Below are 140,752 nucleotides of genomic sequence, written 5' to 3'. Positions count from 1 at the left end.
CCCAGCCGGTACCCCTGCAAACATCCATATCCTGGGGCAGTGTCTGGAATTGGAACACTGCACGCTTCGGGAGGCGAAGAGGGGCCCTTGCCATCAGGGCGTGTGATCCTTCAGGACGCTGAGGTGAGCTCCATGTTCATGCACGGCCTGAACCTCAGGACGCCTCTCACCCTGTGGACGAGCTACGACTTCGCACACGCTCACCACCGGCAGTGCTTTACGTGAATTCTCTTCTTTCATCCTCACAACTCTGTGAGGCGTGTATCCACATCCCCACGGTCCCTTTGCAAAAGACACCCTCGACGTCAGGACACGCTAAGGAATCGTGCAGAGCCGTGTCTCATGTCATCAAGGAGAGACGGTCTTTGTCTGCAGAACGATCTCGTGGCCGCTTGCTCCTGCAGAGCCTGGGAACAAGGCGACCAAAGTCCAAACTCCAATGTCTCTCTCGTCCCCAGAACATTAACCCCACCTGAAATCTCCCTCTGTGATGTGGCTGGCCAGGTGCCTGCACCTTCCTCACCCGCCTTTAAATACATAGAGGCTCACGGTGGTGGGGAATGGGGGGTGGGAGTGGCTGGAGCGCAGGTCCCCCTCGTGGACCACCACCCACCACTGGCCCTGCCGCCTGCAGGGCCTCCCTGGATGGCAGGGCTCTTGCCTTCCGCCTGAACCTCTAAGTTTTCCCTCCAGTAAACTGTGGCGTATATCTCATCTGCGTTACCTGCCGTGTTGGTCCTTGCTCACCTGCTTCTCCTTGCTACCCAGCGTGGAAAATATACCACTTGTGCCCGGACCACACCTTTTTGGAAGCAACAAAGGGGTCTGACTAGACCACTCTCAGGATGGGCAGCATCACCTCGGGATGGTGACAGGTCACCTGGCTGAGTTGCCAAGGCAGGAGCCCGGGTGACTTAGCTGTGGAAGGCAGCAGCCTTGGGGCGCATGGTGGTCCCATCGTGAAAGAGACCCTTGGGGGGACAAGGCTGCTGTGGGCCCATACCCCTACTCCTCTTCAACAGATCAAGCCCTGCGAGGGAGGAGGAAGGGAAAATAGGAGACCCCCACCTGCATGGCACTACCAAAGCTTCTGGGGCCCCGTGGTGCAGGGAGAAGACCACGTGTTGGTGGGATATGTGTGGGTGCTCATTAAAGAGATGGGCTCCCCCTGGCGTTGCTGCCACCAGCACTCTGGACTCTCAGGAAGCCGGGAGGGTTCGTCTGCACAATGAGAACCAACAATGGTGCTGCCGAGCGAAGCAAAGGGCAGGTGGCGGGGGCCAACCCAGGACCCCTGCCTCGGAGTCTGTGGTCTGGACAGACTACCATTCCCGCTTATGTCTTGGAGTGGGTGCTCAAGGGCATCCGTCATACCCCCCCACTCTACCCCGGGGGAGCTCCTGAGACCTTGGGATAAACTAGGACACCCCACTGAGGCCATGGCGTTACTGAGGGAACTTGTGGGAAACCAGGAAGAACCCCTGACTACAATTTCTGGAGTCAGAAAATGCCAAGTGATTTAACGTTGTGAGGCCTCCAAGGGGGGATGTCCTCGGCTTTGCTCCTCCAGTCCCGAGGCAGTGTCAGGGATGGAACGGTCCTCCCAGATCTCTGCCTGAGATAGGAAAGGGGAGCAAAGATGGGGAGGACCTGCCCCCCTCCCAAACGGTGTGGCCATGGCTTGGGAACAAAGGGTGCTGAGTAGGGAAATGGTGGCCTGCCTAATCCTACACCGTGGAAGGCTGGTAGATCAGGAAGGAGGACAAAGGGGCCCATGGCGAGAGTAGGGAAGGGACCGTTTGTAAGGAAGTGTGTGGACAGGGGTGGGGAGATGGTGAAGGGAGAGTAATGTGAAAACTAGGAAGGGAGGGCAAGAGGAAGCCTGGGGCCGAGGGTCCCTAGGAGAGAAGAGCCCATCACCCTCACCTCTGTGGTCCACCCTGCAAAGCTCCTACCCCTCTGAAGGACTCGGGAGTGCAGCCGAAGAGCTGGCATGCCACATTCTGACAACACTGAAACGCATTCCTGAAGGGAAGGCTTGTGGCTGGAGGGTCCACGCAGCCAGACCAGTCCTGCTCAGGCCTCCCTACACCCGGAGTCCTTCAAACCAGAAGATGAGGACCGAGGTCCTGGCCCTCTGCTCCCTTGGGCCTGGGTGGGGATTGAAGACTCTGTGTCATATACAGTGGAAAGGGGAGGGATCCTAGGCCTGGGGTCCCAGCTGGAGCCCAGGAAAGGTCACTGTGGTAACTGCTGTCCTGGCTTTTCCCATGTCCCTGGTGGGACTGTGGAGCCGGCCTTGCACTTCTCCGGGAAGAGGCGGGAGAGGGCCAGCTCACCAGTGCCTCACCCTTCGCCCTCCAGGGGGCAAAAATCCCAGCTGTTCCAGAGAAATTCCTGGGCTGAGCATGTGAACCTGCTGACTGTCTGGTGTGTCTCACGTGGTTCATTGGGGAGCAGAGGTGGCCACGGAAATGCTGCATCTCGCATTTTCCTCCATATTCCTTTGCGCTCACTGCCCTGGGACTGCGCCTCCTGGTAAAGTGTGGGTTCTTAAGCCTTTCTTCAGGCTCTGTTTTCCAGGGAATCTAAACGAAGACACTGGAGACTGCAAATGGTTTTAGAAAGCAGACCCTCAGGGTTTCATTCTGGGATTGAACTGCCCACTTGTCTTAAAGCCACCGCATTATCCATCCCTAGGGGTAAGCGGGATTGTTACAACCAGGGTTCGGCCGTGGCTTGTTTTGTATGGTCCTTGAGCTAAGAATGGTTTTTATTTTCTTTCTAATTTTTATTTTATTTTATTTTTTAATATTTATTTATTTGACTGTGCCGGGTTTTAGTTGTGGCAGGCAGGATCTAGTTCTCTGACCAGCGATCGAACCTGGGGCCCCTGCATTGGGAGCGTGGAGTCTTAACCCCTGGACCACCAGGGAAGTCCCAAGAATGGTTTTTATTTTTTAAACGGAAAAAGGAGGAATAAAAACGTCAAAGAGGCTTCCCTGGTGGTGCAGTGGTTGAAAGTCCGCCTGCCGTTGCAGGGGACGCAGGTTCGTGACCCGGTCCGGGAAGATCCCACATGCCGCGGAGCGGCTGGGCCTGTGAGCCATGGCCGCTGAGCCTGTGCGTCTGGAGCCTGTGCTCCGCAACGGGAGGGGCCACAACAGTGAGAGGCCCGCGTACCGCAAAAAAAATAATAATAAAAAAAAGTCAAAGTATATGCCACAGAGATCACACTAGGCGCCCAAAGCCTGGATTATTTACTGTCTGGCCATTTACAGAAGAAGTTTGCTGACCGCTGGTAATAACTTACCATGCAGTAGCATTACAATTCCTTAGGTTTTCACGGGTGGTCGGTTATGATGGGGCACAGGTAGAGAGAAAGGTACTGGGAAGTCAAGCATAGGTGGTACTTCATCAGAGGGGACAATGGTAATGATATTGATCATGGAGAAGGGTGGCTCCTAACGTTGGGGCTGGAGACCTTGGCAAAAGAAAATGGTAGGCTTAGGACAGCTCACTGCCAACTTGAGCAAGTGTGTAAGCCTGAGGGCCCATTTGCAGCCCTGCAGATTCACATCTCCCACGGCCACTGGGTAGACTGGTGGAAATCAGGCCTAGACTCTGATTGTGAGGTTCCCAGAGCTACAAAGGAGACCAAGTCACAGGCTTGACAGGTCCCTTATGTCAAGGTCAGGAGTCAGATAGGGAATGATCCTGGGTCATGGATGAACTGAAATTTTCAAAGCCCCAAGTTCCCGGGAGTCTCCTCGTCAGCAGAAACAATCACTTCCCCCTTCCAGAGAACTGACTGTCCTTGCTGGATGCCTCACCTGGAGCAGGTGCCCTGCAAAATGATGCCTGTTCTCCTCAAGACCTACTCTCAGCATGCCTCTTTGATTCCAGGCCTATGAGGGGGTTCGGGTTTCAGCATAGCTGGAGCAGGGAAGATAAGCCCTACCCTGGTAAGAAACAGCCCACACGCCAAAGGAATTGCAAGCCTGGCTGACATGTACCCACAGGACCTGAAGTACATGTGTGATGGTGGGTCTTCAGAATGCTGCAGTGGGCCGGGCGGGGGGGGGACTACAAGTCTAGGTTGGTGGCTAGAGAAGAATTCACTGGCGTGGGGCACTCTTCTGTGATTTAGAACTTAACGTTTTGGCAAGAACACCGGGAACTTGTTCTAATCATTTCTTGGAGGTGAGTCCAGTGGTGTGCTGGTAAAAGTTTAACAGCTGGGTCTCTGGAGGGAAAAAATGTTTGTCATGGTGTAAATGTCCCCACTGTGGCCAATTTCCAGCTACCAGCTACCAATGTGACTCTCTTAGGAAAGTGGCAATGCCCACCAAGGCCACACCGTGAAGAGAAAAGATCCACACCGGACTCAGTCCAGTACGGCTGACAGAAGCGTTTCTTTAGAAAATAGAGTGAATTCACTCAGTTGCAAGGAGAAATGGGTCTTCCAAAGTTCAACACCTAAAAGACTCTTTTTCACGACTCTTTGTTTAGGAGATTTAAAAAGAGGCAAGTGTTGCCGAATAATCCGAACAAAGTGTTCATTGTAAAAACATTTCTCAGGGTCATTGAGGCCTCTGGCCTCTTGTAGGAGGATTCTGCTGTAAGTCAGTTCACGCTGGGCTTGGAATCATGGCTCTTGAGATGCTGTTCGGGACAAGGACAGGCCAGTCCGCAATCACAGCACTCCTGCTCGTCACGGCTGTAAAATCTGCTGTCGGCACAGAGGAGGCGGCTCAAGTTTCTGTCCTGAATGAGGGCCCAGGTATCGGTGTAAGTCATTAGGGCTCCAGTGAAGGAGAAATGGCTGGCAGGCACCCTGTCTCATCCCCTGGGAATGACCCTTGCCCTCTGGGAGGCTTCCTCCCACCCCTGCCTCTCACATCTGAGCCACCCCTCAGGGTCAAAGTTCAGGAGGAGGTCACCAGAAAGTCTCAGTGTCCCTGACAGATTGTTCCTCAGTGGTAGGGGGGGAAGCATGGCCAGCAGGGGATGAGCTGTGCCCAAACCCCCCGCCCTTGATGTCGAATGTTGACCTGAGAGAGCCAGACCTGCACTTTATTGAAAGAGTATGGACTTCCCTTCCAGATGAGGTGCACAGTTAACAGCCTATGTTTTTAGGGGAGTGTGTTTGTGTGAATGTGTACATAGAAGAAAACCAAAAAGGAACATCAAAACTCTTACAGTGATTTTTCCCTGAGTTGTGGAATATGGGTGGCATTAGTTTTCCTTTTTATACCATACTTTTCAATGTCCTTCATATAGTCTATAATAAGCATTCGTTACATGTTCTATATATTTGTATAAATTCTAGATAATCTACATTTGTATAAGAATTTTTATAATTAGAAAAATATAGTTTTAAATGTTATAAACTACTAAATATAAATCAAAAATTAATTTTGAGTTTTTACCATGAATGGATGGTGAATTTTATCAAGTGCTTTTTCTGCATCTATTGAGAGGATCATGTGGTTTTTATCTTTTCTTTTGTTGATGTGGTGTATCACATTGATTTGCATATGTTGAACTAAAAAATTAATTTTGAATAGGGTGCTTAGTATCAGTTTAAAATGGCTGGCTTTGTAACCCCGATAGAGATGAAGAATTGGGACCAGAGCAGTAAAAAGCAAAGACACTGAATTCTTCATATTGTGAAGTTACTATTTTTGTTTGACTTCTCTTCATTTCCCAGTTTTTGTCTTCAATAATTACATAAATATGAGTTTCATGCTGTTTTGAACAACCACTGCTAGAGATTTACCAAGCATATATTTATTGTCCACACCTTTGCAGAAATGATAAACAAATAAAATATTCTACAGAGCCAAAGTCAGATGATAGAACAATAAACAAACCACAGAAAATAATGTGACAGACATAGGTCAGGCACAGCCATGAGTGCAACAAACAAACAATGGAAGTAAGAGCAGTGGGCTTTCAGGTGGGACAGAAAACACCCAATATTGGGGGGCTTTTAAGAGGCCAAGACACAAATGCTACAGAAAGGTAAAATAATAAAATAAATAAAATGATGAGCTTGGCTGTATCTGTGAAACCAAAGAATGTAGATGTGGCAACATTGCGGAAAGACAAAGCAAAATTTGTGCTTTTGGGTGTATGTATCTTACACGTACAACCATATGAAGCATACGTGCCAATGGGGAGTGCGGGGAGGGAAAACGTGAAAGGAATACACTTCTGTCAGGTGGGTGGAGTGGAAGTGGCTTCCTCACTTGTTTTCCAAGCTCTGTTTTGCTTGTACAAACAAACAGGGGATGCTAATTCCTGTGCTTTCTCAGCTAGCTTTTAAACAAAACAAAACAAAACAAAACCTTCTAAGCATGTTTGCTTAAAGACCATGCAGCTAGCACAATTTATAGTAGCCAAGACAGGGACGCAACCTAAGTGTCCATCAACAGACGAATGGATAAAGAAGATGTGGTACATATATACAATGGAATATTACTCAGCCACAAAAAGAATGAAATAATGCCATTTGCAACAACATGGGTGGACCTAGAGGTTATCATACTAAGTGAAGTAAGTCAGACAGAGAAAGACACATATCCTAGGATGTCACTTACATATGGAATCTAAAAAAAGATACAAATGAACTTATTAATAAAACAGAGATAGACAGAGAAAACAAACTTATGGTTACCAAAGGGGAAAGGAGGAAGGGATAAATTAGGAGTTTGGGATTAACAGATACACATTGCTATATATAAAATAGATAACCAACAAGGACCTACTGTGTAGCAGAGTGAACTACATTCAATATCTTGTAATAACCTTTAATGGAAAAAAACTGAAAAAGAATATATATATTCAGTTATGCACATATATATATATATATCACTTTGCTGTACACCTGCAACTAACACGACATTGTAAATCAACTCTACTTCAAAAAAAAAAAGACCAGGCATCTCTCAAGAGTGGGATTTTGGGGAGCTGAGGCAGAGATGTGGCAACAGGCTCTTCCTGGAGCGGGTCAGGGCAGTGCGAGGGAGCCCTGGGGGCGGGCGGGGGGCTCACCCTGCCCCCCGCCCGCCACCTGCCCACAGCTGGACCCCCGAGGCTTTAGCGCACCTCCAGGTCACTTTTCAGCCCCTTCCTCCTCCGACCCCCTCAGGCTCCGGGTTGGAACGCGGGTTGCCTGCTCGTGCTCCTCCGTCCATGAAGACTGGACGTGGCCCTGGGTGTCATCTGGGTTGAAGACATCAGGCCCCGAAACGACAGCGTCGGTCAGCGCTGGGTGCGGGCGGATTTGCATCCTGGAAGCCGCCTCGTGCAGAATCTGTCCCCGGCTCTCACCTTCCGCCGGCCCTGACGCAAGGACACTGTGCACCCATGCCTGCCCCCCGTCCCCGACTTCCTCTCCTGCCCTCCTCTCTGTCCTCACCCTCGGGACTCCAGCGTTCTTCTAACACTCGAAACTCCTCATCCAACTGCCGCTTTCGGGAAACATCTGATGGGGTCCCTGCCCGGGATCACGGAGGCTTTTTTATTCTGAGGGAGTAAGTTCTCACCACCCTGGGCTCTAGGTTTAAGCGTGCTCTTCTCCAAATCTGTTTGGAACTCACTCTTTTTTCCAAGGACAAGCTTCACCTCATCCTATCCAAATGTTTTTGCCTTTTTTAAAATAATTAATTTATTTATTCTATTTTTGGCTGCATTGGGTCTTCGTTGCTGAGCCGGGGCTTTCTCTAGTTGCAGAGAGCGGGGGCTACTCTTTGTTGCGGATTTGCCGGCTTCTCATTGCTGTGGCTTCTCTTGTTGTGGAGCACGGGATCTAGGCGCATGGGCTTCAGTAGTTGTGGCATGAGGGCTCAGTAGTTGAGGCACATGGGCTAGGTTGCTCTGCGGCATGTGGGATCTTCCCAGACCAGGGCTCGAACCCATGTCCCCTGCCTTGGCAGGTGGATTCTTTACCACTGCGCCACCAGGGAAGTCCTTTGCCTTGTTTTTGTTTAACTCTTTTGTTCCCTACCTTCCCCTCAATATTCTCTTCCCTCCCCCTCGTTGTTCAGGTCCCCAAGATTTCAGGCCACATGAACTCTCCTCTGAGACACCCTTTGCCGGCCAGTAAAGGAGCTCCTGGCATGCTTGTACGTGGAGCTCCTGACTGGGAATTTTCCCTCCAGGTCTTTGGAGGGTGCTCAGGCCAAAGCTGCGTGTGATATCTGGGAGAGCCATGTCTGTCCCTGGGGGCTCTGGGGCTCTGGCTGCATGGCCCAGTGAGGGGTGTTTGTGTGTGTGTGTGTGCATGCGTGCACATGTGTGTGCGTGAATGCCTATCATCAGGGACTAGCATCTTTCACCAGCATCAAAAGACTGACCCATTTTCTGCAGCCACCTTCTTGCAGCCGACGAAGCCTTCGTTCAGTTTGTATGGGAGAGCGGAAATGTGCCTCCAGCTGGGCCGGGTTGTTTTTAAGAGAAGTCGTAGGGGCTTAGCAGGTGGGAAGGAAGCCTGGCCATGGCTCTCCTGTGAAATCTCACCTCCTTTCTTTCTGGAAAATTTACAAGACTCTGGTTTCCTTTTGCTCAGTCATAATGGAAGCCTCTCTTTAGGCATAAAGTCAATGGGGCGCAATGGAAATACCCTGAAAACATCACCCCCTGTTGGTACCTGGGATTCAGGCCCGTGAAAGCCCCCATTCTCCATGGTGATGAACGCCTCACAGGCACCAGGCTCAGCTCTGGCACACGGCTAAGCCCTGAGTTTGCAGAGAGCTTCAGTGAAGGGCAAGCCAAGTGCACTAAGCATTTGCTGAGAGCCACTAAGTCCCAGCAAGTGGAATTGGTTTTGGTTTGTTTGTAAAATTTCATTGCACTTACAATAAAACCAATTGCTTGAACTCTTTTTTAAAAAAATGTATTTATCTATTTTTGGCTGTGTTGGTTCTTCGTTTCTGTGTGAGGGCTTTCTCCAGTTGCGGCGAGCGGGGACCCACTCTTCATCGCAGTGCGCGGGCCTCTCACTGTTGCGGCCTCTCTTGTTGCGGAGCATAGTCTCCAGACGCACAGGCTCAGTAGTTGTGGCTCACGGGCTTAGTTGTCCCGCGACATGTGGGATCTTCCCAGACCAGGGCTCGAATCCATGTCCCCTGCATTGGCAGGCAGATTCCCAACCACTGCGCCACCAGGGAAGCCGTGTTTTAACTCTTAAACTATTCCATGCTCCTCCTGCGTGTGGACCCCCAGGAGTCTCAGGGGTCGGCCTGGCCTCACTTAATGGCGTCGCACAATGATGCAGCCCTGCTTTCTTCTAGAAGCTGGCATTATGCCTAGTGTTAGCTGTCCTAAATTTGTAACAATTGTTGGGCACATATAAAGTTCATCTGTTTGGACAGCACAAAGTGAATGGACAAGACTAACATTTAAATTGTTAGCCAAATACTGCCTTTTGAAGAAACACGTCACGCCTGGACCTCTGCCTCAGCTTTTTGTTTGCGTACACTCAACATGGTGGGAATTGATATAAACGTTATTTTCCTGTTTCTCTGGCTTGTGTTATTTTTGTTTTTACAATGTTGATTTGATTTGAAGGTGAGTGCATCAGAGGGAAATGAATGTCAAATCTTGTTCAGAAGGTGGTAAACAGGCTTGTTTGGGGGATCAGAGACCAACTTGATGGACAAAGTAAAGGAAAAGGAGTGGGGTTGGTGGGGAGGGGACAGTGCAGGCCTTGCGGGATGTGGTAGGGGAGGGTCGAAGGACATCTGGGGTCTGACCATCAAAATGATCCCCAGGACATGGCCTGAGAAAGGGGTTGGGTGGATGGGCCCTGCGGACCAGCTGAGGTGGGAGTCGAAGGTCTCACCGGAGATGCAAACTTGGGCATCCTTTGGTTAGTTTTTATTTTTTAATCTTATTCAAAAAAAAGTATGTTGTGTATAGTGTGCAGAACAGCGGCTTGGGTTTCATAATTCATGTAGCCGGATTTACAGCTTATTTAAAAGGTTATTTAAAAATTCAACCACATTCCCATTTGTTTGTGCTTGAGGAGGTCCGACCTTACATTTGTACCCCACCTTCCGGTGGTGACTCCTTTTCCTGCCTGCCGGTCTCTGGGCACAAAGAGCCCGAAGTGACTGCTGACAGCCATGACACAGCTCAGTGGCACTCTTACTGGGTACCCTGGTGGAAGTGGTCTCCCTCTGGAGAAGAAACACAAATTCAGTGAATGCCTGGAAGTAAAGGAAAGGGCACTGCTTCTAGTTTTACTCCTTGGTTCCCGGACCTATGCATTTTATCAATTGGAGACAGCAATTTATAATGATTTAGGGTACATTCCGTGTCCTAAAGGATGGAGTCGCATCCTTATAGGGTATTTTCTCCCACCTGGGACCTCAGCTGAGCCTCCAAGAGGAGCGCTCCATCACTCACCTGGGTGCGCAGCTTCTGGGTGGAGAGGTAAATGAGAGACCCTGTGGACCCCGCGCTCATGGGCCTAATGCCACACTCCCTTTGCTGTCAAGTGGGTCCTTTGGTCTGGAACAGTACTATGTATTGTTCTATACCTGACGATCGAACATTCTTATAAGCCCCAGAGAGTGACTATAAAGGCAGGAAGAACAAATCCACACTCGGACTATGCGTTGGTTCAGCCAACATGAATCGTTGCCCCCTTTAGGGTGGAAAAGTCCAAAGTGATCAACTTTCCACAGAGTAGCCTGTGGGATTCCTCAAGGGGCGGTGCTAAGGTGGGGGTAGCTCTGCTTCCTGGTGCTGTCGGGTTGAACTTCAGCAGATGTCATAACTGGCTCAGCCTGGGCAGGTAGGACCTCATGCTGGGCCCAGGCCGTCCTGTTGTCCCACCGCCACGGCTGGTCGCTGAGCGGCCCATGGCTGAGGCATGTTGATTTCAACCAGTCAAACCACTTCCCTGCTTGGTTGGTTATTGCCTGTTCCCTGGTGGGTGTTTTCTGGTAGGTGTCACCGTGGAAGACAAAGGTCTTCGCAGCACCCCCACCCCCAAGTCGATCCACACACGTGCCCCTGCACAAAATTCCTGGGGTCCTCAACCGTTGGATCCTTCCAGGTCCAGCCTAGCGGCAGCCAAGCCTTTAATCACCGTCCATGGGTTTGAATACATTCAGGTCACATCCCTTTCTACATAAAATGAATAGCCAAGTGTGCTGCCCAAGGGTGGTGGGCAGAATGATGGCCCCCAAAGATCTTCACGTCCAGATCCCTGGAACCTATGAATAGGTAACAGTACATGGCTAAAGGGAGTTTGTGGATGTCATCAAGTTGAGGAGTTTTAGATGAGACGGTGATCTTGGATTACCTGGGCCGGCTCAATTTAACTATAAAAAGGAGGCAGGAGGTCAGAGCCAGAGAGGGAGATGTGGCAATAGAAACAGATGTTGAAGTGATGTCATTGCTGGAAAGAAGCCACGAGCCAACGAACTCAGGTGGCTTCTAGAAGCTGGAAAAGTCAAGGAAGTGGATTCTCCCCAAGAATCTCCAGAAAGAACACAGCCCTGCCATCACCGTGATTTTAGCCCAGTGAGACCCATTTTGGATTTCTGACCTCCAGGACTGTATGATATTAAATGTATATTGTTTTAAACTCCTAAGTTTGTGGAAATTTGTTGTAGCAGCAACAGTGAAACTAACACACCAAGTTTCTCCTCCCTGGGAGCTTGGGAAGATTTCATTTCACCTCTGCCTTTCAGGGACACTGAGTGAGGCTGTAGTGTAGCTACAGCTGCCTTTCAGGGACACCGAGTGAGGCTGTAGTGTAGCGCTGCTGTTTGTAGGCACATTTTTGCGCCCCACCCTGAGCCAACCCATCCACATAGGAAGCTCAGCTCCCTTCTTCCTCTGTCGGCTGGTCATAAGTGCCACCCTAACCCAACACAGCAATAGGTGGAGGTGAGGGACAGGCAACTGGGGCAACAGCAGTAGGTGATACGAGGGTCTGGGCTTACGAGGTTTGCTTTCGTCCTCTGGCCCTGCGCGTGCCCGATCCCGACGTACTACTTTCTTCTTCCAGTGGATCGCAGTTGGCTGTGCCTGACCTTGCAACTTGGAGGGTCTGGTGGAACCCAGCTCAAGTGGCGTGGTGACCACTTGGTGTCTCGCGGTCAGGCACTCCTTCTCTAGGACACAGAGGCGTGCCAGCAGCTATGGGTCTTTGCTGCAGGTAGCGTGTGGCCTTGCTCCAAAAACCTAGGGGTCTACGTTGTGATTCTCCTCCTGGGGCTTGCCATAAAATTACCACAGGCTTAGTGTTTAAAGGAATATGGCATCGTTTCCCAGCATAGGTACCTCTAGAACCACAGTATCTTCCAGATCACATGGTCTAAGTGGCAGGGATGCTTGTACCACAGCCTCTGCACCTGTGAGAGTTCTTTGCTCTTCTGGGACTTTTCCCAGAGCCACTTGGTAAGTACATCGGGGCATTATTCCCAAGTGTGGCCCACTCTGCCACCAGCCTCCGAAGAAGCTACGAGGTGTCGTGGGTCTTTCTTAGTGGTGGGAAGTGCAAAATGCAGTATCTGTCCTCTCCTTTTTTTTTTTTTTTGTCCTTTCCTTTGGAGCAGGTGTCTGTCATGCTCCAAACCACTGGACTTCTAAACATTGATGCTGCAGGCCCCGGAGTCTTCACAGGATTTCCCTCCCGCCCTCTGCAGCATGTATCTTACTAAAGCCTCTGATGTGTTTTCCTCTTGTTCATCCAGTTTAATTAATATGATACCGTTAATATGCTGGACCAATATGGTGTCATGCAGAGCACCCAGACAGTCCAGACTATGTTAGGACAGAGGGAAAAGAGTTACCATAACCCTGGGCAAGACCATCAATGTGCCCTCTGTCCATCCTAAATGAGTGTAAACTGCCTCTCGTCCTCCTTTTTAGTAGGGATGGAAAAGAATGTATTGGCTGCCTCCCACGGACTTGAGGCTGTGTTGACCTGCTCTGGAAAACACAATAATTGGGGCTACTACTTGTTTGGGTTTGCAGTACTCCACTGTCATTTTCCAGGATCCAGCTGAATTTTACAGGAGTTAGACTGATGAATTAAATGGCTATACGATGGGGCAAACTATCCATTTTAAGGGTGGGGCAGATCCCGTTCTTATAACTACTGCCATTCTCAGTATTCAGTACCGTTTTGGTTTACTCTACTGGCGGAGGTGAGCGGGGTCTCCCACACAGGCTCCCCCACCTCTATAGCTCTTATTCCATAGTCCAAGGACCTGGCCAACACGGGGCTTATCCCACCTGCTAAGTATGTCCATTTCAACTGTGCGTTTAAGGGCTTGGGAAATGGCCACCAGGTGGGTCCATACACTCAGTGGACCTAACAAAATCTAAACAAACCTACAGCTAACTGAAGCAAATCTTGGCCGGGACTTTATTTATCACTCGACCCCGAATGCCCTCCCTCTAACAGGGGCCACGATGACGCTTCAGGTCCCCAGGACCCTGTGTCCAATATTCCGTGAAATGGTTGTGTATACCCCGCCCCCGTCCCCCCAGTGTAGGCTTACCTGGATGAGTGACCTTAGGTCTCTTTAGAGAAAGACTGGGGGAGATTATGACTGTATACAATGGCAGTGATGTTGGGAATCTGGGCTTTCCTTCAGTCAGTGGGGTCCAGGTCTGAACAGTGAGTAAGGGATAGAGGCATTTTATTGGGGGCAGAAACCCTCAGCCTCTGGATTATCTTTGATTTCTTTTGTTGCTTAAACCTCACTGCCTGTGCATCTGGCCCCTAGGGACACTGTGTTCTATCAACCATCTCATGGCTGTCTGCATGTCACCTCCTGCTGGCTACCACGCCAACCTTGCCACTCTTTACTGTAACTGTATCTACCCTGTTTCTGATCATTAGGCACCGCTGCTTGGCCTCTATTATTCTGAGATGCTGTCGTCCCCATTGTTACCAGGGAGCTCAGACTCACAACAGCATCTCCCTACCACGAGCCCCCGCCAAGCGCACTTCTCACCAGTCACTGCTTTGGTAAAAGAAGTGATCCACCAGGATGCCCCACGGAAGCAAGTTGGCTGGTGGGTTTGCTGGCGTTACATACTACATCTACTCTAGCAGGACTACTTCTCTGAGCCTTTGACCCTTTTCTCCACCATATCCCGTGGCAGGGACGGCAGTTTTCCTTCATTTAGTGAAGGCCACAGCGTTTTGCAGGCGTTCAAGAACCATACTAACAACTAAGATGATTAGTCCCGTCTCCCTGGGCCCTTGCCAGGGTCGTAAATCCTATACTGTATGGCAGAAGTCCTGCCACACTGACTAACTCTCCCTCATCCAACTTTTCATTCTATCCCCTGCTGATCCAGCATGTTGGGATGCCGTCCCAAATATGGCCTCCAGGCTCTGCTGGGCCCTACAGCTCCTGTGGGTCTAGTGCCTTCTTCCCAGCAGGTCATGTGACTTGACCCTGGTGACAACTCTGGGGACAGGAGGGGGCTAATGGGGAGGATCCCGAGAAAGGTGCGTGCTGTCTTGCATGCAATGACCTCTATATTGTCTTCGAGAAGCCCTTTACGGGGAGGAGTGGACCACTTCTGTAAGCCCAGAAGATTCAGGGGAATGTGGGGATTCTAGATTTTTGAGTACATCAATCCAGGTGTCCTGTTCAAATCTCAGTCCCAGGGCTTCCCAATCACACGTCTCATCTTGGCAGAATAGACTTCCTGGAGTTGAGAAATAAACCTTCTCTGGAGCTCCACTGCCCTTAAAATTAATGTTGGGGCTACCCTGGTGGCGCAGTGGTTGAGAGTCTGCCTGCCGATGCGGGAGACACGGGTTCGTGCCCCGGTCTGGGAAGATCCCACATGCCACGGAGTGGCTGGGCCCGTGAGCCATGGCCGCTGAGCCTGTGCGTCCGGAGCCTGTGCTCCGCAACGGGAGAGGCCACAACAGTGAGAGGCCCGCGTACCGCAAAAAAAATTAATGTTGGACCTGATCCCCAGCTATTTCTGATCTTTGGCTGCAAGAGACAAGGGTTTCTTTTATGACCTGCCAAGGAGGTCCTCTGACTCTCAGCCTTGGCCTTCATTGTCTTTATCCACTGCCCTGGCAACCCCACAGCCACCAGCTGACCCCATGGTTCTTTCAGATGAAGATAGTGCCCTCTTGCTGGACTCCCATCCCTCCAGCGCTGGGGAGATTTTTCACAGTTGCATCCCTACTGCACCAGGTGCTCAGTTCTCGCACTCTTACATTAATCATGGGGATTTCAGTTCAGCTGGCCAGTGGGTGATTCGGCTTCAAAGTCTCAGGTTAGAGGCTGCTTCCCCAGACCACTCCTGATAGCAACTATATTAGGTGGAGGTCCCTGAGAAAGTGGGTTTGTAGCCCCAACTCGAATGGGGACTCCCCGGGGGGAAGAGGGGGAGGTAAGCCGCGTTGGTTGAATTTCCCCAGAGAGGAGCTTAGCTGGGAGCCAACAAGGACCAGTACTCCTTGTGGAGTGGGCTTTGGTCCGAGAAGCATCGGGGTGGCCGTCCACAGCATCCGTGACAGTGGTTTCAGACTTTGGCTCATCTAGCCAAGATGCACCGTGTGTACCGAGGAGACAGCAGAGCAGGCTCCTGTCTTCCTGGAGCTTGCGTTCTAGCGGGGAGGAGACACTGTACATCCCTTTATACAATATCTCGTTTAGGTGCAGCCCGGAGGAAGCTGATGGGCGGCCGTGGGCCACCTGGCGAGGCACCCGGAGGTGCAGGTCAGGGGAAGCTCCCTGAGGAATGACCCACAAGCCTACTGGGCTTGCAGTGGTGGCAGGCTGGCATAGTTTGGGTGGAAAACTCAGTTTTTACATGATTCAGACAGAAGCTGTGCTCTGAAACTCCGCTCTGAGGCGTGGACGGTGTGTGGCTCATGGTGTGGCTCACGGTGTGTGGCTCATGTGGACGGTGTGTGGTAGGCACTCTGGAGGGAGGGGCTGGGCCCAGCGAGGCGGAGGGGCAGCGCCAGGCAGCGCTGAGGCCTCGGAACCCGCCCGCCTGCCCTCCTGTGACACCTACTCTGGCAGAAAGCGCCAAGTCCACGTGTATGCCTTGTCCTCGTGCTTTCGGGCAAACCCTGACTGACTTCGGACACTAGTTGACCAGGCTTTCCTGGAAAGGGCTTGCTTGGGTCTCTGACAGCAGATGACTCTTGCCCTTTGTTTGAGAACCAGCCCCTCTGTTCAAATAAGAGGAAAGCCGTGGACGCCCCCCTCCTCCACTCCAGGAAGGCGCCCTGAACAATTATTCTGTCTGTGTTTTCATGGATGTAAGGGCCCTCCATCAGATCTCTAGGTCCTGGGAGATCCCGGTTTAAGAAAATCCTGGTGGAATCTGGCTCGGCCCGGAATCTTCTGCGGGGCGTTGCTCCAAGGGCTTGTCATTAGGGATAATTATTGGAGGAGGCGTCTGAGCTTATCTAATTCAAATCCCTCGCTTTCCTGGTGAAATAGATGAGGACTAAAAAGGCCAGAATTGACCAAAAAGTCACACAGCTGGTTACAGGTAAAGTGACAGCTGGTCGCTGCTAATTTGGGGAACTCACCACAGTACCAGGTAAATTTCAGTCTCCTTAATGATCCTGTTAGATGCAGTTATATATATATATATATATATATATATATATATATATATTTTGTTGTTGTTGTTGTTGTTGTTTTGCGGTACGCGGGCCTCTCACTGTTGTGGCCTCTCCCGTTGCAGAGCACAGGCTCCGGACGCGCAGGCTCGGCGGCCATGGCTCACGGGCCCAGCCACTTTGCAGCATGTGGGATCTTCCCGGACCGGGGCACGAACCCGCATCCCCTGCATCGGCAGGTGGACTCTCAACCACTGCGCCACCAGGGAAGCCCAGATGCAGTTATATTTGAATGGGGTATAAATGGGCACCCAGAGCATTCACCAACAAGGCATCAATACTGTGGTTTTTCCTAAGTGGGGGCTTCCTCTGACAACCTTTAACTTTTGTTTTTGATTGAAAAGTTATTATTTATTGAGAAATAAATCTAAATTACAATGAGGTATAAAGAAGCAGAGAAATGTCCCATTATCCCAACTCCAAGATCATCTCTGAAACCTTGGGACTGCTGGACTTATTCACACACTCAAACACACTCACACAAGTACACATTTAACATGACTGAGATCATATTGTCCACATAACATCATAGCTTGATTTTTTCATTTAAACTTGCGGTATAAGTGAACCATGTTACTAAGAGCCCTTAGGAAAGAGCACTTCTACTAACTGCATAAGCTATTCAGCGTTTGGCAAATAGGTATTGAGTATCTTATGCATCTGACAATGTTGAAGGTATAGGGGATTCAGAGGTGAGCAAATCAACCTGTACAAGTGGAACTCACTTTCTGGGGGGAAACTGGGGTGGGAGAGGAGACAGAAAATGAAAAGGCAGATATGAATTTTAAAAATTACTTCCAGAGAGTGATAAGTACTTTGAAGAAAGTAAATTAACAGACTGGAGAGTTCAGATGTGGTTTACTTTTGACATCTCTGAGGATGTCACATGTGATTTGAGACCCAAATAATGGCAAGGATGCAGCCATATGAAGATCTGGGGGACCAGTGTTATTCAGCTGAAAAGACCAGCAAGTTCAAAGGTCCTGGGGCAGAAATGATCTTAGCAAGTTTAGGAACAGATAGAAGGTTTTGTCTTCTAGGCTCACTTGGAGAGGTGGGGACAAAGCCTTCTAGGCAGACCCCTCAGGTTTCACAAAATGATATCAGTTACCTCGTGGCTTAGATGATGGAGTATACAGCAAGGCACTTTACTGGCCATACAGACCGATACCTGCCCTTCTGAGGCTGTCCCCAGGCTCTGGCCACTTCTCCTTCTCCTGGTGCCTGCTTCCCAGCCCGTCCCTCTGGCTGACCTACATTCTGGGCTCTTCTCAGATGTGGAGCTCAGGATTGGGCCTCCCCAGCCTCTGTGGGCCTTTGTCTCTAGGCATGTTTGCCTCTCAGGCAAGGGAAGGTAGGGCCTGGAAGCCATCTTGTTTTGTGGACTTTCCCTCCTGGGGTGAGTCCTGGCCACGGTTACTTCGTTCATTCATTCATTCAGAAACTGCCGATTTCAAAAGCATCTCCTGCCAGGCTTTTATGTTTCAAACACTTTCTTTGCTGTGATTTTCTCTAGTTATTCAATCAATTATCTTTTTTTATGAATGACACTTTTTTATGTGCTCTGCCTTTTTCTCTAATCCTTTCATGACTCTGAGGAACTTAGGGACATTCAGGGTACAGATCCCCCACTCCCTGCAGCCAGCCCCCAGACCTGGAGGCCCCAGGCTGGCGCCCTCCTCCTGCCCCGACTCCCGAGGCCCTGGTGCCAGGTCTCTTTCCTGGAGGCAGGAATCCTTAGCTGCATGCACTAGCCCTGCTTTCCCAGGCCCCAGAATGCCTGCCCACCTGCCTTCCGGGTAGGAGGCGAGGACTCACCTAGGGACAGTGTTAAGGACGTGACCTACAGGGACTCATGTCCACTCGACAGTCACCTCCGCCCAGACAGGCCCTCAGTGCGGGGTGGTGACCCTGCTCCCTTGTCCCAGATCTCAGATCTCACACCCTCTCTCACAGTCCCGCAGAGAGGGGCCAGGCCTGTGCCCTCCGGCCTCCACAGGGCCTCCTCAGCCTAGAAGTCCCCCTACTCTCCACAGCTGTGGGAGAAACACGATTCCTCCTCGTGCGGCACTGGCTGGGGTCCTCGGTGGACCCTCGGGGTCAGAGGACTCTCCACAGCCATACGCCCTCCCCCACCGCTCACAGACAAGCCAGTTACTGGCCACAGCTGCCCTGGCTGCTCCGGGCCCAGAGGAGGATTCTGCCTGGCGTGAACTTTCTGGGCAGGAGGCTGGGGAGCCTCTGTTGAGAAGGCAGGGTACTTGGGGGTCAGAGGCCAAGGTCACTGACCTCCCTGAGTTCCCCCTTTGCCCCTGCTCAGGCCAAGCCCAGCCAGTGTTCAAAGCTCACAGGTGGGTGCCCCTGAGGGGAGACTCTGGGTTCCCAGCTTGGCCACGGTGGGCAGGTGGAGGAAGAGGTCTGGGTGGGACGCCCCAGCTCTCAGACTCCACAGCGTCTTCTGCATCTCCTGCAGGCCCCGGGGGCCTGGCCGCCCTGTGCCAGTGAGTTCCCCTTCCTTCTCTCCCTAACGCCTGGAGGGCAGGAAGCTGGTGCATCCTCGTCTAAGGGCTTAATCACCGCAGAGCTTTGGGCCAAGCTTCATGAACTAAGGGCCCAGCCTCGAAGAAGTACACAGTCCCATTATGGCCCCCCTTTTAACAGACTTCCAGGGGGCCTGAGGTGGGGTCGGGTGGTGGACGGGGAGGCGGAAGGGAGTGAATACCATTCTCCATCATGATGTGAAGTACTAGCATCAGCGTGGGTGAGGACGCTCAGAAATGACGAGGCAGTTGGGAAACTGTTTTACACTTCTTTATGGCATTTGATGGGCTGTTTAAGAATGAATGTTTGCTCTTGGGCAACAGGATACATGTGTGATAAAGATAAGTGTGTGGACGACAAGGAGGATAACAGGAATCTGAGAGCCCTGGAAGGAGCCTGGTTCACAGTGTCCACCATCACCCAAGGGACCAAGGTGCCAAATGCCACAGGGGACTGTCCTACCAAGACCTTGGGTTGTGGGTCTGGACGGGAGAACCCAGACTCTGGGAAGTGTACTGCTGGGAGAAAGGGGATGGATGGGAAGACAAAAGCTCCCATGGGTAGAGTGGGGTTTCCAGAAAGTCAGGAAGATTTGATAAGGCAGGGGCCAGAGGATGGAGGTGCTCTGGTCAAGGGGTGGACTTGGAAGTGGGGAAGCAGGGTTAATAGCCGAGGGCCACCCGGGAGGGAATCTCTCTGAGAGCACGATTCTCCGGGGGCTTTCTTCCTCATGGACCGTGGAAGAGCTCTACATAGTGAGTGTTATCAAATGCCTTCCCTCACAGGTTGTCACCTCTTAGGCTTCTCTCAACCGCTCAGTGAAGTCTCTTACAGCCAGCCCACCTGCATGGTGAAGTGTGGAAAGAAATGAGGTTGGCACTGCTGGAGGGAGATGAGCTCTGGCCGTTCACCTGGCCTCTGGCTAGATAACCAATGCTCACATGGTCCTGGATGCAGTTAGCAGCAGAGAGAGCTATGGTCCTAGGAGCAGTGATCAACTGCTGTTGTGGAAGTTGCTTACTAGAAGGTGTGTAGTTCCACAGAAATCCCCCGCACCTAAACAATACTCGGCGCACAGCAGTGCTTCAATAAATGCCTGAATGATACTTTGTAGGCGATCCTCACCAAATATACATGAATGCCCATGAAAATGAAAAGTGTGCATGTACATAAAAAGTGCTTGAACTCAGTAATTACCAGAGAAATGCAAATTAAAACCATAATAAGATACTATTACATACCTATTAGAATGGCTAAAATTAAAAAGACTGACACATCAGGTGTTGCCAGGGGATATGGAGCAACTGGGGTGCCATACGTTGCTAGTGCAAATGAAAAGTGATGCAGCCACTTTAAAAACAGTATGGTTGTATCTTGCAAAGTTAAGCATGTTCTTACAATATAATCCAGCAATCCTATTTCTAGGTATTTATCCAAGAGAAATGAAAACTTATGTTCATACAAAGACTTGTATGTGAGTGGTCTTAGTAGTGTTACTCATAAATAATAAGAAATGAAAGCAACTCAAATATGCATCAACTGTTGAACGGATAACCAAACTGTACTACGGATACTACTCAGCTGCAAAAAGGAATGATGTGTGGATGAATCTCAAAACATTATAAAGGAAAGAATTAAACACGAAAGACTATGTACTGTATGATTCCATTTATATGGAACTCTAGGAAAGGCATGGTTATAATGACAGTTGCAGTTGCCTGGGGCTGGGGTGGGGGAGGAGATGAACTGCAAATGAGCAGGAGAAAATGTTTTAGGGTACAGGAACCGTTCTGTATCTTGATTGTGGTGATGGTAGCATAATTGTGTAAAATTACCAAAACGCAACAGGCTGTACACTTAAAATGGGTGAATTTTATTGAATGTCAATAATAATCGGAGGCTTTCGTGGTGGTCCAGTGGTAAAGAATCCGCCTTCCAATGCAGGGGACATGGGTGCAATCCCTGGTCGGGGAACTAACATCCCACATGCCGCGGGTCAACTAAGCCTGAGCGCCACTACCGAGCTCTCGCGCCTCAATCAGAGAGCCCGCGTGCCGCAAAGTACAGAGCCCCTGCGCTCTGGAGCCCAGGCCACAGCTAGAGAAGAGAAAACCTGCACGCACGCCACAACTAGAGAGAAGCCCGCGCGCCGCAAGGAGCGCCACTGTAAGGTCGGATCTTAACAAAACGGCACCGCGAAACAAAGGAAAGCTTCAAGTGAGCTTTATTAGGGAGCGCTCCCGGGCGAGGTTCACTGGTCCGAGAGAAAGGGGCCAGAGAAGTCGCGTCCAGTACTGGATGAGGGGAATTTTTATTGGGGTAAAAGCAGAAGGCGGCTTGCAAGGGGAGGGGGTGGTTTGCTATACAGGGTAATTCCTTATTTGGTGAGGATACAGCAGGGCCAGGTGTTGGTTGGTCTGTTGTGGGGCGTAAGCCCATTTTCCCTTCCCGTCAGCCCCATTGTTTTCTGGGCAGGAAGTTAGAGTCTCTTGTTGATTCCCAGAACAGGTGAGGTCGTTATGTTCCAATGCCTCTCCTACCTCATACTGGTCGATGTTTTCTCTTACCCCCGGGCCTCCTTTCACCCGGGCCAACGGACTTTACAGCCACAACGATAGATCCCACATACCGGCAACGAAGATTCTGCGTGCTGCAACGAAGATTCCGCGTGCTGCAACGAAGGCCTGACGTAGCCAAATAAATTAATATTTTAAAAAGTCAAATATAAATTTTAAGTTAAAAAACTCCACATCCAGATACATCTCGAGCAAAGAACACATAAACAATGGAGCGCATTGAAAATGGTAAAAATGAATGTAAATAAAAATTATAAAGGTATCCAATAGAAGAACTAAAAACAGACCACAAAGCTTCAAAATTGATAGAAGTATCTGCAGTGAGCCTGTGCGTGGCGGATGGAAGACAGATGGGACAGAACCACAGACACCTGGCAGAACAACAAGGGAGCGGCTTCATCCTGGTTACAAAGCCCTGAAGCATCGTTTGGTCCTCATCTCCCTGGGAGTTAGGGAGGCTGGCACATATTATCCCTGCTTTATAGGAACAGAAACATAGCCTCAGAGAAAAGGAGTTACTCTTCCAAGAAGCCATGTTAAGTAACAACAGGATAAGGTATGTGTCTTTCGAGATAACTTAGTCCAGTCCCCCTGAAATGAACCTTGGAAGCTGTGTTGCTGCTATCCAGTTCTCGGGAGGGCTCCTCTCACGCGGGGAGAACAGCTTTTTCCCGAGGCTGCTGAGCGGTGGAGGGGTTCGGCGCTGTCACCGGGCAGGGACGCTGAGGCAGCCGCACCGCAAACGCCGCCCGCGTGCGCGCGCAGTCGAACAGGGGCCGGGGCGCCGCCGCCGGTCCGTTGCTAAGGCCGCGCCGCCCTGGCGACCGAGGGCCGCGGCCCCGCGCACGCGCCTTGGCCGACTCCGGTGCACTGTGGGATGGAAACCCGAGCGGCGCGTCTAGGCCGGACCTGGCGGCGGCGGCGGGGCCGACGGCGGCCGGGGAGCGGGGTTTAGGCTCGGCGGCCGGCGAGACGCGGGCGGCGCCGCCATGAACGCGGCGGTGGTGAAGCGGACGCAGGAGGCTCTGGGGAAGGTGATTCGGAGGCCGCCGCTGACGGAGAAGCTGCTGAACAAGCCCCCGTTCCGCTACCTGCACGACATCGTCACGGAGGTGAGCGCCGGGCCGGGGCGGGGGTCGGGGTGCAGTCCGGGGTTCGTCGGGGTCGGGGCCGGGGTCCCGGTGCGCTGTCTGGGTGCAGGCCGGGGGTCAGGGCCCTTGTGGGGCTCGGGGTGCGGGCCGGGGGTCAGGGCCCTTGTGGGGGTCGGGGTGAGGGCCGGGATGCGGGTCGGGGGTCACTGCCGGGTTGTGGGTCGGGACCAGAGCTGGCGTCAGGGTCGGACCTCGCGTCGCTGAGCGCGTCCCCTACCCGAGGAGCCGGGCTTTGGCCGGATTCCGCGGCGCCTCTGCTCTCACCCCTGTGCTCCCCTTCGCGCCAACCCCCTGAGCCCCCTCTTCCGGGGAGACTCCCCGCCCCTTGGGGAGCATTCTTATTTCTTCCCATCCTACCCATGTATCTCTTAGAGCACATCTTCCACTCTACCTGGCAAAGCTGTTTCTGTGACTTTTTTTTTGCTGCGGTGTCTAGCATGTGGAGAGTGCTTACAAATCCCGGGAGAAAGAAATCATTCTTTTTGTTTTTGTATAAACTCCCTCTCCCCAAGTTTCCCTCCACCTGCTCCACTGTGGTCACCACATACTGGATGCTTAATCGGTACCTGTGGGTGAATTGATTGAAGGTGGTTTAGGGGACCTGAAAAGAAGACGCTATAAAAGAGCAGGTCAGTATTTGCCGATAAACGACAGAGCATGTCTTGAGATGGGTTGTCTGTAAACTTTTCCCCACTGGCTGGTGAATTCCTGAGTGACGTGGACGGTAGCTTGTTTGTTGGCATATCCTGGGTACGGTACACAGAAGGTGCACGACAAACATTCATTGTTGAATGGAATCAGTCAAGGCTCCTGTAACTCAGGGGGGCAGCGCCCATTTCCGTGGTGCACCTGAGTGCAGTGTTGACCTTGGAAACTCGGGCATGCTCTTGGGGGAGTTAAGAGCTCGAACTTGCAGGTGTCCACGGGCTCAGGCTCCCACTCTTGCCCCATGTTTGTCCTTAAACTTCACGTCTCACTCTTTCCAGCAGGTGCTGGAAATTACACAAATTTTGCTTTGCTTGTTTTTGCTATCTTAACTTAGCTTACAATGTGTGCCTCTCTCTGTTAAAAACCCTAATCGTGCTTACAGCTCTCTTGAAACCCACCCACATCCCAAGGGCTGCCTTGACTGGCCTCCCCCTCCTCCTAAGCTAGTGCAGCACTTAGACCTGCCCTGGACAGTGTTTGGGGAAGGGACGTGGCTGCGTGGAGAGCCTGGTGGGAGCCGGGCCTTGAGCTGCATCACCCCCGCCCTGTGAAGTAGGCAGGTAGCGTCCTCTAACCCAGGAGGGGTCAAGTCACTTAGCCAGGAGGTGAGTGGCCAACTACAGCGGTTGCCGCCCAGCCTCACACTTTCATTTTCTGTGTTAGTCCCATCTCTTCACTGAAACAGAGCCAGGAAGGAGGCTGGCGGCCATACCTCGTCCTGTGGGTCTTGGTGTGGCCCTGGTCTCATGGTGGCTGCTGTCCCCACCTCCTGGAAGGGCGGAGGAGGAGGAAGGTTCGGGCAGGAATCGGCTTGGTTGGCCAGGTAGCCAGGGTGTGGGGAAGGAGTTCCGTGTTCCCAATCGGGATCCACTGGTCTGCTTTTCTTCCTCAGTTTTTTCCTAATCTAAGGTCAAAATTAATTTCTCTACCTGTGTAAAGATAAATACGTTAATTGTCACCTACTCAATAAAGATGTTAGGACAGTTGACACCTGGAAAGCATTTTCAGATAATATGTGCAGATCCTTGTACGAAAATTCTTCACTGCCCCTGAGTATTCAAATCTCCCTGTTAGTATTTTAGCTACTGCTAAACCAACTCTGCCTCTTTCATAAATTGAAGCACTGATCCTGCAAAATTCATGTCTCTTGTTGGTTAAAATGACTGCTCACAAGTTTAACTGTCAGCCCACTGGAAAAAGCTCCAAAGGTTTTTCCTTTTGAGGATGCAAAAGTTCCAGGAATATTAAACACAGGATACTCCTGATATTCCACCTGTCTTGTCAGGAAGAAAACCAGCACAGCTGTTAAGTAGTTTGAGGAACGAAAGCTAGCTTAATTAATAGCTAGCTAGTTGTAGCTTGGTCTCAGAGAAGGAGCCTAATATTAGTGTGGGACTGTCTTTTTTTTTTTAAGGTAATAAATACTCTTTATATCTGACCCAGGACACACACATATAGGCAATATTCATCCTAACCACATACAGTGCAGTCTGATATTTTCTTATATGTTTTATTAAAAAATGCTTATTGCTACCCATTACATTGACTTTATAGTGACCTGCCGCATTTTGAAAACCTCTGGTCTGAGAGAAGCCAGGGCCCTGGTGTGTCTGGAGGTGGGGAGGAACGGAACACGTCACCACCCCCAAAGCCTGACTGAGGGGTAGCTGGGAGGTCCAGGTTGACTGAGGAGAGGAAGGGGTGGGGGGAGAACAAAAGTGATGTGGCACAGAGCACCCCTGTGTCCCAGAAAGTGAGTGACCCAGTGGTGAGGAGAAACCCAGGCTGGGAAGTCCCTCTTCTTTCCAAAGTCCGCGCTCTCCACTGCCCTGAGCCATCCTCACAGGAGGCCATTTCCTGTCTGTGCACCCCTCGGGGCCTCCTCGTGGTAGTGAGGCTAAGTCCACATTCCTGATGGCTTCCAAGGCCATCCAGTCAGGCTCGTGCCGACTCCCTGGCCTCAGGCTCCTCTTGTCAAACTTCCTCTGGCTCCTTGAACAGGACCTGGTTGGACCTTGTGGGACTGTTTCTTTTGCCTGTCACGTGCTTCCTCAATACCCGCTCTCCCAGTTCTTCTCCCGTAAGCTTCTGGTCTTAGTTTAGATATGATTTGCTCTGGGAAGTGTTCCCCGACTCCCCAGGGCCTCCTGCACCTGGATTAGGAGGGATCCTGTCCCCCGTTATAGCCCCGCGGGTCCATCGTGTTCACCTGTTGTCACAGCCAGGCTGAGTTCTGTGAGGACCAGGCTGGCTCCTGCCGGGACGAGGCCTGGCACATGGCAGATACTCAGTGCTCATTGCGTCAGTGGATGAATGACGTCCTGGGCGTAGACAGATCCAGGCGGCCCTTAGCGTGGGCAGTGGGCGAGGCCAGGGCACGGGCTGTCCCGTGGGGCGCTGACCATGGCCTCGCTTTATCTTTTGAAGGTGATCAGGGTGACCGGTTTCATGAAGGGCCTCTACACAGACGCTGAGATGAAGTCCGATAACGTTAAGGTAGGTTTGAGGCACTGTCCCTGCTCGCCTTCATGAACAGGGTTTTTGTGAGCGGTGCGCTGTGGTGGCCCCTCGCTCACGGCTGACCTGTGGCTGGCATGCGAGGCTGGTGGCTCTGGGCGTTGCCATGTGCCCTTCCTCGCTTCGTGGTCTTTGCGGCAGCTGCCTAGCACGCTAACGTTATCCTGGAGAAATGGAATGAGTGTTCCAAAGGTTAATGATGCTAGCCCACCACCTACAACTAAAAGCTTTACCGGAGATTTTTTTTGGTGGTTGTTGTTATAAAGAGTCAGGATTTCTAAATTTAACACGCATCTAAAAATAGCTTCTTATCTAAACGGGAGCTGTGCCTGTTGGACATACTGAAGACAATGCAAGCTCTTTTTGAAGTATTTTAATATTTGTGTTTTAAATGGAAATCTTTCAGGATAAAGACGCCAAAATTAGCTTCCTTCAGAAGGCCATAGACGTGGTGGTCATGGTCTCCGGAGAGCCACTGTTGGCAAAACCGGCTCGCATCGTGGCCGGGCACGAGCCTGAAAGGACCAACGAGCTGCTCCAGAGAATCGGAAAGTGCTGTCTCAACAAGGTAGCGCCGCCCCCGAGCTGGAGGCTGCCAGCACGGGAGGGATGACCACACGGGGAGGGCAGGCCACGCAGCGGAGCCGAGGTGTTTAAGGAGGGGGTTTTAACCCTGTGCTTGCAGTCTGACCCCACCTCTCCTGGAGCCTCCGAGTTGCAGAAGTAGTTTAAAGCTGCACACTGAAACAGATAAGGCAGTGCTACGCACAGGGTCTACGAGCTGTCAGCATCAAATAGGGACTCCGCAGACACTTTGCTCTTGGGCACGTGGCTGGGGGCTGTGTGCCCGGCCTGCTGAGCCCTGAATCCTTTCTCCTTTTGGGCCTCCTTTCAGGGCAGGTGACTGTTTCCAACCGGGTGACCGGAGGAGCTGCTTTTCTTCATCTTTGGGGCTCGTGGGATGTCCCTGTTCTCTGCCCGCCTTTCCAGCCTCTTGGGTCTGCTTCCCTCCCTCTTTCCCTCCTCCCCTCCATCCCTCCCTCTCCCCTGGTGGGTGTTTGCAGAGCTGTGCTGCCTTCAAAGAGATCCCGTTTCACTTGTGCAGGGACTGGATTTCCTGAGATCCTCACCAAGGGCTGGAATCTTGGCTTCTCCCTCACAGTCCAGCTGGGGCCATAGGAGCAGGTCATCCCCAGGGCCTGCCTTCTTTGTGGGATCTGAGTAGCCCCCAGGGGAGCGGAGTTGGACCTTTATCAAGGGCATGGCTAACAGAGCCCTTCATGGACCTGATGGGCTGGGGGCTAACCTTCCATGTTACCAAGATGGGAAAGGTGGGCTTCAGCTCACACAGCAGCAGTGGGAGATGGAGAGTGGGATCAGACTGGCCCCCGGGGCCTCAGGGTAGCCTCGCCCTGGTGTGCTGGGTCCAAGGCATGGAGACGCAGAGACTGATCTTCCAGTGCGCTGACCTCTGTCCCCCGCCCCCACCCCCAGATCCTTCTCGTTGCTCATCTTTCCAAAAAGCAAATCTGACTAGCCTTCCTGCTGAATCCCTCGCCCCCAGCTCCGTGCACCGCTCACGAAGCCCGTCTCCTCTGGTCCTTTTCTCTCATCTCTCACCTTGTGCCTGCACCCCGAGGGCTCCTGCCCTGGTGTCACTCCCTTGCTTGTGCTGCTGCTTTCTCTGTGCAGAGCTGCTTCCCGGGAGCCGTGTGGGATTGGCTGCTCTTGCTGGAACCCCCGTCGTGTTCCCCCAGCGCACTGACTTTTGGTTCTTGTGTTTGGCCGCCTCGCTGGTGTGCAGCGTGTCCTCGGCCTGCGGTCTAGTGCCGGGCGTGTAGCAGTCACTCAGCGCAGGCTTGCGGAAAGCGGGAGTGTGTGGCCAGTGGGATTCCTGACCCGAGGTGTTCAGAGACTCTGGGGGGCGGTCAGGGATGCTGCAGAAGGGATTTTGGCATTTGATGGGGCTCCGGTTAGATCATTCCTTAGGCCCTTTCGGTGCTGGGCCTCTGTGGCCCCGTGAGAAGTGAAGGGCGTCGTAGAGTCGTGTGGCCAGCTTTGGTGTCCTTGAACAGCACACACGTCCACTCTTGGCACCTTGGGTAGAAGGGACCCAGGGTTCATTTAGCTTGAGTGGACTGCACTGTTACCGCAGGAGTGCTGGAGGGCTCGGTTAGAGGAGATGCTGTACGTTGTCTGTGGTAACGTTCATTTCCTTTTAATATTTTATCCTTTGAAATCCATTAGGAGACAAAGGTTCCGTTTAATGAGCAATCTTTGAATGTTGACATTCATGTTTATTAAATGTACTAATTTCATCGCAACCTTGCATTTTATTTCCTCACGTTGGGACAAGCTCTCCAGCGATGATGCGGTGAAGAGAGTGTTAGCCGGAGAGAAGGCGGAAACAAAAGGAAGGTCCTCACTGACGTCGAAACCTCAAGAATTGGATAATAAGAACGTGAGGGAGGAAGCGTCCAGGGTTCATAAGGATAAAGAGGTGAATGCAAGTTACGTGCATCTGAAAATGAAATAATGAGGCTTTTTGTGGTTCAGGTAGACGTTTATAAGTGATATTGTCATCCAGCTTTTTTTTTTCTAGGATAGAAGAAACTCTGAAATAAACGAGAGAAATACAAGCGGAAGTCGAAAACAGAAAGAGGAATTAAAGGAAGAAAGCAAACCAAGAGAAAAGGAAAGGGACAGGGAGAAGGCCAAGGAGAATGACCGAGACAGACACAAAGATCCCGAGAGAGACAAGTGCCACGAAGGGGAGAGCGAGCGGGCCAAGAACAGGGCCCGGCCGGAGAGGGCCAGGGACAAGGACGCAGAGCGGGAGAGCGAGCAGAAGAACGAGGGCGGAAAGGAGGAGAAGTGGAAAGACCGGGAGAGCGAGCGCGAGCGACACAAGGGCCAGGAGCGGGCCCGGCAGAGGGTGCGGGACGGGCAGCGCTCCAGGGACCCTGACAGGGAGAGGAGCCGTGAGTGCGAGAAGCCGGGGAGAAAGGTAAGTCCTGTTGGAAAACCTCTGCCTTTAACTTAGAAAGGGTTCGTGGTGTTCTCCACAATGACTCTGGTCTTGGTTGTAGTGTGATTAGGAAACTGGATTTCTTTATCACCAGTTTAAAATTCTGACAGTCGTGGATTCCTAGGAGAACCTTAAAGTGATACTGGTTTTTGCTTTTCCTGTCTGCTGTGTGTGTGTGTGCCTTTGGGCGTTCTCCTGGAGACCGGGGATCAGTGGGTCCCGTGGCTTTGTGAGCAGCGTTTCCAGGCAGCCTCAGCGTGTGGGGTCCCCGGGGTGTGGGCATGGCTGCGTTTATTAAGGATTAGGGACACTTTCTAAGCCTCTGAAGCATTAGCAGGTGAGTAAAATGAGACCTCAGTTTACTGAATGCTTGTTTGATTAAATTTTCAGGTAAATTTAGGGTTTTCCAGAAAATTCTTTTGGTTTCAGACACTGTTTTCTAGATGTGCAGGTTATTTCGGACCCGCTGTAAATAGGGTAAGTCTCCTGGCAGGGCTGGCATTGCAAATGCTGGTTCTTGCAGGGACATCAGATAACTGTAAAGTGTCCTGGGCAGGTCCTGGAAATCCTCTGGTCTCCAGCTGCTAGAAAGGAGGAAGCTGAGGTCTGGGAAAGTACAAGGTCTGCTGAGTGAGGCGGCCAGGCGGTGAGGGGCCAGCTTGCTCTTTCCTGCCGAGCCGGCCTCTGGTTTTGTGGCCTCGCATCCCTGGCACCGGGAGGTGAGCGGGCTCCGTGGGACGGACTGCGCGCCAGGCCTGGCAGCTGGTCTGCTCAGTGGTTCTGTTGGCTGTCGGTATGCTACCTGGGACCCTGGGGTCTCCCAGGGACACCCTGGAGTCATGTAACTCACCACGGCGTATGTATCATAAAAGCCTGGTTTCCCGTAGGAGTTTTAGAAATAACCAAGGCCTTCCCCGTCTTTTGCTTCTTTTTAGAGGTCGAAGAAAAGTCTTTCACGGAGCGGGTTTTAGTGCGGTGCCCGCACATTCTAGTGCACTTCACGAGGCAGCGCCTGCCTGGGGCACCTCCTCAGCACTCCAGGTCTTCAGACCCAGTGTCCCACCCGTGACGTTCACTGAGGTTGCTGGTGGTGGGACTGGTTTTCTAAGTAGAGAGACAGTTCCAAAGAGAACTTTTATGGGTGGATATATGGGACGTATTGGAGCCACGAGCGAGGGACGGTTTTGTTTAAGTGCGTGAGACCAGGGTGAACGGACTGCGTTCCTGCTCCCAGCTGGCCCTTGTTGGCCGAAGGCAGGTGTTCATAGACCTGTCGTGGTGATTTTGCTGGACTGGCCCTTCTGTGTCCGTCTGGGGCTCCTTTGTGGAACAGAGCCGAGCCTCGAGGCTTCCGGGAGGGCAGCTCCAGGGAAGAGGAGACTCAGCTCTCACCTGGGCCCTGCCGGGCAGTCTGCAGCCTCCAGTCGAATCCCATGACTTAGAAGAGACGATGGTGAGACATTCTCAGCCTGTGAAACAGCAGGTGTGAAGGCACTCTGAGAAGTCACGGGTGTGTCCCCGTGTGGCGGTGGAGGATGAGTCTGAGGTCAGAGTGGCCACGTGTGGGTGCTGCCCTCCTCCCATGTCTGCAGGGAACTGAGCACTCTGGGCTGGGGGGACCCCAGGCACAGAGCCCGGCCCGCACAGGAAACTACTTCGGATATAGTCTGCTACCTTCATAGTTAAGTCATGAGGACAGTTAATTGTTGAAGTATTCAATAGGCATCCACTGCTTTTCATGGAGGAAAATCTCAGTGATTGTGTCTCTTCTACTCCTTATGTCGAGATATGTCTTTCTGAGAGTTGATTTAAGTGTGAGGTTTTTTAAGGTGTTGATTTAACATGCTTACAGTTTTCACGTCATTTTTGTTTTGAGAGTGCTTTCCTGATGTAGCGTCTGGAGACTTTGCTCAAAAAGAACCGCTCCATTGGGAGGTGAGAGTGGTTCCCTCACAGAAGATAGGAGTGGGCGACTCCCTCGTTTCCAGATTCCCTGTGTGTCCCTGGAACATCTCCGAGAAGTCTGGCCTGGCGTAGGGACCGTGTGGGCCTGGGAGACGCTGCTCCCTGCGGTTCCCTGCGAGGCCCTGCGCCTGCTGCCCTTGGCCTCCTGGTCAGCCCCCAGTGGGTGGAGATCTTGGATGGGCCTTTGGAGGTCCAGGCCACACAGCGACCGCAGTGGGGCGGGGCTGGGATGTGACATGGTGCTCCCGTGTGAAGGGTTATCTTGTTGTTGGTCAGTGTTAGAGAAAACATCTTGGCGCGTTTTTAGATGTTACAGACTTGAGTAATTCTAGAGTTTGAAAAAAAAAATTTTTTTTTATAGTCCTCAAGCTCAGGAGAGATGTCTAAAAAGTCGTCAGATGGATCTTTCAAAGACTCCAAAGCTGAAACAGAGGTAAACTTGAAAAAATAATTTTGAGAGACATAAACCCATAGCTGTGTTGAAATAGTAAGTGCTGTGTGTGGTCCACCCCCAGTCCACGGAGGCACGGGGTGGGGCGTGGCGGAGGCTCACACACAATAGGTCCATATTTATTTTGTTGTAAAAGTACCGCTTTAAAGGGTTTACTGCCTGTAAAGTAGGTGGGGTGTGTTTATTCTCTGCTTCTCTGTGGTGGACTCTTGGGTCTCCTCGTACCTTTATGTGACAAGTATGATGTACGGAGTACAGAGGGGTAAGGCAGTCATTTGGGAGAGGATGGAGGTGGCACTTCGGAGGAGTCTGGGAGAGGATTAAGTCACGAGGCAGGCAGGGACCGGAGGGCCGGCTGGAGGGACCCGTCCAAGCTCTGCCTGGCCCGGTGGGACCCTGCAGTGCAATTCCTGTGGGTGAGGTCGAGGCCAGGCCGGGCTGTCTTGGGGAGGTTAGACTCACCCCAACTTCATCGTCCAGTTTGCATTTCAGAAAGTATATCCGGGCAGCCACAGGCAAGATGGACAGGCGTGGAGTGGAGGCTGGGAGGCTAGTTAAGAGGCCCTCGTGGCAGGTTGAGGGAGGGGTCGGGCCAGGGAACTGAGCCAGCGGTGGGAGGGATGGGATGTGCTGTTTTCTCTGATTTACGCTCTGTTTAAACACACTGTGTACGTTTTCACTCTCAGAGTTGTTCACAAATGCATTGAGGTAATTAAGCATATAGCGACAGAAGTCGAGTCCCCATAAACTCATCTGATGAGACAATGATTCTCAAGGTATGGTCAGTGGACGGCTGACCTTTTTAGGGCTGTACCAAAAAGTGGAATTCTGCATTTAGAGTAAAAGAGCTTTCGGCTTCCTTCTAACTCACACTCTTAGGCCTTAAGTGCTTAGCCGTGCTGACTTGGAGTCAGTTCCCCTTTGAATGCGCACGGATGTTGTTGTGTTTCCTGTTTGTTCTTCCTTGAGCTTGAATAATAAATCTGCTCATGGTGTCACTCTGTGGTGCATCAATTAATTTATTTTTTCATTCTCTTTTCTTTAAGACTGAGATTTCCACTAGAGCATCCAGGTCAGTGACAACAAAGACATCAAAACGGCGATCCAAAAATTCAGTGGAAGGTACTGCAAAATTTATCATACAATGTAGCTGAAAATACTAGATTCTTTTTTCTTAATTTATTTTATTTTTGGCTGCGTTGGGTCTTCGTTGCTGCGCACAGGCTTTTCTCTGTTTGTGGCGAGTGGGGGCTACTCTTCGTTGTGGTGCGCAGGCTTCTTATTGCGGTGGCTTCTCTTGTTGTGGAGCATGGGCTCTAGGCGCGCTGGCTTCAGTAGTTGTGGCACGCAGGCTTAGCTGCTCCGCAGTATGTGGGATCCTCCTGGACCAGGGCTCGAACCCGTGTCCCCTGCATTGGCAGGCGGATTCTTAACCACTGTGCCGCCAGGGAAACCCAATACTAGATTCTTTGCTTTAGTCACAACATCTAGTAGGAAAAAGCTTCTGTGACTAGAAAGCAGATTTGCCTTTGGAAGGAATGAACAAAGACTGTGTGAAAATGTTGAAGATATATGGCTTTCACACCCACATGCATGTGCATGCCCTTGCACACATGTGTGAGCTCACGACACCAGGGGCAGAGCACACCTGCGTGATCTGTGTTCCAATCTAAAAGGTGTGACTGAATGTTAATTTTCCAGAAATATGTATCAGTCACCCGTGTCTCACTGACTCTTCTGAATGGGTAAGCAAGTTTAGTCCTGATGCAGGACGGACATCAAGAGCATCCTGCCCTTAGACAGGTGATGTTTATGCATTTAAAACATAGCAGAAAATGCCACTGGCAGTCATGCTAAAAGCTGAAGCTGAAGCTGAAGCAAACGGGCCTGGCCTGGGTTTGCCCGAAGATGTGTCTCCTTGTGACAGACCAATAAGTAGGGAAAGAATGTCAGTCCAATGCAGGGAAGTACAGTTGGAGGCCGGCAGTGTCGGAGGCTTTCAGTGGAAGCATGAAGTTACTTTGAATGAGCAGTAGTAGTTCCTGAAAAGTCATCCTTTTCCTAAATTGTAAAACTTAAAGAAGTATGGCAAGAATGTAGTAGTTGGAATTTTTCACTGAGAAATTGAACTTAGATGGTAAGTTCCACTCTTTGACATTGATAAATGCTTTAGTGAACTTCTTTGTGCCAGAAACTTTCTCTTCCTTTTGGGCGATCTCTGTGGGATAGGTTCCCAGGGTATAATTACTGGCACAGAGGGCCATTATGGACATTGTAAGGTTTTAGCTACAGTGGACACTGTCTGTACCCTCTACCCCACACCTTCTCCGGGGATTTGTTTGAAAGGCTTGCTGATTTTGATAGACGGAAAACACTCAGAGTCTGAGTGTTCTTAATTTGCGTGAGCTCCCTGTATGTTAAGGACATCTGCCAATTTTTTTTTAAGTATTTATTGTTTCATTTTTTTTTTATCAGGGTATAGTTGTTTTACAATGTTGGGTTGGTTTCTACTGTACAGGGAAGTGGAGTTCCCTGTGCTAACAGCAGGTTCTTATTAGGTATCTATTTTATACATATTAGTGTATGTATGTCAATCCCAATCTCCCAATTCATCCCACCCCCCCACACCGATTTTTAAATAAGTATTTGTTTCTTATATTTTTTTCCCACTTTTTTAATTCTAATTTTGTTTGGTTTCTGACTTGCCTAGGTGTTTGATTTTTATGCGCTGGAAGCTACCAGTCTTTTTTCTGTAGTTTTTCCAGAGATTTGAGAGATGAAGGTTTGTGTTTTGTCATACGTTTTAATATTTAATCTTTTTGGTTATCTCTTATTTTAATTCATGGTATAAAATGAGGCTCTGAATTTATTTTTTCATAATAACTCATCAGGTGTTCCAGGGTCACTTACTAAATAATTGTTCCCTTCCCTCCTGCCCTGTGATCTCCCCACATGCCTTTTGGAGTCTGGAATCTGGTGTTTCTGTTTTTGTTTTTTCTCTACTGTTTTTCTGTTTCACTACTAGTTAAAAAAGACGTTTTAAGCCCTTTTATTTGCTATTCTTCCACATGTATTTTGTAATCACTTCATTAGTTAAAGAATCCCACCTCCCACAAAACAAATGGATCAGGATGTAATTGGACTTGGGTGAAACTTAGGCTTTCGTTATTCTGGGAAGATTGGATACCTCTACTTTCAAGTTAGACAGGGGTCTCCTCCTCTCCCGAGATGTGTGTTGGGTGCTTGGGTGTGTCTGTCAGTCAGGGATTGCTCGATTGTTTGTTTTGTTTTCAGTTTTTTTGGAAATGGTATCTTTCTTCCCGTCATTAATTTTTAGTGATCATTGTTGGAATATAGAAGCTTTATTGATTTTTGTAAATGTATCTTAAATCTAGCTTGTATTGAATCTTAACCCATAATTGCCCCATTGATGTTTTGATTTTCTAAGCTGATGGTTGTATCGTCTGCTTTTCTTTTTTAATAACTCAGGATGTTAGCATGTGAGTTAACCGGTAAGCTTGAACTGTAGGGTTCCTTTTATTTGATCTTTAAGAGATTTGGTTATCAGAGTTGCCAGCTTTATGACATTAAGGTTTACTGAGCTGTCGACAAATTGGTGAACTCTTTCTTCTCTGCTAGTCGGGCACTGACCTCACCCCGGGTCCTTGCCCAGCAAAGCTGGCACTGCGTCCTATCGTGCTGCCTCGCTTTAGCGGGTAGCTTTAGGGGAAGGGTCCAGCACCCAGGAGGTGTGCGAGACACAGGCCCTCTGTGTTCCCGCCGAGGAGAGAAGCCTTGCCTTTATTAGAGAGGGAGGGCATCACGTTTGTTAGACATACTTAGAATCTTAAGGCCATACTAGAATCCCTATAGGATCCAAAAAATATTCTGTGTAAGAATATGATAATTTTTGCTTATTCTTAGCCAGTGGAGACTAGCAGAGCAAATCACTTTGAGTTAGTGGGTACATTTTAATTTCATTTGTTTGATAATATGCAGCATCACAAATTAAGTTTAATACGTATTTTCATTGTGCAATTTCATGTTAGGAAGAAGGGATTCTAGAACCAGTGAAAATAGTCTCTCCCCTGAAAAAGAACGTAACTCTTCCTGCAGTAAAGCTAAGAAGGAACACACCGGGAAACAGCTCGGTAAGACTGAGTGAACCCCAGGGAGGCTGCAAGTGAGGGCTTGCGACTCGAAACCTTTAGCCGCCTGATGCCTTGCTTCCGTTTGATCATTAAACAGACAGAGCCCTGTGGGTGGTGCAGAGGAGATGCGCCTGTTTGACGCGGGCCCGGGTGCTAGAGCACTGTTCTCGGCCCCAAGTGGAGCAGGGGCAGGGGACCCGTGGGCCCCCTTGTCTGAGCCACGGGGCTGCCCCCGCCGTGCATGGATTCCCGTCCGTGACTCCCTCACTGGCCGAAATCGTCCATGTGAGCCTTCCTTTCTTAATTCTGCAAGTATCTGTGGAGTACCTGCCCTCGTGGAGAGTATGATCTAGAAGGAGAAGACAGACGATAAAGAGAACTCAGGATGTATACATTCGTGTTAGTTAACCGTGAGTCTTTTGAAGGGAGGTGAAGCCGAGAGAGGTGGAGGGGGGGCGTAGGCAGGGAGGGCCACTGAGGAGGGGGTGTCTGGACAGAGTCCACTAGCGTCACAGAGCACATGACCTGTGGGCGTCCAGGAATGGCCAGAGGCCCCGAGCTGGGGACAGGCCTGCCTGTTTGAGTGACTGGAAGCTGGGTGGTGAAGCTGCAGCAGAGAGAAGGGCAGGTGCCAGGAGAAGGGGCTCGTGAGCGGGCAGGCTGGGGGCATGGTGGAGTAGGTGGGAGCGAGGTCCTGGGGGTGCCCAGCAGGACAGAGACAGGCTCTGGCTTAGGTTTGAGAAGTGCCCCCGTTAAAACTGCAGGAGTGGGAATGAAGGCCAGAGAGCAGTTAGGTGGTGCTGTGGCATCCAGGTGAGAGGCCGTGACATCTGGGACCCAAGGTCACTGCTGTGGAGATCGGCCGGGGGTGGGGGGGGGGGGGGGGGGCGGGGTAGGCCGCTCTCACGGAAGGGATGACAGTGGCGCCGATGGACTGCACGGCGCCTGTTAAGAGAGGAATCACAGGTGGGATCGGTCGGGGGTGTCCGGCACCTCCGTGGTGTCATTTATTGAAGTGGGGAAGGCTTTGGGAGAAGCTGGTTGGCGGATCCGTTCTAGAGGCGTTAAGTTCAAGATGCCTGTGAAACAAGCAGGTGGAGGCGTTGGGACAGCGGGCAGGCGTGTGGGCCTGAGGTTCAGGGGCAGAGCTGGAGAAGCTGATGTTAAAATGAAGAACTTGGGGGTTCCCAGATTAGCGCACGGGCCTTCATGCAGTAAAGGCCTCCGGGGAGTGTGGAGCCCAGGACTCGAGGGTCGGAGAGGAGGAGAGGGCTCTGGCAGAGGAGACAGAGGCCAGCAAGTTGGGGGGGTTGGAGAGCCAGCGCCCTGAAAGCCAGGGGCTTCCAGAGAGGGAGGGGCTTATCCAGCGCTTCCGAGACGGGTCCCATGGAGGCTGAGGGTTGACCGTTGAGTTGATGGGACAGTTAGTTGGTGACCTTGGCATAAAGCCTTGTAAATCCCAGCCAAAGCAACCAAACGCGAAAACCTTTGCAATAGTTTAATCTGTTGTTCACTGTTTTATGTCAGGAAGAAAGGAGGATGATATTTCAGCTAAAATTTTAGACCCCATAGTGTCTGGATTAAATAATGAACCAGATCAGGAAACTACAACTTCAGAAATAGGTAAGAAAAATATATTCTTTAGTTTAAATTCCTCACCACTTCGGTATGATTTACATCTCAGTGGGGTTATCATATTCTTTATTTTTCTAACCACTTTAACGTTCATCAGATTTCTTTTTTCCCACAGTGTACTGAAGAACAGAAATGACTTGATAGTCTGTTTGCTTTAATTTGCTAAGTTTTATGATAAAGAAGATTAACTCAGCTTTAAGTTAACCTTTACATGCTTTATTATGTGTAACATCTTTGCATCTAAGTCAAAGTGCTTTCTTCATCTTACTCCTGGAATTTTAAAAAGTGTTGTGGATAGTTAGAGAAATTATCTTTCAATTCTGCAGCGTGCTCTGCTGTGTTCTGTTAAGAAAATGCTCCACAAGAACTATTTTAAAGTGCCTGCTCGGAGCACCCGGGGAAGGTGTCCCCGTGGCACACCTCTTACATTTGAGGCTGGCAGTGTGACGTGTGTGCACATCCTCACCCTGCTGATACCGGGTGATTAGACGTACGGATATGGAATTTCGGTGGGATGATCCAAGATTGTAACTGTATGGAGTCTTCTGTGATGTTTAACTAAATTCTTCAGAAATATGGCAATTCTTGAGTGACATTTGAGGGGAAAAATAGTGTAAATCTTGCCTCCAGGGAAAGATAAAAATTTTTCTAGGCTGAACTTGCCTCGGATCTACCTGGTTTTTTAACATTCTGTAACTGTAGCTAGAATAACAATAAGCCCATCTTTCTGCACTTGCGTTCTCCCTTTACTAGTTTTTGCTTTTCTAAGAGGGGTGTGTTTGCAAGCCGTCTGCTCCATCACTGGTTCAGCAGTGATGGTCTGGGGTTATTCTGTTCCGAGTAGGTCAGCTCTGTGTGGTTTATCTGCGTCTTGAGCAGTGTGGGCGGACCGAACGACCTAAATTGGGACAGAATGAGTTCTTACGGATGAAAATGCTCTTCTCAGTGGCCACGCCCGTTGCAATTCAGCTGCATCTTGTGATGGCTTATTTCATTTCTGCAGGAGCTTTTCTCAGCCACAGGCGGGTCCTGTGGGGGGCAGCACAGGGCAGTCCTGGTACTGCAGGAGAGGGGAGTGGGCGGGGCGAAGCTTGAGTGAGGGCTTGCCCTGCGCAGGCCCTGGGCGGCCCACGTGGGCACACCTCGCATCCAAACCCAAACCTGCGTACCTGCTGCCCTGGAACGAGCCGCACAGGTGTGCCCTCTGAGCCAGTGTCTCCTCGTGGGTACACGGGTGTGAGAAGACCTGCCTTGAGGGTAAATGAGGTGATGATCATGAAGTGGCTGGCTTGTCACAGACATGTCGTGCACCATTGCTTTAGTACCCATCACTTTATATATAAAGTTTACCGAGAGCCCCAAGTCGGGGTGAGTCAGCGCTGTTCTGAGATGGTATGCTGGATTTAAAATGAATTGGGGTAGTTCTTTAGACATATGTTAGACTTTATGGATCTTTATAGATCTTTATCTGCATGTGTGAAAATAATAAAAGCTCAGTGTTTAAGAAGCACAGAACATTGCAGCAGGCGATTCTCAGTTGAGCGCTTTGTGGAGATTAGAAGGAAGCCTGGCGCCACCTGGTGGCCGCCAGCAGAGTCCTGTGCGCTCCCTGTCCCCGGGTGGCCCTAGTGAGCCTTCCTCCCCGCAAACCCTTCCTCCCTTGAGTCCTGTCACTGCACACACCCCGGGTCCCTGTCATCACGAGTGTCGTCCTGCACTGGCAGTCATTTTGCTTCCGGAATTCAGGGTTTGCCAGCAGTCGTTAGGGTTCCTTAAGTTCCCAGATTGATTATGGCTTCCAGATCCAGGCCACTGGGTCTGTCCTCCCAGCCCCCTTCCTCTCCTGGCCAATGCTTCAGACCAGCGCCTGGCCGGGTCGTGCCGACTGCTCCAGGGCCTGGCCGGCCTGCGTTACTGTTGGGGTGTCCCGGGACAATGGTTGGGCTTGGTGGTTCTCATTTGCCTTTGCAGGTGGGTTGAAGAATTCAACAAGGAATTTATCCATTTCTTTCTCAAAACATGAACGTCTTCTTCCCCTGCTCACATTGTCACACAGGCTGTCTGAGGAGACTCGCTCCTTCTACAGCTGTTTGGTCGTCTTATGTTTTCCCGGAACCTTACGCCATCCATGTCTTCATTTTGCTCGGGTTCGCTCATTTCATTTTGTTTTATTGTTTAGACGTTTTCATTATGAAAAATACATAGGAAGAGTAGAATGACTCGCACCCATGTACCTCTCATGTAGATTCAGTAGTCCTAACATTCTGACACATTTGCTTCATCTGTGGTGACATAGTTTTATGAAATATTTCAGAGTATTTAAAAAATATTTTAATACTTTAAATAATTCCATTTAAATACTTCAGCTTGCACCTCAAAAAAAAAATGTTTCTACATAGCTGTAAAATTATTGTTGCACCCAACAGACTTGTCATTCCCCAAGAGCATCTAAAACCCAGTCTGCATTCTTATTGTCTCAACAATGTTATTTTTAAAAAAATTAGGATCCAGAACACACTGTATGTTTTTTATTATTCTTTTTGTGTCTTTAACCTCTTGAATGTGGAACACCCCCCCTTCCCCCACCTTCGTTCCAGAGCATTGACTTTGTGGAGAGGTGAGGCTGCTTGTCCTGTACAGCACTCCCTCCTCTGTGTTTGTCTGATTGCTCCCGTGGTGTCATTTAACTTATGGCACCACCCCCCGCCCCCCGGTATTTCTGTTAGATCTAAAGGCCTGATCAGATTTGGGTTAAAGAGATTGCTTCTCCCTCACCCCTACGTAGGTGATGCTGTGCCCTTTACCTTATGTCCTGTCAGGATGCACTTAGTGTCTCTGCATCCCATGATATGATGCTAAGGCTGGTCACTGGGCCAGCCAGATCCGCCCATTTTAAAACCCTGGTTATTTGCATTTACCCTCAGATGTAGTCAGCACCTCCGTGCAGCTGAACTTTGCACAGAGGTCTGGCGGAACAGCAAGCTGCTTGTGCAGTGCTGTGGGCTCTGCGCTGCTTGGTGAGTTTCAGGGAGAGTGACTGGTGCAGACTCCGTGGCCCCAGCCGGTGCCCCCAGCTTTGCGCGGGTGATCTTACTGGGATGAGAACCCCCTCAAGGCACGGTGATCCGCCCACGTCCTTACCTCCAGGGCTCAGCAATGGCCGCTAACTCAGCAGATTGTGCTAATGCACTGACTTTTTTTTTTTTTTTCCAATTCATAGTAATTTTAATTTCTTATGGGTGCGTTACTGTTTTAAAAGCTGTTGCTTGGCAAGTTGGTTAACCTGCCCTCTGATTAAGAATCGATTGTAAGTATTATTAGTGAATGATAGTCTGTTTTTATGTTCTTTCTGTTTGTGTGAATTTGGGGCTTAGTAAACCTTACTTAAGAATACCACTAGAAACGTTAAAACGACCATCATAGGCCTCTCAAAAAAGTAAAGAAATAAAGAGCTTTGAGGAGATAAAATTGTGCAGAGTGTCATTAGTCTCCTCAAGCTATGGACAGAAATAATGCATTTGTACTTTACTTCCTGTGCTGGTGGGTTTTGTACAATATAGAAAATATTTGATACTTTCAGATAACATATGACAACTTAAAGTTATTGCGGTGTTTTCTTCTAAAGTTGACAATCTACAGCTGCCTAACTCATGTTTAGATTTGTTTGTTTTAGAACTTAATGGTATTTCTTGTTGGTCCTGTGAGATATCATAAATAATTAACTGTAGACATGAATCAGACTGTTTAAGTCAGCATCGTTTTTGCAGATCAAAAAAAAAAATTTCCTCAGAAAATTGTGTGTTGTCTGTTTTAGGTAGTTGCACCGCGTAAAGTCAAGCAGTCCTCTCTGATAGTGACAGTTTAATTCCGACATAAACTATTTCTTTGAGTACTTTTAAGAAATTATAAGATCGTGTTTCAGGAAAGGGAACATTCTCCTAATTTTATTTTTGCCTCCGGATCCATTTTAGAGAGTGTGTGGGAGGGTCCTTTAGTAACGGGTCAGGTTTCCTCCCTGGGTCCTGCCACAATTCAAAATCTGTTCCCCCAGCACCCATCCTTTCATTTTTACTAGGAAAGAATGTTTTATTTCTCAGGTATTTGGTGTTTTTTTCCATTTTTATAAACATTCGCATATGAGTCAGTAACCAGGAGACAAGTGTTTGGGAGCTTTTGACACGTCTAGGGCTGTGCATGAGGCCAGAAATATTTTTCCTTCTCCTCCTGCTTTCCTGAAGTTGCAACCTATTTGCAGCTTGTGACTCCCAGGCCTGGCTGTCGTGGGGAGATGAGGGGAGACTGGTAGTGTCGGGTGGTCCTGGAAATGGGGGGCCAGGGTGCTTTGGCTGTGGGAGCCCAGGCCTCTGCCTGGGCCACGTGGGCGGGGTCTGCTCACGTCTGGGTGCCCCTTCGCGCTCTCCTGATCCCAGAGCCAGGCCTGGGAGGAGTGTTCTAGGTGCGTTTTCTAGAAGCTGCCCTGGGTCATCCTTGGGAAGCTTGCCGTGGGGAAGCACAGATAAGTAAGGTGCCGCTGATGACCAGTTCTGTCTTAATAACCCATTTAACTGTCTTACATCAGGAACAAAGGAAGCTAATACTAACTCAGCTAGTGTTTCAGATGCTAATTCATCTAGTCTGCAGCGAGAAAGTGCTGAGCCAGAACCAGCAGTAAAGCAGAAAGGTGAGAAGGGGGCCCCGTGTCAACCACTCCTGTCCCGTGAGGGAGACCCGGCACCCCAGATGTGGCGCGCTTGTGTGGATGCCTCTCAGCCCAAGGCCATGGCTGCAACCACAGGTTCCCCGAGTCTCTGACACCCCCAGAGAGTCCAGTCCCTCGTTCTCCGCACCATCAGGACCGAACGTGGCAAATGGCTCACTTTTGCCTTTTTACAGAAACTAGAAAGCGTCTTCTAGTCACTGCCTGATGGCAGCAGACTCTCCTGTGTCCCCAGTGTTCCTCCTGAGATACTGTGGGAAAGTCCGGGGTGTCAGGACGACAGGAACAAGCCTCAGTCGCTGCTGGGGGTCCCAGAGGCCGAGCTGCATCCCCCAGGTTTCAGGTCCAAAGAGGACTTTTAAGCAGCTCAGAGCGCTGTCACGACTGTGACTTTTCTGTCTGTGACGTTCTCTGAGTGTCTTAAGTCCCGCCTCAGTGGGGTTCTGCTTTTGGCATAATTTTTCTCAGCAGTTAAAAAAAGAAGTCGTGGTAAAGTCCACGTTCAGCATTTGCTTTTTAAGGCCCTGGAGCTCCTTCGAGCATGGAGGGGTGCACGTGCCCCCTGGCACGTGAGTCGTGCATGCCCCAGTGCCGGGCCTGGTGCAGGGTGTTGGGACCGGGGCAGCAGGGGCACGGCCAGGCGAGGGCTGACATTTGTCAGTTTGTTCCAGTAGAAAATGTTGGTTGAAGGTCTACTGTGTGCTAGGCCCTAAGGCAGTGAGTGCATGAGTGGGCGGAAGCCAGTAGGTGCCCTAAGGGGTGCTGGGGGGAGGGACTCTGCACTCTCTCGGGGAGGGTCAGGGAGAGCCTTTGGGCAGGGGCAGGGGTGAGAGCTGGGGCCAGTGGCCACGTCAGGGAGCTTCGCAGCAGGAAGCCAATGGCATTTTTACGATGAGTGGCTAAGCCCTACTCAGATGGCCTCCACGTGGGCAGAGCAGTGCGTGGTCCAGAGGCGAGAGCGGCCTGGGCTGTGGAGTGGCGGGGGAGGGGGGGGCGGCAGAGGCGCGCAGACACCTGAGGGCAGGCTCCAGAGCTCAGAGCGGGGCGCGGCCGGCTGTGAGGGTGCGCTCACCTGGGACGAGGGATCCGAGGGGGACAGAGCGCCTGCACGTCCGGGCCGCCTCGGCCCCGGGATCTGGGGAGGAGGTGGAGCCGCAGAGGAGCTGGGCATCCGTGAGGACGGGGCGCCCAGGGGCCGGGCTGATCTGTGGGCGGGGCTGCCGTGTGCCCTCACCACCTGGGCATCAGCTCGTGACTCAGCCACCTTTCCGGGACCCACGGCCTGTCCCCAGCGACACCGAGGGCATGGGCTTTGGAGAGAGTCTGGAGGTGTGGCGTCGGGGCCCCGTGGGCCCAGCGGCTCTCACGCTGGCCTCTTTTCCGCGCGCCCGGCGACAGGGCAGCAAGGAGGGCGGCTGCGGCTGCTGTGTGTCCTCCCGGGCAGCCCCCGTCACCCCGTCTTCCAGAGGCTCTGTCTGGAGCCACGCTCCCCAGGCCTGTCCTCACCTTGTCCCTCTGTGGGGCGGGACCTCCGGGAGGCTCTGTGTCCCACACAGATGGAGTCCTGGAGGGCTCCCGGGTCCCCCCGATGCCCTAAGCGGCCCCCCCCCACCCCTAGAGCCGCCCTCTTTGGGGCAGCATTTCTGTGGCTCTGACCACGGCGTCCACAGGCCACCCAAAGTGCTCGAGGTCCCCGCCACCGGTGCACAGCTCCGGGGTCTGAGGGGCGCTTGTCTGTCACATCTGTGTGTCCTGAGGGTAAGCTGGGCCCATCCCCGGGGGGTGTCTGTCCAGGCCCTCACCTGAATCCAGGGAGTTTTGGGTCTTCTGCACACGTGTTCATGCATTTTAGGAGTGTAACACAGAGACCTTCCTGGGTCCACCCACCCCTGCAATGCTTCACTCGTTGACTGTGGCCGCGTCGGTCACATTTGTCCCCATAAAGTGGCACTTGAAGAGAAAGGGTCCTGGGGGAAGAGTGCCAAGGCAGGCCTGTGTGGGGCAGAGACACTTTCTTCTAATTTAGGAGCTGATGGAGAGACACTCGCTGCTGAGTTATGTAAGACGGGCTCTTGTTTGCTTCCATCCAGAGCCTGGAAAATGCCCCAAGGTGTGTTCGCCAGTTCACCCCTGGCTCGTCCCACCCATGGAGTCAGTCCATCCGTGGCTTCGAGGCTCTGTCACCTTCTCCCTCTTCTGTTTCTTTCATTCATCTCTTTGATGGATACACTTTCTTCTCATCGCTGCTTCCTGTTTCCATGTAATAACATGTTCTGATTCATAGTTCTGTTTGTTCTTTGTCTTTCTCTCTTTGAAAATAAAGCAGTGGCAGTAGGAAACTAGAAAAAAGGCTATGAGGAAATGACCCCTTTTTTCCCCAGTAGACATGCGAAATTATTAATTATGTATTTCTCTCTAACCCTGTTCTGCTCATTTAATATACTGAGGTTTCCTAACACAGAAGTTGATTTTCTGATGTATCTTTTTTTTTTTTTTTTTTTTTTTTTAGGTGATTCTCCTAGTGATGCAGGTAAGGAATAGCCTTAAGTAAATCTGTTTGGTGTAAATTGTGTACGTGTGTATAGTTATTAACATGTACTCTCAGATTTAGGTTTTACAAATTGTATTAGTGAAAGTAACTTAAGGAAACATAACTACACCAAGTTAAGATTTAATTTTCATATTTTATGAAAATATGTTTCAAAAGAATACATTTCAGAATTTCTTCCTGAGTGTGAACTGTATTTCCAATAATCAAGTTCTGATTTTACTATTTTCTAATGTATAAAGTCCTTTTACTTTAAATAGTAAGAGTAAATTTAATTGTCTTAATATTATAGCTTGGGCTTATTATTTACTGATTAAATATTTATCAAAATGAAGAAAACTTTATTCAGATTATAAAAACAATATGGTAGAGAGCCAAAGTGAAAAACCTTAAAAATGCAGAAAACTATGGAGAAGAAAATGAAAAGCACCGGCAGTGCCCCTGCTCGTAACTCGAATGGATGTCCTTCTAGAGCCCGCCTGTGTGTGTAATGATCAGATACGTTACCCTACTCTACTGACGATACATACATTAACATGACGACTGGTTTATACGAGGGTCTCACAAACTGCAGTTCCCTGAAGTTTCCTCGTGTCTGTCACTGTTGTAAATGCTGATGGGTGAGCGTCTTGACACGAGGTTACACGTGTCCGCTTCTTTCCTTAGCTTGTATTTCCTTTAAGTTAAATTGCTGACTTGATTGACCTACCTTTTTAATTCTGTTTCTGGAGAAGTTAAACCAGTTTGTATTCCCAGGGTTTGAGTGTGCCCGTTTCCCCAAATCTCCCCCCAAATTTAGATATCAGGTGTCTGTTTGAACTTCATCAAAATGATAGATGAAAAAAAGCTCATTTATATTTGCAGTTGTTTGATTGCTGTCTCTTCATATATTTACTAGTTGTTTGTTTCTTTCTTTGTGAACTGCTGGTTGGCTTGCTGCCTGTCCAGAAGGAGACGTTGGACCTTCTGGCCAGGAGAAGTGTGAGGTGCCGGAGAATTCCGAGCTGCCAGGCGAGCTCCCAGCCGCCGTCAGGTTCGTGTGCTCTGGTTCCCACCCGGGCAGCTGCCCTGCTCCTCTCCGTACCTTCCACAGCTCGTGTAATGCTTGGGCTTAATTGTGAGGAAGTGTGTGTACAAAGAAAGCAAAAACTGTTTAATTTTCTTGTTCCTGAGGTGTAACTAACTCACGTAGAATGTTTTAGAGATTTAGGGAAATTCGTTCCTAAGGCTAAATTAGGTCATGGTTTGATTCCTGATAGTTAGGTTACTACTTTTTGTACCTTAAAATTAACGAGAACGTAAGATTAGAAGATGGATACTTTTAGACTTGTCAGGTTAATGGAACGTTCTTACTATTCTGCAGGCTGTGTCCTAACTGGCGTATTGATGGCGGCCTGGAAATTAGCATTAACATTAATGTGGGTTTTCATCTGTCCACTTTGAAACGTGCAAGTGTTTTGTATCCCTTTTCAGGAGGATACCTCGGCCCGGGAGCGCACGGCCCGCGCCTCCCCGGGTCAGGCGGCCGGAGAGTGCGGAGGTGCCGACGACGGACAGGTGAGGCCCTGGAATCCGCGTTGGCACCGAGGGGCAGGGCTTCCCTGGCGCTGGTGGGACAGGGATGGGTGAGGATGGTGCGTGTGCTGAGAGACGGGGGCGGAGCGGGCAGCAGACGGCGCAGGGAGCACTTGCTGTTGAGTAAAAGAGAACCCGGGGTAGAGCGTGACCTCAAACCTCGTGCGTGCCGCACACTTCAGATAGAAGTGAGGGAAAACACAGGTGTTCGTGCTCGTACAGTTATGTCTTTACAGTTACGGGGAAAGTGGATTGCCCCCATCTCTACATAGAGGATTTTCTAAGCATAAAAACAAGTAGGGGAAAAATAGGATAAAAAAATTTAAAGGCTTAATTGCACAAAAATTAAAAAACAAAAGGTGGTCAGAAAGTCATCAGCAGTATAAAGACAAGCCTCAGGCAGGGCTTTTATAAATTTTACAAATCTACCTGTGGATCCAGTACAGAAAATCAAAACAAAAAACTAGGAAGATGAAAACAGGCTGGTCGGAGTAGGCTTCAGATGGAACGGGAGGCGGGGCCTGGAGGCGGCGTAGACGTATTTTACGTATGGTTGCCGGGGGAAGCGGAGGGATGCGCAATGTCAAGGGAAGTTAGGGGTCTCTGTTTTTAAGATGAGCCGGCTAGCACATTTTTCTGGCGCGGGGGATGGTCCAGTGGAGAGGGGGAGACTGGAGATGCCGGCGTTGCGGGGTGGGGAGAGGGGACTGTGGGAACAGAGCCCCTGGGTGGGCCAGGACGTGTGGAGGGAATGGCCTCAGCGAAGGCCGGGGGGCTGGCGGGCGGGTGAGATCCCAGGAGGTGAGACCCTGGCTCTTCATCTTTCTCCTGAGCCAACAGTGAGTCTGGGCGAGGAGGGGCAGGGCTCAGAGGAGAGAGGAGGTGGTGGATAGTGTCCTCCACGAGAGGGGCTGGTGAACGGGCGAGGGCAGAGGTCCTACCCGGGGGCCGCCCCAGCCCGGGGCCACGTCTGGGGGCGTTTTGTAGCACCGTGATTGGAGAGGAGGTGCAGGGGAGGCCCTTGGCCTCTAGTTGGGGCTTGGAGCCAAGGATGCTGCTGAACATCCTGTGGAGGACAGGCAGCCCCACCCCAGAGGTCTGTGGCGTGCCTCCCAGGGCACGTGGGGTGGAGTGATGGCTCAGCATCGCGTGGACTTTGTTCTCCAGCCAGAGCTGGGAAGATGGGTGGGGGAGGCCACAGAGTGGGTGCTTGGATCCGCGGTTAAGCATTTGCTGTCAGTGGCAGTGACAAGGCATCACTTTGGGAGTGATTTCTCAGCCCTTGAAATCCTCAAGAGTGAAGCCAGGAGCCTGGAGTGCAGGGGTGAGGCCCGGGATTGGCAGATGGCGGCACTCATAATGGGGTTCAGGGCGAGACTCTGATTCTCGGGGAATCTCTGACAACGTGAGATTCAGAGTTGGGAGATTTTAGGGAGAAAGATCTGGAAGCCTCCATAAGCCCAAGGAAAACCTCGACCCTCCTCGGGACCTGGCGGTCGGAGGCCAGAAGGAGGAAGGCCTCGCAGGGCAGGCACGTGGCGGCAGCATTCGGGGATGAGGGTGAGGATGGAGAGGGTTTGCTGAGGGGAAGGATGTGGGGGAGGGTTTCGGGAGTTGGAAGTGGTGGGATGTAGGCCGGACGGGGTGTACAGAGGGCGTGGAAGACCAAGGACGAGACAAGGTCGGTCCTGGTGGGGCAGGACGGGCGGCTGGGAGTGTCTGAGGACCCTGGGGGTGGAGCCGAAGGTGTTAGTGGGAAGCGGGTGTTGTGTTGAGAGCTCACACCCAAGTGCAGGGACTGCTTCTGGACCTCCCATCCCACTGAAGGGTGTGTGTGCACGCGTGTGTACGTGCGCTGGAGAGATAGTGGCAGGGGCTGAAGGGTATTTGTTGAAGCGTGACTGTGTCAGGTTGGTAGGGGAGAAATGAGGGCAGGAGGGGCTGGTGGGGAGCCGTGGAGTTTGGGGTCTGGGGGCTGTGGTCCAAGTGCAGGCGCAGCAGAAGTCAGTGCCTAAGCAGCAGGCAGCTGGTGGTGGTCTGCCGCCGGGTGACAGTAGGCGGGGCAGTTCCGGCGGTGGCCACTGGAGGCAGGAGAGAGCCCTTGGATGGAGGCGGTTACCAGGGAGACCAGGTCAGGAGCCCCTGGACATCGGACTGGTCCAGAATGATGGCAGGCCCTCGGGGAGAGGCGGTGTGTAAGTGAGGGTGCTGGGCGGGGCCGTAGGTCAGGGACAGCGCCCAGCAGCCAAATGAGGGGCCTCAAGGAGGCTGCTGTGTTCCTGCGAGAGACCAAGGAGCGGGGTCTGGGGTGGCACTGGCCAGCAGGGCCACCAGTGAGTGCCACCCCTGCCCTGAGATTTGCGACTTGGGAGACCGGGCCTCTCCTGGAGAGGGGCTGCAGGCCCAGGGCTGGTCCCGCAGCAAGCCCGGCTGGGAGGAGGGCACGGCGTGGGGCGGGGTGGCACAGTGGGGTGGGGCCTGGCGGCTTTCCCCAGACTGCATGTTCGCAGACTGCGTCTCAGCTCCGGCCTCCTCTCAGGGAACCTCAGACACAGTTCCAGACGCTGGGATTGATGAGGACGTGTGACCTGGAGAATGTTTCTAGTTTAATCTGATTTCTTTTCATTTAGGACAGGAAGTGGTAAAACCGTCTCAAGTGTGATCGTAGAGTCACACAATTCTGACAATGAGGACGCCGACCAGTTTGTGGTGGAGGCCGCCCCCCAGCTCTCTGAGATGTCAGAGCTTGAAATGGTTGGTCAGCCACAGCGTATGTTTAATAATCACACTCAAACAGCACTGGAATTAATTCTCCAACTTAGAGATTTGTGTAGACGGAATTTTCCTCCAGCGTTTCAGTTAGTTCTCTGCCATCTTTAATTTTGTCACCTCTGCTGAGATGCATGCAAGCATGAGTTTGAGATTCCAACAAATCTGAATCTCCTTTTCTTCTCCTTCCTTTCCTGCTCAGGTACAGGCGGTGGAATTAGAAGATGAGAAGCACGGTGAGTCGTGGGGTTGTGTGTGCACACGTGTGTCTGCTCCGTGTGTTGTGAAAGGATCTGGTGAAATGAGCTTTGTCTGCCAGGGTTTGGTCAGGGGTCTGAGTAGCAGTAGATGGGATGCCGTGGGCACAGATGCCTCCTCCGTGTGTGGGTTATTCTGGGAGGCGATGGAAGCTGCTGGGGAGCGGGGGGTGGCCAGGACCCCAGAGGGCAGCTGTAGGCAGTTGTGGGGATGACATCACTTCTTTTCTGCACGGTTAGACTGTGGGATTGGATGACCCCTGAAGTCCTTCCCAGGTCGACAGTTCTGTCATATTGTTTTCTTCCCAAGCACAATGTCTTCTTTGATTTCAAACATTTATAGAAGCAGAGAGAATAGTCTCGTGAGCCCCTGACGGTCGTGCAGCTTTTGCGGTGAGCGGTCATCTGGTCTGATCTCAGTCTCCGCCGGCTGCTTTCAAGTCCTGGAGAGCATCATTTTTGCCATAAACATGTTCTTTTTTAAAAAGCAGAACCGTAACTCCATTGTTATATATAAAAAAAGCAGTCCTTCCTTAATATCATCAAATGCCTGGTTTTTTTCCCAGTGGTTTTGTGTGTTTTTTTTCTAGTTTGTATGAGTCAGAATCCAAATAGGGTCCCTGTGTTTGCAGCTGGTGGATCTAACTCTGAATCCGCTCTTAGCCTGTAGGTCCCCTACCACACCATCCCCCTTGTAGTTTATTTGTTGAAGAGGCTGGTCGGTTGTCCAGCAGAGTTCCTCACCGTTGGGTGTTGCTTGTCACACCCCAGTGTTGTGGGTTTCTTCCGTGTTCTTCGGTTCCTGTAAATTGGTTCTAGAGACTTGGTGAGATTCAGGTTTTTCGGGCAAGAACACTTGACAAGTGGTGTTGGTTCTTCATCACACCTGCCCGTCTCTGTGCTTGGAGGTTGGTCTCAGTCTGTTGTTTCATGAGGGTTGTGGGGACGGTGACCATTCTCGTCCCGCCCCGTCCCCGCTCCAGCACGTTTTGGTTGGCAATCTCCACACTGTGAGGCTTCCCCTCTGCAGGAATTTGCCGCTCCGAGGCCCAGCTTCGTGCTTCCCCTTCATTGATCAGTTTTCTTAATAGTGCATTTGTCTCCTGGCACCTTCAGGGGTGACTAATGAGGGCTTTGGTGGTGGTAGTGGGTTTTTTTTTTTTAAATTTTTATTGGAGTAGCTGATTTACAAAAATATGGAACGAATTTGCGTGTCATCCTTGCACAAGTGTCATGCTTATCTTCTCTGTATCGTTCCAATTTTAGTATATGTGCTGCCGAAGCAAGCGCTTGATGTCTGTACGATGTCATGGTTTTTAACACGCTTGACGTGTTCCATTTCAGTCCATCTCAGTTTTCTCCTTGATGTTCTGTTGTCCAGTGTTTGACCGTGGGGGCCTTTTGACACGTCCCAGTGGGCTTTGTAGCTTCCTTGTTTATGGTAGGACAGATGTTTCAGACTCGTTTTGTGTATTTCCTGCCCCGTGTCTCTAAGGAGCCTGGCTGCAACTTGCTTCTGGGTTGGTCATTGTTTCTGGGGGTTTTCTAATTTTTTTTGCAGGAAAGTATATCCTGAGTTTGTACTGGTATTTCCAACTTAGATTTATGATTGCAGGGTTCTTCCTAAGTTCTTTACTTTTGCAGGTACGTTCTTTCCTGTCTCGTGCCCCAATCCCGGCTCCCCCCAGCAGTAGCTGTTTGTGTCTTTACCCTACATTGTGCACTCATAGCGATTTAGAGCAACACCACTGGTGGTTGACAACAACGTGATTACTGGAAGCACCTTAGGATCGTTTTTGGCAGATCTGCTTGCCTTTTTGTTCTTAGTGCATATCCCATTAGAAATGTACAACCAGTTCTTCTCTGTTCGGTTATGCTTGCCAACATGACACTGTTATGTTTATTTTTTATTTATTTATAAAAAATTAAGAAGCAAAAGCAAAAAACCGAAATGAAAAAGTCACCATCACTTCTGTCCTCAAGGAGCCATTAGAAGGGACTCTTTCATGATATTTGCTTCATGGTCCCTCAGAACTGGAAAAAGGGAGGCATTTGCTCCTGTGGGTTTTCTCTGATGTACCTCCAGGGTCTTAGGGCTCTGGTTGCAAGGCATGATGGGAGAAGGTGGATGTGATGATAAGTGTGTTTGGCCTGCATAGCTGTAACGGGGGGTGGGGCGGGAACAGGGTCAAGGGGAAGGAGGCAGGTCTGATTTCAGGATTTCAGATGAACCTCTTCTTCCTCGGGTCTCAGTCCTGCAGAGCACGGATTGTGACACTGCTCCAGCTTCTGATTCAGTGGATACACGATTTCAAATATGAGCTAACAGTTCATGATGCTTCAAGGTTTCGATACTGTTACGTTTATAGTTTCATTTTGCTTTCAAGTTTTAGGCTTTGAAATTTTTGATTTAATTTTGTTTTATCTATGTAAAATATTCCCTTATGTAAAATATTCACATAGTTCCAAGGTCAAATGTACCAAACAAGATATATTCAAATGGTTTTTCATATGATATTTATGCCATGAGTAATCCTTTTAAAAAAAAAAAAAAAGTTGATGACTTGTCCCAATATAAAAAAAGTATTTGTACTTAGTCTACAATAGGCTGAGAGAATTGCTTTGACCTTTTATCATACAATGATTATCTGAAGCCGTTTCAGTATAGAGAGAGAAAGGATAAGAACTAAGTATCCCTCCTCACCCCCAGCCCCCCACCCCTTTAGAACAGGATAGCTTCTTAGGGCAGAGAATCACTTTAACATAAAACCACTGGTTTTCAACAGGAGGACTTGTCAAAAAAATTTTGGAGACTAAGAAAGATTATGAGAAGTTGCAGCAGTCGCCCAAACCTGGAGAGAAGGTAACAAAATGATTTTTGTAAGCAGTGGCATTTTAGCAGTCTGTTTCACACATTTACATTTAAAAATTAGAAGCATCCTTCAAATGTTGTGATTATCAGTAATGTCTGTTTACATGTTTACAAGCCCCTTCCCATCTCCCCCACCCTCCAGTTGGGAGGATAGAAGATTTGGGGCTTTTGGGGTGCGACGTTGCTTCCCTGGACCCACATCCAGTCCCGTCCTGGGTGGGGCAGTGGCCTTGCTTGGGAGCTCAGTAGTCAGGGTCCAAGGCCTGTTCTGCTCTGACCCCCTGTTGACCCCTTCCTGCCGGGTGCATCCCTTCTCCCTGCACAGAGTGGACAGGCTGTCTGCATGGCCCTGGCTGATGACAAAGTAAGCGTCGGGGGAAGTTTTCAGGGCTGGCTTTTAAATACACGTGCTATTTGTATGTGCCCTCCAGCCGTCTCCCTTACAGGTGTGTGATGTGGCTTTGTTGGAACCCACGGCCTCCTACCAGCCACTGCCCTTGGGCACGTGACCTGGGGTGAATACCTGCAGGCCGGGTAGTGTGCCTCAGATGCCACGGTGAGGTTTCCGTTATCGCGCCTTAAAAAAATAAGAATAAATCTTCTTTTTTTTTTTTTTCGGTACGTGGGCCTCTCACTGTTGTGGCTTCTCCCGTTGCGGAGCACAGGCTCCGGACGCGCAGGCTCAGCGGCCATGGCTCCTGGGCCCAGCTGCTCCGCAGCATGTGGGATCCTCCTGGACCGGGGCACAAACCCGGCGTCCCCTGCATCGGCAGGCGGACTCCCAACCACTGCGCCACCAGGGAAGCCCTATTTTGGGTTTTTTTAACAGAAGTTTCTTGGTTAGTTAGCTTTATCAGCAGCCAACAGTTCCAGTAAGTTTTACATACACACTCCCACAGACACTTTTCTTTCCTTCCAGTTGAATGAACGGTTATTTGTTTTAGATAATTTCGCTTAAAATGTCCTGGTTTGGCATGCAGATACGGCCTGCAGGATTAATAGCTACTGAGGAGAGCTGCATGGTAGAGCCCACCGTTAGAGGGAGCCCTTTACAGCAGTAACGGGAGAGTAGCGTAGCCTGAGTTCTGCCGGCAACACCACCGCCAGCAATTCTGAAAAGAGAAAAACTCTTTCTGCAGTTTATTGTCTATTGCTGTGGAATTTTAATATGTCATAGTCCTTTTCATAGGCCTGAGGACTTGTCCCGGTGTCCCTGGCAGTGTTTCTGCAACCCTGTCAGAAACCTCCAGTGTGGGCCTCGGGCTGTTACTGTAGGTAACCTTTGAAGCTTCAGTTGGTTTAAATTTTATAGCTATGTTTTTCTACAAAGCACACTAGGCCTGTGTTTCAGTTTCCTCTGAAGAGTAAATTTCAGATTAGTAGATCTTCTGACTTCAGAAGGTAAAAGAGAAAGAATTCCCTTGTTTGGTGAACATTTGGGGCTTTAAAGAAGTCCAGTTTGTGAGTGTTCTGAAGTCAGGGGCGATGTGGGTTACAGTTGGGTGGGAAAAGTCAGCAAGTTTCTCTGCTTTTTTTCTTTGGTATGTTATAGACATCAGATTTAAATATAACTTGTGGGTCTTCTAAAAACGTTTTAATTAGATTTTCAAAAATAAGTTAAAATGTATTGGGAAAGTTGAAGTCCTTTCTGTCCTCGCTCTAATCCTGTTCTCACGAGGGCAAAACCACTAAGATGCATTTGGTGTGCTCCTTACTTTTACGTGTATCTGCATTGCTTTGTGAGTTTGTAACTTTATCCTGTTGTTGATTTGCTGTGCAAGTTGCTTTCTTCAGACAGCGTGATGTTTCTAGTTTATTCATTTTAATTGATGAATGGTATTCCAGTGTTTGTCAGTAATTAATTCCTTTACTGATGGACATTTAGGATTCTTCAACCTTTCGCTGTTTGTGAACAGTGCTTCCACGGGCTCCTTTGCGTGTGCCCTGGCACACAAGAGCCAGTGTCTCTCTCCAGCAGTGGTCAGGAAACGTCCTCTGTAAAAGGCCAGATAGTAAATATTTAAGGCTTCAGAGCCATACAGTGTCCATTGTAACGTCTCATCTCTGCTGACGAGCTTGCAAACGGCTATAGCATAGATACCAGTAAACAGATGTGTGGCCGCGTTCCAATGAGACTGTATTCACAACAGCAGAACCAGGCCTGGGCCTGTGATTTGCAAGCCCCGTACTTTAGAGGCCGTGCCAGACCTGGAATTGCTCGCCAGAGCGCGGGCAGAGCTGCAGTTTCACCAGGTGCTGTCAAAGGCTGTACCGATTTGTTCTCCAAATGGAATGAAAGTCTCTGTTGCCACACATCCGTGCAGCCACAGCCAAGATAACGAACGTGCCCACCGCCCTCAGAAGTGGCCCTTGGGCATCCCTCCCACCCACTTCTCTCCATGCCCCCCCTCCCCCAATCCCCAGCAGCCGCTCATCTGCCTTCTGTCACTTTAGTTTGCATTCCTAGAACTGTATATGAATGGACTCAGTTGGTATATACTTTTTGTTGGGTCTGGCTCCTTTTATCCATCCTGATTGTTTTGAGACATCTCCACGTTGCATCGTGTATCGACAGTTCACTTCTTCTTTTACCGCTGAGTAGTAAGTAGTCGGCGGTGTGGGTGTACCGCCGTGCGCTTACCCATGTATCAGCCAAGGAACATCTGGGTTGTTTCCAGTTTGGGACTGTTGCAGACAGAGCTGCTGTGAACAAGTCTTCGTGTGGACAAATACTTTCATCCCATTGGGTAAGTATTTAGGAGTGGGACTGCTGAGTCATGTGGTAAATGTGTGTTCACCTTTTTAAAACACTGCCAGACTGTCTTCCAGGGTGGCTGCACCACCTCCCATTCCAGCCAGCAGTTGAGTTCCAGTTCCTCCACACCTTCATCAACACTTGGTGTGGCCAGTCTTTTTAATTTCCTGTGGTTTTGATTTGCATTTTCTTAGTTGCTAATGATGTTGAACATCTTTTCTGTGCTTATTTTTCCATTCTAATATCTTCTTTGGTCAAGTGTCCCAATTTTTTTGCCCCTTTTAAAATTAGGCTGGTTGTTTTCTTCCTGTTGAGTTCTGAGAATTCTTCTTATATTCTGGATACGAGACCCTTATCAGACATGATGTGCAAATATTTTCATCCAGTCTGTGGCTTGTCTTTTCCTTCTCTTAACAGTGTCTTTCAAAGAGCAGAAGTTTAGAATTTTAAAGTAGTCAAATGTAGCGGTTTGCTCTTTTTGTTGGTTGTGCTTTTGGTGTTGTGTCTAAGAAGTCTTGCCTAACCCTCAGTCATAGAGGTTTCTTCATATATTTTTCTAGAGGTTTCATAGTTTTAGGTTTTATATTTTGAGTTAATTTTTGTATAGAATGTGAGGTATATTGAAGTTTATTTGTTTTTGCATATGGTATCCAAATGTTCCAGCATCATTTGTTAAATTGTCACCCTTAACAAATTTTTTGCCCAATCTGAAGGATGTACAATTGTATCTTCTTGTTTCTTTAATTTAATATTAATAGCAACACACATCGGTTGCCTCCCTCTGTGCTAGGGGCTTTGTATTGATTGCTCTGGCCTCATATCAACTGTCTGGTGTCAGTTCAGTCACAGTCCTGTATGCAGAACTCCTGATGCCAGAGGTATTTGGTTTTAGAAATGTGCTGTGGTACATATACTGTATATCCTCTAATCCCTACTGAGGTCAGAGGTAATCAAATGCATGAACAGTTCCACAACAGCATGGATTAAGAGTCCCACTAAGGGGGTGGGCAGAATGCTAAAAATAACCTCACATGAGTTTTGGTGCCAAGTTTATGAAAAATCTTTCCATTTTCAGCGCTTGTGGCTTTTGGAATTGACACTGTGGTTTCTTCTCGTGTGTTGCCTGTTCACATCTTTGCCCATTTTCTTTAGTGGTGTTTTTCCTTTTGTTATTGGGGTGTGTGTGTGTGTGTGTGTGTGTGTGTGTGTGTGTGTGTAAAATGGTCGCATATGTCATATATCCTATAATAATAAATATCATATGTGGTATATGTTATGGTTGCGTATAGTACATGTGTCATGGAATAATCCCTTGTGTCTCATGCTGTAAACACCTTCCCAGTCTGTTACTTGTCTAACTTAATGTCTTTTTATATACAGAACTTTTCTATTTTGATATAAAATTTAATCAGCCTTTTTCTTTATAAGTTGTTCTGCTCTTGCCTTAAAAAAAAAAACTGTCCTATCCTGGTAACAGAGATGGTCTCAATAGTTTTCTTAAAATAGTTTGTTTTCTTTTTTACATCTAGGTCTCTAATCTGGAGTTTTTGTTTATGTCGTGGGTAGGGATCTGCTTGTTTTCTCCTTGTAAGTGGTGCCGCCCTCTAATGAACCCAGACCCCTCGTGTGTGGGTGTATTTCTGGGCTCTGCTGTGGTCCTCCTGTTTTAGGTCCTATGTTTTTAGGTCTGGGAAAGACATTCTAATTGTTCCCCTCCACTCCTCCCACACCCCAGGTTGTCTTGGCTATTACTCTTAAATCTTTCTGGCTTTGTATGAACTTTAGAATCAGTTTGTGTGGTTCCATTAGAAGGTCCTGTTGTGATGTTGATTGGAATTGTTTTCATCCTTCTTGATTTTGCTGTGGCTGCTCACCCTTGCTCCGTTGCCTTGCCTCCCCATATAGCAGAGCTCCTCAGTGGAACTGGATGTACTCACCAGCTGCAGTTCACCCCTTCCCATCCTCTTGTGAATGACTCTTCTGAGTTGCTCTTGTCAAGGTCACCTGCCTTCCTGGTTGTTAAATCCTCCTCGTGTGATTCTCAGTCCTCATCTTACTGGAATTCGCAGCAGCACCTGGTTCACTTGGGCGCTCTTCCTTGATGTGCCCTCTCCCTTTGGCTCCCAGGACAGCAGCGTGCCTCTCTGGTGCCCCTGCTCGGTGCCGGTCACCCCTGCTCGGTGCCAGTCACCCCTGCTCCGTGCCGGTCACCTCTCCTCTGTCTCCATTGCTGGTTCTTCCTCCTCTCTCACTTTTCTTAGTATCGGCATCTCTGTTGCTAGCTTTTCTGTTCTCTCAAACTGGTCCTTTCTGTTTGTTTTACCAAGTCACTTTCCTAAGTGAGTCTATTCCATTTCCTATTTCTTTTTGAGTTTATTATGGTAATTAATATTTGAATCAGTTAGGATTAGGGTTACCTGTGGGTGCAGGAAAGATCTGAAGCAATAGTGGCTAAAGTGAGCTGGAAGGTCCCGAGTCAATCTGGAGGTGGTGGTGATCCAGACCCTTCTGCCTCCTTCCTCCATGCGTGGCTTCCATTCCTCAGGGCACCTCGTGGGCCACAACGGCTGTCGGCTCTAGCCTTCACGACTGCGTTCCAGCCAGCAAGAAGGAAAAGGGAAGTAGGAGAAGGGCCCACCTCTTCTCTTCTAGGCTATTTAATGGAAGTGATGCACACTACTTCTATTTACGTTATATTGGCCAGATCTTTGTCACGAAGGGGTCTGTGAAGTGACACGTTTATTCCAGGCATCTGTTTGCTTAGCTAGCAGTCAGAGGTTCCATTAATACAGACCACAACTTGCCAGATTTTCTCATTGCCTGGCATGGTCAGAAAATGATGATTTTTCAAGGCACTTGGGTAAGTGGCGGAGGCTGCCTGCCTGGCTAGGGGCCGAGGGTTCTGGAACCAGCACGGCTACCACATGTGGGCTGCACACAGGGCAGGAAGCTTTGCTATAAGTAGGGAGGTCAGACACGGGGGTCAACCAGCAGTCCCTTCCACGGAGCTTCTCTAGGAAGTTGCTTATTTCATGCACATTTTACAGAGTCATGGCAAAAAGATGTTTCGAGATACTTTCATGATTTAAAAAATATAGTTATAGTTTTCCTTTTCTTCCAAAATTTTTGCGTCTTTTTTCCTTTGATAAAACTTTGAAAAAACTATTGAAGGAGACACCCTCTAGCAAAGAATCAACTTTTGGTTTTGTAGATATTCACTTTTATTTTCATTTCATTGATATCTACTCTTTATTCTTCCTCTTAATTTCTTTGGGTGTTTAGTTTTTCTAGCCTCTTGAGTAAAAGACACAACTCATTTATTTTTAGTCTTTATAATTTTAAACAAATATATTTAAGACTGTACCTCTCCCTTTAAGCATGCTTTATATCCTTAAGTTTAAAATTTTTTGAATACTAAAAACTCCTCGAATTTTAATATGAAGTAGTTGGTTGTTATTTCTTCTTTAACATGTGGGCTATTTAGGAGTCTGGTCTTTAGTTTTTTGTTTTGTTTTTTTTCTTTTTGCGGTACGTGGGCCTCTCACTGTTGTGGCCTCTCCCGTTGCGGAGCACAGGCTCCGGACGCGCAGGCTCCGTATGTGCAGGCTCAGCGGCCATGGCTCACGGGCCCAGCCGCTCCGCGGCATGTGGGATCTCCCCGGACCGGGGCACGAACCCGTGTCCCCTGCATCGGCAGGCGGACTCTCAACCACTGCGCCACCAGGGAAGCCCTGGTCTTTAGTTTTTAAACATAACGGTTTTAAAAAAGTTGTTGTGTTTTTTTAACAGTATCTAATATAGTTGCATGTTCAAAGAATTTGGTCTGTGTGATGTTGATTATTTGGAATTGAGACTTTCTTTGTGGCCTAGTTTGTGGTCAGTTTTTATAAATGTTTCAGAGTGCTTGCAGAGTATGTTTACTTTCTCTCTTTGGTGTCCACACTTCAGTGCACACTGCTGATTTCACAGAGAGGTGATTGGACGACTATGTGCAGACCGTATCTATCTATGATTTTTATGTATTAATCATAATATTAATTGCTTATCTTCTCTATCTTATTCAAAAATTCAAATAGTAGGTGTTTGCTCTCGCATAACTTGTAGTGTGCCCTTAGTTTTGGTACTTTTTATTATTTTGGAAGGAGCACTTTTTTCAATGCTAAGGAAATACATATTTGTAATCTGGGCATCTCTCCAGCCTGTCTTTGAAGTTGTGTTGGAAGAAAAGCCGTTCCTTATTGTGCTAATGGACTTGAGGAATACATTATAGAATAAATATGTGAGTCAGATTGCTTTGAGCATTTTCTTCATCATCCTGACTTACTTGCTCTCTTTTCAAGAGGAAATATAAACTTTGTTAATAGTACGATATTAGCCCATGCCAAGTATTTTTTTCCTTCAGATTTATGAGGTTTTTGAAAAACAACCAGAAAAGCAGTTTTATTACAGTGTTCCTTATGCTTTAAAAACGCTTGCTTTTTCAGCTTTATAAATGAAGATGCTTTGGAGAGCAACCAGCAGTGTCAAGGATGGTTCACTCAGTTTAAAGTACCATTTAAAGATTTCTCACTCCTAATTTTTCAATCTCCTTTTATACAGTCTTCTCTCGGGTGTTTTTTCATTTTATATCTGTTCTGTGAATGTCAAAGTTCAGATGCTTTTTCTTTGCATTTAAATTCTTTATTTTGAAATAGACTCAGAGAGTCTATTTCTCTTCGTAAATTTCTTTCTCTTCGTTTATTTAAAGTTTTGGTGATTTTACTCTCTTCATCTTCTCAGTCACATAAACCATGTATTGTACTGGGACTGCTAGAGGTCATACATCTCTTCAGATGAGAACCTGAGCGTGTGTTGAATTGGACCTGCATGTATGTATTTCACTGCCCTTCTGAAGGAAAGCTGTCATAAGGACCTAAGGTAGCACCCACACATCATAGAGATTATGGATGACTGTCTTAAAGAAGCACTTATTTGGGCATATGAGAACCTCTTGTATCTTGAAATGCCTCTTGATGGATAAAATGATCTTATCACAAACATGTTATATTTTAATTGTAATAAGTAGAATATAGCTAATAGTAATTACCTAAATTCTTATATGAAAGTCAGGGGTTTCGGTCGTATTCTCTTTTACTTTGGTGATCTGAATAGATCGTCAAGTTATTTCTTATTTTGGTAGCTAGGTGGTGCAATTTCATTACAAATTTCTTAACCCTGTTAGAAAAATGCTATTCCAAATCCCTGCTTAACTGAAATTCTGCGCCTGATAAACGTATTCTTAGTTTGGAAGTTCATGGTCCTACTATTATTGGATGTTCTTTTGCTAAGAATATTGTTCCTGTTTAAATTGCTATGAAAGAAATAAAAGGGAACGTATGCTACGATATTTCTTCGCTGGTGAGACTTTAATAGCTAAACTGGGGAACCACTGAAATTGATTGTAATCATGAAGGGTTACAGGGTTTTTGTATTTCTTTCTTTATTTATTTGGAAATAAGGGAAGAGTTTTACATTCCCAAGTAGTGCAGTGTTTTCCAATACACAGGCTGGGGATTTGGAGTTTTGGATATAAAATTAAAACAGGGGCTTCCCTGGTGGCGCAGTTGTTGAGAGTCCGCCTGCCAAAGCAGGGGACACGGGTTCGTGCCCCGGTCCGGGAAGGTCCCACATGCCGCGCAGCATCTGGGCCCGTGAGCCACGGCCGCTGAGCCTGCGCATCCGGAGCCTGTGCTCCGCAACGGGAGAGGCCACAGCAGTGAGAGGCCCGCGTACCGCAAAAAAAAAAAAAAAAAAACTTAAAACAGAATTATCAACAGTATCACTTCAAAATACTTACAGATAATATACCATGGATATATTATAGACCACAAAAGTGGTTTAGGAACCATCAAAACATTATATGTATCTGAACTTTGTGAAGATAATTATGAGGACATGGGCCTTCTCTGTATATCCTGTGATGTGGTTTGTTATGTGGATGAGGAAACTTTACCTGAAAAAATATATATGTGACTTAACAATTTGGATTATAAGAATTAGCTATAGTCCTATAAACATTTCCAAATTGAATGGTCATCATCTTCTCTTTAATATGTTTACTCAGTGAATGATGTGACAAATATTTTTACTCAAAATGTCAACTTAAAATTCATATCATATTGTATCTATACTTTCCTAGATTTTAGTTCTGTCACGATAAGTAAAATTTTGGCCTCAATTCCAAAGTTCTGTGCTTTGCATAAAAAATATCTTTAGTTTGATTGATCTTGACAGCCTAAGCCTGTAGATGGACATTCAGTTACGGAGTAGTATGGAGCCTGGGGTTTAACTATACTCACTGTGACACGTTAATGAATGTAGGAGGGGATTGTGCTATGGAAGCCACAGGGTGGACGTCAGTTGGTTAGGGTTAGGATTCAGAGTGAGTTTACACAAATTGACTGTAGAAAAGTGCAGGGGGTAGTCTTGGGAGCAGAAAGTAGACAAATAAGAGAGATTTCGTCACACGTCACAGAAGCTCCAGCTGCCAGACTCGGGCTCCGTCGACAGGAAGAGACTGCAGGTGCGCTGCCCTGACTGAAGGGTAATTCTCGCTACTTTGTGCAGGTAGGAAGACTAGAAAATATCCATGAGATGTCATGAAACGGTTTTTTAAGGAAAAAAAAAAAAACACAGTAGAAATCAAGGCTTACAAGGAGTGGCGTAAAAATGATCTAGCTGAGCCACTGCCGGCTCAGCCTGCCTTGGCTGGCCTGCTGGTGCAGGTCTGGCCTGGTCCCCTGAAGCCCAGCACAGAGCAGCCTTGCAGGGCGGGTCTCCAGTTGTCTCTGCTGGTCCAGGTGGACTGCAGGTCCGTGGGTGACAGAGGTAGGAGAGTCACGTTCCCCATGCAGCATCTCCTGTAATCTCACCACCTTGTTCAGAGCCCTGCCCGGTACCATCGGTGATTTACAGTGGGCCCTCTGCACCCATCGGGTCTGAATCCACAGATTCAACCAACCTCAGACAGAAGATATTTCAAGAAAAAAAAAATTCCAGAAAGTTCCAAAAAGCAAAACTTAAATTTGCAGTGCTGGCAACTGTTTACGTGGCATTTACATTAAATTTACAGCTATTTACATAGCATTTATACTGTATTAGGTGTTATAAATAATCTAGAGGTGATTTAAAGTATACTGGAGGATGTGACTTGGTTATATGCAAACACTTCGCCATTTTACATAAGGGACTTAAGCATCCGAAGATTTTGGTGTCTGGGGTTCGGGGGTGGTCCTGAACCAATCCCCGGATACTGGGGGAGGACTGCACTGCTGAGGAAGTTGGGGTCCCGGCGTCTCCGTACCTTGCCGAGGTCTCACGCCCAAGGCCTGGGGCCCAGCTCTTATTCCGCTCCTGGGCAGAGGGTCTTAACGCAGTAGGGCCCGCGGGCTGCTTGGGGACGCATCTCAGATTTACCAGAAACCGCCCCCTCCCCCACCCCCCAGTTTGCAGGGGCAGAACCTGTGCTGTGTGGATTGGGTGGAGCAGCTCGTTCCTAGAACTGGTTTTAATCCTGAAATCCGTATGTCTTTGTCTTCACTTTAAACAAAGACATTTATTTCCTGGTAACTATTCTTATTCTTAGTTATTTTGGTCCATGCTGAAACATACCCATTTGTGCTTACTGTTTTAAGTGAGAAACATGTTTATTTTATTTTGCTAGTTCCCCTCTCTTTATTGTTCCTGTGTGTTTACTTATGACTTGAAAAGCAGCTTCCAGGGAAGCTCTGTTGCTGGAAGGACCAGACCTGGATGAATAAATTAGGTTTCCTTGAGCTTCTAATGTAATCTGGGCCACATGGCCATGTCAGCGAGACTGAGCTGGAGGAACCAAGGGCACGGCCCTGCCGCTCTCCTGGGGTCCGGGTCACAGCGGTGCTGTAGAGTCAAGGAAAACTGAAATGCTTGGCATTGAAATACTTGATTTCCTACTTATAGCAGTGATGCATGTATAATTTTTCATATTGGAGCATTATCAGGGTTTTCTGATCAAATCTCTAAAAAATTCCTTCTGGCCGAAGGCCTCTCCCCAGCAGGCGGAACCCTTTAATGACCAATAAAGCCTTTCCATAATCCTCGTCACAGAGGCCAGGACTGATGGCCACTTAGTGAAGGGCTTGTTTTATGTCAGGGTTTTGCTCTACATAAGCTATAAATTTTAGAGAATATTCTTAAATCCCTTAAAGAAAAACAGATCTTAAAGTAGAAATGTGTAGTTTTTAGGCATTTCTATTTATAAGTTATTTACAAATAAATACACTGTATCCTAATACTCTTCCATGTGTACTGCATATTACAAACAAGATGTGCTATAAAACTTTTATTTGTTAGGTTTTGAAACTCAGGAGTAATTTCCACATATTAATATCTTTGAGACTGATTAGGGTTCCAGGTAGCTTTTAAAAGCTTTACCGTACTACAGATAGAGTCACTTGCAGTGAAAAATGATAGACAATTATGTTGTAATAGTAACAGCTAAACAAGGCAAAGAAAATACTTCTAAACAATTTTAAAAGCTACTTTTGAAGAAAAGCAGATTTAGAAGACATTTAAAGTTGTGAGGACCACTTTTGAGCACTTTCAGATACTTCAGAGATGACTGATCGGGATGTTTAATGTGAAAAAGGAGTGTGTGTCATGGCCCTCCTTCCAGGGCCGCTCCCGCTCTGCTCCTCGGGTTGGTCTTGGCTCCACATTCAGCCCTCGACTGGGTGAAGCCGGCTTAGCTTCTAGGGGAGGAAGGCCTTCTCCGAAGCCCATCCTGGGGTGGCAGCAACAGTCATCGTGCCCCAGGGTTGGTGAGCTTCTGTTATGGGCCAGGCCCTGAGCCATGTGCCTGGATATGTTGCCACAGTTAATTCTCACAGTAATCTTACACTTAGAGAAAAGTTGTGCGTACAATACAAAGAAGTTTCCCCTCTGAACTGTCTGAGAACAAGTTGCTGATATCACTCCCGCATACTTTCCTGAGTAAGTTCTCTGAACAGGGGCATTCTCTGCACTACAACAGGGCCACCTTCCCCAGGAAATGAGCGCTGCTACATTGTTACCATCGTTACCGTCTTGGGCGGGAATAGCCCGGAAGCAAGGCCCTGCTCTTCTCACTGGGTCCCGTCACGGGGCATGTGTTTTAATCTGTCCCGTTACTGCTAGTTCTGCCTCGTATCTCACGGTGTCTGCCAGGCTTCTCCACTGGCAGGTTACTTTTTGTAGTAAATAATACTTTGTGGGGAAGCGCTTTGGAACCACGTAAGTATCCTGTTCTTCACTAACTTTCATTTTAATTATTTATATCACTATGGGCTCATGGTTTCCAATTTAGTTTTATCGTTATTTTAACGCTCAGATGGCCTCTGATTTGGCCAGTGGGGGCTCCTTCAGACTGGCTTCTGTGTCCTTTCATTCTGCCCCTGTGATTGAGTTCTTCCTTTCTTGCTGGTTCACCAAGATGTTCTAGGCCTTGCCTGTACTTTCCCTGCCTCAGCCCTGGCATGAGCCGTTTCTCCTGGTTCCGTGCAGTGGAGAAGGGTCTTTAGAAACCACGATCTGCTCACTAGGTGTGCTCGCTGCTTTTGAAGTGTTTCTGCTCTCAGGCCCTCTCGCTGGTCAGAGCTAAAGAGAAAAAGTGTGTGAGTGTGTGTGTGTGCCAGTTTTCTGTTTCTGTATTTGTATTTCTCTTTTCCAACAGTGTGAAACCTGGCTCTCGTTATCCTTTGTAGACGAGCTTATACATGACTCCCCCTTGCATGTAGCCGGTCTCCATTGCTGCTGTCACCCCTGGCCTGTGTGGCTGCCCTCTTCACCCACCTTGGGTTCCAACAGCCCTCGCCAGAACACCAGCGTGACCGCTGCCCTGTGGACGAGCTCCCCGTCGCTCCTGCGCTAGCCAGCCTCCCCGCACGGCTGCCCTCTCTGCAGCCTGCGTTGACTGCTGCCCGCTTCCTCTCTTTCCCCTCCCCACCCTGGGCCCCCGAGGCTTCCCACCCCGTGCAGATGCTTTCCTTGCTCTGCGCACCTCGTGGCTTCAGGGCTGCATGGTTCAGGAGGGAAAGGAGCCAGGAAAGGCCACTTACTGGCGTGCCCTCGGAAGGGAATCTCATAAGGTGAGGACCCGTGCATCTCATTTCCCCCTCCTGTGGCTCGCATAGTATTGGACATAAGTGAGTGATCATTACCTGTTGACTAGGTGAATTTCAGAGCTACTGAACAAAAGTTAGGAGAGAAAGAGGGACATGGAAGAGAAGGAATGCTAACATGTGAGGAAGCCCTTGGCAGAGATGAAATGAACAGGAGGGGCTGCGGCCTCGGGAGCCGCACACTTAACTGCGGGCTGGTGCTTCCAGCCCCTCCAGTGGCGCTGTCCTGGCGCAGAGCCCTGGATGGCCTGACCGCCGGCCGCCGTGTGGTGGAGAGCAGGCCCACAGCCCCCTTGCTCTGCGGTTTTCTGCCACAACTTGGAAGTTTGCAGTTTGAACAGTAATTCAGATTTCCAAGTAAAGTGTGATAGGCATGACGCTTAAATGGTTTTCTGACCTAGATTAATGTGATGTTAAACATAAAAGTATGCTTTTTAAAGAGGTGCTTTGGTACTTTCACAAAAGCAAGAAGCTTAACCTGTGGTGGGCCTGCACTTAAAAGGGCTGTTATGTTCTGGGCAAAAAGAGAACTCACAATATTGGCAGTATTGTTGGGATTGAGGTTTTGTTTGTTTGTTTGTTTTTAACTATTCTATAGGTATACTGTAGGGCAAGAAACAATAGGTCCTTTTTTTTTTTTTTTTTTTTTTGCGGTACGCGAGCCTCTCACTGCTGTGGCGTCTCCCATTGAGGAGCACAGGCTCCGGACGCGCAGGCTCAGCGGCCATGGCTCACGGGCCCAGCCGCTCCGCGGCACGTGGGATCTTCCCGGACCGGGGCACGAACCCGTGTCCCCTGCGTCAGCAGGCGGACTCTCAACCACTGCGCCACCAGGGAAGCCCCAATAGGTTCTTTTCAGAGGAACCAAAGTCAGATTTGCTTTTACACTCCTCGGCAGCCCTAAATGCCCGAAGAAAATGGAATAATAATAGTGGTTATAGCATTTGGAGAGAAACAGATGGACCCAAGATTCTTGTTATTTAGTCAGGTTGGCGTCTCATATGCAGAAATAATGAAAGACATACCCAGGTAATGTGAGGGCTCAAAAAATATTGCTCTTGGATTCTTCTTGGAAAAAATGATTGCCTAAAATATAGTCTGTCTGGATAACTAAGAGATCTAAAAAGCAGCCCAAGCCCACCCCTCTGGAAAGGGGAAGGTAGGCCTGACCAGTGCAGGAGCCACTGGTCAGATGCATTTGGGCACCCGGAAGTGGCTGGTCTGAACTGAAAAGTGTGCTGTAAGCTTAACAGACGCAGCGGGTTTATAGAAGACATAGAAGGAAAGAAGACAGAAACCATCTCGTTAGTAATTTTTATATTGACTGCATGTTGAAACAAGATTTTGGACAATGTTAATTAAAAATTCATTGAAGTTAATTTCACCTATTTCTTTTCCCTTTTTTAACGAAACTAGAAGAAAATGTTAAGTTACATATGTGGCTCACATGTTTGTAGTGGGCATCGTTGGTGTGAACAAAATGAATTAAAATTGAGCATTAAAACCAGTTAAGCAAAGAGAATTTGAATGGGCTACAGAATTAAACGTGAAATCCTTAAGACAGCTTTCAAAACATCAGTTTTATAGAAAAATAACACAGTAGCGGGTAGTGGGGTAGAGAGTCAAGGGAGGTCAAGTCGCATGAACGGCGTCATTTACTCACTTTTCCTTGTCCTTCTTCAGTGTCTCTTGATTACTCAGTTCTTAATTTTAATCTAGTCAAAATTTTCAGTCTTGTCCCTTGTCATTAGTGCTTTCTGTGTCTTCGTTAAGAAATCCTTGTCTCTTCTAAGGCCAGAAAGGTATTTATTCTCTTTAAAAAACTAATGCTTTCTTATGACATTTAAGTCCTTGATCCATGTGGAGTTGATTTTCCTGTATTCCTTGAGGTAGAGCTACAGTTTTTCCCCCCAGTTCTTCCTCCTTTCCACACTGATCTGTGATGCTGCCTCTGCTGTATATGAAGGCTCTTCCTGGATTCGCTACACGAGAGGCTAGCAAACTTTTTCTGTAGAGGGCCAGGTAGTAAATATTTTCGGCTCTGAGAGCCGTGCAGTCTGTGCCCAGTACTCAATGTGGCCATTGTAGTGAAAGCAGCCGTAGACAACACGCACATGAACGTATCCATAAATCAGCTTTTATTTATGGACACTGAAATGTGAATTTTATAGGACTTTCGTGTGTGTCACAGAGTATTATTCTTTAAATATGTTTTCAAGTGTTTAAGAAACTGAAAGGTCACCATTCTCAGCTCATGGGCTGTATGAAAAGCAGGCGGTGGGCTGGGCTGCGGGCTGTGGGCTGCACTGTCTCGCCGGCCCCGCCCTGTCCACCCTGCTTCAGTCCCTGTAGCTTTATAATAAGGCCCCACGTCTGGGAGTTTGGCTATTACTGGCCCTCTCCACTGCCATGTAAACGTTATAACCAGCTTCTTGAGTTCAGTGGGCGTGTTCACGCACAAGATTCTGCATTTACTTAGCCTTCTTTTGGGTCTTTCCGTAAATGTTGAGGACCTTCTCTGTAGAGGTTGTGCACATCTCTTGTTAGATTCTGTCTGGGTACTCCAGAGTTCGTTCAGTTATTGCAAGTGCTGTATGTGTAGAGACTGTTTTCTGTTTGTTGCTGGAGGTAGGAGTGCTGTTGACTCATAACCAGCTTCCTCGATACACTGATTGCGTTCAGAATGCGTCTGTTGAGGCTTTTGTGGCCTATGCTGTAATAGCCGCTGGGTACTAAGGTACATGATACTGAGATGCAGACGGGGGGTGGGGGGCTCCAGGAGGCCAAGGGACTGGTCAGCGCGCAGCGGGGACTCCCACCCAGGCCTTCTGACCCCAGCCCATGTGCCACCTCGAGTCGAGGCGGCTTCACCTCCTCCTTTCCTGTCCTCACGGTTTTCTTTTTAGGGTCTAATTGCTCTGGCTGGGGTAGTAATGAAATAGTAGTCGTGAGAGTGAGCAATCTTGTTTCCTTCCTGATTTTTAGTGGACATGCTTCTAGAAGCTACCCCTTCCTGATATTGTTGTAGCAAAAACAAGTTGAGAAAGTAACGATTTTTCCCAGTCTGGGGCTTTTATCTTGCATGGGTGTTGATTTTATTAAATGTTCTTTCCGCATTGATTGAGATGATTCTGTTGTCTTCTTTTAATTTGATAAATGCCACTTACAGCTTTTCTCACCTTCAGCTGCCCTCACATTCCTGGTGCAGCCCAGCATCGCTATGACGTGCCGTCTTTTCCATCCGCCGCTGGGTTCTAGGTGCTGCTTAGTGTTTCTCCACGTATATTTGTGGGTGAAATGGGCCCCTGGCTTTCTTCCTCACGTGGTCTTCATCTTGTTTTTGTCCCCAGGTTAAGAATGAATTGGGGAGCGTCCTTTTCTTCTCTCTGGAAGAGATGGTAGATGATGGAATGATATATTTCTAGACAATTTGGTGGGACTCACCTGTGAAACCATCCGAGTGTGGTGTTTCTTTTGTGGGAAAATTTAAACTACTGTTTTTATTTTTGTATTAATTATGGGCGTATTCAGGCTTCTGTTTCTTCCTGAGTCAGTTCTGGTTATTAATTTCTTTTAAACTATCAAGCTTATTGCAAAACATTTTTTAAAAAATTTATTTTATTAATTTATTTTTCAGCTGCATTGGGTCTTCGTTGCTGCACGCGGGCTTTTCTCTGGTTGTGGCGAGCAGGGGCTACTCTTTGTTGCGGTGCGCGGGGCTTCTCATTGCGGTGGCTTCTCTTGTTGCGGAGCACGGTCTCTAGGCACACAGGCTTCGGGAGTTGTGGCGCACGGGCTCAGTAGTTGTGGCTCGCAGGCTCTAGAGTGCAGGCTCAGTAGTTGTGGCGCATGGTCCCAGCTGCTCTGCGGCATGTGGGATCTTCCCGGACCAGGGCTCAAACCTATGCCGCCGGCATTGGCAGGCAGACTCCCAACCACTGCGACACCAGGGAAGCCCGCAAAAAAGCTTTTGATAGAACGCTTAAACATCTGCTCTATTTGTAATTTAGGTTTTTTTTAAAATTAAGAATATTACTTACTTGTGCTTTTTCCTTTTTTTTAATCACTTTTTTACAGAAATTTGTCTGTCACTCTCTTAAAACCACCGAATTGTGGCTTTGCTGATCTTCACTTTGTATCTTTGATTTTACTTTTTGCTGATATTTCAAGTTTTCTTTATTTCCTTCCTTCTACTCTTTGAGTTTATTCTGTTTTGTTTTGTTTTTTAATTTCTTAAGTTGGACACTTGTTACTAGTTTTTATTTACCCTTTAAAAAAAACCTTAATATAAACTTGTTTTATGATTATAAGTTATTTTGTTTTAGAAGTCAGTATTCGGGACTTCCCTGGTGGTCCCGTGGTTAAGACTTTGCGATTCCACTGCAAGGGGCACGGGTTCATCCCTGCTCAGGAAACTAAGATCCCGCACAGCGCATAGCGCAGCCAAAGAAAAAACAAGTCAGTGTTCATTCACTCACCAGCCATTTATTGATCACCTGCGATATCCTGGGCACTGTTCTAGGCATCAAATCAGAAATGGATGTTAAATGCTATCAAATATCTTTTTGGCAACTGTTGAGATTATCATATATTAATAGAATTCCTAATGTTGAGCAATTCTTACATTTCTAAAATAACCTTTGCTTGGTCATAGACTATTATTTGTCCTCTGCAGAACTATATTCAATTTACTACTATTTTAAAATAGAAGTTTGTATCTTTATTCAAGTGAAATTAACCTGGGGTGTTTGTTTGAATGTGTCTGTGTATTGTCATTAGGTGTTACGATCAAGATTATGTTGGTTTTATAAAATTCGTTTTTTTCCTGTGCCCTAGACAGTTTAAGTCAGAGGAGTGATTTGGTTCACAGAGGTTTCATGGAGCCTTGAGGCTGGGTGCCCTTCCTTCCTCTCAGACAGAGGTTGGTCCCCTCGGGGACTCCTTTCCCCGGGGCTGCTATCAGAAGCAGGAGCTCACTTCTTATCTGACGACAGCTTGAGAACCAGTAGCTCGGAGCTCACAGGGTTTCCTGGTCCCCAGCTGCTGACAGTCACAGGTTCCCATGCTCTTGCCTGCGGGGCACATGGGTCGCAGGTAGCGAGGCCTGGGTAGGGGTCCTTCTCCTACACACGTGGGTCAGCTTGCCCCGCCCCCCCGCACCGGGAAGCCCTGGGAGGGACACTGGGTGCAGCTGCCCTGCGGGAGCTCGGCGGGATCCCAGAGCTGAGGTTTGTCCCCTCTGCGCTCCCTCTGTCTGTCCGTAGGAGGTGGGGCGGGGCTGTTGTCAGGGTGTAATTAGCGGCTTGCTTTCCTGATTGCTTTCCTGCGGGGCAAGCCGCCTCCTCCCTTGGGTTGTGCTGTGGACCGGCGGCTTCCGGCCTCTCGGCCGCCAGTATCAGAACCTGTCACAGAAACCCCCGCTCAAGTCCCCGCTCACATGTCGCCTCTTCAGAGGCCTTCCCTGCCTGCCGGCTACACCAGTCCTCCCTCCAGCCCCTCACCCACGAGTGTCCGACCCGACTATTTTCTTCATGGCATCGGTGGCCACCTGGAATTGTAGGATGTGTTTTTGGACTGACTTGAGTGCTGGAGGAGCGAAGAATAATGAGTCCGGGCTTAAGAAGACCTAATTGTGCCGTCTGTGTCTGCAGGGCACCTGCAGCACTCTTGCCACTGTCCTCAGCGCCCGCAGGGTGTCTGGGACCCAGCGTCCTTTATTTGCATTTCCTTTGCTCCTCCTAGCCTTGGGCACACTGCTTATGCTGATCACGAATTCTGCCGAATGTATTTTCTGCTGAAGACCTCTGATATCCGGGTACTTCAGTTACAGGTTTGAGTGTTGATTTCTTCTCCATTTCACATGCCAACCGTGAAATTCACTGGGGTCATAGCCCAGTAACTGCCTTTGGGGGTTAATGCTTAATTTGGGTGTGATTATTTTATCTGGTATTTTTAGAGCCATTAAATATGGTAAGAATTTAGAAGTCTAAATATGTAAAAATAAAACTGGAGCCAGAATTACAAGCACAGATTGGAGCAGTAGGCTCAATAGAAAATGATAAATATTTTAGCAAGACATTTAAAGTAGCAAATTCAGTTAGTTAGTAAAGGGATGGAAAGGAAAAGCAAAATAATTTAAGTACCCTAATGGGCATTTCCAGAGATGATAGTGAAAAGAGAAAAGCACTTCTAAAGTGTATTTTTAAACCTAGATTCATTTGCTGCCACGGCCTACATCATGGGAGGTGATTATAAAGTATAAAGCAAGTGAACTTTAGAACCCTGTATCCTTTGAAATTTCCTTAAGGTACATCTGCTCAAACAGTCTGTGCATTAGCCCTGTCCAAAGGGTCTTGTTAAATGTTGGTGCTGGGTCTGCCCCACACCCATAGGTCCGTCTTCGGGCAGGATCCTGGTGTGCGTATGTTTAAAAACTTCCCCAGGTGATTCTGATGCACAGCCAGGAATGAGACGGTGCCTTCAAGCTTCTGCGCCAGGTGGTCGCTGACCCCTGGAGGGATGAGGTAGGAGTTGCTTAGCCTCCACTTCTGGTTCCTGTGCACAAGGACTGATCCCATTAAACCCTTAGAAGACCTGGGGTCCGTGCTCGGGGAGGAAAGAGCCTGTCCACTCCCTCCATCCCTGGGTGGTAGCAGTGGCCTTCTTGGACCTGGCTCATTTGGGTGGGGGGGGCCATGGAGCTATGGACTTGAGGCAGATCTAAAAGCATCGTCCTAACCAATAGGGAACATGCACTACCTCCTGCCTGGTGGCCTGTGTGCTCCAGTTATAGCTTCTTCCTCTTGCTGACATGCAGGGAGTGGGGCCTGTTCCTCGCCGGTGCGTCTGCCCAGGTTGCTGTGTCAGGAGCAGGGACTGTTTCTTGTTAGCCCTGGCTTGCATGAGCCTAGCCACTCCAAGCTTACTCACTTACCCCATGGCTCTCCCCCCTTCCCCAAGGTGAGATCATCCTAACAATATTTTACAAGAAATGCCTGCACACACCTTTTTAATCTTGAGCTCCTGAGAAATCTAAATAACAAATATAGACTTGTAAAAAGATGAGAGGAATGTGAGACGTAATAAAAATGACATAAAAGGATATTAATAACTTTGATGTCCCTGAAGATGTATTAGTTGATGCTTAAATGTGAATGCTGTAGCCATGGAGATGCCATGGAGATGCCTTGGATGGAAAGCAAGGGTCCTTCCTGGGAATGTCTTCTTAGATTTAAGTTCCTCTGAGTGCTTGATACCAGTTTTCTCCATCTGTTGAGCCTGGCGCCTCCGGTCTGGTCGTCTGAGGGTACTCCCAGAGCCATCCGCCCTCTTTACAGAATGGCCACTGGTTTTCTTGCCTTGATGACGGGACTCAGTAGGAGGCTTGATACTTTTTCAGAATTCTGTTTCCATGGAACTTCTAGGTCAGATGGGGCAGCTTGAGCCCAAGAGTTTATCTTCCTCCCTCCTATTAGTATTTGCTTAGCATACCTAGGTGTGCTGATGTTGGGTGCATATATATTTATAATGCATATATATGCATATATATTTATGGTTGTTTTAAACTCTTGATGAATTGACCCCTTTATCAGTATATATAATGACCTTTTTTGTCTCTCCTTAGAGTTTTTGGCTTGAACTCTATTTTGTCTGATACAAGTATAGATACCCCTGCTCTCTTTTGGTTTCTAATTTTGTGAAATATCTTTTTCTGTCCCTTCACTTTTAGCCTATGTGTATCTTTAAAGATGAAGTGAGTCTCTTGCAGGCAACAGGTACTTGAGTCTTGTTTTGTTTTTTTTATCCTTCCAGCCACTCTATGCCTTCTTTCTCCCAGTTTTATTGAAATATAATCGACATATAGCACTGTGTACTTTTAAGGTGTACAGCGTAATGATTTGACTTAAATATATCGTGAAATGATTGCCATAACAAGTTAGCTAACATCCATCATCTCTTATAGATTAAAAAAAAAAAGAAATTTTTTCATTGTGATGAGAACTCTTAGGATCTATTCTCCTAACAACTTTCATATATACTGTACAGCAGTGTTAGCTATAACCATCGTGTTGTACATCACATTCCCAGTACTTATTTGTCTTATAACTGGAAGTTCATACCTTTTGACCACCTTCCTCCAGTTCCTTCTCCCCTTACCCCCATCATACTGTATTTGTCTTTCTCCGCCTGATGTATTTCCGTTAGCATAATGCCCCAGGGTCTACCTGTGTTGTTGCAAATGGTAGGATTTCTTCCCTTTGTGTGGGTGAATAATATTCCACTGTGTATAACTATCTATCCATCCATCCCACAACTTCTTTATCCATTCATCTGTTGATGGACACTTAGGTTGTTTCCACGTCCTTGCTATTGTGAATAGAGCTACAATAAACGTGGGGCTGCAGATGGCTCTTTGACATGGTGCTTTCATTTTCTTCAGATATGTTCCCAGAAGTGGAATTGCTGGGTCCACTCTGTGCTTTTTGCTTGGAGAATTTAATCCATTTACATGTAGAGTAATTACCATAAGTAAGGACTTACTAATGCCATCCTGTTGTTTTCTGGCTGTTTTCTGATTCCCATGTTCCTTTCTTCTTCTCTCTCTGCCTGCCTTTGTGAATTCATGATTTTCCATAGTGGTGTGCCTTCATTCTCTTCTCTTTATCTCTTGTGTATCTACTGTAGGTTTTTGCTCTGCTTTTATTTCATTTTTTTTTTTGCTTTGTTTTTTTCTGAGGCTTACATAAGACATCTTACAGATATAACAGTCTATTTTACACTGATAACAGCTTAACTTCAATTGCATACAAAAACTCTACCCTTTTACTCCCCCTTATGTTTTTGATATTGTGATCTACCTCTTTTTATATTGTGTATTTATTAACAAATTATTGTAGCTTTAGTTATTTTTAATACTTTTTTCCTCGAACCTTTATACTAGAGTTAAGTGGTTAATACCTCCATCACATTACAGTACTAGAGTGTTGTTGTTGTTTCGTTTGGCTTCAGCAGAAACGCTAGACATGGATAAGGCTTTGTGACATTTCTTCTCTGTCTGTGACACTTTATTATTATTATTATTTTTTTTTTTGCGGTATGTGGGCCTCTCACTGTTGTGGCCTCTCCCGTTGCAGAGCACAGGCTCCGGACGCACAGGCTCAGTGGCCATGGCTCACGGGCCCAGCCGCTCCGTGGCATGTGGGATCTTCCCGGACCGGGGCACAAACCTGTGTCCCCCGCATCGGCAGGTGGACTCTCAACCACAGCGCCACCAGGGAAGCCCTGTCTGTGACACTTTAGAAGGCACGATTTACACGGGATTGTCTACAGTTAACAAATATGCTATTTTTGAGACTTTATGGCTTCTTATTTAACAGCCATAAATCTAAGAGTAACTGTATGTCATGACATAAGAACTATGAGGTCCCATCTTGAGACTGCTTCCTTCAAGATCAGCATTTTGTTTCAGATGAAATGTTTTAAATTTGGTTAATACTACATTTCAAGAAAAATAATTGCATTTATACATGCACCTATTTATTTATTTTTAAAGCGAAAGCAGGTTTATTCAGGGAGGTATACACTCCGTAGGCAGAGTGTGGGCCATCTTCGAAGGCAAGAGGCCAGTATTAGAGTATTTTGAATTTGACAGTATACTTATCTTCACCAGTGTGTTGTATATTTTCATGTTTTCATGTTACTAATTAGTGTCCTTTAGTTTCAGCCTGAAGAACTCCTTTCAGCATTTCTTATAAGGCAGATCTAGTGGTGATGAACTCCCTCAGCTTTTGTTTATCTGAGAAAGTCTTATCTCTCCTTCATTTCTGAAGGACAGCTTTGCTGGATAGAGTATTCTTGGTTGGCAATTTTTTCCTTCATCTCTTTGAATATTTTGTCCCCCTCTTTCCTGGCCTGTAAGGTTTTTGCTGACAGATCTGCAGATTGCTTTATGGGGATAGCTGGAAGTTGCAAGCTGCTTTTCTCTTGCTGCTTTAAGAGTCTCTTCTTGTCTTTGATTTTTGACAGTTTCATTATTGTGTGTCTTGGAGAGGATCTCCTTAGGTGAAGTTTGTTTGATGAACTGTGAGCTTCATGAACTTGGATGTCCAAATCTTCTTCCAGATTTGGGAAGTTCTCAGCCATTATTTCTTTAAATAAGCTTTCTGCCCCTTTCTCCCTCTTTTCTTCTGGGACTCCAGTAGTTTGTAGATTGCTTCTCCTGATGGTGCCCATTGATCACGTAGGCTTTCTTCACTCTTTTTCATTCATGCTTTTCCCCCCAGACAGGGTAATTTTGAAGGTCTTGTCTTCTACGTCACAGATTCTTCTTCCGCTTGAACCGTTCTGTTGTTGGTGCTCTCGTCACATTTTTCATTTCATTGGTTGTGTTATTCAGCTCCAGAACTTCTGTTTCTATCTCTTTGTTAAACTTATCATTTTTTTCCTATGTTATTTTCCTGATTTGTTGAACTGTCTGTGTTTCCTTGCAGCTCATCGAACTTCCTTAAAATAGCTATTTTGGGTTCTTTATCAGGTAAATTGGAGCTCTCCATGTCTTTGGTATTGGTTACTGGAAGAGTATTGGTGGTGTCATGTTTTCTTGATTTTTCATGTTCCTTGAGTCTTTTTTTTTTAATTTATTTATCTTATTTACTTATTTTTGGCTGTGTTGGGTCTTTGTTGCTGCACGCAGGCTTTCTCTAGTTGCAGTGAGCAGGGGCTACTCTTTGTTGTGGTGTGCTGGCTTCTCATTGCGGTGGCTTCTCTTGTTGTGGAGCACGGGCTCTAGGCGTGTGGGCTTCAGTAGTTGTGGCATGTGGGCTCAGTAGTTGTGGCTTGCGGGCTCTAGATCGCAGGCTCAGTAGTTGTGGCGCATGGGCTTAGCTGCTCTGCAGCATGTGGGATCTTTCCAGACCAGAGCTCGAACCCACGTCCCCTGCATTGGCAGGTGGATTCTCAACCACTGCGCCACCAGGAAGCCCCTTGTTGCTTGAGTCTTATGTTGCTGTCTTCACGTTTGAAGTAGCAGCCATCTCCTCCAATCTTTACTAACTGACTTTGGGTGATAAATATTTCCACCAGCCCTGCTAGGGATTGTGAGGCTTTCTCATCTCCTATGCGTACGCTCGCTCCATGTTTCTTGCCGTTTCTTGCTCCCTCCTCCAGCAGAATTCCTCAGCTTCTGTGCCGTCTCTCTGCCCCGTAGCTCCCGGCTGGGTGATGACAGCCTCTGTTTCTTTTCCCAGGAGTGGAGCTCAAGCTGAAGGTTGTGGTCTCTCCCTCCACAGACTCAGGCTGGCTCTCTGCACGTGCTCAGTAGCCGTCCGTCAGAGCTTGCTCTCACCATGTGGGGATCACACACAGGAGTGGCCGCAGGGTGGGAGTACGTGTGGGTGAGGCACGCTGAGCGCTGGGGGGCACCCATGGGCCAGCTGGGGCTCCGTAGGTGAGGCGTCCCCAGCGGCTCGTATAGGCGGACTTGTTGGTGGAGTCTGCAGTGGGGGCAGTAGGATCTGCATCAGTTTAGCTACCTGCCACTCTCCCAGCCACTCCGAGCCCCCAGGCATGCAGCCCACGGCTCTGGATGGGGCGAGAGAGAAAGGAGCCTCCTTGGCAGCTTCCCGCACAGCTGGGGAAGCGGAGTGCCCACTCTGGCGCTCTCACTGTCCCCCTCGGGGGAAATCACAGGCCATGGTGGTCTCTCTTGGCCCTAAGCTGTTCCACCTCGGGGAGGAGTGACACCATGGGTGAAGTCAGGCTGTTTCTCTTTCCCTCTCCAGTGCATCCACACTGGATTGTTTTGCTCTGGTGGTGTGCTGGACCTCTCCAAGGGCTCCCTGCCTGCAGAGTCAGCACATCCGTTGCCTTGTGGTGGAGTCTCCAAAGCTTGGTGGCCCCCTACTCTGTGCCGCGGTTGGGAGATTGTCCCCACGTGGAGAGCGGAGCGAGAGTGGGCTGGCTGCCCGAGTGTCCTCCTGTCCAGCTCTGAGCCGTCCACTGCCTTTCTTCATCTCCTGAGCATGGTTGCCTCTGACATTTTGTTCTGTTTTATAGTTGTTCCCTAGTTCGGTTTCAGTTCTGTTATTTGGGCAGAATCTACTTGCTGTAGCTTAAAAGAATTGCAGAATCCTAAAAATCTCTAGCTAGAATGAATTTTAGAGATTAAACAAAGATAAAGGAATACAAAAATAAAGGTTCATGGTTACGAATTCCTAATCTTATTTTTTTCTAAAGCATATATTTTATTATATGATTAATAGTGAAATAGAATACACTCTAGGAATGGAAACCCTATTCCCTAGTGGATAAATATATTTTTGTCCATTTTCTTTAATAGTCAGTGTTTCTTTTGGGCTGCCACATCCAGGAAAGAGTCAGTTGTTTCAGTTAAAAAAAATTCAAGTCAGCCGTTGTAGCATCCTTTGAACTTAGCTTACTTACGGTACATTTAACCAAGAAATTATTCTTGAACCAAATAAAATCACTAGTGAGTGTGTTGTGTCTCAGGTAAAATCACTAGTGAGTGGGTTGTCTCTCAAGAATAAATGGCACGTATAAAATTCAACATCCATTATTGCTACAAGCTTGCAGTGAACGAGGGGTAGGAAGGTTCCTCTGGCCACAGGAGGGAGAGTACCTGCAACGAGCAGTCAGCAACCTACACAGCAGGGAGGGGCTGCAGGTGTTTCCGTGGAATTCAGGAACAAGGATGTGAAGTGAAACCTGGCTGAGATATTCTGGAGGGTCTAACTGGTACAAAAAGAAATGAGGTTGAATTCTGGAAAGGAGACAGGGTCACCATCATTTGAAGATGACAGCAGTCTACCGAGTCAATCAACCCCCTAAAAGTTAAAACTATTTAAAAAATTTATAAGGTGGCCAGTGACAAAATAAATACACAGAAGTCAGTACTTTTCCTATATGTCAGCAATAACCAGTTGGAAACAATGTATATCAAGTCCCCCATCCAGAACTGGAAACAAAAATGTAAGTTTCCAAGGCATGTGTGCATTTAATAAGAATTTATAGTAACTGTATTGAGAAGCCACAGAATTTCACCAAGAAATAAAAAGGTCTGGAAAAAGTCGAGAGAGACATTGTGTTTCTGGGTGGAAACTCAGTATTATAGATGTCACTTCTCTCAAGTTAACTTGTAAGTTTAATGCAATTCCAGTAAATATTCAATGGATGTTTGGGAATTTGGCAGGGAATATTCTGAAGTTTTTCTGAAAGCATAAATATATGAGAATAGCCTTCCATAAAAATGTTTGAAAGGACCAGGTTTAGGCCAGTAATGTCACATTCTTAACTTACTTTCATTACTTTAAGTAGAGAAGGGATCACTGTAGCTGGGGATCTGAGTTCTACATTTCCCTGTTGCCTGCTTTGTTAGTGTCATTATGGTCAGTCCTCCATGTGACAAGATGATTTTTTAAATTCTTTCCATTTTCATGTCAGTCTGAAAGGCCAGGCTGAAGGCACGTCTTCTCTGTTCCGTGCAGTAACCTTTGGCTTCAGCCGCAGTGACCCCACGCCAAGCCTCTGTACTCTTATCTTACACACCGGCCTTCCGAGAGGGTTCCTCGTTCCTTTCCAAGGACATTAATGTTTGTAGAAGTAGCTAACATTTAATGATCTTTTGATTTCTCTCTGCACCAGGTTCTAGGTGGTTCCTTATATGCATTTCTTCTCCTGTAGAAGCTTACCCATCGGATAGTCTCAGTCGTGGGCAATATAATTATAACAATAGCTGACACTGATAGAGCACTTACTATCCCTAAGGAGTTGCATACATCACTTCATTTAATCCTCCCAGTAATTTATGAGATAGGTGTCATCCCCATTTTCTAGGTTAGGAAACTGAGGCACAAGAGTTATCTTGTCCAGGATTATGTGGACAGTCGCACAGGTAGGACATCAGTGAACCTCACACTATATAGCTTCTCATACATACGTTCTAAAAGCTTCCTGCTCGTGTTTATTTCTTATCCGTAGTGGCTGCAGTGAGCAGATTTTACCAGCTGGGAGGTTTTCTTTTTTAACAGCGTGTCCCTGACTTGGACTGGCGGTTTTCTCTCTGCTGCCAGTGTTCAGTAGTTACACCTGCAGCTGTCAGATTGTGGAAATGCCATCGGAGTCGATGTTCTTGTATATGCACAGAAGTAAAATACTGGCTTGTGAAAAATATTTGATGTAAATTGGTACAAGCACTTTGGAAAACTGTGTGACATACGTACCCGTTGACCCAGCAGTGCCGCTTCTTGTTGCATGCCGTGGAGAATCCTGTGCCTGTGTGTATTAGGACAAATGTATAAGGCTGTTCCGAGTGGCCCTGTTTGTCATGGCCCCAGACCAAGAATCACCCAAGTGTCCACCAGCAGTGGGGTGGTTGGATAAATCGTGGTGTATTCGTATGATGACATAACCATTCAGCAATGCAGATGAACAGAACGCGTGTGCTCGTAATTACGTGGTTGATTCTCAAGTACAGCGTTGAGCAACAGAGCCCAACACATGCAGATGCATGTGTGATTCCATTTGTCCCGTGCACATAGGACAGGCACACGGGTCAGCAAACAGCAGAGCCCGTCATGCAGACCTGGGACTCGAACACCAGGGACGGCAGACTGACAGTGACCTTGGGCTTTGGGGACCCTGGCAGGGTTTGCTTTCCTCACCCAGATGATGGCTGCAGGTGTCACTTTATCATTTTGTTAAACCGTTCATTTCTGTCTTAGGTGCTTTTCTGTGTGTGTGTAAAGGTTAAAGTGTTTGATTCCAGACTGTTTTACTGTGTGTTCAAGATACCAGTTTGACCCACACTAGAAGTGAGTGTGTGGTTTACAGAGAAGTTTGGTGACGGAATATTTCTGGATGAACAGGACGCTTGGAATCATTATTCCGTGGGTCTCTGCTTCTCTCATGTAACTTGGATGCAGGCATTCCTCGGTTTACGAAGAAAATGAACTTTTGACAGGTTGTATATAAATCGCTTCCTGAAGTCATGGGAGAGTATGTTACTTAAAGCAAATACTCACGCTCTTTGATTTATTACCCCCCCTCAATTAATCAGGCCTTTGTTTATTGGGTTGGCTTCATGGAGGGTAGAGCTCTGCTCGGGAGTGTCCGTGACCCCTCAGATCAGCGGCAGAGTGGAGGGCAGTGTCGTACCCCAGGTCCGGCTTCTGAGAGACTTCTAGCAGAATCTAAGGGTCAGGCTTTCAAGCATTATTTTAACAATAGTACTTTTTTGCCCTGAAGCATTGTAATTGAAACTTAAAGAAACAAATCTCGGAGGTCAGCAGATTTTATGTGTATGACTTATAATAATAAATCATTATAAATTTAAAAAGCACTATAAACACAAATGCCCACAGTTCTGGGGACAAGTGTGTGTGTGGTAAATGCAAATAATATTAAGTCCCAGGAGTAACTCTTCACCTGAAAACTCTTGGAAAGTCACTTTTTCTGAAGCGCGCGTGCGAAGTGGCCGGCCAGACGCTACCAGCTGAGCAAACAGTCTGCATGCAGCCCGCGGCAGGCGGAGGGCCGGCCAGGTGGGAGGGCGGGCGGGTGTGTGTGCCCGCGACACACAGCTGCCGCCCCTCTGTGTCACCTGTAGCAGCTGATCCCGTGGCAAGCCACACGCAGGAGCTGCAGATCTCCGAGCTCAGCACTGCAGTCTTTCGGTAAAGATTTTTAAGGGCTAATTTCATGGTTTGGGTTATTTATGAAGTGGCGATGGGGAAGGGGATGTGTCAGGAAGGAAGGCAAATGATTTTTTGGTGAAAGAACTTGTCCGCCTGCAGCTGGGCACACAGCTTGTCGGTTGGTGTTGACAGTACAGCAGCGTACCTGTCAGCCTGTCGCCTTGCCTGGAGCGGCGGCGCCCGCACTGAAGCAGGGACTCGCCTGCTCCCCCTGCAGGCCTTGCGGCTTCGTCCTTCATGGTGGATCAATTTATAATGGTTACCGTTTACTGAGGGCTTACTCTGTGCAAGGCACTGAGCTGCTTATTTTATATTACCCCACTTAATCTGACCTGCAGGGTAAATATTATTACTTCTGTTTTATGGTGAGGAAACTGAGGTACAGAGAGGTCACGTCAAGCTCCCAAGGCCGTAAAGATGGGAGGCGGTGAGGCGGGCTGGGATCGGCTCGGGCCCTGCAAAAGCACACGCTCCCGACCGCTCGCGCCTTGCCCACAGGCCCTCCTGTGTTCTAGGCGGTTTTAGGTGCTATTTTGGGTCATGATACAGTTTTGTTACTTTTTGCTCTTCTGTTTTCAAAAATTAAGTATATTTCATGTGACTGATTCCTGTATGGTGAGTATGGTGGTGGATTCTCCAATTCTACCGTACATATTAGAAGTCTATAAAACAAGGGTTTATAATGGTTGTATTTGTCTGGAAAGTTGCTGATATAGCAGTAGAAGCTATGCGTAAATCAGAGGCTGTCGTCAGTGGAGTGTGCTTTTAAAGCACATAATCACTGCTTGACTTATCCACCCCACCTGCCACTTTAAGTGAAAGTTTGAAAAATGCCAGAATTTTGATATTTTGCAGCAATAATAAAAGCCTCTCCCGACTATCATAATCCAAGCCCAAATGTATCTTGTTTAAAATTCTTAGGCTCTTAAAATTATGACTCTTACGATTAGTGTTCCCGGGCTTCCCTGGTGGCGCAGTGGTTGAGAGTCCGCCTGCCGATGCAGGGGACGTGGGTTCGTGCCCCGGTCCGGGAAGATCCCACGTGCCGCGGAGCGGCTGGGCCTGTGAGCCATGGCCGCTGAGCCTGCGCGTCCGGAGCCTGTGCTCCGCAACGGGAGAGGCCACAACAGTGAGAGGCCCGCGTACCGCAAAAAAAAAAAAAAAAAAAAAAGCAAGATTACTGTTCCCAATCCTGCTTGGTTCTGTGCCACAGAAACATGAAGGATTTTGACAGATGACCCCTTATTGTCTTCATCCACGTTGGGACTTGCCAGTTTGGCAAGACGTTGTGCCTGTTAGTCTCCATCCTAAGTTCTGTGCCCTAAACAGTTTTGTGTTAGAGACAACATGATGCCAAATACATAAGAATTACTTAATAATCATTATGAGTCGGTTTAAATAGAATTTTAAATGTCTCAACTAAGTAAGTAGTCAATATAATAAAGACAACACAGTTTTTCCTGGGAAGTCGTTTGTCATTGTATTGATTCATTTTAGTCATTTAGCATTTTAATTTAAAAGCATTTTTATAGCTACTACCTTTTTTCTTTAATTAAACTTATTTTGAGATAACTGTAGATTCAAATGCAGTTGTAAGAAATAATAGAGAGATCCCAGGGACGCCTTACTCAGTTTTTCCCGCTGATAACATCTTACAAAACTGAGTGCAGTACGACACCCAGGATGCTGACCTTGATACAGCCAAGATACAACATCTCCATCATCACAAGGATCCCTCTTGTTGCCCTTGTATAACCACAATCCATTCTCTACCTTCCACCCCACCCCGTCCTGAACCCCTGGCAACCACTAATCTGTTCTCCGTTTTTATAGTTTTATCATTTTAAGAATGTTATATAAATGGAATCATGCAGCATGTAAGTTTTTTTTTTTAATTTTAAAATTTGTATTTATTTTTGGCTGTATTGGGTGTTCGTTGCTGTGCATGGGCTTTCTCTAGTTGTGGCGAGCGGGGGCTACTCTTCGTTGCGGTGTGCAGGCTTCTCATTGCGGTGGCTTCTCTTGTTGCGGAGCATGGGCTCTAGGCGCGCGGGCTTCAGTAGTTGCGGCACATGGGCTCAGTAATTGTGGCTCACAGGCTCTAGAGCGCAGGCTCAGTAATTATGACGCGTGGGCTTAGTTGCTCTGCAGCATATTGGATCTTCCCAGACCAGGGCTCGAACCCGTGTCCCCTGCATTGGCAGGCAGATTCTTAACCAATGCGCCACTAGGGAAGCCCGCAGCATGTAAGTTTTGAGGCTGGCTTTTTTCACTCAGCATAACTCTCTCAAGGTCCGTCCAGGTTGTTGTGTGAATCAACAGTTCATTCCTTTTTTATTGCCAAGTAGTCTTCCATGATACAAATGTAGCATAGTTTATTTAACTACTCAGTCCTTGAAGGGCATCTGGGTTGTGTCCAGTTTTTGGCTCCTTGAATACAGCTTCTGTAAACATACCTATACAGGTTTTTGTGTGAACGTGTCTTCTCTTCTCTGGGATCAGTGCCCAGGAGTACAATTGCTGGGTTGTATGGCAGCTGCATGTTTAGCTTTTAAAGAAACTGCCAACTGGTTTTCCAGAGCAGCTGCACCATTTTACGTTCCCACCAGCCGTGAGTGAGGGATCCAGTCTCTCTGCACCCTTCCCAGCATTTGGTGTGGTCGCTGTTTTTTGTTTTAAACATTCTGATAGGTGTGGAGTGTTATCTCATGGTGGTTCTAATTTCCATTTCCTTCACAGGTAATGATTTTGAACATCTGTTCACGTGCTCGTTGGCCTTCTGTATATCATCTTTGGTGAAATGTCTGTTCTTTTGTCCGTTTTCTAATTTGATTGTTTGCTTTTTTTGCTGTTGACTTTTGAGAGTTTTTACATTCTAGGTACTAGTCCTTCACCAGGTCTGTGGTTTGAACATATGTCCTCTCACTCTCTAGGCTTTCTTGCATGCTCTCAATAGGGTTTCTTGCCCAGCGACAGTTTTTAATTCTGATGAAGTCCAGTTTATCAGTTTTTCCTTTAATTGATCGTGCTTTCGGTGTCAAGTCAGAACTCTTTGCCTGGCCCTAAATCCCAAGGGTTTTCTTCTAGCTTTTTTTCTAGAAGTTTTATAGTTTTCTGTTTTACATTTAAGTCTGTGATCCATTTTGAGTTAATTTTTGTACAAGATGTGAGACTTAGATCAAGGTTCATTTTTCCCTGTGGATGTCCAGTTGCTCCAGTGCCTTACGTTGACTGGCTGTGTTTCCTCCACTGGATTGCTTGTGCACCTTCGTCAAAAATCAGCTGGGCATATTTGTGAGGATCTGTTTCTGGATTCTCTGTTCTGTTCCATTGATCTGTGTGTCCATCCTGCCAGTACCACCCTGTCTTGATTACTGTAGCTATCTGGGAAGTCCTGAAATTGGGTAGCCTGATTCTTCCCTCTTATTTCTTCTTTTTCAAAATGTTTTAGCTATGCTAGTTCCTTTGCCTTTCTATATAAGTTTTAGGATAATCCTGTCCGTGTCTACAGAGAATTTGGGATTTTGGTAAGAATTGTATTAAACCTATATAATAGTCAGCTTGGGGAGAATTGACATCTCTACTATGTTGAATCTTGCAATTGATGAACAGGGTATGGCTCTCTCTTTTTAGATCTCCTTTGATTTATTTCATCCACATTGTGTAGTTTTCAGTATACACGTTCTGTACATATTTGGTTAGATTTACACCTAGTATTTCTTTTTTTTGAGCAATTATAAATGGCATTGTATTTTTAATTTTGGTATCCGTGTGTTCACTGCCAGTAAATAGAAACACAGTTGATTTTTGTATGTTTATCTTGTATCCCGCAACCTTGCAGAGCTCACTTATTAGTTCTATGAGCTTGGCCTTTTATTTGTAGTCCTGTGTACTTAACACTGTCTATGTGCCAGGCGTTATGTTAAGGCTTTCCGTGTGTTTGCCAAAGGCCAGGACGTAGTGAGGCTAGGATCTTGACTCATAAATTACTTATTCACTTCATCTATTCATTTGGCAAATATTTAAGGAGCACTTATATGGACCAGATGCAGGGTGTCTGCCCTCCTGGGGCCTACGGTCTGAAACCGGAATTAGAAGTGACACAAGCGGTTATCTAACTTAATACAAGAAGTTTAAAAATAAAACAAGACGTTGATTAATTATAACCTAATGCATCTGACTCAGTGTCAGTGGGTAAAGCAGGGACCTTTAGTCAGCCTGTGTGGAGTGGGGGCACCCAGGGGGGACTTGCTAAACATTGTTCATTTCCCCAGGAAAGGTTTCCCGACCCAAACTGCTTGTTGATTCTTACATCAGTTTTTGCAGTTCAGAGACGTCTGTGGTAAAACCTCATATGAAGGGAATTAAATATTTCTTGTCCAAGAGCCCAAGAACTCCTGGCCAAAACTGCATGAAGCTCCCTGGTCACCTCCTTCACCTGCTGTGCATTAGCCCCTCCCCCGCCGACCCTGCACCCTCGATGCCCGTCACCTCCGCACCGGCCGGCCCAGGCCAGCCCTCCTCGACCTCACCTGCTGCCCCCGCGCTGCCGATGGCCGCACCCTCCGTCCGCACACCGCACCTCCCTCTCTCCACCTCGCGGCCCTCCTCTCCTCGGCTGGCGGCTGCCCTCCTCTGGCCCGGCAGGCCGGGTTGCAGAGTCGTTTGAGCTGGGAGGGTGGTGCATCAAGGAGTGAGATGCAGGGCCAGGTCCCCTTCCCGCCAGACGGTTTGGGAAGATCATCGGTGGCCCTGCCTGAGCTTTTGTAACAACAGCGGCAGTAAGTTTCTGGCCAGTTGGGAAATGAAAATCTTACCCTACAGAAATGTGCCCCTCGGGCAGCCTTCCAGGGACAGGGCCTTACGGGGCGCTGCTGACATGCTCACACAGGGCCTGGCACCCCGGGCCACTGCTGGCCTAGTCTCGCGGTCACAGGCGTGAAACAGTGTCCCATAGCCGGGTGGGTCCCGAACCGGCACCGTCCCCACGCCCACGCCCCTTCCGCCTTTAGCAGTCCCTGTCCTGCCTTAGGAGTGAGGCTGTTGCTCTCTCTTCGTTCTCTTCCCACTGACTGTAGGAGAAGCTGCTCGTCTTTGAGTCGGCGTGGAAGAAGGAGAAGGACATAGTCTCCAAGGAGATAGAGAAGCTCCGTGTGTCCATCCAGACCCTGTGCAGGAGTGCACTTCCCCTGGGCAAGATCATGGACTACATCCAGGAGGATGTCGACGCCATGCAGAACGAGTTGCAGCTGTGGCACAGCGAGAACCAGCAGCATGCTGAGGCCCTGCGGAAGGAGCAGAGGTGGGGGCCGGGGGTGCGGGGGGGAGAGCCGGGGCGGGGCCCGGGGCCCACGTGTGCCCGCAGCCCAGGGGGAGGGCTCCCGAGAGCCCGCGGCCCCTTGACCCTCTCTTTCTTACCTCCTCCCCCGAAGGAAACACGTTTCTTTTTCTTTTTCGTTCATAGCATAACGTGCATTTCTTTGTAGCAGTTAGAGAAGATCTGCAGTCAGTGTTCAAAAACGAGATTTAGACATTAAAACAGACAGCAAACTTTGCAGTTTGGATACCATATTTTTCATGTATCTTATCGAAATCCCCAAAGCTTTGTGACTGTAATTTGAAAGTATTTTAATTTTTCACTCTGAAAGAGTACGTTTATGTTTTTACCCTTTTTCTTTGGATGCAATGACTAATTCCCCTTTTGTTGTCTTCCACTGTTTTAATTAAGAAGCAAATGTAAAATGTGAAAGATATTTATGAGCCCCTGGCTTTGCTTTCCGTCAGCATCACAGACTGTGCCCTGGAGCCCTTGGAGGTGGAGCTGGCGGAGCTGGAGCAGCTGGTCAGAGACCAGCAGGACAGGATCTGCGCCGTGAAGGCCAGTATTCTGAAGAATGAAGAGAAAATTCAGAAAATGGTACATAGTATCCATTTGAGTTCCAGAAGGTGAAAGCTCAAACGTTTCGGAGACTAAAGTTGGTCCTCAGTTTGCACGTCGTTACTCCTTAAGTTTCCATTTGAAGACAATGAACAGTTTACAATGTTATCCAACTAATTTTCAGAGCTTTACAAGCTTGAGGCATATTCAGTGTGTGAAAGACCATGTGTTCCTACCTTCCTCCGCTAGAATACTTGCTAGTTATAAATAGCTCTTGCAAATGCCTGTGTGAAAAGTTTCTTTACAAGCCTGTTCTTTGTATTTCTGCCATAGGCTGTTCAGTTCTGTGCCAGATTCGCCAGCAGGTAAGTGGTGCTGGCGCAGCCAGGGATGCAGGCGTCCGTGATTTCAGACTCTGAGTCTAGTGACAGGACTTCCGTGAGTCAAGCACTGAGTGAGATGGCTGTACATTTTGATAGGAGCTTCATAAATACAATGAAGCCTGAAAATGAATGAATTATATTTTTAGCTCATTTCCACTTGAAAAGGGTTAATTTCGGCCCATATCTTTATAAGGTACGCGTGAACTTTAATTTTTAACCTCTTTGTAATTGCATACACGTTATGTAATTTTCTTACTGGTCCCTTTTATCTTTTGCTTATGTTTCCAGCCCTTAAAGTTCATACATTTAAAAAGGAGGTTTGAGTATGGCCTTCATGGACATCGTCTGGACATGAGATTGTCACAGGCCCTTTCCTCACTTTCTTTAACATTTTGCCCCTGGGTTTTCTCCACGTGCACACTTGTGTCACTTGCCTCGTTCTCTCCAGAAGAGGGGCTTGCTCTCCAAGGCATCGGCATCATGCCTTTTCCTTCGCACAGGTGTAAGCACCTGTGCACCTGAGAGACAGGTAGCTTAGGGAAAACTGCAAAAGGAAGACTTAAAAGGATACATGGATTTGCAAAACTTTTTTAATGTTAGCATTTTTTTGGAAATTGTTTTTTTAAAGCAAAAGTTTTTTTTTTAACATGGTTTATATTTAGTTTTTCACTGCATATAATATTGTAAATACTTACTAAAGTCTTCAATTTGTGTATAAAGGATTTCACTGTTTGGAGACATACTTACGGGTCTTAAGGTCTGGGTCCTGATACTTTTATTTCTAGATACTGTATTTATTATGTAACCCAAGGAGGGCCATTTTAAGTGTTAGAATTTGCCTGAGAAAGTTTTGTTTCTTTAAAAGACTAGCACAAATGGCACGGTTAAGTTTTTCTTAGTGTAATTTCCAAAATAAATCTGTTACAAAGGTAGTTCTATGACTTTCGAAGCTGAGTAAGTTCAAGGTCACATTATTAAGATCTGCCATTGTGAAACATTGGTCTTCTTCTCCTTTCCGTAGTTTACTGTAAAATTCAGTTTGGCAAGGCTCCACTAATGCAGCACTGCCGGCGGGCAGGTGTGTCAGTCCCCAGCCCTCACATGCTCATAGTCTCTTTTCCACTGACTTGGATGGCAGCCATCATCCTAAAGGGACCCTGTTTTGCTTCAAGTGAAGGTGTCTGCCTTTAATGAATTTGTACATAAGACTAGAGATTTTGTGTTGCAAAAAATTACATACATTGTGAGTAAAATTTTGTATGAAGTAGTCTCTCAAATTGTATCATAAAATTTATTTTTCTTTTATACATAAATCATTAAAGATAATCAGATTTTTTTTCTATCAGTGTATGGGTTGTGCAGTTCAGTTCACACCTGGAAAAAAGCATTTATAAGCATTTGGATTTTTTTTAGTTTTCAAATGTGTGCAGTTTGTTTTTCTTTGAAGAAAGTTCAGGGAAATTTATATTTTCACTCATTGTGACACCCCTTTTCTGTATAAATTGAAGTCTTATATATGGCAGGTAAGCATTTACCAGAAATTTTAAGACCATTCAGGAAGTTTTAGGAAGTCTCTGCATGTAGTTATTACTGTATCTTATCACAAACAAATTAAATCCTGTTATTTATTATCTTGATAGAATACACAAATGGGATTATTAAATGTTTTTCTCTGCTTTGGCTTGTAAGTTTTCAAGAAGTACTGGAGTCATACTTCAGAAATTTTAATTTAAGCGACTTCCCTGGCGGTCCAGTGGTTAAGACTCTGCACTTCCACCGCAGGGGGCACGGGTTCAATCCCTGGTGGGGGGAACTAAGATCCCGCATGCCGTGTGGTGCGGCCACAGAAGAAAAAAAAAAAGAAATTAAAAGTTGAGCTGACATATTTATATTTAAAGGAAATACATAAACCTTTGGGAAAAAAAGCAAGTCTAAAATTCAGGCTTTCTACTTTGATATTCATGCTTATTTTTCTTAATAAGCAACTTAAAAAATGATAACTGGGATCTGTGAAGACAGATGGTGTTACCTAGTGACAATATAAGTGCAGTTTAGGATTGGGGGTGGGGTCTGGAATTCTCAGTCTGTCGACAAGTGCCCCTGAAATATTCCCAGACTTCTTCTCCAGGCTGCCCTGAACTGACCGGGATGTGTCTTCTGCTGACTTGCGCAGCCCTGGGGCACACGAGCGAGAGGAGAGGTGGCTGGACCTTTACCAGCTTGGTGTCACCAGTCGCAGGCTTAGGACGACCAGTCTGCTTGAGTTCCCACAAGAATCGGGTTCAGGATGAGGCCGCACGCAGGACCCTGTGCTCAGGCGGCCGCCCTGAAGGACCGGTTTCCGCACAGACCCAGACCCCCTCCCAGCTCCGGGGTCTTCTGCCTGCTCCCAGGGGAGGCAGAGGCAGAGCGCCTCGCTCCTCATGCCCTCCCTGCCCCCAGGAGCCCACCGCCCGAGCTGGAAGGAAGCCCCAGGCCCGTCCACTCCCGGGGTGTGCTCTTGCCGTGGCGGGGCTGTGTTCACCTCTATCCTGTGATATACTTCACTAATCGAAAGGCCTCATGTTTTCCTAAAAAGTGTTTGGGTGAGTACACTTCACACAAGCTCTGCAAGAGGGCAGAAGGAGGCCCCTGGAAGAGTCTCCTTCTGCCGCTTATGTGTGTTTTCATAAAAGGATTTTGGGAAGGACTTTTATTTTTTTAATTCAGTGAGAGAAATGACATTTAAATGGCTCTTTAAGCTATAAAACTAGTGTTTAAGTCCATATTTAGAGCCGAGTTCCAGTTTGATTATCAGCCTCGTAAACCAAGCAAGTTGGTCTTTCTGGTGAGAAAATGGGGTTCAGGGACTTCCCTGGCCGTCCAGTGGTTAGGGCCCCGCGCTTGCACTGCCGAGGGCGCGGGTTCAGTCCCCGGTCGGGGAACTAAGATCCCACAAGCTTCGTGGTGCAGACCCCCCGCCCCCCCCAAAAAAAAAACCCAAAAACGGGGTTCCGAAGGAAGTCAAGGCCTGAGTCACGGAGGCTGTGCCGGCCAGCCGAGGCGCAACCAGGGCTTCGTAAGCCAGTGTGGTGGGTGCGCTCGGTGTGCGAGGTTCCCCGGCAGCCCCGCCCTCTGCCCCCGCACCGCCGGCTCAGCACACCCCGCAGGCGCGCGGCCAGCGAGTCAGGGCAGCTCAGAGGACGCTACGCCCGCACCAGTTTTCAGCCACAGCCTGTCGGCTAATTCACAGCATCTGTCTTGTTCTTCACTGCACTCTCGGACTTCCCGTTCAATTCTCGGAAAAGGCCCTTAGCGTTGCTGTCGCCGTGACGCAACCAAAAAACACTTAGGTCTGCCGTTTACGGTCCCCGTCAAAGCCAGCACTTTGCCGGGTGATGGCGGCCAGCGATCGCGGGCCTCGCACCCCGGCCTGAACGCCGGGTGCGCTGTGCCTCTTGCGCCCTCCTGTACTTGGGGCGCGACGCGCACCCCCGGGAGCAGAGCCATAGCCCTGATCTGCTCAGGACGGTGACAGCCGTGCCTTTTCTTGAGGCATAATTATTAATACATCCCTTCCCCGCCTGCAGGAGGGTTCTGGTTTGGATGACAAATGACCTTCTCCCTCTCCCTATTTGATACCTAGGAGTGGTGACACATGGCCGTGAAGGGGTGACGGGGCCCCTCTGAGCGACAGGAGAGCCGTGTGGGTCCCACTGTTGCCACAGCTCTGCCGCAGGTCAGGGGGCGTTCGTGACGCGTCCACACTGCAGACAGGTGACAGGGCCTCTGCTTGCCCGGGGCAAGACGCGGACGTGTGTCTTGGCTTCATGACTGTTGCAGGGCCTTCCCCAAAAGCTCCCGTCTGAGCTGATGTTGCCTGAAGGGAATCGCAGGGGGCCTGTTGGACGCCCTTCCAGCTATCTGGATGGAGCTGCAGGAGGTGGGTCTGTGCTGTGTGCAGCTGGCATGACCTTGACCGGGCAGGACAGAGGTCCGGAGAACCTCCCCAGGCCACGGCAAGATGGGACCAGGCAGACCCTGCCTGGAGGAGAGCGGCAGGAGGAACCCCAGGGCTCCTGGCACCACAGTCAGCACGCGCTGGGCGCGCGGAGACGCCCCCCGCCCCGGGGCGTTCCGTGGTGAAGCCGGCGCAGCGCGACCTCAGGGGATGCCCGTGGAGGCGAGGCCCGGCTGGTCCGCGTGGACGGCAGGGCTGGGCCATGTTCCCACGGAGCCCGGCGTGACATCCGATGACAGTGTTATGTGTAAATGTCTTTTTAAAAAAGAAAATGACCGTTAACTGCTCTCACGTATCAGTATTCTTAGTCATTCCACATTTTTGTATGTGGCATAACTATAATTTAAAAAATGTCTTCCATATTTTTATTTAAAGTGCTTTTTTAAGAAATAGATTATATATTAACATGGATGAATAAGTGGTGCAAAAGGTGTGCAGCGAGCGGTCTCCCCCTTCTCATCCCCGTCTGCCCTGTTTCTTCTTGCCCCTGTAGGCAGCCTCTGTTATTAGATTCTCCTTTATCTCTCTGTTTCTTTAGGGAAATATGAATACATATTTTTATACTCCCACAACACACAGTATCGCGAAAGGTAGAATGCTATATATATGCCATTCTGCATCTTGGTTTTTAAAATTTTCCCAAATCCTGGGGACTGCGCCCTGCCAGTCCCTAGAGGCCATCGTCATTCCCTGCAGAGCCGTGCGGAGTGTCCCAAGGACGTGCCCGGTGCGTGCGGCCCAGTTCCCTGTCGCTGGCCTCGGGTGGTTTCCAGCCTTGCGCAGTGACCGACCTTGTTTTGCTTCGTTTTTTACGTGTGCAGGTGTGTCCGTGGATGGACACCCAGAAACGAGGTTGCCGGGTTGCTGGGTAGACGCACCGTAATGTCGGCACCTCAGCTTCAAGGCGATGGTTGTGGGCTGTGCTTTTTGGTCTCCCGCCAGTACAGGTGCAGGCGTGTCTGCTTCGCCACAGCCTTTCCAGCGGCGTATTGTCACACATTTGGCCTTTTGTTACTCTGACAGGTGAGAAAGCGGATCTCAGTGAGGTTTAATTTGCACTTCTCTTTTTTCAAATGGCTTTGAGCATCTGGCCGTGTGTTTAAGGACTGTTTGCTTTCTGTGAACTGAGTCTTCTGATCAGCTGCCCTTGATTCTGGTGGACTCTTGGCCTTTTTCTTCTGATTTGTTTCTAGAAGCCCTTTGTGTCTTGCGTTGTAAATATTATTTTCCACTTTGCCTTTCACCCAAAGTGATGCTAAACAAATAACGATGCTAATCATCCTCTTTTTTTTTTTTTTTTTTTTTTTTTTTTGCGGTACGCGGGCCTCTCACTGCTGTGGCCTCTCCCGTTGCGGAGCACAGGCTCCGGACGCGCAGGCTCAGCGGCCATGGCTCATGGGCCCAGCCGCTCGGCGGCATGTGGGATCTTCCCGGACCGGGGCACGAACCCGTGTCCCCTGCATCGGCAGGCGGACTTTCAACCACTGCGCCACCAGGGAAGCCCCATCCTCATTTTGTAACCGACTTGACGGATGGTCCCTCTGGTGCCACTGCTCAGAGCGGTGTTGCCCGCTGCTTTAAGGTACTTTTATCACGTTGAAAACACGTCCTATTCCCGGCTCACAAAGAGTGATCAACACGAATGGATGTTGAATCGTTCTTTTCTGTTAGGGAGAGTGTACCTGTTTCTCCTTTGGCCTGGTGATGTGATATTCTAGGTCACCTGATGTCAGAATATCCTTACAGTCATAGATCAGATCCTGCCTCATCAGGATGGATTATTCTTTTGCTCTACCAATTAGTTGTGTTACATAGTCATTATTCCAGGATTTCCTGTTGCCGGGGCTGCAGGGGCGCCCTCTGTTGTTCCGTTTACCCCAGCCCTCTGTGGTTCTCTGTCCCTGGGGTGCGGCCCCCCAGCACTCCTGCCCGCCCCGGGCTGCAGCTCCGGACCCAGCACACTTCCCTGCCTGCAGTGCCCTGAAGCGGACAGTGCTTGTCGCTGCCTCACAGAGGGGGAGGGGGAGAAGGTTCCAGTAGGAGGTGTTGCCCCCCCAGTGGCTGCTGCTCCCTTTCCCAGGTCTACACCGCGAGGGATACATGGTGAAAAGCTGTCCAGCGTCTTCTGGGAGGTTGTGGAGGACACCCGCAGGAGGCTGGCCCCCGCTCCAGGCGTTCTCCCTTCTGGCTTGGGCTCTGCCCTCTTTTGGGTTCTGTGCCGGGTGCTTGTCCTGTGGCCTCAGCTCCCAGCTCAAGAAAAGTCTCAGGCTTGTGCAGCCTTTTTCCCCAAGTGGAGCAGGACGTTCTCCTCTGCCGGTCCTGGGGGCTGGTTCCTGGGTCTTGCTCTGAACTGTAGACTCAAAGCCCCCGATGGACCTGAAAATCAAAGGTCGGGCCAGATAGTGACTTGCTGCCATCACTGGTCTCTGTCGTGTCCATGGATCACGCCACAGTGTTTCAAAGCCCAAACAAGGTTCATCATCAACAGTAAGGGGCAGACGGGCCAGTATCTGAAGGCTGAGGGTGGCGTGCTGGCTGGGGGCACGTCTCACTGGCCGCCAGGATTACAGATGGGATGCGCCCCCCCATGACCCCTGGACCTTTCCCCCAGCCCCCCAACCAGGACTTGAGCCATGTCTCTCCTCCGCTGGCAGAGAAGAACAAAGGTGCCCCACGGGGGAGTGCAGGTCCCTCTCCCTGCCGGACCCCACCTCTCCGGGTGAATCCTGCCCTTGCCGAGGTGGTCACCTCTGGTGACAGATGCTTTTCTTTCCCTTAAACCCCACAGGCAAAGGCAGACCTGGTGGGAAGGAGGCCAGTGGCCTGGGGAGAGCTCGGGACTTGGAGGCTGTGTGGCCTGGGTGTCCCCGCACACCATCTCTGAGCTGTAGATGCCTGGGGACGGGGTTGCCATGACCCCTCAGCATCAGGGGGCTTCTCAAGAGCGTTCCAGCTCACACAGGGTCTCCTGGGGGCTCCTCAGCCCCTTCATCCTTCAGGGCAGGTGGGCTGTGTCCCCATCTTGCTGGAGGGTCGCACATCTCCTTCCTGGCTTGAGGAGAGAATGTGCCGCAGACGCACAGTTAAGTCCAGGACTGTCCCCTCGTCCGTGTTTGGATCGCTGGCTACGAGCGTTTTCCTGTGAGAGACCGGACTGTGGTCTAAGCTGAGGTCTTAGGAGAGGCCTGCCCAGGCCTTGGCCTGAGGACACCCAGAGCTGGACACAAAAGGGGCAGCTTTGCCTCGGCCTGTGGCCACTGAGGGGACTCGGGCCCCCTGGCTGGTGGCACCGAGGAGCGATATGGTCCCAAAGCCGGGCATGGGGCCCCTTGGGGCTGAGGGCCCTGACAGTTCTGGGAGGTGCTGTCTTCATAAAGCACATGAAGCCCTCTGACCTGGGCAGTGAGGGGCCAGCCCGGCCCTCCCAGACTCCCAGCTTCCTGAGTGCAGACGTGTCCACCCTGCCCAGGGGACAGACAGATGGGGCTGGGTGGGCACAGGTCTCCCTGGGGCTCCGGCTGTCGTCCCGGTCGCGAGCCACAGGGCGTGTGGAGGGTTGGGACCAGGCAGGGCTGGCTGCCGGCTCCCCCCAGGACAGGAGGCCGAGGGTGGGCAAGTGGAGGACAGCCCGACACGGAACTGCACTCCAGCCAGCACGGTGGGCTGCCCGGGTCCAGCTCTGCTGTGTGGACCCTTAGCTTCCTCTGCCCGGGGGGTGGAGGAGGGGTGCCCAGGAGTGTGGGCAAGGGTGCGGCACAGGGAAGGGCCAGGGAAACGGCGAGTCTGCGTTCCCGGGGGGTGCAGAACACGGGCAGGGTGCAGGCCTCAGGGACGCAAACGGACCTTTCTCCCCGAAACCTGGAAATTGAACAGTAAAAATTCAAATCCCAGTGACGTTATTGAAGAAATGTAAGCTGATCACATACGATGAGGCTCTAGTAATTGTAACAGAGTGGAACCGGTGTAGGAAAACATGAACCACTGAAATAGCACAGGACCCCCCTCCAGACACATAAGTCTAGGAATTCTGATTTCTGATAAATGTGGTTACTTCAACGCAGAAGTATTTCAGATTGGTGTCCAAATAAATGGCATTGGAACGTATGGTTTTCCATACGGCAAAACTATTACATACAAAAATAAATTCCAAGAAATTAAACAGTTCAAAACATGAGAATACCGGAAGAAAATAATTGGAGAATATTTTATATTGATAATATGTATAAATGTTTATATAATTTATTGATATATTTATTATACTATTAATACATTTGGTATTTATGATAGTTCTATTTTGTGAGAGGCAGTGTAATGTATTGGAATAAAGCACTTAGAAGAGAGGGTACTAAGTGCTAAACATATTTTAAGGTGAAGAAGAACTTCCTAAAAAAGACATTTTCAGAAATCTTAAGTGAAAAAAATTATATATACTTGGCTCTATAAGAAATAAAAATTTCTGTATAGCCAAGCAAAAGTGAAAAATGGTTCACTGGGAGAAATACTTGCAATGTCTGTAACAAAGAGTTAATATTCATAAGAGGCAAAGACTTTCTCATTAATAAGAAAAATACTTATGGCCCAATTGAATGACGGAAGGAAGTGACAAAATAGGCAGTCAATTCATGGAAGGAGCCAGAAACCAACGTTTGGCCTTATCATCAACGGATAAAGGGGCCGAGAGCTCGGGAGTCCAGGCTGGAGAGAGTGACTCGGGTTCAGACCCCAGCAGGTCAGGGTGCCCAGCCCTCACTCCTTTGTTAGCTGGTGACTTTGGGCAAATGGCCTAAACTTTTGCCTCACTTGCCCATGTGTTTGATTGGGTTAATCCACATGGCACCGGCTTCATAGTTTGTTGTCAGAGGATAAATATGTTCCTGGTTATAGAGTACAAAGATCAATAATTGGCACGTAGTACGGGCTATATAAGTATCGACTAGTATTCACGTAATGTAACATGAGCATCGCACTGGCACAAGTTTTCAGCTGGCAGGGGTTAGAAAGATTAATAATGCATGGTGTGGGGCTTCCCTGGTGGCGCAGTGGTTGAGAGTCCGCCTGCCGAGGCAGGGGACACGGGTTTGTGCCCCGGTCCGGGAAGATCCCACATGCCGCGGAGCGGCTGGGCCCGTGAGCCATGGCCGCTGAGCCTGCGCGTCCGGAGCCTGTGCTCCGCAACGGGAGAGGCCACAGCAGTGAGAGGCCTGCGTACCACACACACAAAAAATAATAATAATGCATGGTGTGGTTGAGGATGTGGTGTGTAAGTCGGTCAGTATTTTTAGAGGGCGTTCTGGAAGTACTTCTCAAAATTAAAAACAGGAATATTTGGCTGACTGAAGAAAAAGCTGGAGCAGAGAGATGACCACTGTCTTCAGATAAAAGGTCCGGTGGGTGGAGGAACCTTCAAATAAAAGGTTCTCTGTGGCCCTAGCACTGACGTGTGGATGCGAAATATAGGGAGATGGCCTTGGCCCTGTGTAAGAAATAAGTCTCCATTCAGACGGAGCGGTCCGTAGGTGGTGTGGATAGCGAGCTCCCCGCCTCAGGAGGTGTGCAAGCAGAGGCTGGTTGGCCACTTCCCAGGGATGCCTTGGGGGGTTCGCTGGAGGCTCCCTCTGCTTCTTCAGGCCTTGCCCACCACAAGGAATGACCCATCCCACTAGCCCAGATCTCCACCCACCCTCCTCCCCGGCTCTACCTGCTGACTCTGCCAGGTCAGCAGATGTGGTCTTCAGGAGCCCCTGCAGGCTGAGCCCGGCTGTGCTTCCTGCCCCCCGATGGACCTGCAGCCTCCATTCCCCTCCGCTGCTCAAAGTTTGCCGGGAGAGGCCTCGCCTTGCCCTCCTCCAGCCAGGTGTGGATGTCATCGTTCTCTCCTGAATACAAACCGCCTTTCAGGAGGTTTCATCGTGGCCCCAGGAAACTGGGGGCGACGGGCAGGCAGCTTCAGGGGGATGTGCCTCTCAGGACAGAGACCGATCGGGACAAGAGCATTTGCTAATTTTTCTGTTTCACTTTCAAGCAGCCTGAGACCCTTCCAGGGTGTTGCAGAGTTTTTCATTTAAACCCCGGGGAAAGCTGTCCTCTGCGATCGCGTGCCTGGCACTGGCTCTCTGGGTTGGCTGTAGCTGCCCTGCGGGTTTCCATGGCTTGGCACCTTGGTCAGGGCCTGGAATTCCCTCTGTCAGGGAAGCCCCTTCTGCTCTTTTGTTAGAGATACAGGGAAAAAGAAAGAGCCCTCCTGGCATGGAATTGTTTACAGAGATCTTTCCCTCCCACCTTCTCATGTGAGCCTCTCTGGGGCTGGGAGTCAGGCCTTAGCTACCCATTTTACAGATGAGAAAACCGAGGCTGTGTTAGCAAGTCTCAGGCCTCTGCCAGGTCTAAGGCCCAGGCATGTTGTCCGGCTGCCTTTGAGGTGAGCAAACCTGGGCTGAGCTGAAGAGCGTGGAGGCCGGGTCCAGGGCTGCTGGCCTTTGGGCTGAGAACACATCGCTTGCCGGTCCCCAGGGTGGGTTCCTTGTTCTGTCATCTGGGTGAGCACACAGCTAAGAAAGGGCGAGTCAGTGATTTCTAAAAGCCCGTTTGTTGTTTTGGCTGGTGCCCCAGCAAGGACGCCTCCCCGCCCGAGTCTGTAGGATGACGGTCACCCCCTGCCCATCTCAAACCGCACACCTGAGCCAAGACCTTGATACGTGGCCCATCAGCCCAAGGGCCACAGCCACTGGGCGCATTGGCAGGACCCACCAACCCACCGGGCGCAGCAGGTGCAGCACTTTGAGGGGCCCGGGAAAGCGTTGTAACTTTTTATAATAAAAAAAATTAACTTCTAGGTCAGAGCAAATGTTTGAATATATAATATTAATACATCTGCCTTTATAACAATGTGGTTGTAAAATAGAATTTTTAATATTTTTTGTGAAAGAAGGGCCCACAAAGGCACAAGTGCCACGGACCATCGTGCAGCCTGAGTGCCGCCCGGCCGCTGGGGCTCACGCCCGTCCTGTCCCCAGTGTGGCTGGACCCACCTCGAAGGTGACCTCATTCCTCACTTTACCCGGACACACCCAGGGAGTGGAGCAGAGCTGCATTCTTCCGATGGGTTTTCCATTTCCAGGGATTATGGTTCTGAAGGAAAGCATCTTTGGGGCAGTTTCAGTACAAACACCGGGATGTATTTAAAAATAGAACTTGCAAATGGAAGCTCTTAAACCGTGGCTTTTAGGCGGGCATTAAGCTCGTTCGGATGGATGCAAAATCAGAACCTCATGTCAGCGCATGGACGTGCCTCTTGCAGCCCGCAGTGCTGTGGAAGGAGGCTGTCCCCTTAGCAGTGGCTTCTGTGTCCCGCTGCCAGCACAGCCCCGTGGGCAGGGCTTGTGGACCAGCCTCCAGCCCTCCGCAAGCCTCTCTCCTATCGCCTGTAAAACTGCACACCCATCTCAGTATTTCCCCTATTTTTACAGCTGCCAGAACAACCATTTGTGGTTTTAAAATAAAACTCTTATTAGACTCCTTAGCAACGGAATGGAAAGGTCACAGTTTATAAAGAGAATTGTCTCTGGGGTGAGCATTCCCCTCGTTGTCCCCCCAGGAGGAGCCTTGCAGGGCCCTGCCTGAGGGGCACCTCCAGACCTCCAGGGCCACATGCCCCAGACACTGGCACCCCGAGGGCCAGAGCACAGGTCGAGGGGTGCACAGTGAGCGATTGTTAAACTTTCCGGAATTCTGCGAGCTGTTGTGTTAAAAAACAAAAGTAGTGGATACTGAAAACTCATCGCTTCTTAATTATTTTATCACTTTCTACTCTTCGCTCTGCCTTTGGGCCTGTCTGTATGGTGGAATACTACTGTGTGTTGCATCTCTCCCTGAATCCAAATTCAGTTAAGTCCCTTTTGGCCAAGGTTGAAGTATTTACACCATGGAAACTGGCAACTTTGATAGAGTGAGAGTGATAATAAAGTATGCATATCTGTAGCCATTACATGGTGAATAGCACAAAAAACGAAGGCAATTCATTCCAGTGTTCAAAAATGATTATTCAGTTCAGCAAAGTCATCACTCGTGTCATTGCCAAACAACCGAAGTTCCTCTGCAGGAATTGTATTTCTTTTCTCTTACTTGTTAAAATAAATGAAAACGTTAACTGACATTCAGGTCAGAGCTACATTTGTTTGTCAGTTACAGCCATAGGTTGACTATGAACACAAGAGTTCAGCAAAAATCCACAAAAACATTCTGTGAGAATCGATTATCGACCTCTGTGGAATTTATAATATTGTATATCTTATTGTTTGTAAGTTGTGTGCTACACATATTTATACCACTAGTATTTTGAGAATATATTTTTATGTATTGTCTCGTTGATATTTATAATTCCCTTCCCTCCGATCAGGGGAGGAGACGTCTTCCGTTTGGACCTCTGGTTCTGACTGGGGGCTGGAGGGCCTCATGAAAGTTCTGAGTCCCCTTGATTTAGCAGGCTCTGGGGTACTGAGGTGCTTCCCGGGGTCTGGCACGGTCGGCTGGGGCTCCAGGATGAGAGGAGAGCCAGAGGACCTAGGGGGGCATTGAAGACAGAGCAGAACTGGCCTCATCGACTCCAGGGGTCCCGCCGGTGGCACCCCTCACCTGGGAAGGCAGAGGATGGAAGCGGGGGTCTCGTGTCCTTCTCTGACCACCCAGTGCCCTTCCATCGATCCTGCTTGAGTGGCTGGATCAACACCCAGGGGACCAAAAGTTGGGTGCTGGGGGTTCCTTGTGCTCCGCCCACACAGCTACTGTTACTTTTGTCCCAGTGACGTTCATTGTTTCGGTTTCCTGCTTACTTAATTTTTGTTCGGTTAGAAAACAGCATCAGGAAGGAAATAAACAGGACTCATAATCCCATCTTCCAAAGTTAACGATTTATATACGCTGGTTGCTGGTATCTGTTTTCCCATCTTTAAATTTCTTTTTTCTTTACCATCGCATCTGTTTTTTATGCATATGCAACACGTACACATCAGCCACATATTCACACTGTTGAGACAATGTGGCTTATATTGTTACTCAACGTTGACTTCTTATCTTCAGGAAAGAATTTAGTGTATTTCCCCCTTGTCATTTTGTTCTCTTAACCATCATTTTGATAGCTGAATACTATTTCATTGAATGGAGGACTTATTTTGGTTCAGCTGCAAATATTTTCTCATTCCATAATCATTTCTTCTTTGGCCTGTTGTCAGATACGTACTTCCCCCTCCCCCGTTTTATCTTTTTGTTCTTGGTTTCTGGTTTGATTGCATCACATGAGAGAATGGGACCAGCCACACCTTTGAGCTGAGTGGAGGCTGCATATGCACATGGCCTGGCATGTAGTCAATTTCGTAAACTGCCATGTAACTTTTTTTCACAATTTATCACTTCATTGGGCTTAACAAACAACGTTTTGACATGTCATTATCCCCCCTTTTATTCTTATTGTGGTAAAATACACATAACATGAAATTCACTCTTAACCATTTTCCGTGTATATTCAGTGGCGTTAAGCACGTTCACCTTGTTGTGCAACCGCCACCCCACCCATTGCCAGAACTTTTGCATCTTCCCGAACGGAAACTCTGTCCCCATTAAACACTAACTCCCCATCCCTCCTCCTCCAGCCCTGGCGACACTCATTTTACTTTCTGTGTCGATGAATCTGAATCTGACTCTTCCAGGGACCTCATATAAGTGGGGTCAGGCACTATTTGTCGTTTTGTGACTGGCTCCTTTCACTCAGCACGGTGTCTTCAAGGTTCATCCATGTCGTAGCCCGTGTCAGAATTTCATTTCTTTTCAAGGCTGAATAACATTGCATGCTGTGGTTGGACCCCACTTTGTTCACCCACTCACTTGTCAGTGGATACCTGGGCTGCTTTCACCTCTTGGCTATTGTGAATAGTGCCGCTATGAGTGTGGGTGTGCAAATATCTATTTGCATGCTTGCTTTCCATTTTTTTTGGATACATACCCAGAATTGGAATTGCTGGATCATATGGTATTTCTCTGTTTAATTTGTTGAGGAACCACCATACTTGCCTACACTTGTTCTTCTCACGTTAGTTTGAAAAGAATCTGTACTTTCAAATTGTTGCATACGATGTTGTGTCTATATTTGCCCATTCTGTCAAGCTTATTTTGAGTGTGGAAATAACCCTGCAAACTCACTAAAGGTTGCCCAGAGAGTGAGTCAGTGGGAACCACTCTGCCCTCACCCACTCTGCCTTCTTTTCATGGGGGCAGGCTGCACACCCAGTATCCCCGGTGTCCCAGGCCATGACATCACCATCTCTGGGGCTGTTGGCAGCCTTCTCGGGCCCCCTGTCTTCGTAAAAAATTGTACTCCGAGTGGGACTTAAACTAAACAGACTTCCTCTAGGAAACACACACAATCACACTGCTGTGGAAGTTGCTTTTATGGACATTTCCCTGAGAAATATTCCTCTCTGGAAAAATAAATTCACAGGATGTAATTAAAACCATTATATGTGTATGTTGGCCTGGGCGTTTCTTAAGTGCTTCACCAAATGGGCCACCAAATAAAGAAATGAAGGCCGGCTTTGTTCGCATCTAGTAACAATGACCTTTATTAACTGTAACCTAGGATGTTCTTCTGTTACTTTATGGATTCAGAAGTAGCCTTTCATCGGGCCCTTGTGCAGGGGGTGCACCCTTGGTCCTGACCCCGGTGTGACCGATCACTGCAGGGAAAAGCAGAGCAGGTGGTGCTGTGTCACCTGGATGAAGGTGACCATCTCAGTGTCCACTGACAGTGGAATGGCATGTGTTTTCTGGCTTTCGACCTGTGAGAAAATAAGATAAATTCATGTTGTCTTCAAACATCATAAGTTCTGAGAAGGAAAGTGACCAAAGCAAGGCGCTTTGAGCAGCGTGGCTTAGAGGAGCTACTGTGCTGTGTTGGCTCCTTTGGTCACCTTCTGGCTCTCCTTTTTCCAGTTCTCTGCGGAACTCCTCCTTCACCCCGGTGCCCTGGTGGAGGACCCAGCCACGGGCTCGCACCGGCCTTTGTGTCGGCACGTGGCCCAGCAGGACAGTCAGAATACTCTTTGCGATGGACATGTGATGCGGGCTGAGAGGTTTCTCCTGCAGTTACTGAGCGAGGAGCTTGAAGGCCTGTGGTGATGCAACACAGAAGAAACTGTCACAGTGGAAACTGCACACGGAGGAAAGCAAGTCTGGAGGTGGGTGAGACCTAGGGCCAGACTTTGAGCTCCTGGATCCAGCTGTGCCTGAAGACCATCCCACCTTTGACATCCCATTCTGTAGATGACTTGGTAGGTGTGATGGTTCAATTTTATGGGTCATCTTGGCTAGGTTATTGGTCAAACACCTGTCTGGGTGCTTCTGTGAAGGTATTTTATAAATGGAATTAGCATCTACAATTCACTGACTTGACTTTAAAGAGATTGCCCTGGATAATCTGGGTGGGCCTCAGCCAGTTGAAAGCCTTAAGAACAAAACCAGGTTTCCCTGAGCAAAGGGAATTCTGACTCCAGGCTGCAGCGTAGAAGCCCTGTCTTGAGCCTCCAGCTTGCCCGGCTGCCCTACAAATTTTGGGCCCAAGATGACAACACCAGCTCTTGTCTGAGTTTCCAGGCTGCCAGCCTGGATTTCACACTTGCCAGCTTTCTCAGTTACATGCGCCAACTCCTTGTTCCCTGGGCAGACCCTAAGGCAAGGATTTGTGTGCAAGTGATTTATTAAGGCAGTGGCTGCCTGGGGAGGGGGGCAGGGAGTGGCAGCGGGGGACATGGAAGAGTGGAAACAGGTGGAATCTGATTTCAGGCCTCAGCTGGATCCCGTGGGGGCCTCTGAGGTATGAATTACAGTCAGAGTTTGCCCTGCCTCCGGTAAGGGCTGTAACTCCCAGGTCCTTCTCTCTCTCACCTCTTGGCAGTGGTTCCAGGGCACCAAGAGCTTCTGCTACAACAGGCCAATAGATTCTTTCCTCCTTTACTGGTTTGAGTAGAGCCTCTCCTGACAAATCGTCAACTCACTGTGCTGTTCAGAGGGAAACTCTGAAGCCGAGCAGGACCCTGCGGGGCTCCGGGGCACGGGCGCCTTTCCATGTCCCCTTCTTCTTGTTTGTAGGGACAAGACTCCAGTCTCCATGACCTTCCCTGAGTTCTAAAGCACAGATTCAAACAGTTGCTAATCAGGGAAGGGAGGGGAGGCAGAGACAAGGGATGAGCAGCCAGGAAGCAATAGAGCAGCCTTGGGCCAGGGTCCTGGTCCCTCCTCAAGGGACACACAGAACAATGTATTTGAGCTCTTTATAGAACTAAAACCCAACAAGTGGAAGATGTCAGCAGTCTTCATTCCCGAGAACATCACAGTTTGATAACCTCATCAAGGGACCACCTGAGGCCAGATTAAAGGAACCAGAGCAGCTCATTAGGAGGAAACCACCTGAGGCCAGATGAAAGGAGCGCAGGCCTTGCAAGCACCCTGATCCTTATCAGCAACCCCGCCCTTGAACCATTGCTATAAACTCCTCACCAAATCCTCCTGGGTTGGGTCACACGCAGTTTCTGAGGGGCATGTGGCCCTTTTTGCCTGGCAAAGCAATAAAGCTGCTCTTTCCTAGTTCACCCAAAACTCCAAGATCTGATTCAGGACCGGTGCACAGAGGCCAAGCTTTTGGCAACAACCCCTCAGCTACAGACCACAGCAAAGGCTTTTGATTATCCAGGTGGCCACACTCTGCCGGTCGACACAGCCTGTGGAGTCCTTGGAGGCTTGGTGCAGGGGCTCCTGGGCCAGAGGAAGCTGATCATGGCCGACTGGCTGGCCAGGGTTCTGTCCCCAGAACATGAATCCAGAGACCCAGGGGGAGGTGGATGCCTGAACTGTTGGTCACTGAGGGTCAGGCTGGAGTTTCTGACTCAGTGAGACTGAGGGCTGCCAGGGGCAGAAGCTGAGAGACAGCCGGGCCGAGGAAGTCCATCTGCAGAGAGGGGATGGGCACACGCACAGGACAGGCAGGGAGAGAGACAGGGAGGGTGCTAAAGAGACAGAGAGAGGGAGAGAGAGGGACAGAGAAACACCAAGGTTCAGGGAAACAGTGAGAGACGAAGGCAGAGACAGAGAGAGATGGAGAGAAAGAGATTGTATTACTCAGAATAGCTGCAGCAAGATATATCCCATCTCACATCCTTTCTTTGGACGTGACATTGATGTTCCTCCACAGAGAGATGGGTGGGGTCCATGCTGGCACCCTGAACACGGGCGGACCTTTGTAACTTCTTGGACCAATAGAACGCAGCGAGAATGATGCTCACGGCTTCCCCCTCCCTCGCTCCCTCTCTCCTCTTTGTCTCCCCTTCTCTCCGGATGCTCCCAGTGGAATCCGGCCACCACGTTGTGAGGAGCCCTAACCACGTGGGGAGGCCACATGCGGGTGTTCCTTCCGCAGCCCCAGCTAAGCCGCAGCCAACAGCCAGCATCGGCCTGTGTCCCTTCAGATGGCCCACCCCAGCCTCGGGGTCTCCCGGCTGAGACCTCAGTCATGAATCAGAACCAAGCCATTCCCGCTGTGCCCGGGCCAGGTTCCTGCCGCACAGCAACCATGCGGGATGACATACGACGACACCTGGTGATTATTGAAGCCACTGCTTTGTCACCTGGCAACACAAAGAGACACACATGGCAGGTCAAGGAGGGAAACAGAGCAGAGAGGGTGCTGGGTCCCGTGCAGCCAGCCTTCCGAGCTCAGCTCGGCCTGACACCCTGGCCACCCCGTGTCCCCAGACCAAACCAAAGGCTCCTGGTACTTGAACCAGCTTCCGGGGACGCCTGGTCTGTGTTCGTTTTGCCTCCTGACTGTCTCTCACAGGACACACTCTTAGCTCACAGGGATGCACAGGACTGTTCAGCGCCGGCTGCGGGGGCAGCGGCCCCATGAAGGCCAGCGTCTTCTGTCCCCTCAGCCGGTGCGGGGACGGGGTTGCCCAGGTCTCTCTGGAGTCCTGCGCCCTTTTCCTCTCGATTTCCCACACACGGAAGCCAGCGTGGCTCTGTCCAAACCTGGGTCTGATCACCACACTGCTTGGTAAAACCCTGTTGACCTCCTGTGACACAGCACAGGAACCGGCATCACCAGGTCCACAGGGTCTCCCCTCCCAGACCCCAGAAGGGCCTTTGCCCAACTGTCCGGTGCCTTGGTTGCGATGCGTCCTCTCTCGTTGTGGTTAACTTCTCACCCTCCCTGACTCCTGCAGACGTCCTCTTGCTCCCCGGCCCCACTCCATCCTTCATGGCCCTCACTCTGCGGGTGATCTGTGATTCTGGTCCATGGCTGGGTGTGAGTTTCCTGTGGCTGCCGTGACAAGTGGCACACACCGGGAGGCTTCACCCAACGGACACGTACTCGTGCTCAGTTTAGAGGGCAGAGGTCTGAAATCAGCGTGTCGGCAGGGCCACGCTCCCTCTGGAGGCTCTCGGGCAGGACCCTTCCTGTCTTTTCCAGCTTCTGGTGGCTCTTAGCTTGTGGCTGCATCCCTCCAGGCTCTGTCTGCTCACGTGGCCTTCTTGCTCTGTGTCTGAGTCTCAAATCTCCCTCTTCCTTTCAAACCCAAAGATCTGTCATTGGATTTAGGGTCACCCTAAATGCAGGATGATGGAGATCGTTTACTTAATTACATCGGCAAAACCCCTTTTCCCAAATAACGTCCCATTCGTAGGTTTCAGGGGTTAGGAGGTGGACTTTTCTTTTTGGGGAACCACTATTCACCCCACCTACTGGACCACAGGCTCCATGGTAAGTGTCCACTTTGGCTCACCCTGCACCAGGCTCAGTGCCCAGCCGAGGTGGCTGTCACTTCTGGCCGTCTGTTCAATGTCAAGTCCCGAGCGAGCTCTTGTGAGGGAATCTAAATATGTTTGTGAGCAGAAGCAGCTTTCGAGGAAGCTGCACCTCTGCCAGGAGAGATAAGACACCTCCTCCCACAGCTGCAAGTCAAGGTGAGAGGAGATGGGGCCCAGGACCATGGGTGGAGGCTGGCAAGGAGCCCAGGCGCCCAGCTGGGTGGGTGGGGATGGGGGAGGCACCTGCTGAGCTGGGAGGCAGGTCCCCTGGCTGAGGGTGTGGATGGGCCTCCGGGTGTGTGCAGACGTTGGGTTCTAGGTGGGAGGTTGGAGTCTGCATTGTAAAGGGCCCCAGGTGCCCAGAGAAGGAACATTCCGGAGTTCTGGGGACCATTTAGGAGTTTGTGGGTCAGAGCGACAGAGCCTGAGTCGCAGGGCACAGAATCAACCTGGTGGGGCCGGAGGGAGGGAGGGTGAGGCAGGGTGGTTGGGAGCAATCCTGCGGGGTGGGGAGGGTCCCAGCTCACTCCGGTTTGAAAACTGGGGTCCTGCGTTCTGGGAGCCCCTCAGCCTGGGGCAGACTGGGCTGGCCTGGGATGGGGGAGTCATTCTCCGAGAATCTGCCCCTTGTGCTCCCTGGGGACTCAGGTTCAGGCTTCTCCCACGTCTGGACCCCGCCCCCCACCCCCAGGGGCCAGCAGCGCAGTAGGTGCCCCGGGCCGGTGTTGGGTGGAGAACGGAGCAGGCCGTGGCACTGATGCCCGTTTTGTTCTGAGGCTCTCTCTGGACCGGGAAGCGAGTGCACTTCCTGAGGAATTTCGTGTCTTTACAGTAATCCTGCAGACAGGGGTCATCAGCCCCGTTTTACGGGAGACGGAGGCCCGGAGGAGCTGCGCCCTGAGCTGGTTGCTGGGCAGAAGGACTTGGCCCCCGGCTCCTGGCGGACTCCAGGCTCCGCCCCCTTTCGGAGGGTCGGCACCTCGGCTCCGCGGCGGCGGGGACTCTGAAGGGCAGAGGCAGGGTCTGCAGAGCAGGGCCGGTCAGGTGTTTCCAGGGCAAAGCCGAGGGTGAGGGCTGCCCTCGCTCATGGTCTCCTGGGTAAACGTGAGGAGTGAGTGGCCCTGCTTCCTCCTTGGAGGCCAAGGGCAGGGGGGGAGGGGAGCAGCAAAGGAGATCTCCGAAAGGGGGTTGAGGCCCGAGGCCCTGAGAGCAGACGCCCCAAACACAGGCCCAGGGGCCCAGGATCAGGAGAGCTGCCCGTTTCCCACCCTGCGGGGTGGCCGTCTGCTGCCCCGTCCTGGGCTGGGCTCCGGGGGTCGAGCTGCCGACAGCACCAGCACCCCAAGCCCGGGGCAGGAGCCCTCCCCCCGCGCAGCTGGGGGCTCTGGCTTCTAGCTGCCCCAGCACCTGCAGCGTTTCCAGAGGAGGGGGGCAGGGGACGAGGGGACGAGGGGCTGGTTAAGAGAGGAGTCCTTGCCCCTTCCCGGACCTCCTGAGCCAGAAAGCTGTTGTTGGACATTTTTTTCTGTAAACAGCTGTCAGATGGCAGCAGGACGCGACAGGGGACTTTGGGGTAGGAGGAAGTGACGGGATGGGAAAATGCCAGGGTGCCCCTGGGACTTGGAGGGGTGCGGGGACAGCCCCCTGCTCTGCCTGAAGGTGGCACTGGCCCTGTGTCTGTCCAGGGCTGGTGCTCCCAGAGCTGTGGCAGCACCAGGGAGTTCCTGTTGGGAGGGGGTCGGTCACGTGATCTGATGAATTCCATCTGTTCCATTCACTCACAGCCCTTTGTCGGTGGGTGTTTTGGGCTTAAAGGACCTGGAGGGAAGGTGAGACCTGAGAGCGGCTGCCCGGCTGGACGGTCCTGGGTTTGAGTCCTGACTGGGCCACTGTATGTTGTGGGCACGGTACCAAGGCTCCCTGACCTCAGGGTCCTGAAAACAACAGGGCGAGCGTTAGTGCTCCCTCCAGTACCCGCTGGTGTTGAGAGCATTGACCCATGCCCAGCGGGCAGTTAGGAGGAGGGGTGGGATGCCTCTGACCCAGTGGGGCCTCAGGTCTTTCTAGAGAACAGACGGGATCCCCAGGGCAATATCAGAGCCAGGCGCCGGCAGGGAGTGACACTCTGCTCAGGCCACTTAACCCCTGGTTGCAAAGGCCCTGATACTGGGACGGAGGGGGGGTGGGGGTGGGGGGTGGGGGGGGCAGTGCAGCTGAAGCTGGCTGGGGCAGGTGTCTCAGCCTGGCTGCATTCGAATCACCTGGGAGCCTCAAAAATCCTGATGCCCAGGCCACATCCTAGATCACCTGCATTAGGATCTCTGGGGTGGGGTGGCATCAGGCTTAATTTTTTTTTTTTTAATAACTGTGGTTAAGATATACATAATAAACTTTACCATCTTAACCTTAAGTGCACAGTTTTGTAGTGAGTACGTTAACTCTGTTGTGCAACCAACGTATCTCCAGAACTTTATCATCCTCTCGAACTGAAACTCCAGGCCCATTAAGCAACTTCCCGCTCCCCCTCCCCCAGCCCCTGGCACCACCATCTACTTTCTGTCTCTGTGACTTTCACTTCTTTAGGAAACTCATGAGTGGAATCAAACAGTATTGGCCTTTTGGTGACCGGCTTCTTCCACTCAGCTTGATGTCCTTAAAGGTTCACGCGTGCTGTAATATGTGTTAGCATTTCCTTCCCTTTTAAGGCTGAATGATATCCCACCGTATGGCGGGATATATATATCTACCCGTATGGGTAGACTACACTGTTTACCCACCCATTCAGCGCTGATGGACACTTGGGTGGTCCAGGCTTCTGGGTTTTTCAAGCTCCCAGGTGTTCCCGAGGTGCAGGTCTGGTGGAGGGCCAGTGGGCATGGCAAGCCCCTGGCTCCCTGGAGGGCACATCACTCCTGGCTTCCCTGCCGGTGGTAGTTTCTGCTGTTATCAAGCCCAAACAGAGCTGCAGGAAGCTCCCTTCCCCCAACAGACACCCCTGCAGGGCCTGCTGCCCAGGTGGTGCCACCCACTGAACTGGAGCACTCCTCCTGCGGATGCGAAGCCCCTCCGTGTGGCTCCGCCTACGCCAGGCCGGTCCTGTGATTACAACACAGGCCAGGCCAGCGGGTCACACGCACGCTTGTTGGGGGGGGTCTCCAGCCTCACACGCATCGGTCCCCTGCTGGAGCTCCTTTTCTCCACCTGTAAAACTCGGAACCCGCTCTTCACCTGTCCTCAGTCCCCCCTCCCTGCCCGTCTGCTGGAGACCTCCTCCTTCTCCTGCAGAACCCTTCTCCCCACCCGTGGGGAGCGTGAAAGGAGCCTAAGGAATCTACGCTTACAAACCAAATCTCAGTACACATGGTCCGACGTTATTTTAATAAGCGAGTGGGCAAGAAAAGTTATTCCTTGGTTCACTAATTTATTCAATAAACGCTTTGTGTCAGGCACTGGGCTACAGTAATTTGATAGACATGATCCCTGACTTCATGGAAGGAATTTCGGGGGGCATTCACCTAATACCACAGTAACATATGCCCAGCCGTGCCGTGCCTCTCCAACAGAATCTGTTGCAAGGAACAGAGCTGAAAGTCCCCCACCTTCACGTCCACGCTCTCCCGGGGCTGCTCCCAGCCCCCGGCTGAGCGCGCGGGGACACACTGGCGCTGAGCCATCGCTGCCCGGCGCAGGCCTCCTTCAGCCGGCACTCCCTGGGGACGCCCCATCAGCCCGGCTCGGGTGGGATTCAAACACCGGCGCGAACATCCCGCGGCCCCGCCCACACCCTCCCGGCAGAAGGCCTCGCCCTTTCCGTGGGGGCGGGGACGGGCCCGACCAACCAGAGCTCCCAGAACATGCAAATCAGCTCCGTCCCCCAGGTGAGCGTGTTTTCCCAGACTCCTCTGCTTCTTCTGTGGCGAAACACAGCCCCGGTGGGGCTCGACGGCGCGCGCCCCCGACAGCCCGCACCCGCGAGCACACGTCTCCGACAGCGCGCGCCCAGCGCCGGCGCTCGTTCGTCCTCACATCGGGAGCGAAGCGGGAGGTGGACGCCCTGGCGCCCTGCTAGAGGCGCCAGAAGCCCCTGAGGGAGGCGCGCGCGCCCGCCGGAAGCCGCGCCCCCGACGCGGCCCACAGCCCGAGGCGCCGGAAGTGGTCGCGGTCGCGCTGCTTCCGGTCTGCGGGAGGCGCTCCGGGCGGGGGCCGCGGGGGAGGCTAGCTGCCGACTGGCCGAAGGCCGGCACCCATGGCGGAGGGCGGCGGGCGGGCCGGACCTGGGCCCGCAGGTAACGTGCGCGCGGCCGCCGGGCCCCGGGGCGGCGGGGGGCCGGGGCGGCTGCCCGGGCCGGGGCCCTGCGTGTTGCCCTGCGGCCGGCCGGGGCCCACGGAGCCGCGCCCCGCAGCCGGGGGTCGGTCAGCGCGGCTCACGGGATGCCCGGCTGCCCGGCTTCGCGAGACCAGCCCTCGCGCCGATTTCCCCTCCTGTGGAACTTGCACCGTAACTGCCAGCCGGCTGGCCTCTAGGGCTGGATGGGACCCCCAACTGTAAAGAGAGGACGTGGGTCATCCTCCAGCTGTGAGCGCAGCGGTCGGGAGAGCCCCCAGAGGTCAGCTCCCGGGAGGGCGGGTGCCTTCTCTCCATCCTGGCATCGGTTCCCCTCAACAACCGCCCCCCTCCCCGCACAGGCCAGGGACAGCGATAACGCCACCCCCAGCGAGCTGTCAGTGACACAGCAGGTCCAGGGGCCCTTGCCCACCGGCAGAGGAGGCAGCCGTGCCATAGTTCGGTTTAGGCGGCTCGAAAGGCTCGCGCCCAAAATAGCCATCTGACTGAGGGTCTCCACCTTGAAATATTCCTGCCAAACAAACGTGAATTTGCGGGGACGTGTGTTTGCCCGCCTTCGGGAGAGGCTTCCTCTTAACCTGCGGGGTCGGGGGGTGGGCGGAGGTGCCCTCCTTGTCTGTTGTCTCAGTTTTCCCCGGGTACCAAATGCTTCTATGTGCTCTGGACTTTACACGCTCATCTGTGTCTCTGGAGAGATACCCCTCCAAAGAGTTTATTAGTTAGTAATAAACTAAGGAGCTTATTACTCTTAAATGTGCCAAAACTTAAGGTATAATGTTGTTTTGGAGACAGGGGTGCAAATAGTGCCTTTCATCCCTCCCTCCATCCATTCATTCATCCAACAAACGGTTTATTGAGGACCTGCTATTGGCTGGACCTGGCTGGGGGTGGGGATACTGCAGTGAATAAAAATACAAACAAAGCCTCTTCTGTCCTGGGCTTTGGTTGGTATTGACTTTGACCGCAGGGGCAGCCAGGACCTTAGGGTCTGGGACATCACTTCATGGGAGAGTGCGGGAGGGACTGAGAGGTGTTCACCTGGGGGAAGAGGACTGGCAGCTGCTTCCCAGCGTGGAGAAGAGTCTTGTGGCAGGAAGACTGGCTCTGCCTTTCGCAGAGGCACTCTTGTCAATATCCAGGCGGTGCTGTTTTACTGTTGAGTGTGTTGCAGGCCTGGGAGTAGAGGGGCCACAGTTAAAGCTTAAGTGCTGTGTCGAGTAATTGTGTTGTCATTGGAGAAGCTGATCAGGAAAATGCAAACTTAAAGATATCTTGGAGCTGGAGCTGGGGGAGAGGAGGCTGTGTTGAGCTGGGCAGGTAGTGGGTCAAAAAGGGGCCAGCGAAGGGAGGCCTAGAGGAGAACTTAGCAAAAGTTTGTCAGAGTCTCCTTACACCTTCTGAATCTTACCCCTACTTTGAACTTTTTCAGCCTGTGCAGTGAAACTGTGGGATAACTACAGTGGAGGATAACTACCGAAGGAGCATTGGCATGGGGGCCCAAGGGGTCCTTGATGCCTGCCTGTTGATCTGCTGCAGATCTGGCTGTGGCATGAGCTCGAGTGACCCATGCGTTTGTGAACCCTCACTGCTCTGCCCACCTGCCTGTGGCCTTTGTGTCTTACCTCTGCCATTGAACTATCAAATCGTGGAGTGTAAGGAAACGTACGCATCACCCCTGTTGTCCTATGGCCCAGCCTTGTATACAGTAGGTACTCAAAAGAGATTTGATTTGAATATAAAAAGCAACTTCAGCATTGGAGAGAGTCCACCACTAGGACAGCTGGCACGGTGGGGACTTGAATGAAGGCCGTCTGAGTTCATGCTCTTTCCTTATGCCCCTCTCTGTGCAATTATGTTTATAAAGAGATATTCTGGGCTCCAGTGTGAGGTGAAGAACTCAATTACAGTTGACCCTTGACAACACAGGGGGTGGGGGTTGCCAAACCCCTGCACAGTCAAAAATCCCCATAAAACTTTACAGTTGGTCCTCCATGTTCGAGGTTCTGCATCTAAGAATTCAGCCAGGGACTTCCCTGGTGGCTCAGTGGTTAAGAATCCGCCTGCCAATGCAGAGGACACGGGTTCGAGCCTGGTCCGGGAAGATCCCACATGCCGCGGAACAACTAAGCCCGTGTGCCACAACTACTGAGCCTGCGCTCTAGAGCCCGTGAGCCACAACTACCGAGCCCACGTGCCACAACTACTGAAGCCCGCGCGCCTAGAGCCTGTGCTCTGCAACAAGAGAAGCCACCGCAGTGAGAAGCCTGCGCACAGCAACGAAGAGTAGCCCCCGCTAGCTGCAACTAGAGAAAGCCCGCGCAGCAACAAAGACCCAGTGCGGCCAAAAATAAATAAAATTAAAAATTAAAAAAAAAAAAAGAATTCAGCCAACTGCGGATTGTGTAGTGTAGTATGTATTTAGTGAGAAAAATCCATGTGTGAGTGGACCCACATAGCTCAGACCATGCTATTCAAGGGTCAGCTGTAGGTATCTAATGGTACAAATTTGTTGACTACAGTTGACTGCTGAACAGCTTGGGGGTTGATCTGCATGTAACTTATAGTCGGTCCTCTGCATCCGAGGTTCCTAGGCATCTGTGGATTCAACCAGCCACAGATTGTGCAGTATTGTGCTGTTTACTGTTGAAAATATCTACGTGTGAGTGGACCCCTGCAGATGAAACCTGCGTTGTTCAGTGATCAATGGTACTTGTTCTAGTCCATTCAGGATGTAATAACAATAGACTGGATGGCTTATAAACAACAGAAATTTATTTCTCACAGCTCTGGTGGTTGGAAAGTCTAAGACTAAGGCACTGGCAGATTTGATGTCTGGTGAGGGCCTGCTTCCTGGTTCCTAGGCGGCTGTCTTCTCACTGTGTCCTCACATGGTGGAGGGGGTGAGGGAGCTCTCCAGGGTCTCTTTTGTAAGGGCACTCATCCCATTCATGAGGGCTCCACTCTCATGACCTAAAGGTCCTACCTACTAAAGGTCCTGCCTCTTACTAATCACCTTGGGGGTTAGGACTCCCAGCATATTATTTGGCAGGACATTTTGGGGGACACAAACATTCAGTTTATAGCAGCTACTCCTCCCATTCCTCACTGATTTTGTTGCCCATTTCTCACGTACCAAGTTTTTTATACTAAGCTCTTTTCTGGGCAGTTGATTGTTTGATTTATTTATCTTTTTATTCTGATGAGAGAGAATTTCTATTATCTAGTAGGATAGATCTCTTCTCATACATACAAAAAAAACAAAAAGTGATTCTTATTTTTATTTCCAAATAAACTTCGAGAAGATTTTTGTCACATCTCATATAAAAACCCCAAAGAGATTTGTTAAACCTCTTAATTTATTTGGTATCACTTAAAATTTTCCTAGCATTGACTCTCACTCAAGTACATGGTATGGTTTTCACCATTTATTCTGGTCTTTATTGTTTTTCTGTTTTCTATCTTCATTATATAGGGCTGGCTTTCTATTTGGATGCATGTATCTAAAAATCTTCCTTTTTACTGCGGTGCAGCTTATATTCAGAAAAGTACACCCGTCTTAGGTTACCATCAGATGTGTCACTCCCGGGGACTCCCGCGTGGCGAGGCCATTGCCCAGATCGCGCGGCAGGGTCATTCAGGTTTACAAGCAGCAGCGTGTCTCTGGCTGTTGAGTTTTGCCAAAGTCAGGTGTCCTTTTGTAACGTGGTAGCTGATTATATGTTTTTTCCCAATACTAAGACATTCTTGGAAGAAATTAGAGTAATTTTATGGTGCCTTTTCTGATACATATTTAAAATTTCACTTTATTAATATTTTATTTAGGATCTTTATCCTTAACTAGTTTTGGCTTATTATCACCCACCCCATCAAAGTGTTAAAACCTTGCCAGGTTTGGTGTCAGGAGTGTGCTAGCTTCATTAAGGGAAACTTTTTACAGTTTCCTGGCTCTGGAAGCTTCTGGAGCAGGGGAATGATGCGTTCTTGAGAGTTGGAGAGCACCCGTGTTGGGGAGAGGCAGGGCTGGCGGCCGAGGGCGGCCCCTCACAGTTGGTGCTGGCAAGGCTTCCCTGAGCTGACAGGCGCCCCTCTCTTCAGTGCAGGTCCGAATCTGAAGGAGTGGCTGAGGGAGCAGTTTTGTGACCATCCGCTGGAGCATTGTGAGGACACGAGGCTCCACGATGCAGCCTACGTGGGGGACCTCCAGACCCTCCGGGGCCTGCTGCAGGAGGAGAGCTACCGGAGGTGAGCGCCGCTGCCCGCCCCGGGGCTGCCCAGGGTTTGGCCTGTGGGTCTGCACGCAGCTAAGGCTCGGGAGCTGTGAGGGAGGCCCAGCGGTCTCCGATTTGCAGGTGGACACCCTGAGCGTTTCCACTTTCCGAGGATGGGATAAAAGGGGACTGCCGGAAGCGCGGTCAGACTTGTAGGCGACAGCCTGATGGCGAGGGCAGAGAGACCCGAGTTCAAGTCCAGTTCTGTCACCTTTATATTTTCCAGCAACTTCTGGTGCTCTCTGGGCGTCAGCTTCCCTGACGTTACCCTCGACGACAGCGTCATTACTGTCTCCAACAGCGGCCCTGCTCCCTTGCGAGTCTCTTCTGGCTCTTTATCCTAAGGCGCATGCATAAATTCTCCTCACTTAATTATTGCATCGTTATCCCCCTTTGGGTCCGGACTTCCTGATGGAGCAAACCTGTACAGAGTTCCTGACGCGCTCTCCTCTGGCTTCTCAGGGCCTCAGTCATCTGCCTCCGGGGCCTGGGGCTCAGCCTCTGGCCAGCTGTCTCATTACCCAGGGACATGCTCCTTTTGTTGGTAGCGCCCTGCCTGTTGCCTTGCCACATCCTGCTAGCTCCTCCAGACCGGCTTAAGCCCCTCATGGCATCGGAGTCTTGCTGTTACTTTTCCCCACTCGAGACACCCGGGGAGCACAGAGACTCTGCCTGTTCTCCGTGTGTCTAAGATTGGAGTCTCAAGTAGACTTGAAACTCACCTGCAACCAGAAAATCCTTCAGGCTCTTTCTGTGTTTCTGTTTCCCCTCCAGGGCTAGGATGCCAGTGAGTTGATAGAAGAAATGCCTGTGTATTGATACTGAAACTTATACCACTTTTCGTGGACAGTTCCCAAGAGAAGGATTTCTAACAATACAAGAATAGGTGTCTTTCTTCTTTCCCTTCTCATGTCTTAGCATTATTTCATTAGAATAGATATTCATGTTAAAAATAAAAAAGCTCCAAAGAGCCAGAAAGGATCGTCATAAAGAGAAATGAGGTGGATTGCACATGAATATTTAACACGAATGACTCAAGTCCAAAGAAAACCTTAAATTTGCAGATATAACAGTAGAATAGAGTTAAGCTACTAAAATAGACCAAGTATGTTCATATTGCTTTTTCAAGTACCGTTTTTCTTTCTTTCACTCAGGTTCAGTGAATCTCTGGTTTCTTGACGATATTTTGCTCTTGCTATGTAGTTCTTTGGTGATGAGTCCTTGGAGCGTTCCTTGGCCTCCTTGGCTAGTGGAAGCTAGTAACCAGCTGAAGGAGGAACCCTGACCTGTTGCATGTTTCTGGGTCACTGCTTTAGTGATCTGTATTCCTCAGCTTTGTTCAGAGCTGCGCTGGGAGCTTGAGGTGAAGAGCCTCAGCTGGTGACATGATGGGTCCGTGCATTGCATGACCCTGGCATCCCTTGATGGGGGAGTTGTGGTCTGAGTGTCACTTGCAATGAGGGCTGAGCCTGGACGGTTTCCCTCTGCTGCTGCTGGCCAGGAGTGTGGTGATTCCTGCAGGCTGTCCTTTGTGCTGTGTCAGAGGTAGAGGGACCACAGTGGTCATCTAGCCCCAGTGAGGATACCGAGGCCCAGAGAGCGGTCCAGCCTCAGGCCTTCACAGGTAGTAGCTGGTGAAGAGGGGCGTCGGGGCCCTGACCCAGGTCCCGAGCAGGTATGCTGTCCTCCATCCTGCACTGCCTCCCGGGCAGGCCCTTCTCCCCTTCGTGGAGCAAAGAGCTTTGGACGCGAGTCAGGAAATTGGAGATCTTAACTCTAGTGCTCAGCAGTCTTACCTGCGCCTCGAATCTCCTCATCTGTAGGACTGGGCTCGTAATTTATTGCCTGTCTTGCCTCAGGCGTGGACCCAGCAGCGTGGCTATGTGAAAGCATTTCATGAAACGAGCACCTGGAAGCACTATTAAAGCGAAGGCTGCCCTCCTGCTCCCTGTCTCAGGGTCCCGCCTGAGAGGAGCTGGAGCGGCTGGCCGGTCTCCCAGCGCCCCTCCCAGCCTGGCTCCCTGTGCTCTCTCTCAGCCGCATCAACGAGAAGTCTGTGTGGTGCTGCGGCTGGCTGCCCTGCACACCACTGCGCATCGCGGCCACTGCAGGCCACGGGGACTGCGTGGACTTCCTGATCCGGAAGGGGGCTGAGGTGGACCTGGTGGACGTGAAGGGACAGACGGCCCTGTACGTGGCCGTGGTGAACGGGCACCTGGAGAGCGCCCAGATCCTTCTGGAAGCCGGCGCCGACCCCAATGGAAGCCGGCACCACCGCAGCACCCCTGTCTACCACGCCTCCCGGGTGGGCAGGGCAGACATCCTGAAGGCCCTCATCAGGTCAGTACCACAGGGGCCGGGCCACCGTTGCCCTTGCGATGGCCACCACGGGGAGCGTGGCCGCATCAGCACGTTCTCGCAGCCACATTCTCATTTCTTGTTTTCTGCATTTGCCTTTTTTTCCTCTCTCTCTCTCTCCAATTAGACTTGTTAGAGGATTTGTCTATTTTGTTAGTCTTTCTAAAGAGCTGCTTCTTAGCTTTATCAGTTCTCTTATTTTTTTACTTACTGATTAATTTCTGTTTTTATCTTTATTTTTTCCCATTTTCCTTAATTTTACTTAATATTTTCCCTAACTTTCTGAGTTGCATGCTTATTCATTTTTTTCTTGATTAATAATGTAAACTTTCAAGGTTATGAATTTACCTTTGCCTATAGCTTTGGCTGTGTCTGCTAAGCTTTTTTCTTTTTCTTTTTCTTTTTTTTTTTTTTTTGCAGTACGCCGGCCTCTCACTGTTGTGGCCTCTCCCGTTGTGGAGCACAGGCTCCGGACGCGCAGGCTCAGCGGCCATGGCTCACGGGCCCAGCCGCTCCGCGGCATGTGGGATCTTCCCGGACCGGGGCACGAACCCACGTCCCCTGCATCGGCAGGCGGACTCTCAACCACTGCGCCACCAGGGAAGCCCTTCTTTGGGCTTTTTAAAAATTATTTTTTAATGTCCAACTACGTTATTGTGGATACTTGTAACAAAGTATATAACCACAGGGTTTTATTTGTATCGTACAAGATGACAGCCTCAGTTATGTTATTCAGACTTCCTCTCTCTTTTTTTTTTACATCTTTAACCATCGGATCTTCCCCAAATTCAGAGAAGTCTGTTAGTCTGTAATTACTGTTGTGATTTGTCAGTTTCCCCTTGTATTTCTAATAATTTTGCTTACCATATTTTGATGCTCATTGGGCTCATGAAAGTTCTTGCTTATGGATTGTGCCCTTTATCAAGCCAAAAGGAAACCATTGGTTTCATTGAGGGCTCATTTATGTAGCATTCTGTAACTTTTAGTTTTCATCTTAGTGGGTTTAAGTAATTCTTTGTGAGCTCACTTTTACTGTTTGACTGTCTGGGGTTCTTTTGTTTTTTTAGGTGATACAAACGAACTTTTATTTCACACTTCAGGAAGTGGATAGTCTCCGAGAGCTGCAAAATGGGGTGAAAAGCAAGAAGCTTTTGTAGGATAAAGGGATTCTTTGTTTTTTAATACAGTTAACATTGTTGCCATAGCTGATGTTAGGTCTATTACTGTTGTCTTTCTGTGTCTTAACTGTACCTTTATTTTATATCTTTTTTCCATGATCTGTGTTTTCTTTGCTTTCCCTTTCTGTGGTTTTAGACGGTTTCTGGTCTTCTTTTAATTGTACTAACGGTTACCTTTTTAAAAATTTGAGCCAGATTGCATTTTCAGTCTCATGTCTCCAGTGACTTCTTTCTACTAAAGATGCTTCCCTGCCCAGCAGCCCCCGCCACCCCCACCACCGCCCCCCGGCTCTGGAGGCTGTTTGTTCTGTGGCTGGACTGAGTACAGTTCAGGTAGCCCGTTGTCGGTGTGGGAAAGTATTACAGGAGAGGGTTACAGCATTGTTACGGGCTGCATTGGGGGTGTTCTGAGGAGCAGGGAACTGGCGTCCCCCTCGCCCAGTGCAGGACATGGTTTTTTAAATTAGGTACTGAGAATATATTTATTATATCAAAAGGATTTATATATTAAATGGCTATGGAATTGAGTTTTGGAAAGATAATCGAGGATGATATGGTGGTTATACTGGAGGGTGATGAAGACGTGATGATGCTTTTTTCCCCTTCTTTTGAAGGATTTCTAGCCTGATAATCTAAATCACCTCAGTCCCGTATCTTTGCATCTTGGAGAATGTAAGTCATTAATTTGGAAATGTTTTTCGGTAGGATCAATCCATGAAATTTCATCTTGGTTCCAGAAATCCCATAGGGCATTTCAGTCAATTCATGATGCGCAACTGCTTTGAATTAACTGCAGGCTTGACTTTCAGATATATTTACAGGTGCCCTTCTTGAGGAAACGTTACTAAGACATTTTGCTGCCCCGCTGGAGTACAGGACATTACTTTTACAGTGAGGTACCAAGAGCATATATTATTCTGTTGAAAAGTTTTCTGGATTCTAAATTACCAGATAATTGACTTTTGGAAAATGGGGTTAAGTTACTGAACAGCTAATACAATCTAAACACAATCTAAACGCAACTCCTGCCTTCCCTGTGTCATTGTCCCTCATAGGCAGGGCTCTCTTCTGTCACTGTTGTGATCTGGTGTCCCTCTGCAAGTAACCTCCATTTTGTTACTTCTCATTTCCCTTGATATATATTACTGATGTTTTTTGAAAAAGGTAAGGAGTGGTATTTCTGTATGTGCAAAAGTTATACTGATTTATTGAGTCGTCCCGGTGGTTCCTTGCCAGTGATACTAAAAGCAGTAGGGGAATTTTGGAAAATATTCAGGATTAAAATGAACTGGATCCCATCCATTATATTTTTATGAGTGGATGAAGGACTGTCTTTCCCACAGCTCAGCTAATACCAGATTGTCATATTGCCCCAGATTACAAACATTCTAGAAGACATATCCGTAAGAATAAGGAGGCAAAACAATGTCACTGCTTGAAGTCTAGTTCTCTTAATTGGTTGAGTGTGTGAAATGAAATATCGGCTTCTGCTTGGTTTGGTATGTGTTTTAGAATGTTCCTCTTGTCAGTCCTAGGGTATCGTGGAGAACATTGGGTGATACTTGCATTTGTAGTGGCTGACGATGCTGCATGGCGTCAGTGGGGAAGCGGGTTGTCATGGGAGCTCATTGGTCTGTGTGCTGTCCTTTGTCTTCCTCAGCTCTGTGCTGCTGACAGGCAGCAGTGTCGCTTCTAGGGGCACGTTCCTTCGGATGCTTGCAGTAGTGCTGAAGAGACGGGTGATAAAACGTGATTGCTGGCTGTGAGTGTCGGCCAGCTATTTCCATTAAGGCATGGAAAACGATGCTCTCCCCTCCGCCCGGGCCCCTGCGTGTCAGGCCCCATCATCATTACTGCCTACATTTTGTCATTTCCTAATTCAGCTGAAATATGTGATGACAAAATGTGTGAGGCACTGCAGCACTGTCTAGGGCAGTGGACGCTCGAGTACACAGGTGCTGGCTAATGTTTACTCACGGAAGAGTTGGGTAACGCCTTTTGGGCAGCAGTCTCACAGAAGTGGGGCTGTGCTCTTCTCATTACATCCTCTCAGGCTGCACATGTTTTCAGTTGGTCCCAATACTGCTGATGTTCACTTTCATCTTTTGGTTAAGGTGGCGTCTGCCAGCTTTTTCCATTGTAAAGCTCCTCTTTTTCCCTCTGTGATTAAAAAATATTTTTGTGGCTCGGTACTTTGGAACCATGTATATATCCTTTGGAACCATGTATATATATATATATATATATATATATATATATATATATATATATAACCATGTATATATCCTGTTCCTCATCAGATTTTTAATTTATTCATTTATTTATGTTAGACTCATGGTTTCCTGTGGAGTTACAATTATTCTAGGCTCTTGTGTACTTTGCCTGGTTCACCCCTGGAATTAGTCATTTCTCCAAGGAATCCTGGTTTCTTTTTGTGGCGAGTGCTATTTAAAAGCCAAGATGTGGACACTAGGAGCGCTTATTGTTTTCAGCTTCTCCTACTGGACAGAGCTAAGGTTACTGAAACATGTTTCTGTCTACATTTCTGTATCTATTATACATTGACAGTTAAAGAGTTCACCCTGATGCCTCTAATCCAGTCCAGCACCACAGGGTTCATCCTACTTTTCTCCCTTTCCAAATTTATTATTCTTTTGCAACATTGAGAGATGTGGTTCCCTTACCTTTAACATGTTAACTTACTTTGCCAATCCCCCATATTGAACCAGCCTCCTGTGCTGCTGCCCCTCCCACACATGCCTCCTCCCCCGCCGCGGGCTGTAGCACCCTTGCAAGGCAGCATCCTTAGAAGCACCCTCTTCACTCGGCCAGGACTCCAACAGCTTGAGCAGGCCGCCCTCCCTGCTGTAGTCAGCGGCCCCCGCTTAGTGTAAAATGACCCAGTTGGTAGTTTGTGCTTGGCCTGGGAGAACCCTAAATGTCCCATAGAAAGCCATGTATTTGGGCGTCCTTGGGTGCAAGGACAAGGGCAGGTCCCTTGAGGGGATCCTGAAGGCTCTGCCTGTAGAGTCGTTTAGAGATTGGCTCTGGTGGAAAAGGAGGCTTCCAGGTCAGGCGGCCCCTGCATTGGCCTGTGTGAGATTCATCCTCACATCTGGGCTGTCTCTGGGAGTCAGAAGAGGAGAGCTCCTGGGCAGCCATACAAATCAGCTCAGGGACTGTCATCAACGCTCCCACCTCTGGCGGCTGCGCGAGGCTGCCTTGCTGTGCATCCTGTCCTGGGTCCTTCTAGGTGAATCTGATGCTGGGAATGGGCTGGCTCCTCTGGAGGTTCAGTGTGCCTGAAAAGAAGAGCCACCCTGGCGGGCAGGACATGATGGCACCAACTGGGTACACAGTTGGGTTAAAGTATTTCTTTTTGCTTGCAGTTTTTAAGGATTGCTGTTTAATTTTTTTTTTTTTTTTTAACGTATGCAGACCTCTCACTGTTGTGGCCTCTCCCGTTGCAGAGCACAGGCTCCGGAAGTGCAGGCTCAGTGGCCATGGCTCACGGGCCCAGCCGCTCTGCGGCATGTGGGATCTTCCCGGACCGGGGCATGAACCCGTGTCCCCTGCATCAGCAGGCGGACTCTCAACCACTGCACCACCAGGGAAACCCCTAATTTTTTATAGTATGTATTTACATGGTTCCAAAGTCAAATCTATAAAACAAAGTATGTTAAAAGCAGTCTAGCTTCTATCCTCATCTTCTTCATCCCTGCCCTATAGATAACCATTTAAAAAGTTTTGTGGTTTATCCTTCCATCATTAAAAAATAGGCAGGTATGTGTCTAGGTGTGTGTCATGTACACATTGGTATTGCAGCCTCCTCCCCAGGATCAACAGTGGCATACTTCACGTTCATCGTCCTGCTTTTCTCACTTATCAGGGTGTCCTGGAGGTCACTGCAGAGCAGTCCTTAGCCCTGGTCCTCATTCCTTTTCAGATGGTACAGTGCTCCTTTATGTGGATGGGCCAGGCCCTCTTGACGAACCTGTGGCTCGTTTCCTGCCTTTGGCTATTACGGGTACTGTTTTAATGAATTGCCTTGTATATGCATCTTTTCAGAGTTTTGCAAATGTGTCTTGGGACTAGATTCCAGGAGTTGTGATTGGTGCGTCAGAGGGTACATGCATAGGTAAGTTTGCCGGCTATCACCAGATTTCCCTCTACAGGGATTGCTGCATTATGCCTGGCCCCCAGCGATGAATAAGACTTCCTTTTTCTTTAAAGCTTGGTCAATAAGTTTTTGAATTTTTCCCAATGTGATAGGTGAGAAGTGGTGTCTCCGAGTAGTTTTAATTTGCATTTCTGTTATGAGTGAGGCTGAGCATCTTTTCATCTGGTTGAGAGCTGTTTGCACGTGTCTATATCCATCTCTGGCTCATTTATCTATAGAGCTGTTGATCTTTTCCTTTTAGAAGGTCTTTATATATTAAGGATGTAACATTTCCCAATTTGTAACTTATTGTTTTACTTTACTTATGTTAAAAAAGCTTCGTTTTTGTATCTTTTCCTGATCTTCCAAATCAACTTTATAATCAACTTATGTAGCTCCAGGGATGTTATTTTTATGTATTTACATTTATAGTCAACTTATTTGGTTCTGGGGAGGGTATTTTCATTTATATAATAAACTTAGGGAAAATGACATCTTAATGATATTGAGTCTTCTTGTCTAAGACTGCGGTATGTCTTTCTGTTTCCTTAGGTCTACTTATGTGACTTTCAGTAGTATTTTATAATTTTACTCATGCAAATTTTGGACATATGCTGTTAAGTTTATGCTTAGATATCTCACTTTAAAATTTATTTTGCTATCAGAAATAAGGTCTTTTTCATTTTATCTTTCAACTTGTTTTTGTTTGTATATAGAAGGCTGTTGGTTTAAAACTTGCTACTTCAATAAATTCCCTCATTGCTTGTTAACTGCATTTTCATTAATTATTTAAGGCTTTTCAGACAGTTATATTCTCTGTAAATAGGGAAAGTTTTACCTCTTCCTTTCCAATTTTAGTCAGCTAATTGCTTTCTCTTGTCTAATTGCACTAGTACTTAAAAAAAAAAAAAGAGTCTTTAAAACGAGTGGGCTGGAAAGTGGGGCTGTGTACCTTGCTCCCGGCAGAGCTGCTGCTTGTGTTTCCCTGCTAGGCGAGAGGCTGACTTCTGGGTTGAGGAAATATTTTTTATCATGTTAAGGAAATATCCCTTACTTTCTTTTTTATTAAGTATTTGCAAACATGCTTAAGTGTTGAGTTTTGTTATATGCCTTTTTTTTTTGCATCTATGGAGATAATCATGGATTTTCCCCTTAGTTCTATGAGTATGATGGATTATGTTAATAGTTTCTAATTTAAGAACTGCCCCCTGGAATAACCCCCACGAGGTCATTGTATGTTGCTTTCTTAATGTTTTTAGATTCTCTTTGCTAACGTTTTATTGGAGGTTGTTAAGTTGATATTCATAAGTGCAGTTAGTTGGTAGTTTTTCTTTATGGTGTGGCCTTTGTCAGGTTTGGAGATTATTGTTTTGTTAATTTCATAAGCTGAATTTGGAAGTTTTCCTTCTTTTTCTTTGCTTTGAAATAGTTAAAATAGCCATGGGATTGTTGGATCTTCAAAGGTTTGAAAGAACTCCCTTACGAGTTCTTTTGCGTGAGTGGATTCCAAGGTTCCTAACTACCGTGGAACCTGCTGGTGGTCACGGGACCACTGTGACTGGGGGGCTCTCCGGTGCTCCCAGCGCTCCTGCAGTTCGGGCCCATCTCCACCGGGTGCCGTGGGGATGCGTTGACTGCGGTTGGCCTGCTGTGAGGCCTCACTGTCCGTGTGTCTACCCTGCAGGTACGGGGCCGATGTCGATGTCAACCACCACCTGACTCCTGACGTCCAGCCCCCTTTCTCCCGGCGGCTCACCTCCTTGGTGGTCTGCCCCCTGTACATCAGTGCAGCCTACCACAACCTCCAGTGCTTCAAGCTGCTCCTGCAGGCTGGGGCAAACCCGGACTTCAACTGCAATGGCCCCGTCAATACGCAGGGCTTCTACAGGGGCTCCCCCGGCTGCGTCATGGATGCTGTCCTGCGTCACGGCTGTGAGGCGGCCTTCGTTAGCCTGCTTGTGGAGTTCGGAGCCAACCTGAACCTGGTGAAGTGGGAATCCTTGGGCCCAGAGTCGAGAGGCAGAAGGAAGGTAGACCCTGAGGCTCTGCAGGTCTTTAAAGAGGCCAGAAGTAAGTGGCCTTAGTTGAACTCTGACTGGCAGTCTCTTCAAGTCAATTGAATGAACCAAGTTGTAGCAATTTAAAAAAAAAACAACCTCCAACTAAGCACTTGGTCACAACCTTCAGTGAGGACTAGGAATTTTCTAGAATGGTCTACCAGATTGGTCTTCTCTTTTTAAATTCCCAGACACTAAGATTTAATACCAAGAAACCTATCAAAGTGCATGTTCTCAGAGCTCCTAGAATTATGTTCTCTTTACCTCTTTGCGCTGCTTTGTGATCCCAGATTCTTTCACTGCTGTTTATGGCTTTTAAGTGTTTGCTTTACAACAAATCGCAAGCCCTTCCTTCTCTAGGGCGCCTCACGTCACCTTCTTCAGTTCCACTCAAATACCATTGTTCTGCATTGTGTGCTAAGTATGATTTTTGTTAAAATGAGGTCTACAGTTTGCTTATTCATGAAGAAGGATTTTGCCAGTGAATTAAGTTGATGGCCAGAGAGTTTGCAGTTGAACCGTGGCTTGGTACTTGTTGTCGTTCTCTCTCCAGGACTCAGAAGTTGACCCTGTGCGCCCTCTGACCTGCCCACACCCTGCCCCTTTCCCGTCTGGGTCTTGAGGGCATCTGAGTGACCACCTTTTCCCCAGTCCCTTACCTGTCGCAGAACTTATGTTTGTTGTGTTCTTGTCACTGGCTTTCCTCAAACCAGTCATTAAAGCATGGTCCTGTTGAGCCTTCCCCAAAAGAGTTGCTTGCTGGTCAGTTGGAGCCACACTGACAGAGTTAGGTTCCCTGTGTTCATGCCTGTTTCACAGGCAGAGACACGGCGAGGCTGTTTTGACCCAGAGCAAAATTGTCAGCCTGCCCTCCTCCTGTGTTGCTCGGCCTGTCCCCTTCAGACCCCCTTGGAGCTTCTGGGAGGGACCAAGAGCAGAGACTGACAGAGGGCAGTTTGTCACACCTGCTGGGGCGTGCAGTGGCCAGCTCTGTTTCTCTGTCTAGGGAGTTCCACAGAGTTGAGCAGATAACAAGACCTTTCTCACCAGGGCGTGCTCTCCTCTGGAGGTGGGAAGTGGCAGCGAGCGTTGGCGCAGCTCCGCTTGTCCTCACAGCCAGCCTTTGGTCTGTAGGGTTAGGAGAGGCATTTAACCTCTCCCTCTGTCTCTCCCTTTCTTCCCATGCGTTCCAGGTGTCCCCAGGACCTTGCTGAATCTGTGCCGCGTGGCCGTGAGAAGAGCGCTTGGCAAATACCGACTCCATCTGATTCCCTCGCTGCCTCTGCCAGACCCCATAAAAAAGTTTCTGCTGTATGAGCAGAATTCACGAGCAGTGGTTGACTGCAGTGAGGAGGAAGCAATCTCCAGAGCCAGTCGACACCGATTCTTGCCCCTGTGACCACGTCCTGTGCTGCTGACTAAATCCCACCTGGCTGTTGGTGAAGCGGAATCAGCCTTGTCCTCATGGATTGTATTCCATCTCAGGTGCTTGGGGCGTCGGACAGTCCTTAGGTCGGTATCAGCCGAAAGGCTCGTACAAAATTAATTTTGTTCTTCCTCAGTGTCTGTGTTTTGGAAATTAATGAAATGGGCCTTGAAATGTGAGCAAGTTCGGGCTGAGCTTGGAGGCCTGCTGACTTCCCCAGGAGGGGGAACTAGCACCTTGCAGGGCTGTGCTGCTGCGTTTGCCTCTCAGCTTGATTAACGCGAAATGAAAAGGAGTCTTGCTATAAAAGTACAGAGATGCACTTCCTGAACTTACCAGTTTGTTTCCCGTGCTCCTGGGGTAGACGTGTGACATCATACGCACCCCGTTTCCTTGCCGCTTCACTGTTCTCTCCTTGTGGCGGAGGCGTCATATTAATTGTCTTCATTCAAGGATGGTTTCCTGGCCACGTGGATTGGCTTTACTGCCTCAAAGTCAATACCTGCATTTGTTCACAGCCTCTTTAGGTAACGCTCAGAGTTCTGCAGCGCTGCACCTGTCTGATACCTACCTGTGCCTAGCATCATGCCAACAGGTCTCATGAGTTCTCTGCCATTTCACTTTGGGGAGCTTCCAGACAGTTGATTGATTTTAGGAGGCCAACGCTGAAATAGCCAGTAATTGACTGCCTACATTCGGACCAAGGACTGTCCAACAGCATTCACTGCCAGTTCTAAAAGAGGAGGATGCCTGCGGCGCTGTCTTCTCGTCCTTGCACATACCAGAAAGTGCAAACTTCAGTCATCTTCTGGATGGTTCGAAGCTTTCGGTTGCTTTGTGTTCAGTGGACAAAACATCTGCTGTTTGGTTGATTGATCTTCACTTTTTTGGACCTAATTGTCTTGGTAGTTGCTCCTAGAACCGAAGAAAGGGGATAGCAGTGAGGTCAGAGGGCTTCCCCTGGCCTGCTGGGGGTGGTGAGAAGTGAGAGGAATGAGCTGGCTTGTCACCTGACGGACGGCTCGGCTGTGGGCAGGGCTCACTCACACCTGGGCTGCGTGGCCAGGTGTGTGGCCATGTCGGCACAGGTGGGCCAGCGGCTGCCTCTTTAGAGCATCCAGGTGCTGCTGTTTCCAGGGAAATCACATCTGGTAATTTGAGGCCTCAGGGCCATTGTGTGGATCCATGGTGATTCTGACCTTTAGAAGTGTTTAGAAACGGGCAGCTTTCAAATCTGAGTTTGGATTTTCTGCAATAAGAGAAATCTAATTTGTAACAATTGAACTAATGATAGGGGTTTATTTAATTATTAGCGTCATTATGTGTCTTCACCGACCAGACAGGCAGTGTCTGGTCATTGTCTTCTGTGGCTCGAGGATGGAATTCTGAACTCCACCTCCTGTGTCATGGATGGACGTGTGTTGGAAAGCCAGGCTGGCCCGTATATGTACATATGAGGTCTGAGGGGGGGCCGTCGATGATTTGGGGGGGCCAACGTAGCCGCTGGAGGCTTCACCTCATTACAAGCGGTGGCCAAGGCGTAAGTGTTGGATGGCTTCTGAGGCCCGAGACCGGGCTGTGTGCTGCTCCTCAGGACGGGGAGCCTGCTTGGCTGGTCGCATTCAGAGCTCGGAGTCAGGAGAGGCTTCCTGAGAGGAGAGGAGCTGCGGGTGGGCGGCCGATGTGGCCCTTTGCAGCCGGAGCTGAGTGCTGCAGGGCTTCAGTCCAGGCCGGGGATCAGCTGCGTTCCTGTGGCACGTGTGGTGGGACCACACCAGAGCTGGGCTGCGGCTGGGCCAGGAGCTGCGGGGAGCTGGGGCTCTGCCTGCACTTAGGGAAGGGTTGTGTGGAAGCTCGAGCCACCCAGAGGTGGGCTGGGCCGCTGGAGGGGGCTTCGTGTCACTGGGGGTGTGTCAATGCTGGCTTGTCACCTCCGTGGGCGGGCTGAGAGAGGTGTATCAGGAGTGGTTAGCTCCCCTTACTTTTTTTTTTTTTAAGAAGATGTTGGGGGTAGGAGTTTATTAATTAATTAATTTATTTTTGCTGTGTTGGGTCTTCATTTCTGTGCGAGGACTATCTCTAGTTGTGGCAAGCGGGGGCCACTCTTCATCGCGGTGCGCGGGCCTCTCACTATCGCGGCCTCTCTTGTTGCGGAGCACAGGCTCCAGACGCGCAGGCTCAGTAGTTGTGGCTCACGGGCCTAGCCTTTCCGCGGCATGTGGGATCCTCCCAGACCAGGGCTCAAACCCGTGCCCCCTGCATTAGCAGGCAGATTCTCAACCACTGCGCCACCAGGGAAGCCCCTCCCCTTACTTTTAAGCTCTTGCAGCTGCCCTTTGGCTCGGAGTCCCTGCGGGTGAGCCTTGCTGCAGGCTCGCAGGACATTCTGAGTTTGCCCTGCTTGGTGTTTTCTTCAGGGGTCTGTTAGGGACAGAGCCTCCCCAGCCCGGCCCTGGGTAGGAGGGTGTCTCTGTTCTCAGACCTTCTGGAAAGCTGCATCTGGGAATGCTGCCAGTGCGGGGGTCCCAGCCATGCCGGTGCGACCTTGGGGCTGCACCAGCAGAGTGGGTGTCAGCCTCCTTTGCAGGTGAAGTGAGTGCAGGGCTTGCTTCTGGGGGTTGGAACCATTTTTCTGGAATCTCTCTGGAAGGAGCGGACTGAGTCGATGCTCATTGTTGGGCCTGGCCCAGAGCTGGCCGGGGAGGCAGTGGGACTGGGGAGAGGTTGAGCTGGGGAGTGGGGCCCCCGAGCATGGTGTGCTCAGGGCCGGTCCGCAGGGGCCAGGGCCTCAGCTCTTCCTTTGCAAAGACAGGTTGGCTTTCTCTTTGTGCAGCCAACTTTTAGAGGTTTTTTCACAATCCCAGCAACTTCGAGGTTCAGGCTCTAGTTTGACGTTTCACAGCTGCCAAACCTGAATCTGAACATAAAGTAGATAGCTGCTTAAGGCCATTCCTGCTTGTTTTGAGTGACGCTTTGCTAAAGCTCCCTTTTTCTTTTGTTGGCAGGGATAGGATCCAGAATAGGCAAGAGTAACTCTCTTCATCAGAGCACTTTATAAAATCATGTTTCTGAGCCCTGGGGCCCCAGCCCCACACAGCCAGGAAATGTGGTGGTACTTAATGAGGCTGTGGCCCCAGAGCCCTCCGCAGGGAGGGGCATGATGCACCAATGGGAAGGAGCCCGAGGTCCCCCCAGCCTGGTCCCGGGAGCGTCCTGCTGTTGTCCCCGCTGGGGCGCCTGCCGGCCACTGAACGGAGTCCTGTGCCTGGGCCTTGGCTGCTGCGGACAGGCGGTGGGTGGGGGTGGGGTGGGCGGGGTGGGGTGGGGGCAGCGCTGACACCTCTGAGAACCTCTGAGAATTCAGCTGTGGCATCCTGGGTGGCATTTCTGCATGTATTTCCAGAAACCATCAGTGTCATACATATCTGTGCCTTTTCATATTACTTATGCTCTTTGTGTATTTATTTACTTATGTATGCCCTACCTTGTTCCAGAAAAGGGTTTAAGGCAGTGATGCTTATTTTTTGATGTTCTCTTTTGACATTTGCTAAGTTGTAGTCAACATGCGCTTGTTGTTAAACAGGTAGTTTTAAAAAAGGAAAGGACAGTTAGCAGTTTCCTGATGTTGAATATGTTTCTGTTACCAGGACTGAGTGCCATCATTTTAATTTTTTCCTCTTGCTTCCATGAATTGATTCTTCAAATAAAAGGTTCATGCATAAATAGAAAGAGAGGAACTTGCAGCCAAGGTCAGGCTGAGCAAAGGAAAATCGGCCCTAGAGAGAAGCGCTCTCCTGTGCTTGCTGCCTCCTGCCTGGCCTTGAGCAGGTCCTCTTCCCAGGGAGGCTGCTCTCTTACACGGGCCGGGTCTGGCCGTGCCTTTCCCATGGAGCTTTTGGGAGGACACATGAGAGAATGTATGTGAAAGCACTTTGCACTTAAGCCATCCCTGCGACGTGTACACTGCTGTCCTTGTGAGTGTGGTCCCTCTTCTCAGTGGATGGGTCTTCGAGGCCATGATGGTGCTGGGACAGCCTGTGATCTTGGTGGTCGGCTGGGCTTGTGCCCCAGGGGGCAGCAAGAGTCACGGCGCCCACGGCATAGGCCTCCTGTGCAGGTCGAAGTACAAGGACACATGTTAAATGATATAGGAAGTCAAGTTCATTCAATTTAAAGGGTTGTCTTTTATTCTGAGATTACGTCCTTCCTAATTTGGGTGATAAAATGTCCTCTTATATAATGAAGGTGATACTAGAGGGCAATATTTTCATTTTAAAATGCTCCTGGTTGCAGAATAAAATGTCGGCTGCCCTTTTGTCAAAGCACAGAATTTCTTATTGAGTTTGCCTGTCTCTGAAATCCAGCATCGGGGACCTGCAGTCTCGCTACAGTGTATGTTTACGTGCCGAGGAATTTCTCTCGGAGTCTTGAAACAGCCTGTACGTGGTTGAAGGAGAGCCCAGCGTCTGTTCTGCCTGGTAGTCCAAGAACAAGCCCTGAGATCACTGTGTGAGCTGTTAGGAAGTGCGTGCTTGTGTCCTGCCCACGGCAGAGCAACGACCCTGGGGTGATGGGCCTCTGGCCTCCCCAAATCCCCTGAGAGACACTCCCGGGAGGTTTGTGTGGCCTCCTCAGCGAGGCTGCCCCTGACCTCAGGCCTGGGCACCTGAGACACCCCCGAGTGATGGCGCTAGCGCTGGTGGTGAGCCTTCTGGCACCAGGGCTGCCGGCTTCTGCTTGTGCCCCTCTCAGCCGCCTGCCACTCAGCGGCCAGTCCCGAGTGGTCTGGATTCCCCGCCAGCTTGGAAGTGCCTCATCTGGCCCCATGACCTCTCTCTCCCTCGCTCGCTTATGCCTCACTTCCCTCCTCATCCCCCGCCCCCAGCCTGACTCTCTTGATGTGGAATAAAATAACTGATGTGCACACATGAGTGGTTAGTGGGATCATGTCCTAGGAGAATTCCACGGGGGGGACGTGCAGAGTTTGAAGTGCGGTGGCGTGCGGAATATATGCTATAAATTCTAGGAAGACAGTTGGATGGAAAAGAGAGGCGGGGGGGAAGGGTGACTTCTGTTGCCTTAACTTGTAATCGCTCAGTGTCTGGAATGCATGGGGAGCTTTTCTTTTTTAAGTTGCTTGGATTTCAGATCTCTCCCAAGTGACGTATGCGTGTGCATCCATGCAGTTTAGTGTGGTATTTGTGGGCACGGCTCTCCTGTGTATAACATCAGTTTGCTGCTGTGATTTAGCCAGCAGTGCCCCTGCTCCGCCCCGCGTGTTTGCACAGCTCCCGCTGCTTCTGTCTGGTGTCGGGCACGTGAGGTGTGACACACGCTGGGGCCCGTGTGCCTGCACGCATGCTGAAGGGGAATGCTGACCGTCAGCCCTCAGCTTCTCCTTCCTCCTCTGGTCATGACTGCGTGCTTGCCCGCAGCAGCTGGGACCATGACTGTTCTTTGCACTTGTGCCTGGTTAAGAGCTTTCAGAAATACAATGGACATCTTTGATATGTTATTGTAACTTTAGTAAATGCTTTATTCCCCTTTAATTCCCCCCAATGCCTTAATTTTGTGGACTGTTTATCTCATTGGATAGAAGAATTGACCATGTGAAATCTTTGTACATGAACTTCAGGTAGAAGAAGCTGGCTCTCTGGAGAGTTCCTAATTCGCAGAGAAGGGCTTATCTAACACAGGAGTTTTAAACTGCTCTGGGGGACCCTGGTGCTCTAGGGAGGCACCCAAAATGTTGCACAGGTTTAAATTGATGGATGAGCCTGTTTTACTTGATGGGGTTTCTAGTTTGAAGAGAGAGTGCTCCTAAAAGTGTTTGAAACACATGGCTTTCAATCAGGGTGACACTGTCCCTACAGTGCTCTGTCGGGTGGGGAGGTGGTGGAGACTGCGGGCCCCTGTTCTTTGTGACTTAGTTTGAAAGTGGGAGGGTGAGGTGTGAAGCTTTGGGAGTTTGAAAGTGGGAGGGTGAGGTGTGAAGCTTTGGGAATGAATGAACTAAATAAAGCATTTATTCATCTCTCAGTGACTCCCTGGCATGTCTCTCTGTTTGCTGTTTCAGATGTTTTCTTTGTTCCTCACACCGATGCCCAACCCCCTACCCCCATATGTACACTTCTCCTGCTCTACTGAAAGATGGCCTCACTTTCAGTCTACCTCAAAACCAGCTGCATCTGTGTGGCAGAGATTGCTGGTTTTCCTTCATTGTCTCCATCTGTGATAACAGACCCACAGTTCTAGCTGGAGACTTGAATTCTCTGAATAGGTCTTCATTTCCCAGACTTCTTACAGCTCGATGTGGCCATTTACCATAGCTCCTTCCTGAAATCCCATTAAAGTTACAGGGAATTTTAATTTTTTTAAAAGGCATAAATCCACTCGGATGACTATAAATAGCAACAAAATTTTGGAACCTCTCAAGAAAACAGATGAATGGTAACTGACTTAGAAATACCCGAGGAGACAACGTTGTAAAAAAGAAATGAGAGCGTCTGATTTTATTGCAAAGCTCCCAGAGGCTCTGGGATTGGCAGTTCCAGGTGCCTGTAGAAGTGGTTGTGAAAGAGTGAAAGCAGGAGGGCTGGCTGAAGGCCCTTTTCAGAAGCAGTTACAACTCTCCACTCCACACAGTTGAGAAGTTGTTCCTGCCCCAGCCCGGCGGGAGACTGAGGGAGGCGAGACATCGGCCTTCAGTATGTAAAATCCTCAGCTCAGGAAACAGGCTGTATCCTCCAGGCAGGAAATAAAGGAGAAAGAGACTTCTTGAGAGATCTCACCAGCCTAAAAGGAAACACCTAAAGATACCAATACTGAATGTGGCTAAAGAAAATCACACACTTCTAACAGTGGATTCCAGTAAATAATTCAAGAAAATTCTGAGAATGAAGGCTATGTTTCCAAATTGCAAGGACTGGCCAAGTACTAACCACGGCTGGTGACCAGCCAGGGCACATCACTGTGGAATTGCGGAATGCTGGGGAGAAAAGATTCTATAACTTCTGGAGTGGATAAACAGGACACATACAAAGTATCAGGAATCAAAATAGCTTTGGAATCCTCAAATGTCACATTGGATAACAGAGGAATTGGGACCTTTCAGAATTCTGAAGGAAATGCATATAAAAGTCATGCTAAAAAGACCTGTAGTTTCTTTAAAAATGTATGTTCCACACACCCTTTCTTAAGAAACTATTAGAGGATGTACTCTTCCAGAACAAAGGGGTAAACGAAGAAAGGAGAAAACCTGGTATTCAGGAAATGTGGATCCAGCGCAAAGAGGCAAGGTGACTCCCAGGAACACAGTGAAAGCCTTGAGGACGACAGCTGTGCATCAGGCACAGAAGGCACCCGATCGAGACTAGATGTGAGGGGCTGAGGCCCCAGAGAAGATGCCTTAATTATTAGAATACCTGTTGTCTCTGAACATGTTTAGATAGGAGTTGGGATTGATTTATTGACAAGTACCTAGGAAACCAAGGGACATAACTCCAAGGAAAACAAAAGGTTGGGCAAGAAAGAAAAAGTGACCACGGTAATACTAGATGCCTCAGCTGTGATTAGTATTTACACAGAGTCCTAATAACATGCACCTACTACCATAAACGCTATTGGGGGGATGGAGGGTGGGGAAGTGTGTGTGGGTGAAAGCTAAATAATAAAGAGCAGAATTCATTACAACCAACAGAGGGCAGCAGCAAAGCCCAAAGCTGCTGCTTTCTAAGGAAAAAATGGACACACCTCCAGGGAGACTAATCAAGACAAAAAGGACATACAAATCACTTAAAAATTTAAAAGGGCAATTTTATAGGTCATATAAAAAGATAAGGGTATATTATAAACAACTTTACGATAGTAAATGTGAAAATTTAGAGGAAATGGACACATTCCTAGAAAATAGAATTTACCTAATTTATGGAAGTACTCGGACAGCCGCGGGGGCAGCTACTGCCCGAAAGGAAGTGGCATTTGAGTACTTGACGCGGAAATCTTGGCGCGTCTCCTTTAAGAGGAGGTGAAGCCCCGCCCCACGTGGGAACGCCATTTCTCAGCGCCCGTTGTGATGTACGTCACGACGTGGAGGGCCAATGAGGACCCGGGGGGTGGGGCGTTCCTGTGCGTGTGGACGAGGTGCGGGCCGGACTTCCGGAGCCGTCCTCCTGGGATCCCGTCGGCTCGGGGGTCGGCCCTCAACCGAAGGACCCGAGAGCTGGGTGGGGTGGTCCTGGAGGATTGTCGGCTGGGGCTCCCCTGGCGGCAGGGCCGCGTGGTCTCCGAGGATGTGGCCTGTGCTTCTCCCAGGAGGAGTGGCCCGGCGTCTGATGCGTGGAGGTTGGACGTGGGGGAACTTGGCACCTGCGTCCCGGGGGTGGTCGGTGTGGCGTAGAGCGGGAGGCACCGGCCGAGCGGGGCGCTTTTGTAAGCGCGTCTCAGGTCAGGACGCCTCTCGCAGGTCCGTCTGTTTGGGCGCGTTCCCTGAGATGTGTGGCCCAGGCTGGAAAGACGAGTTGCTCCTGGCTGAGCACCGGGGAGCCGCCGCGGGCAGAAGCTGCAGTGAGGAGGCGTGTGGGAGAGGCTTCGGCCTCAGCGCTCCCGGCCCCAAAGCAGCCGAGTCGAGAGAAACCCAACAGAGGCGGGCAGGGTAGGGCCTCGTGGCGAGGCACTGTGGAGTCCACGTGTCGGAGAAGCCCTTAGTGTGCGGGGAGGACGGGTCCAGCGCCGGCCTTCTCCAGCACCAGGACGGGGAAGGCCGGCAGGAGCGCCGCAGGCTGGGAGGCCGCTCACCCCGGACTGTATGGCAAGCGGGAGGGAGCCTACGGCCGCCACACCGGGGCAGGTCTGAGTGCAGGTAACCCCCGCCTCTTTCAACGGCGGAGAATCCACGCTGGAGAAGAGCCTTATGAGTGAATCCACGCTGGAGAAGAGCCTTATGAGTGCAGCCACCGTGGGAAGGATGCATTCAGCGAAGGATACACGCTTGTTTGGCACCAGAAGGTTCACAGCAGAAAAGCCTGGGACTTCCCTGGCGGTCCGGTGGTTAGGACTCCGCGCTTCCGCTGCAGGGGGCACGGGTTCGATCCCTGGTCGGGGAACTAAGATCCCCGCAAGCCAAAGGGCGCAGCACCGCCCCCGCCCTCTCCCCCCCCCAAAAAAAAGCCTGATGAGTGCAGTAATATCAGAGAACCTTTAGCGACATCGCTAAGCTCAGTCGGCATCAGACGGTTTATACTAGAGAAAGTCCCTTTGAATGCATGCAATGAAAGCATTTTGCCAAAGGTGTGCTCTGATTTACACTGGAAGTTCACCTACCAGAAAAGTGTCAGGAGTGCAGCAAATGTGGGAAAACCTCCTGCCAAAACGTCAACCTTGTGCTGCGTGGAAGTCTGTTGAGTATGTCCAGTGTGAGAAAGCGTTAAGCTGCAGGTCCAACCCCATTCATCCCTGGCAGGTTCACCCTCGAGGAAGACCTCATGGATGCAGAGATGGGGGAAGGCCTTCCACTCAAGAGGCTTCTTCATTTAGCAGCAGAACGTTCGCGGTAGAGAGGCCTGTGAGTGCAGCCGATGTGAGAAAACCTTCAGTCAAGGGCCTCACCTCGTAAAGCATCATGAAGTTCATGCTGGGGAAATGCCCTAAGTGTGCAGGGAACGTGCTCTCTCCTCGTTCAGCGGAACAGGACGCGTGCCAGAGACGAGCTGAGGGAGCCTCTGTGAGGATGCCCTTGGCTGGAAGTTGAGCTTCATAGGGTCAAACGGGATATTCCTGATGAGTGCTAGGTGGGTGGGGAGCTTTCGGGTACTCTCACCTGCCCCGGGGCCCTTGCCAGAGTTCTCTCGCTGGCAGGGCCCATGGCAGAAGCCATCTCACCACTCTGCCAGCTGGGAGGGTCTCGTCACCTGTGCTCGTTCCAGTCCCTGGAGGGACCCATGAGCAGCCTGGGCCTGTTGATGGGCCTCATCTCCTTCCTGACTAGTTAGGGCGTGGGTGTGACCCAGCATTGGCTAGGAGGACCTCAGCTGGGTCCTTTCTGTGGCTCTCAGGGATGGTTTACCTTTTTTCAGGGACCTTGTTGGCCTCATGTGACTCGATGGATTTGTCCAGCTTCCAAGTCAGACTTCCAAGGGAACTGCCTGCCTCCCATTATTCTGCTGGGTGTGGAAATAAAGGCCTTGTTACTGAAGCCACCTTGAACTTGGGGATTTCGGCTTACTGTGTAGGGTGAGTTGAGAACAGGATTGGGGTCTGCCAGCATTAAGAGGGCGGGTGGGGGAGGGGAGAGAAAATGACAGGGAAAAACTCTGTCTCCTTTTGGCTTAGTTTGTATTGCTGCCCAAGACCTTCAGGGAGTGACTGAAGCTTAGGGGGCTTAATCCCATGGGCTGGAAGGCAGGATTATTTTGGACACAGAGATCACCCTGAGGAGGGGTGGTTGGTGTGACAGCCCCAGTGCATCTCAGAGCCGTATGAGTTTGGTCCCTTGTATCCAGGGGGTGTCCCGCATTCCCCAGCACTGCTGAGGGGAAGCTTTTTCCCAGCACCTCTCTAGGAGCCTCGTCTCCTGAAGTTAAGAACCCGGTAGGCATGTGTCATTGACCATAAGACCTACAGGGGCCCTGTAGGAGCCATAATTAGTGCAGAAACACTAGGCGTAATAGTAGGGAACAGGGGAGTCTGTGGCAAAGTTAGGGGGCAGTGTGCCCGTTTTAGACACACACTCATAAGTGTGCTGGTAACTCTGGCTCTGAAAAATGAGAGTGTACAGAAATTATCTAGGCCTCCAGACGCGTGTCTCTCCAAGCTTACCGTCAGCAAATAACCTAAAGGTTCTGTAGTGGTTGCACCTGCTCCAGGGCTGAGAGGTTCACTGGGTTACCCTGGGCTGCCGGACCGAGGCTGGTGGGCAGGACACTTATTGGCGTGCCAGAGAGATTCACTGGGAAGCTGCTTGCATGGGGTTCCGTTGAACCTGGCGGGACACTGGCGGGGGCAGGCTGGACTCCCGGGGAAAGCTGGGAGGCTGCCTGTGGGGAAGTTGAAGTTTCTGGGAAGCCCGTTAGGATACCTGAGGAGCTCAACCGGGAAGCTGCCTGCTGGGTGCCGCTGACCCTGCAGCAGGTATGCTCCACCGGTGTCTCGTATGCCAGCCAGGTGCCTAGGGGGTTAGAAAGAAGGGAAGCACTATGGAACTACGAAGAGAAACCCCCCTCTTCCCAGCATCCCTCCAGCACCCTCTCCTGACCAGCTTAACATCGTTCCAGTTCCGGTATCACAGCCGAGCGGTGGAGCTGGGATTTGGGAAGGCTTGGGGGAGGAGTCTCAGACCCAGCCTCCCCTGCAGTCACGGGGTCTGGCCTGTGAGTTTATTTGGGTCTGAGAACCAGGTGAGAGGCAGTTCCTAGCCACAGTTGTGACTCAAGTCAGGGTTTTGGCTCTTAGGCCTAAAGGTTTTTTTGTCCCCCCCCCCACCCGTTTTATAGATCAGTCAGTACTCTTAGGAGCACTGTGTTCAGTGAACCACTGTTAAAGATCCCTGGGGACCAAGGTGTTTTGATTGCAGGTACACATCTGCTGTCTTTCTTGGTGGATGCCCCCCCCTTGCCTTTGGTGGTCGATTCCTGCCGTTTGGCCTCTGCTCCTCTGGAATCCCATCATCTCCACTGAAATTGGGGAGCCCACCTCAGCGGCAGCATCCCCACCACCATGCATGCCGTCAAGGAGAACAATCCCGAAGCCTTCCAAGCACGTGAGTGCCCCTCTTACTAAGGGGTTTCTCGGTGCCCTAGTGAAAGGAACGTCTTCCGGGTCTTCTGGAAATCCGTAGTTGGGAGGTGGGTGTGCAGGTCACACGGGATGAATCCAGTCCAACATTCCTATCTCCCTAGGCCTTTGGATTCCCTCCTCCATGCCAGGGAAGCTCTGGCATCTCACCCTAGCTAAATGTAGGCCATTTTTGAGGATAAGTCTCAGTCAGACAGTCAGATACGTTGTTTAGAAACACCTCCAGCTGCTCAAGTGAGTGCATTAAATCTGAACTCTAGTCCCTTTACCATCATCCATAAATTTGCCCTGATCTAGTGTTAACGTCCCACCCTCCGTGGTCTAACACCCTTAGAATCCACTTCACATGTGTTTGCCATGTTTCTGGTATATGTTAGAAAAGGCTTGCTCATTTTCTAGGTGGGTTAGCTAGTCTTCCCGGAGCATTGTGTGTTCCTGTCCCACTGGAGCATGCTGTGCTTTGACACTAGTCACGTGACTGGTGGCAACAGGGGGTAGTTGTGCTGGGTCTTGAGAATAGCTGTCCCTTTTCAAGGCGTCTCCCCTTGGCAAGGGTGTCACCGGATTTTCAAGCAAAGGAAGACGCCACGGACAGATGACCTCTACTGGTGAGGGAGGCTTAGGACAACTTGGGGTTTTAGGCTGGTCAGTTTCCCTGGATCTAACCAAATGTCCCCACCCCAGTTTCATGTTCCCACCCTTTCTCAGTCAGTGCCTGACGTTCCCTTGAGATACTGGTGAGACTGAATCTAGCTGTTCACAAGCAATACAATGAACTTTTCTGTATGACTTTTAGAAATATCACCCCTGTGACTGCAAGAAAAGAAAGAGGTTCTTTACTGAAGTATTCTGGTTCTCACTATTACTTGTCCTGAGAGTTAAGTCACCATGACTTGTCATTTTTCTCTCTGTGTGCACTCCAGTGCACTCGAAGCTCTATCCCATACCATACCGTACTGCCTGTAGCCATCTTTAATACCATTAAAAAAAAAAAAAAAGGTTCAGTAGCCACAGGTGCTCCGAGTCACTTGCTTCAGTCAGCACTTCATCACAAGCAACCAAAGGCGATGGCTCGATTAATTCTGATGCTGCTGCATGCGGGCGTGCCACGGATTACTATCTTCCCGTTTCCCAGTGGCAATGAGCTCAACACTGCTTAAGCTCGAAATCACAACAGATCAATTCCCAGATCCCACTTTGCAAGTCCATCTCCTGTGATCACTCCCGGTACCAGTTCTGTATCAGTCAGGGTCCAGTCCAGCATACAGTAACCACACAATAATATGAGCAAGGAAGGTTTGAGGTAAGGATTATTAACTATTTCCAGGGAGAAAAAAGAGCATTCGAAGGAATACTCCAAGGGAGAGGACCCACGGAAGGAACAAATGTGGAAGGCAGGGAGCCCTCCCCAAGGCTGGATTGACACCTTGTTGGAGGTGGTGGTGTTTTAACTCAACAGACAGACGGCAGAAAAGTTCGCAGGGTTGATCTGGGCCAGAGTTGGTCCGTGTGACTGATGGGCAAGAACTCCGAGCTAGTGGAAGGCGGGACCCCCTATCCCCAGCGCCCCTCTCCCCCGCACTGGGGTGCCTACGTGATTCACCTGGAAGCTGCCCTGGGGAAGGGAGGTGCTGTCAACTTGGCTTAGAAGCCTGCTGGGTCATGGCTGGGCTTGCTGGTGAGCTGCTGAGAAGCCCTCCAGGGAGTGCCCTTGAACCCTCTGGAAACTGCTTACAGGGCTGCCCCTGGGCTCCCCACCAGGAAGCCACCTCAGGTGCCCTGAAGCTTACTGGGAGGCGAGCTCCTGGGTGCACAGCGCTCCAGCCAAGCACCCGGGGAGCCAGGAGGAAGGAAGGCGCCCAGAGCCAGGAGGAGAAACTTGCTCCTCCAGTGCCCCTCCAGCTCCCTCTAGCGACAGAGCCTGACGTTGCGCCAGCTGCAAGGAAGACGTGGTCTGGACCGGAAGCAGGACAGTGGGAAGTGGGGTCAGGGCTGAGAGGCCACGCGTTTACCACCGGCACAGCCAAAGTCATGTTATGACGCTAGCACACCCTCGATGGCAAAACCCAGCAAAGGCAGCAGGAGGAAAAGAATATTGGTCTGTGTCGCGTGTGCATGGATGCAAAACGCTAAAGAAAACTCAGAAAACTGGATTTAGCAATTTATAAACTCTAATGCATTGAGACCACCTTGGGTTTATATTGGTGTCCGCTGGCTCTCTTAACTGCGAAGCACCCAGCTGTGACCAGGTGACCTCATCAGTGGAATGCCGCCTCCAGGCCAAGGCTTTTAGGAAGAGAGCACGTGGGCTCCTGCCCTTCTCTTTCCGCTTCTGCTTCCCGTGCAGGTGATGACGGCCCCTTGGGGATGGAGGGGTTACAAGGTGGTGGCCCGTGAAGAGCTTCCTGCCAATCCAGCCACCGTCCTGGCTAAACAGGTGATAAACTTCTCACGTTTTGAGCTAGTGCCCACTTCGGCATAGGTGTGTATGTGTATGTGTGTGTTTTAGCCTTACCTAGCCATATTTATAAGTTACATAGTTCACTGTATTTACAGCTTATTAAGGGATAAAAACGATATGATCATGTTAACAGATGAAGAAAAGGTGTTTAATAAAAACCCCTGGCAACTAGGAGTGGAAGGGAATGTCTTTGTTCTGACACAGGTTATTCATAAAAAACCCACAGCAAGCATTGTAACTAATGGTGAAAAATTTAAAGCTTTACTTTTGAGTTGGGTCCACTAAGGCAATTAGCAACCAAACAAAATAAGTGATATAAGAATTAGAAAGGTGAAAACAGAACTTATTTGACAATGTAAGTGTAGAAAATCCAAAATTACTTACAGGTACATTTTTAGATTAATAAGGAAGTTTTTAAAGTTGTTGAATACATAATCAACTATAAAACCAGTTGCATTCTGTGCACCAAAACCACAAAATTAGAAATTAAGACTTAAAAAGGTGCAATTTACAATGGCATAAAAATCAAGTACACAGGAATATGTATAACAAAAGACATGTAAGAAAACTTTGGGGAACATGAGAGAAGAACCAAATAAGGAGGCTATATAAAAGATGTCAGATTTCTGCACATTGACCTGTAGATTTAATGCAATCCAGATAAATATCCTTACATGTTTCTTTTTGAATTTGAAAAGACAGTTCTAATAATTATATGCCAACCTAAAAGGATGAAGCTAGTCAACAGGTTCTGGAAGAAAAAGGAGATGCTGAGAGATCTTGCTCTACCAGATTTCAAGACTTAGCATAAAGCTAAAGAGAGAGAATGGGGTTATGTACAAGGGGA

General features: G+C 49.4%; 2 protein-coding genes, 1 long non-coding RNA gene and 1 pseudogene across 7 annotated transcripts; 3 read left to right on the top strand and 1 right to left on the bottom strand.

The window, feature by feature from the left end:
* The first annotated feature begins 22,649 nt into the window (after positions 1–22,649).
* Positions 22,650–89,326, top strand: TRAF3IP1 (TRAF3 interacting protein 1). 2 transcript variants are annotated; one of them, XM_029225319.1, is made up of 18 exons: positions 22,650–22,880; positions 26,055–26,123; positions 26,551–26,712; positions 28,501–28,644; positions 28,747–29,151; positions 31,499–31,570; positions 32,635–32,710; positions 35,638–35,739; positions 37,267–37,362; positions 41,954–42,055; positions 44,601–44,621; positions 45,588–45,672; positions 46,113–46,196; positions 48,845–48,968; positions 49,186–49,219; positions 52,027–52,103; positions 85,831–86,054; positions 86,537–89,326. In XM_029225319.1, exons 1-18 carry the CDS (start codon positions 22,758–22,760, stop codon positions 86,700–86,702), a joined length of 2,166 nt encoding a protein of 721 aa, XP_029081152.1. In that variant the 5' UTR covers positions 22,650–22,757; the 3' UTR covers positions 86,703–89,326. The 2 variants fall into 2 exon arrangements, with proteins under 2 accessions (XP_029081152.1, XP_029081150.1); XM_029225317.1 differs by lacking the exons at positions 35,638–35,739; positions 37,267–37,362; positions 41,954–42,055.
* Positions 50,431–50,530, bottom strand: LOC114897385 (annotated as a pseudogene).
* A 20,616-nt stretch (positions 89,327–109,942) lies between the features above and the next one.
* Positions 109,943–128,949, top strand: ASB1 (ankyrin repeat and SOCS box containing 1). Of its 2 annotated transcripts, none has more exons than XM_029225212.1 (5): positions 109,943–110,149; positions 114,309–114,450; positions 116,514–116,816; positions 123,856–124,241; positions 125,422–128,949. In XM_029225212.1, the coding sequence occupies exons 1-5, from the start codon at positions 110,110–110,112 to the stop codon at positions 125,625–125,627; spliced, it is 1,077 nt and encodes a 358-aa protein (XP_029081045.1). In that variant the 5' UTR covers positions 109,943–110,109; the 3' UTR covers positions 125,628–128,949. The 2 variants fall into 2 exon arrangements, with proteins under 2 accessions (XP_029081045.1, XP_029081044.1); XM_029225211.1 differs by lacking the exon at positions 109,943–110,149 and adding an exon at positions 110,280–111,870 and having other exon boundaries at positions 114,304–114,450.
* A 4,876-nt stretch (positions 128,950–133,825) lies between these two features.
* On the top strand, positions 133,826–135,845 carry LOC114896519. 3 transcript variants are annotated; one of them, XR_003793826.1, is made up of 3 exons: positions 133,826–133,997; positions 134,119–135,216; positions 135,728–135,845. It is a non-coding gene; the product is annotated as an uncharacterized LOC114896519 (long non-coding RNA). The 3 variants fall into 3 exon arrangements; XR_003793825.1 differs by having other exon boundaries at positions 134,119–135,375; XR_003793824.1 differs by having other exon boundaries at positions 134,119–135,442.
* The last annotated feature ends 4,907 nt before the right edge of the window (positions 135,846–140,752 follow it).

This window comes from Monodon monoceros, unplaced genomic scaffold, assembly GCF_005190385.1.
Source record: "Monodon monoceros isolate NGI ecotype Baffin Bay Population unplaced genomic scaffold, NGI_Narwhal_1 Super_Scaffold_16, whole genome shotgun sequence".
In the NCBI taxonomy this organism is placed as follows: domain Eukaryota; kingdom Metazoa; phylum Chordata; class Mammalia; order Artiodactyla; family Monodontidae; genus Monodon; species Monodon monoceros.
The sequence above is the reverse complement of the archived record's forward strand: the minus strand, read 5'-3'. Positions and strand labels throughout refer to the sequence as shown.

Excerpts from the sequence above, each read along its gene's own strand:
- TRAF3IP1 (XM_029225319.1), top strand. The coding sequence starts at position 22,758 with ATGAACGCGGCGGTGGTGAAGCGGACGCAGGAGGCTCTGGGGAAGGTG. Across the intron at positions 35,740-37,266 it reads ACACACCGGGAAACAGCTCG|GAAGAAAGGAGGATGATATT; the intron begins GTAAGACTGAGT and ends GTTTTATGTCAG. Across the intron at positions 45,673-46,112 it reads GAGCTCCCAGCCGCCGTCAG|GAGGATACCTCGGCCCGGGA; the intron begins GTTCGTGTGCTC and ends ATCCCTTTTCAG.
- ASB1 (XM_029225211.1), top strand. The coding sequence starts at position 111,698 with ATGGGGGCCCAAGGGGTCCTTGATGCCTGCCTGTTGATCTGCTGCAGA. Across the intron at positions 111,871-114,303 it reads ATCGTGGAGTGTAAGGAAAC|TGCAGGTCCGAATCTGAAGG; the intron begins GTACGCATCACC and ends CCCTCTCTTCAG. Across the intron at positions 124,242-125,421 it reads GGTCTTTAAAGAGGCCAGAA|GTGTCCCCAGGACCTTGCTG; the intron begins GTAAGTGGCCTT and ends CATGCGTTCCAG.